The 144,179-nt window shown below is 36.7% G+C and overlaps 3 protein-coding genes and 1 long non-coding RNA gene across 6 annotated transcripts; 2 read left to right on the top strand and 2 right to left on the bottom strand.

The window, feature by feature from the left end:
- The first annotated feature begins 23,404 nt into the window (after positions 1-23,404).
- Positions 23,405-29,414, top strand: adora1b (adenosine A1 receptor b). The gene is made up of 2 exons (XM_065246995.1): positions 23,405-24,488; positions 27,283-29,414. The coding sequence occupies exons 1-2, from the start codon at positions 24,148-24,150 to the stop codon at positions 27,962-27,964; spliced, it is 1,023 nt and encodes a 340-aa protein (XP_065103067.1). The 5' UTR covers positions 23,405-24,147; the 3' UTR covers positions 27,965-29,414.
- Positions 29,415-43,449: 14,035 nt separating this feature from the next.
- Positions 43,450-47,123, top strand: dclre1b (DNA cross-link repair 1B). The gene is made up of 4 exons (XM_065246994.2): positions 43,450-44,140; positions 44,314-44,479; positions 45,216-45,398; positions 45,668-47,123. Exons 1-4 carry the CDS (start codon positions 43,949-43,951, stop codon positions 46,822-46,824), a joined length of 1,698 nt encoding a protein of 565 aa, XP_065103066.1. The 5' UTR covers positions 43,450-43,948; the 3' UTR covers positions 46,825-47,123.
- Positions 47,124-56,655: 9,532 nt separating this feature from the next.
- On the bottom strand, positions 56,656-141,409 carry cpne5a (copine Va). 3 transcript variants are annotated; one of them, XM_065246991.2, is made up of 21 exons: positions 141,014-141,409; positions 124,819-124,859; positions 122,939-122,985; positions 118,716-118,819; positions 117,477-117,516; positions 116,165-116,179; positions 115,961-116,037; positions 96,537-96,600; positions 88,831-88,934; positions 88,557-88,661; positions 82,893-82,934; positions 80,416-80,491; positions 77,778-77,831; positions 75,800-75,861; positions 70,136-70,182; positions 69,806-69,987; positions 65,361-65,488; positions 64,518-64,620; positions 59,567-59,624; positions 59,222-59,295; positions 56,656-58,375 (listed from the first exon to the last, which is right to left on the bottom strand). In XM_065246991.2, the coding sequence occupies exons 1-21, from the start codon at positions 141,121-141,123 to the stop codon at positions 58,187-58,189; spliced, it is 1,722 nt and encodes a 573-aa protein (XP_065103063.1). In that variant the 5' UTR covers positions 141,124-141,409; the 3' UTR covers positions 56,656-58,186. The 3 variants fall into 3 exon arrangements, with proteins under 3 accessions (XP_065103063.1, XP_065103064.1, XP_065103065.1); XM_065246992.2 differs by lacking the exon at positions 116,165-116,179; XM_065246993.2 differs by lacking the exons at positions 70,136-70,182; positions 80,416-80,491; positions 82,893-82,934; ... (8 more) ...; positions 124,819-124,859; positions 141,014-141,409 and having other exon boundaries at positions 56,657-58,375; positions 77,778-77,794.
- On the bottom strand, positions 131,749-132,665 carry LOC135730027 (uncharacterized). The gene is made up of 3 exons (XR_010525842.2): positions 132,429-132,665; positions 132,284-132,341; positions 131,749-132,081 (listed from the first exon to the last, which is right to left on the bottom strand). It is a non-coding gene; the product is annotated as an uncharacterized lncRNA (long non-coding RNA).
- Positions 141,410-144,179: the final 2,770 nt, after the last annotated feature.

Here is a 144,179-nt window from a genome sequence, read left to right as displayed (position 1 = left end):
AATATATTTTTCCACAATATGTTTTTTTCGTGTCACTCAGCAATTATTTCTATAAATAGTTTTTTGTGTCTGTGGCATGACTTTATAACTATATCTTTATATTTTGTTTTCTGATTGTTTTGTTTTTTCATATTTTTTAATCATTGTCATTTAGAGTTGGGGTTAGAATCACTTTCTGTGACATCCTAACCCAAACCCCAACTCTAACCCCAACTCCAAAAAAACATGTAGAAAGCAATACATAAAATTCTCAAAACCCCAAATCTAACCCTAACCCCAAGCGACAATGATTTAAAAATAGGAAAAAACAATAAAATACAAAATGACACGATAAAGAAAGTTGTGCCACAGACAAAAATATTTATAGAAATTCGTTCTGAGTGACACAAAAAAGACATTTGTGCTCCAGTGGCATGAAAAACAGTGGAAAATCGTGTGAAATAACACCAATACATTTAATACAATATTTTGTATAACACAACTTGTCCCAGTATTTTCTATGGTGTAGGATTGGGCTGGGTTTAGGGTTAGAGTCAAAGGTGTAATTTTATGCAGATACTTTAAACGTAATTACAATGTAACAACATGCACACAATTGTTACATTGTATATTTTTTATGTATATATATACATATTATTTAAAGACATTTATAGTTTGGCCTAGACAAGCCAACATATTAAACAAATAAACACAAGTATATATAATTATTATATTAAATAAGATTGAAATTTTGAAAGGCTAAAAGGTTTAAATCTACATCAAAGTGAAAAATCTGTAAGTCATTGAAATCCAGGCTAAGACATCATCATAATTATCATCACAGGGAATCAAAGTTTGTTTTTAATAAATTACTTTTACATTGATTTTAATCTGTACATATATAATCTTACTCAGCCAATTAGATAGATAAAGATATCAAATGACATGTAGGAAGCGTTTATGCAGAAAACATGAAAACACACAAATACATTGGATGGATTTTGACAGACTGCTGGGTTGCATTTTATCAATAATTCATGAAAATATGGATCTGGAGGTGTCTGTAAGATGCAAATATGGTGAGAGGTAGGGTGAGAAGATAAACAGAACATAGCATACATCCAAATGTGCCTGTTAGTGTTGCTAACTTGATTGGTTAGCAGAATTTGAGTTCATCCCTCCCGTGGAGTCGGCCTATTTGCCGCTAAATCCACTGAAAGAACACACTGTGAAATGATCATTTTCTGCATTAAACCCGAATTACCAGCTGTGCCTTCAGATAATAAAGGATTACACTTAATCCCACAATGCATCGGGGCAAATCTAGATAAGCACCAGTATCCATTGTACTTGAGAGAGGGAAAATAAATTAAGGAGATACTGAAAAATAGATTTGTGGAACAAGCAATTCAGACAGGTAACCTTATAACCTTGTTTCATTCTTCATGATTGCTGTGGGCTTAGGTAATGCAGAGAAAATGTGGTGCTAAACTAATTATCACTCAATTCCCAATATTGATTGACTGAAAATGTTGATGTATTTTAAAAATCTAAAATCTCCTTAAAGTTTAGGAATACATGTCAAAAGCAGCTTCCCTTAACATACAGAAAAACGTATATCACATCAAAGATAACAGATATTAGATGCCACAGTTCTACTATTATGAATGCAACATTCAATTTGGCTGCGCTACGGACAAAAGTCACGCCTTTTATTAAAACGCATTTAGATTTCAAAATTCATAAAAGTTGTTTATATGTGAAGATTATCTTGTTGGAAAAACATGTCATAATCTTTTGTTGAACACAGAGCTTAATTTTGCGATAATCCAAAAGTCTGTTGGAAAAATGAAAGGGACACGAAAGTCACACTATTCTCTGGGGGAGGGACTATGTGTTGCGAGGTACTTGCCAGTCTTTGCACAGTAGCTTGAGCGACCTGTTAAAAGAGCTTTCTAGCCTTATTTAAGCATAATAAAACAGAATTTATAATACAATTGATGTCACGCTAAAATGTTGGTAGGAAATATGTTCTTTAATTGACTTGGATGACTAAAATAGCTGTCCACCGAGCGCCACTTCCTTAAAGAGACTTTGTAATTATATGCTAAAGATTGTCCTCTGAACTTCCTGAAATCCCCTGGAAAGCATATTTATATTAATCAAAATTAATCTGACAAGTCTTTTCCATAATTAAGGAGCTTTAAAATAAACTCAGCTGGATGCTTCTGTATTTGCACAGTCTTAACTGGATGTCACACATTACACATCTCTCTGTACTTCCTAAAAAGCTTTCACGGTGTCTTTTGTTGTTTGTTGTCTGTTAAAATTAAATGTTGCAATGCACTGTATCTTCATTCCATTGTACATTTTGTAAAAGATCCCAAAAAGCCAATACGCAGAGACAAGCAATTTAAGTAATGCTTGAGTTGGCCTTGCTTCTCCCTGCAGGCTTGGGTACACTTTTAAAAAATCCAATACCATGCAAAGTACAATTTTAAAAACAAAAGGTTCCACTTACATAGAGCCAAAAAGGTTTTACAGCTTGATGACATAGGGGCACACATTTAAGTTGACATAAGGGATACACATTTAAATCTCTTTTTAATGTGTGGTTGCACAGAAAACAACCACAGGTGATCCAAATCTATAAAAAATGTGACATAAAATATAAAAATATAAAAAATAAATAAACATAGAGTATGGTATACATCAGTATGAACCAGTAAAATGTATACCCCAACTTAATGTGCTTTAAGTCGCTTAACCTTTGTGCTACCACTATTCCAATATATAACAATAACACATACAATAAGGTAGTCTGATAATCTGATGTCCACCATGTACTTACTTTATGTCAATCAAAAGGCAAGCACTTCATGCACAGTCCATTGAAACCAGATAATCTGTGTCCTCCAGATGATGAGCTACCAATTTTCAAATCAAGGGAAAGTATTTAAACTAATGGATAAAGTGACATCGGTGCTGCATAAAGCCTCAATCACTAAAATTGGCCCTGATGTCATCTTTCAAAGAGTATCCAACTGAATAACAAACTCTGATGTTCCTATTCACACCCATCCTTATTAATTACCCGTGTAACTAATTACAAAGGTTCAAAGATGAGTAAAAAGACATAAACACAAAAACACATGCAGCCAACCACAAAGACACAAAAGGTAGAAAAGAGAGAGGCTGAGTAAGATCACGCATAAGATGCATGCACAGAATAAAATGATGAAACATATCTATTCATCAAAAGCTCTTACCGTAGTGGTTCCCAAAATGGGGTATGCAAGGTGTTTATGGGAGTAGGCAAACTTTTTTAAATTAATGACTATAATAACAATGTTATAGTGATCTTTTTGATAGAATGTATGTAATATGTTGATATTTCTAATATCACAAATAATCAATATATCTTTTGCAGTCATGTATGACTGAATATGCACTGTACATGCATTTGCACTTATTTTGTGAAATAATATTTTTTTACAAATTTAAATGCACTTTGATGTTTTTTATATGAATGTACTAACGTACAATATATGCCATATTAATATATTATACACTGTAAAAAATAAACAGTTGACTAAACTTACATTTTCAAGGCAACTTGCTGCACAGCTTTTTTGAGTTTACTCAACTCTTGGATGATGTAGTTCACCTAACTCAATTTACTGAGTAATGTCAACTTACACCAAAAAGTTGAACCAACTTAAACTGATTAGGTAATAAGCAAATTTCTATGTTTACTCAACTAGTGACTAAGTTGGGTAAAGAGTAATTTAGTATATCCAAATTTAACTAATCTACATGTTTTGGACTGTACACAGAAAGGTCTCATAAACAAAGTCTTTGTCTGACTTTTTTGCTGTGAGGCAACAATGATTCTACATGAACTAACAATGAACTAACTCATTGTGCTGCCCTCTACACTGAACACACACTTCTCAATCATGGTAACAATGAACAAACATAATTCTTTAAAAATTACTCTAAATACAACATATAACTAACATTAACAACATAACAACATAAATAAATCCAGCAAACATTAAAACAGTCATCTTTTTTAGTAAATATTAACCAAAGCAGTGAACATGTTGCAATGCATGCTGGGAACCATTCCGACCATTGTTTTTTTTTAAATTGCTTGTTCAGATTACTCAGTTTGGCAAGTTGGGTGAACGAATTGGACAAAAACTTATACATCTAAGTCCAGTCAACAAAATAATATATGTTAGCTGAATGATTATGCTCTTTTCATTCAGTGAACACAAAATTATCAATTGATGCCCTTCAACAAAGAAATCTTTGTTCAAGTAACTTAATGTTCTTTGTTGAATGAACATTTTAAAGTTGGATTTTTTACAGTGTACGTTGTGTGACTGTAAGATTTTTAAGAGGGTTACATCACAAGGATGTGTGTTGCTTGAAGGGAAAATGTAAAAAGTTTGTAAAATACTGCTTTGATGCACAGACAGTAATAAGGATATTTGAAATGTATGCTGCCGCAGTCTTTATTTTCACACAAAAGCAAATGGTCTGTATGAAAATGAGGTAGGAGACAAGACAATAGTGTGTTTGACATATTACAGTCTCAAAGCAGATAATAATTTTCGATTCAGACCTAACAGCTTGCCGATAAAAGCTCAGGTTTGGCCCATTGGTGAGAAGAATATTTCTCTTTAAATTCAATAAAAGTAGCCAGGTGTAACCAAACCAAAAAGACAAACGCATTTACAAATATAGCTTTGAGAAATTGCATTTTGTATACAGCAGCTAAAGCATGACTGCTTTTCCAGATGCTGTTTACGCATCAACGGTCTTTATCAATGCCATGTCTAAAACACTTCTGCTGAAACCACAACTATGATGTCAATACAAGGCACAGGACGACATTATTAAACCTCAATTGTTTAAAATACACAACAATGTAGATTTCTGCTAATATATATATATATATATATATATATATATATATATATATATATATATATATATATATATATATATATATATATATATATATATATATATATATATATATATATATATATATATGAAGAGTTTAGTTGCAAAACGAGATAACTTGTTTTATTTTTAAGTTATGAAGGTTTAAATCAAAACAAACCAATCTTATTATCTCGTTTTGCAACGAAACTCTTCATATATATATAGTAGAATATAGTATTTACAAAATATAACGACATAAGTGTACTATTTATATATAGCTATATTTACTTTTTTTACTCATCATTGTATGTTTCAGTGCCAAGTTAAATTTACACATTTGGCAGGCACTTTATCCAAAGCAACTTCGGTGCATTACACAGTATACATTTTTAATCAGTAGGCCTATTTGTGTTCCTAGGTTTAAACCCTTGGTCTTTTGTGCTGTTAATGCAATGCTCTGCAGGGCTATATGCACAGGAGCTCTCTTATACAGTTCAATTCAGTGCATTAGATAAAAAAGAAAAGTGGCCTTAGCAAACAATTTCTTAGCCTTTTTGTGCAATTCCAACTGGTCTCAGGGTGATTTCTATTTGACGCATGAACTCAATTTCCCTCAAGTGCCCTTACAGAGTAACCACAGGTGTAGAATATCACATGGACATTTTCCAATGAAGTCCGACAGCCGGGAAATGTTATTTACATTTTGGATTCTTTTTAAACCATAATTTAAAACCTAACAAACATCTAGTGAAACACTGCTTGAGAAGGCCTTGTTTAAAATAAATTTGTTTGGATGTTTTATCATGACAATAATACATTGTAATATGTAAAACATGATATTAATTAGTTTGTGTGGTGTTTCCAAATATTATTTAGGACCACCGTATGCCCCCTTTGAGTCAGAAATGTGGCTTATAAGTGCAGCCTATTTTCAAACCATGAAAGGATCTGATCGATTTCAGAGACCTGAAATCCTATTCATGGAGGCAGCTTTTCCCCTGGTGACCTTTATGGTTTCCAGCTTTAGAATAAAGGAAAAAACAATGTTAAAACAATAGCATGTCTTTTAACCTTTGGACTGCTCTGTGACGTGGGAACTAAAGGCTTAATTAAACTGATTCCTATTCTTGTACTCTGTGGCACACATGTTCACACAGATCATTTAGTGATTTCTAATTCTGTCCATGTCAGCAACTTTTCATGTTGGTATATCCTATTCCTGCCTGCTCATATGAGCTATTAATTCCTCCTTTCTCGTTTGCCATGTAATACACCACTGCTTGTACAGTATCTAAAACAGGCCTAAGGGCTTTAATTAAAGAGGACATTACTCTGAAACACTTATGGAAACATTCATTCTGAGATTAGATGGTATGCAATTAAAAGAGTAATTTATAACTCCTAGGCTGGCTGACCCTTAAAGGCACTTCAAAAAATAAAAACATTTCTGGGAACTAAAAACACTGCACAACTATGGCTGTTTGTATGACCAATTGGAGATATGGTTGAGTACATAAAACATTTGTGTTCATTAATTTAGTGGAAACTAAACTTGTTGGCTTTAAGATGCTTTTAAGAAACTATCATTATAACTAAAGACCCACTGAAGTGCATAGCTTTGTTTTGATGCATTGACGTAATTTCAATTAAAACAGGAAGTTAGTGTGGGACACATTGAGAAGAAATACCAAGTAGCATTTAGTTTAGCTCATATCTTCTACAGTAAATGCCCATTTTGTGGATATTTTTGGAGCACATTGGTTCATGGATATTTTAAAGGCTAACATATTTATTATGGCTGCACAATATAGCGAAATAATTGCAAAGGTGTATATGGCAATATGCATATCGAAATAGTTTGCAATAACTGAATCATTTTAAATCTTCCAAAGTATGTCACACGAATGAGTGCTTGTGTGTGCTCTGGTGTGTAAGAAGATCAACGATCAGAAAGAATGTGGAATATCTTTGTTATATGATTTTCAGTATTTATATATATTTTTTAATATATCCAATAGATTTTTCCAAACTTAAAGTATTATTTTATTGCATAATTTAACAAGTTATCACATAGTTTTCCTTCAATAGTGCAGCCCTCATATTCATACTAAAAGTAAAAAACCTTCAATTTTGATTTCATGGGGTAATATAATTTATTTTAGGCTACACGCTAACCTTCATCACTTTGGATGATACCCTAGATTCGCAAGTTGTTATAGATGCATAAGAACAGCTGGACTGACAGCTAAAGGACATCGATAATACCATTTCCAACACTCCAGGCTCAGTGCCAATTTATTCCTCTTTAGGAAAGAGAAGTAATTTATGGGAACCTTGTGAGGTCAACTGTGCACATGGTTTACGCTTGCTTCAGTTGTCATGGAAACGGATGGAAAGCTTGCTGACTTGGTGTATGATGCGTGTATTCATGCATTAGGATGATGATTAACCAATTCACGGGTTAAGGTGTCTTTCTTGTGTGGTTTGATGCATGAAATGTACTAAAGCATTGTATAGACTGGAGGTGATGAGGTCAAGGAAACACATTCTGCACAGGAATATTCCTAGATGTAAAATGTATATATGTTCTCGGACAAACAGCTTGGATTTTGAATGCTTTGACTAATTCAGGTCATTTTTAGGCAGGGATCAAGGCCTTTTTGGTTTGATTCAAACTTTATTCAAATCCTCATCACACTCTCGGTCTATTTTCCCTATAGAGAGAAAATGCTGTAAGCAATCAGAGGGTCAGAAAGCAATCTGTAATATTGTTTGCACTCAATCTTTAAATGTATCTTGCCAACACAAAACCAACAACAACAACAAAATAATACTTCATGTTTTGATTATGCTTTTCTAAACAATGACATGAACACAACTCCCAGTTTGACTGTATTTCCTAAAGCAATGGTAAGGAATATTTTCTTTTTAATTTAGCATCAGCCACAGGCAGAAACTGAGCCGTGCAAAATGCATCAGCACCTCTGCTCTCTCTCTCTCTTGGTCAATCTACTTCTCTCAACAAAAAAACCCAATCAGGTCTGAGAGTACCACTCACCACACAGCCCGATATTTCCCATATCCTGCCATTTTCAAAAGAGGGTCGGGGGTTTGTGTGGATGCGTAAACAGCTGTAATTTAGAATAAATAATGCAACACCATGTCCCTACATCCCTAAATATGTTTGCGCACAAATGTGCATCCACCAAACAAAATAAATACCCACACCCATGCACAAACAAACTAACGGTTTGTGGTAACGGTCATGCCAGATCATGCAGACAGATACAACACATTACTTCTGTTTACCCTCTAAAATATCACAATGCGTGTTGTTAATTATCCAACTAAAGTAGGTAAATAAAAGTGTATAAGTGAAAAGGGCCAGTGGTAATAGACTAAAAGCTGTGTTATATTAGCTGCTTTCAGCAAATACAGATGGCGTAAGGGATTCAGAGCCACTGAGGAAAATTTAATTTCTCTGTGCTGAAAGGACACAAACATTAATTCAATCTGAGATGGGTTCGGTTTAGAGTGCTACAGAACTCGAATACATTTCTACATCCCCTTCCTGGCTAATTTTTTTTTTACAGATCTATTTTACATTTAAAAGGCTTACTTTTTTCACAAAGAATATGAATCAGATGGAGCTTTAGCTCAACTATTGCATCTCACCTGATACATGAGGGACTTAACAGTGTATCCTGAGGTGTGTCTGTGTGTACAGTATGCTGTCAGCATCACTCATCAGGATAGCTGCAAATGCAGAATATCCACTACTAGGACGAAGATTTATTTTCAAGCCAGACTTTTCTTTTTCTCTCCTTCTCTCAGCTGTCAGGGGTCTGTGATCGAAATGATAATGTGTTTTTTTCTCTGAATCAGAATCCCATGCTTACTGTTCATCAGAAAACTTTCAATTCTCATTCGTGTCCTCATCTCACTTAACACATTCTCAGCAGAATACAGAATCTCAGCAGAATTTTCCACAATTTTTTATTTTAACCCTCATAAGACCCGATTTTCCTGTATATGTTTGAGTTCTGCGGGGGTTAAAATGACACCAGAGATTAAAAGAGTGATTACAAAAAATGTATACATTTTTAATAATACAAATAAGGTATATAAGTGTATAAGTATATATATTGTTTTTGTTTACTTTACTTCCCATACATTAAAGCTGTGTTTTGGGAGATATGAAGTACTTTTGTACCTGTTTACTAAATTCCTCATCTACACCATTAGCTTGCCTGTAAAATATAAAATCTTTGTGAAAAATGTACATAAATTATGATCTAAATTTGATTTAAATTGTTTTTAGATATTGATCTAGGTGTTATGTGTTGAATAAGGCCATCAGATGTTTAGAAAAAAACATAAAAGAATTACAGGATACGAAATAAATTATTTCGAACAACAGAGGTCCATAGAGACCCATTCATTTTACCTGATATGGCCAACTGCTCACATCACAAATTTAGGGATACATTTTGTGAATTTATGTTTATATAAACATTATAATGGACATTAAAAATAAATATTATTTCAAATAGTTTTTGATGCATTTTGAAATGCCACAGAAATGTGTGTGTGTATGTGTGCGCGCGCGTGCATGTGAGTGTCTTTATGTGTGTGTCTGTGCCTTTATGTGTGTGTAAGTTTTACTGTGACTTTGTGTGTGTTTGAGCCTGTGTGTGTGTGTGTGTGTGTGTGTGTGTGTGTGTGTGTGTGTGTGTGTGTGTGTGTGTGTGTGTGTGTGTGTGTGTGTGTGTGTGTGTGTGTGTGTGTACCTGGTAATTATCACGTTGTGGGGACCAATTGTCCCCACAAAGATAGGAATACCAGTGTTTTTGTGACCTTGTGGGGACATTTTGATGTCCCCATGAGGAAACAAGCTTATAAATCAAACAAGATGATGTTTATTGAAAATCTAAGGTACAAGAAAGGTTTTTGTGATGGTTGGGGTTAGGGAATGGGGCAGGTAAGGGGAATAGAATATACAGTTTGTACTGTATAAAATGCATTACGTCTATGGAATGTCCCCATAAAACATGGAAACCAGAATGTGTGCATGCGCATGCACCTATGTGTGCCCACCAATTTACATATTAGTTTTGCATCTGTGGCTGTTTTTTGCCAAATTCTGTAAAAAAATGCTCTCTGTGGCAGTCATACCTTTGTGTATTTGTGTGTGTGTGTGTGCGTGTGTGCGTGCGTGCGTGCGTGCGTGCGTGTGTGTGTGTGTGTGTGTGTGTGTGTGTGTGTGTGTGTGTATGTGATTGAGCATGTCTTTTCTATATTGCATTTGTGCTACTTTTCAGTGTTGAAATTTTCAGATTTATTGTGAATGCATTGATTTATTTTTTTTGCATTTCCCATTCATTTTCAATTGGGGTCATTTTACCCCCAAAGGGACTATTTAAGTAACATTTTTATCCCTCTTTAGAACGACCGAATCAAGCCCAGTTTTTTAAATGAATCTTGACAGATAATCTGAAAAAAGTCACAAAATCTTATTCCACTGAGATGAAGGGAACCATGTTTTTAAACTAAAGAAAAGTGGCTTGGGGGTAAAATTGACCCCAAGGGTCTTATTAGGGTTACATGTTTGATAATGACCTCAGCACAAGCATGCACACATTAATGCACTATATAATAACGCCAGAGTTGTGTTTGCAAAGAAGAGAAACCTTTTGCATTTATTTCCTTTTTTGACTTTTCAGCATGATGTCAGATTCAAAATGACAAGCAAATCATAACAGACTGACTCTCAGGCACCTCTTCTACCTTCCACTCATATCCCGCTTTCATTCTTGAACTGTGTCTTTTCATTTGATTTTTTCTTTTCTATTACTTTATATCTCACCATCTTTTTATCTCCCTCTCTCTCTCTTACACAGACACACGCTCTCTCTCTAATAATAGCTTCCTCTCTGCTGAAGGTCCTGCGGATCATCTGTTGGGGCCACTTCTCTCACTCAAGTGTTATACTGGTCTGCATTTGTGGAAAAACCTGAGGATGTGTGTGTACACCAGTGCACCTGGCATTTTTCATCTGCTAACAATGTTCTGAAGCTGCAAGAACACATTTGTTAAGTTGTTCCCATTCTGTTCAGTTCAAATCAGATTGCTAATAAAATAAACCGAATGACAGCGAATAAACCGGCATGCCTTCACAGGGGTAATGAGTGATGAAAGTTTTCGGCGAGTGCAATATGGTGCAAACAGAGCCTAGCATTTTATTTAAAAAGTACTGGAGCATCTATATCAGAGGTACAGCCTCAGAGATTAAACATACACAGCCCCTAATGGTTGATACAGTAACTACACATTTGGTACCACAAAGCATATTTCTTCATTAATGGCCATAAAAACACGGGTGTGACTGAAATTATTTTCCCAACATAGCAAACACAGTAGCTAATGCGGAGCTTTGGACTTTTCTTAGCCAATTAACATCAGAAGGGGGTACCATGGCAGCCAATGAATGAGAATGCTGCCATGAATGGGAATTAAATACACCCAATACAATTTAGCTTATACGGCACCACTTAAAATTCATTGTTGTTGCACAATATTAAGTATGATTTACACAGGTTAAATATGTGTGAATGTGTGTTAGTCAGAGGAAGACAAATGTGAAAGAGCAAGAGAAGAGAGAGGGAGCAACATTATAGAAACAGACCTTACGGCATAATCCTGCATGGTGAGTGGTACAAGATAACATAGCCCTGCATGGTGGCCCGCAGCATCTGTCGGTCGCCCTCTTTTGGCTGCTGAAGAAACATTGCTCTCATAGACCCCCAACTACGAATTCGATGAATATCAGAAATGAAGTCGTCGTTTCCAGAGCAGTAATAGCCCTGGAAAGCATGTCATCCGGATCCCTGTTATGGACAGAATGAAGTGGAAAATTGGCCATTTGCAACACTGAAATGTCCTGATTGTAATTTCAACTGACTTAGTTGGGGAGTAAATTGATAAATGTAACTAACCAACCAACAACCTTCTCCCGAAAATGAATTTACACACCAAATCATCATTCTTTAAATATTTTTAGGCCGTATGGTTCCACAAAGAACATTAACATCTACAAAGTATTGTCCCATTGGACAAAGGGTTCTAAATAGCGATAAAAAAGTAAAAAAGATATGGTTCTTTTAAGAACCTTTGTTGAGGTGCTTCTGGTGTTTTAAGGTATTTTACAGTGTTACACTACAGAACTTGTCAAGGATAGGCCTCCTTGAGAAATACTTTAAAAGCCCTGTGAGGCTAAATTTGACAATGCAAAAACGACTTTAACAACATGTCCAGACACTTCTTCCACTTTTTCAGCTTTTTTTTAATTCAGCTTTTTATCTGGGCTTGCTGAGGGACCATCTGCTGATGTTTCAAGGTTTAAAAATCTAGGAGCGTGATGACAAGCTGCTTTGGTTCTCTGAAAACAGAGAGAGCCAGCAGTTCTGTTATCCAGGCCAGTGGAGACGTGAGCTGGCAGTTTTTCAAGAGGCCATGCCTCTAACAAAAACTCCACATTTAAAAGCTTTATAACAGGAGAATGTCTAACTAAAGAATAATTTATTCTCACTTGCGTATGTAAATTTATAATATACATGCGAGGTTCACTTAATGCATCCCCACCACCACCAGACAGGGGCACTTTGTCTGAAAAGGGGTGAGGGAGAATGGGTAATTTATTGTGGATGAGAAAATAATCCAAAAATCTCAATTAAAATAAATCAATATGGTGACATCGCCAGTGGATGCAGTTTTGAACTATGAGCTCTCCTTAAGCTCACGGTGTTTTTAATGAAGTACTAAAGTGAATGTGAGGGGGCTAACAATAAAATTCATGAGAAGTGACAGTGTTCAGAGAGGAGGCAGTGTTCTCATTGGCTCATTAGCTGTCTCCAGGCTCCCAGTAATAATAGACAAACAACAGTTTGTAACTAGATAGTAAAGTTTGAAGGCAAACTTTATGTTGGCTTGAGAAAGCGTAGCCTGAACGTTTAAAACGGTTTGACATAAGTTTAGTTTAGTAGGCTATCTGGCTGTTAGTATGTTTAAGTATGAAGGTAGCATGATTTACCATGAAGCTAGCATGATGTTAGCATGATTAGCATGAAGCTAGCATGATGCTAGCATGATTAGAATGAAGCTAGCTTGATGCTAGCATGATTAGCATGAAGCTAGCATGATAAGCATGAAGCTAGCATGATGCTAGCATGATTAGCATGAAGCTAGCATGATGCTAGCATGATTAGCATGAAGCTAGCATGATTAGCATGAAGCTAGTATGATGCTAACATGATGTTAGCATGATTAGCATGAAGCTAGCATGATGCTAGCATGATTAGCATGAAGCTAGCATGATGCTAGCATGATTAGCATGAAGCTAGCATGATGCTAGCATGATTAGCATGAAGCTAGCATGATGCTAGCATGATTTGAATGAAGCTAGCATGATGTTAGCATGATTAGCATGAAGCTAGCATGATGCTAGCATGATTAGCATGAAGCTAGCATGATGCTAGCATGACTAGCATGAAGCTAGCATGATGCTAGCATGACTTGCATGAAGCTAGCATGATGCTAGCATGATTAGCATGAAGCTAGCATGATGCTAGCATGATTAGCATGAAGCTAGCATGATGCTAGCATGATTAGCATGAAGCTAGCATGATGCTAGCATGATTTGCATGAAGCTAGCATGATGCTAGCATGATTAGCATGAAGCTAGCATGATGCTAGCATGATTAGCATGAAGCTAGCTTGATGCTAGCATGATTAGCATGAAGTTAGCATGATGTTAGCATGATTAGCATGAAGCTAGCATGATGCTAGCATGATTAGCATGAAGCTAGCATGATGCTAGCATGATTAGCATGAAGCTAGCATGATGCTAGCATGATTAGCATGAAGCTAGCATGATGCTAGCATGATTAGCATGAAGCTAGCATGATGATAGCATGATTAGCATGAAGCTAGCATGATGCTAGTATGATTAGCATGAAGCTAGCATGATGCTAGCATGATTAGCATGAAGCTAGCATGATGTTAGCATGATTAGCATGAAGCTAGCATGAAGTTAGCATGATTAGCATGAAGCTAGCATGAAGTTAGCATGATTAGCATGAAGCTAGCATGATGTTAGCATGATTAGCATGAAGCTAGCATGAAGCTAGCATGATTAGCAAGAAGCTAGCATGAAGCTAACATTTATTGCGTTGCTAGGGTACTAAGTTTGGTTGCTAGGGAGAAAATTGGCATCCCATAATGATCACCCTTCAAGCCACAAGTTAAACGGTCCAACCCCCGTGTCTCTACAATGTTCTGATGCGGAGATATAAGGCTTTGTTTATTCCGTTGCTAGGGTACTAAGTTTGGTTGCTAGGGAGAAAATTGGCATCCCATAATGATCACACTTCAAGCCACAAGTAAAACGGTCCAACCCCCGTGTCTCTATGATGTTCTGAAGCGGAGATATAAGGCTTTGTTTATTCCGTTGCTAGGGTACTAAGTTTGGTTGCTAGGGAAAAAATTGGCATCCCATAATGATTACACTTCAAGCCACAAGAAAAACGGTCCAACCCCTGTGTCTCTACGATGTTCAGATCCAGAGATATAAGGCTTTGTTTATTATGTTGCTAGGGTCTTCATATTTTGTTGCTAGGGGCGTGGCTTAATACCTCAATAAGAATCCTAAGAGACTGATTGGATGCCTGAGTAAAATGAGCCCACCCCTATGTCTCTATGACACTCTGGTGCAAAGATATCCATCTGGGCTTTTTATAATGGTAGTCTATGGGAGATGTTGCTAGGGTACCCAAAATTGTTGCTAGGGGCGTGGCTTAATATCTCTGGGGTGATCCTAAGAGACTGATTGGATGCTTGAGTAAAATGAGCCCACCCCCATGTCTCTAAGACACTCTAAAGTGAAGATATTCCATCTGGGACGCTTTTTTTCCCTTTTATGGGCATATTTCCTGCCCCATTATAAGTCAATGGGAAAATTTGGGGGCCTCTTACACCCCAGGGGTACAGCTTACACCCCATTGTGAGGTATGTTCTTACACAGCCTGTCAGCCTCCTTAAATGTGGTAAGCCACAAGTTTCTACAAGTTTCTCACTCGCAGCTATGACCCGTCAAAGTTTGTCTCAATGTTAAGTCAATGGAAATTTTGGGGTGTTTCAGCGCCCCGTTTAGGAATTCGGAAGGTCCCATCAGTTAGAAAAGATATAGCACACCTCGTCAGATCAGACCGAAAGTCTGTCCAAAGTTTGATGGCTGTAGCTTGAAAGCTCTAGGACGAGTTAGAGTTAGAAATTTTAGTCTCAGAAGAAAAAGAATAATAATAATAACTAGATAGTAAAGTTTGAAGACAAACTTTATGTTGGCTTGAGAAAGCGTAGCCTGAACGTTTAAAACGGTTTGACATAAGTTTAGTTTAGTAGGCTATCTGGCTGTTAGTATGTTTAAGTATGAAGGTAGCATGATTTACCATGAAGCTAGCATGATGTTAGCATGATTAGCATGAAGCTAGCATGATGCTAGCATGATTAGAATGAAGCTAGCTTGATGCTAGCATGATTAGCATGAAGCTAGCATGATTAGCATGAAGCTAGCATGATGCTAGCATGATTAGCATGAAGCTAGCATGATGCTAGCATGATTAGCATGAAGCTAGCATGATTAGCATGAAGCTAGTATGATGCTAACATGATGTTAGCATGATTAGCATGAAGCTAGCATGATGTTAGCATGATTAGCATGAAGCTAGCATGAAGCTAGCATGATTAGCAAGAAGCTAGCATGAAGCTAACATTTATTGCGTTGCTAGGGTACTAAGTTTGGTTGCTAGGGAGAAAATTGGCATCCCATAATGATCACACTTCAAGCCACAAGTAAAACGGTCCAACCCCCGTGTCTCTATGATGTTCTGAAGCGGAGATATAAGGCTTTGTTTATTCCGTTGCTAGGGTACTAAGTTTGGTTGCTAGGGAAAAAATTGGCATCCCATAATGATTACACTTCAAGCCACAAGAAAAACGGTCCAACCCCTGTGTCTCTACGATGTTCAGATCCAGAGATATAAGGCTTTGTTTATTATGTTGCTAGGGTCTTCATATTTTGTTGCTAGGGGCGTGGCTTAATACCTCAATAAGAATCCTAAGAGACTGATTGGATGCCTGAGTAAAATGAGCCCACCCCTATGTCTCTATGACACTCTGGTGCAAAGATATCCATCTGGGCTTTTTATAATGGTAGTCTATGGGAGATGTTGCTAGGGTACCCAAAATTGTTGCTAGGGGCGTGGCTTAATATCTCTGGGGTGATCCTAAGAGACTGATTGGATGCTTGAGTAAAATGAGCCCACCCCCATGTCTCTAAGACACTCTAAAGTGAAGATATTCCATCTGGGACGCTTTTTTTCCCTTTTATGGGCATGTTTCCTGCCCCATTATAAGTCAATGGGAAAATTTGGGGGCCTCTTACACCCCAGGGCTACAGCTTAAACCCCATTGTGAGGTATGTTCTTACACAGCCTGTCAGCCTCCTTAAATGTGGTAAGCCACAAGTTTCTACAAGTTTCTCACTCGCAGCTTTGACCCGTCAAAGTTTGTCTCAATGTTAAGTCAATGGAAATTTTGGGGTGTTTCAGCGCCCCGTTTAGGAATTCGGAAGGTCCCATCAGTTAGAAAAGATATAGCACACCTCGTCAGATCAGACCGAAAGTCTGTCCAAAGTTTGATGGCTGTAGCTTGAAAGCTCTAGGACGAGTTAGAGTTAGAAATTTTAGTCTCAGAAGAAAAAGAATAATAATAATAATAATAAGTTTAAGTGCAACAACAGTATGTTGGCTTTCTCAAGCCAACATAATAATAATAATAATAATAAGTTTAAGTGCAACAACAGTATGTTGGCTTTCTCAAGCCAACATAATAAATTAAATGCTGAATTTTCTTGTTATTAAATTGTTGTAGTTCTTTTTTTAATAAATAGCATAAACACAAAAATATATGCCTTTACTGTACTGGGCTGCTTTTGATGATTTGAGGTATGTATTGTTTTGTATGCGTTTAACCTGTAAATCGTGTAAACATTAGGGCTTATGGTCAAGGCTTACGTAAAGTAAAAATAATAATAAGTGGGTGTACATTTTTTTCTTTTTGTTTGTACCAACGAAACCAACCATTTTTAAAGGCTAGATTATACTGACCTCACTGCCAGAAAAAAGGTATAATAAAAGTGGTCACTGGGATGGTACCCTTTAAAAAGGTCCTATATGCTGTATGTACTATTAAAGTATCAATTTGCCCTTAGGTAACTGTACAGTACCTTTTCTGTCACTGCAATGGTACCCTAAGGTTCCGTTTTGTACCTTTAGGGGTTGTGCACACCAAAACTTTTAAACGCGGCTGAAAACGCCTTAAGGATACCCATTTCGCCAGCTGTTTGTTCAGCCGGTTGGTTGTTGTGATACATGTCCCGCCCCTCCTCCACTGTGATTATTTGTGAGAACTGACATTGACGAGCAGAGCTTTTCATCCAAAGTTGAATCTCTTTCAACTCTCGATGCTCAGCGCAGAGCGTGGAAAAACTGCCGAGCGCCCGTTTTCAGCACGGAAATAAGAGCTTCCATCGGAAACAATTGAAAACATGTGCCGGCCGAGGGCGTAAAAGCTACAGGTAAACGCAATACAATGTTGTTCCTTTTTGGGTACATTACTGTACCTTAAGGATCTATTTTGTACCTTTAAAGGTACAGTTAACGGTTTTATACCCCTAAAATTTAACTGGCACAAAATTTTTCCTTAAAGAAAACCCAGACTTTTTGGGACTTTAGCTTTGGGACTTTATCCCCAGAGTTAGATAAGTCCATACCTTTTTCATCTCCGTGCTTGCCGTAACTCTGTCTGACGTACTCACCAGTATCCTAGCTTATAGCACAAATACTGGAAGTAAATGGCTCCAGCTAGCACACTGCTCCCAATAAGTGACAAAATAACGCCAACATTTTCCTATACTACTACTTGGGCAGAGTGTTTAGTGCGGCTCTGAGCGAACCCTCTGCTCCTTATCACGGGGCTTCTCAGGTGCTGCGAGCAAATCACTCCACCCAAGTAGCAGTGCTTCCCTTCTGAGGATATAGTTCCCCGTATGTATACAGTTAAAAGATGGCAGTGTCTCATATGACCTTGTTATTTGTACACGCTGTGACTATACAAGATACAACATATAAATAGGAAAATGTTGGCATCATTTTGTCACTTCTTGTGAGCAGTATGCTAGCTGGAGCCATTTATTTCCAGTATTTGTGCTAACCTAGGCTAGCGGTGGGTGCGTCAGACTTATCTAACTCTGGGGATATGGTGAATAAGCTAAAGTCCCATAAAGTCGTCGTGTTCCTACACAACAGTACACAACAGGTCCTCAAGGTATTATATTGAACCCCAAAAGGTACAACACTTTATTATGTTCTATATCCATAAAGGTTAAAAAATAAACATTTGAGGGTACCACTCCAGCGACAGAAAAGATACAGTTTTGTGCCGTTTTTGTAACTTTTATTCTGACAGTGTACAAAGGTGCACTTTCTGAAAGGGTACCACCCTGATGACAGCCTTTGTACCTTTTCTCTGAGAGTGTATCATCTTTATAGGTTCCAATCAGGTGCTTTATTCTCTGTACAAGTAAACCAAATGCCATTATCGACAACCAATAGCATTTCAAAAGCAGGTAAGTTCTCCGAAACATTACATACATACAATGTGTCTGTTGCTGTGACTATGGTTTAAATTTAAAAAACCATTGACTTGTGCTTGATTACAGCTGTGTAGATACTTGGCTATAGACTGCTTGTCTCCTTAGCAACATATAAGACTAAAATAAAGATAAAATGTATGAATGCACTCTGTTGCTGATAAAAACATCTGCAAAATTCATAAATGTAAATGATAACTGCCTTAAAAGACTACCAGTGCTAAACTGACAGCTTCATTTAGCTTCACTGGCTGATTGTTTAAAATAGTATTTGACAAATTTCACTGGGTTCGAACCGGTTAGTGTAAATTTAATAATGTCACAATAGACGTGCAAAAGCCCAGATGTTTGCCAAAGGAAACCCGGTAGCACGGACACCGTGAGTGGGCCATTAAGGTGAATGCCGCTGAGAATACAATGCTGTTTTGAAGGAGTGGACACAGCAAATGTTCCTTAGGAAGTAAATGCAAGTGAGAGGAACAGAAAGAACGGCATATCTCTGTGTCCGGCTAATTACTACAAAACATCCTTAAAGCTTTCAAGGGTTTTGATTGTGAACCCCAGAGATTTTCATCACACACACGATAAGGTAGAAAAAACGTCTCTGCCATTAAAGAATCTGCACAAATGAGCCTCAGAGGAATGGCTCTGTGGTCACAAAAGTGCTTACCATATCAAATTGATCTGTATTTCTTTTCAGGGACAAAAGTACAGAATCACTCTAAGGAGGATGAGGAATGCTTGTAATGCTCTGGAAATACAAAGTGAATTTTTTGTGCCAAGACTGTGGTCGTGCTTCATTCGTGGTTTCATTCGGTAGCAGTAAATAACCAGAACGGCGTTGTTAACCCATCTGCTGTATTCTTCAGAAAGCGAGACAGATTCTCTTTAGTCATTAATGTCCTGGTCATTTGTCTTAGGGTTTGTATACTAACTGTCAGCCTGGGAGGTGATTACTCTTTCCTTTGTCTAAGAGAAACAGGTCAACAGTCAGACAAATGTTTGAACAACGTGTTTGGTATTTAGAAGTGCTACAATTGTTTAAGTAGAGTGTATTTGTCTGTTACTTTCACTGATCAGACCACATACATCCTAAATGATGCTGAAATCCATTCGCTGATAAAGGTTAAAAAGTACTCAAAAAATATTACTCAAGTGAAAGTACAAGCACTGAGTGTAAATTTTACTGAATTAAAAGTAAAAGTATCTGGCCAGAATCATACTTGAGTAAAAGTAAAAAAGCACTACATTAAAGTTGTACTTGAGTATTTAAAAAGTAAAAGTAAAAGGAAGAAAGAAAACGAGAGATTCTTGTTTAAGCTTTTAATCTCTAAAGACATAAAAGGTTTTATCATGCTTTACAACTGTTTGTATTTAATTATCAAACTATAAGACTACCTTATTTCACTATGCAACATGCTACTCAAAGTTATAAAACTTCAAATTTTACTTAAGCAGAAGCTGATTTTCAAAACTGTGAGTATCAAGCCTTTCAGATCAGCCGAGGTGTATTAGACCTTGTTCACACTGTCAGTCCAAATCCGATTTGAGTGCACATCCGATCGAAATCCAATCACATTTATAACGTGTGAACGGCCCAAAACCACATGGAATTTTTTTTGGTAATCCGTTTCAGGCTATATTCAGTGGTTTGAAATCCTTTTCAAATCGCATTTCCGGAAATCCATTTCAGTCTGACCGCTCTGATCACATTTTTGTAGCTTTTCGGTTATGTTATGCTGTCCTGTAAAACGTAAACATGTCAGATGTCGAGGCAGATTGTCGTGCCAGCGCGACATCATTGCCGTAGAAACAGTGCAAATAATGCGGAAAATGGCAGGACGCACAGATCAGATCTAAATAGTTGTGATAAACAAGGTGGACAGTGAGTTGGGTTTTGTTATTGTGTTTTCCATAAGAATCGTATGTTTTTACACGTTTAACCTAATCATACAAATTAGCCAACTAGTAAAATATGTACAAATTCGCGTGAGATCAGGCTGAAAAAGACTTTTTGACTGTAAATAGAATTGTAAGGAGTAAAAAGTACTTTTTTTCTTAAAAAATTTAATTAAGTTAAAGTAAAAGTATTGATTTTTAATTGTATTCAAGTAAAGTAAAAATCCTCACAAAGAATACTTAAAGGGATAGTTCACTTTAAAATGAAAAATCTGTCATCATTTACTCATCCTCATGTTTTTGTAAACCTGTATGAATTTTTTTTCTCTGATGAACACAAAAGAAGATATTTTGAGAAATGATGGTAAACGCACACCAGTAAGTAACCATTGACTTCCATAGTAGGAAAAAAATGTTATGGAAGTATTGTGATAAATGACCAAGAAAATGTTTTGATAAATGATGGTAAGCACACAGGTGACGGTACCCATTAAATTCCATCATATTTTTTTATTCCTACTATGGAAGTCTATGGTCACTTACTGCTGTGGGTTTACCATCATTTCTAAAAATATCTTCTTTTGTGTTCGTCAGAAAGAAAATTCATACAGGTTTAGAACAACATGAGGACGAGTAAATTATGTCAGAATTTTCATTTTAAAGTGAACTATCCCTTTAAGTACAAGTAAAATTACTTAAGTACTTTACACCTCTGTCACTAGAGATGCACCGATACAATATTTAAGTGCCAATACTATTACTAAGAAAGCCATCTACTGATACCAAAGTATTACTGGCAGCTGTTTGCCAGTAACTTAATGTAGATTAAAATTTAATTAAATATATTAAATGTATTTAAATTTTATTTTATTTACTGGAAACAGTTAGTGCAAAGTTAAATGAACATTAAAAATGTAAAAGTCTTTCTTTACAGAATAAAACTAAAATAACAGCCTCATGCAAAGCAGTCCTGGAACCAAAATCTGAAGGAAAAAAAAAACAGAAAAAGGTTGATAAGGATTTCTGGTTCCCAGAATGCTTTGCATAAGGGCTGTTATTTTATAGTTTTATTCTGTAAAGGCAAATACATGTTTTATGTTCATTTAACTTTGATCAAACCGTTGCCAGTAAATAACACAAATTTTTATTTTGTGTTTACATTAAAGAATTTTTTTGAAAAATTATTTGATTTTATTTATAAAACAAGACAATGAAATAATTTGTTGCAATTGGGCTACTTTAGAACAACAATTTCTTGTATTCAGTATTGTCTTGTGATAGCAAACAATAACATCCCTATGCTATGCCACTTGTAATTAGTACTGTTCATTCTCTGACCAAGATGAACTTTTGACCTTAGTTCAATCAAAAAAACAACCAAAAAGATTAAAAAAAGAGCCTGATTATCCAGTTCAATCCTACATGGAAAACTAAATACATTTGAGTATCATCCTCACAGTCCTAAGTATCTTGCTTTCTTGCTTGTCTTGTCTCATTTTTTTTTGTCATCCCTTGAGTGAGATGTGGTTGTGCTAAGCTGGGCTTTTGGTATATCAGTGACAACTGTATGCACTGTAAAAAAAAGGGGGGGCTCACCATCTGGCCTTTTCTAACGCACTGTAGTACACTGAACCTGCTTGAAGGGACTCTGCAACCTATTCATTTTGACTCAGCAAATTATTTGATTTAGACTAGGAATAGCTTATAAATAATTAGCTGCTGCACATGCAGCTATACATTGATCTGACTGTTCATACTGTCCCCTAGTGCTCATTCCAGAACTATTAAACCTACAGAAAATAGACAAGAGATTAAATTTATGGCCATGGACGAACAGGACATAAATCTATCATTTTTGAATGTTTTGCTTTTTGCTTTTTTAATTAAAATGCTTTAAAAATGATTTTTTTTCAGGAGCCCTTACTTCATGTATTTTTAGGAATGATTTGTCCTCTCTTTTCCCAGAATCATCTGTTAAAATCTCATGCCGGAACTCTGTGTGACATGCACGGATGAACTCTCAACCCTTGATGGATCATCTAGAATTTTCCCTTATGGAAATGAGTCTGTCACTGTAGTGGATGCGGCTTTTCATGTCATGATTTTCTCTGCTTGCTAAATCACTGTGAGCTACCTGCCTATACTGTGCTGGTGCCTGAGCTCACACTTAAATCCTGGAGGGGATATAAGCACTGAGTGGGCTTTGTCCAGGGCAGAAGATTTCATTATCATTCACCTAAAAAACAGCTATGGATAGACTGGCATAAATTTAATGCCATCCCACATGTAAGCCATGATCACATGGTGGTGTTTTTGATATTCTGTAAAACCTGGTTTGAAAGGACAATGCATGAAAATAATTTTGGTGACCAGAAAATGACCCAGTCTGTGAAAACCCAGCTAAAGTCATTTTTGTGATTTACTGTGAAATCATCCTACGTAATGTAAAGAACATTTGGTGCAATTTTAACCTTAATATCTTTAATATCGACTGAGTAAGGCCATATCAAAGATTAAAATCATGGTTGAAATCAAACTTTGATGCTCCAAATGAAATAATACGATTACGAAATTTAAGCCTGGTTTTCACAGGCATGGTCACATCTGGCATATAATTTGATGTACATTATCAAAGCTGTATCTTTGTGAAATATACTCACAATATGTCACAGTATATTTCATATATGTCATAGGCCGTGTTTAATTATTCACTGCTCATCTGACAGTCATCATCTGCTCCCCTCCACTCTCGTGGGTGCAGTGGTGTCTCATTATATACAGTGCGCACTAATATTACACTAAACGAGGGCACCGTCCGCCTCACTTACCAGACATACCATACTGTTCATAGTACACGTATCAGGCAAACGAGTACGGACTGCCTGACAAAAAAAGTAGAAAAGCGTCCGTTCTCAATTCTCAAGGAGAGCCAAATAGACAGCGCGCGCTCGGGATGCTAAAGTCGCCTTTTTGTCTCTAATCACGGGGACACGCAACGACCTCTGGGTTTGACATTCGGCGCCAGTGATTTTTAAACGAAGTAGCATATACGTATTTTGGAATAAGTGCATTCAGTTGGAAAGTGGATGACAATGGGTGAGACAAAGGGCTCTACCCATCGACGGCTGTTCTGGGGCACCGCATAGCTTTCTGCGCTCTGGACAGCCTCATTTCTATCAACAAATATGACGCGCTCCTTTATTTATTTCCACACTATGTGGACATCCAGAGAACTGCTTGAGAGTTGCAGGTGACGAATATATTTTTTTATTATTGAATTAATAAGTGGCGCGCGCCTGTCTCGCGCAGGTGGATTCAATGAAGAGGTACTGGACAAGGCAAGAGGAACCCGCTTAAAACTGGACGTTAAAAGATTTTTATATAAATTACTTTTAGAATTACTCCGTTTCTATTTGTAAATAGGCATGGATTGGATACAACCACTTTCTCTGGACTACAGTTAATTCATTTTCACATCACTTTCACTTGAAAAGCTATTGTCGCGTGGTTATTCTTCATCGCATCGATTTTCGTCGCGTGGAAGAATGCCCGAGGACTTCTCCGCGGCACAAGCCCTCTACATGGGCATGGAGGTGGTGATCGCCGTATCTTCTGTATTAGGGAACGTGATGGTGGTCTGGGCGGTAAAAATTAACAGATCTCTGAGGGACACGACGTTTTGCTTCATTGTTTCTCTGGCACTCGCCGACATCGCAGTAGGAGCGTTGGTCATACCCTTGGCGATAACTATAAGCATCGGACTTCAAACTCACTTCTACAGTTGTTTGCTGGTGGCTTGCACAGTGCTGGTTCTGACCCAAAGTTCAATCCTTGCCTTGCTTGCTATTGCCATTGATCGATACCTTAGAGTCAAGATCCCAACCAGGTAAAGTCATCATTGCCTTATTCATAAGTGCTGGAATAATTATTAAATCCATACTGCACAGCATATTTTACATTATAGTGTCATAGACAATATAGCCTCTATGTTCCTATATCTCAAATAGTATTGTGTTAGCAACGCAAAGGTCAAGGGTTTGATTCCCAGGGAACACAAATAATGATGAAACAATGTATATATTGAATGGATTATAAGACACTTTGGATAAAAATGAATGCTTTAATCTGGTTTATTCACTAAGGGTGTCTTTACATATTTTATTTACACCCTCAATATAGCAAAATGTGAGCTCTACTGAATCACATTTGAATGTTATTTAAAAATTTTAATATATACAGTATATATATATATATATATATATATATATATATATATATATATATATATATATTTATTTATTTATTTATTTATTTATTTATTTATTTATTTATTTATATTACTAAGAATGCTGGAATAGGGGGACAGCCATATGGAGGTAGCCACATGCACATGACCTTATGACATATATGACTCATTTGTTTCCATACGTCATATTTAGAGCATTACATAAATCAGTTTATCATAATGCAGTTGCTTAGGCTAAAAACAGCCACCTGATTCAAGGGCATGCACAGGTCCACTTTGTTTTTGATGTTTGGGTCACAACTGTGCAACACAATGTTCTGCATCATATTTACAGACACAGTCTTTAAAGGGTTAATCACTGTCCCAAAGAAGTATGTGTAAGGTTGATTAATTTTTAAAGATGCTTTTTAAAACATAGCCTTTCCTGGGATCGTTCTCTATAGTGCATTAAGTGCATGGTGTCCCCTGTTCAAATCCCAGATGTAAAGTATTTCTTAGGGTTGTGCTTTATTTCGTGATCTGACCAGCCTGAATAATGTGACCTGTAGTGTACGCAGCAGTAACATAAAATCCATCCTGACCATCCCAACACTTTTAGTCCACTTATGAAGAGACGTTTTTCATAAGCTGACAGATAACAGCAAAAGTGAAAGGAAAATATAGCACTGAGAAAAAAGTGACTCACTAAGACACACATTATTTTCAATGGGAGGGGAGGAGATTCGGCACAATCCTGTTAAGTTGCTGTAGATAGTGATAGAGAAGTTGAGAGTGAGTCTGTATAGGTGCTGTCACTTGGCACAATGGATGAGACACTGCAATAATACAGCAGGCCATTGAACCGAATAGGTTAAACCTAAGTAAACGTGGTCAGAATTAACTTGCTACTACAGTACTGTATGTTGTAATGCACGGACAAAAATAAATCCCAATTTAAAATGTAAATTCCCAAAGAGTTTATACTAAATTTTTGAGAAGGTGTCCAGCATTAGAATTTTTAAAAAGCCCTTGAAGCCATTTTTGCACATATAAGATTAAGGTCTGAACTTACTATAACCATTATTTTTAGAGGATTTAAAAAATATTTCCTATAGAATTATTTACATTTTTCAGATTATCATTATCAAAATTTATCATTGCCGTAACATGATATTACATTAAATATTTGCATTTACAAACTCATGTTTCAGTAATGAGAACTAAAAAGTTGTCTTGGTGCTATGACAAACAAAATTTCAACTTGTATCTGGAGAGAAAAAATAAGAACTGCTTACTTGGTAGCCATCTTGAGTGTCACAGTCAATTATGTCCCTTCCAACATTTTTTTTTTTAAATGTTAGTTCCTTGAGGGCTTAAACAATGATTGAAAATTGTTGCGGAGGATGAGAAAATTGGTCTTGGACACATTTATATTCCTTATTATTATCTCTACATTTACCAATGATCACCAAATACCACATGTTTCTTTACTGTAAATGTTTATAGTATAACATGCACTGAAGCTTTTTCTTTTTTAGATTTTTTATTATAAACATTTCCATGTCAAATAACCCAAATCCAGTCAAGGACACGTTGCGGTAATGAAAATTTCCCCCTAAAATGTGAAAAAAAACTAAATTGGTTTGTATGATGTCATTTTAAATCATGTGCAAAATAGTACAGGAATAGATGTTTGTAACTGTATGCTTCTTATTTTGATACTCTTACTTTTTTTATCAAAATGTTTCAAAAGTCTAATTTCGTGAGAATCACCAATATGGTCCCTCATGCATAACAGCTTTCCACTCACAGCATCTATTTTTGTGCTATTGTAGTTTAGTTTTCCACACTGTAGCAGAAAACTGCTAACTTATTTGCAACCCCAACATATTTTCCTTAGGGTTGTTTTTAAAAGCAATAATGTGGCACATTTCATAAAAATTTTATTCAAAATATGCTGTAGGCTATGTAATATAATACAGCAATAAAATCGTCAAGCTGTGGTTAATTTGAACAAATACCCAATGTACCTTAGTGTGAAACTTGAAAGTCTGTCATTAAATGACAGGTACCTTTGTTCTGAAATAAGCCACACAAAACACAGGGAATTTTGAGAGTGTGCTAGATTGTAGGATGAAAGGCGTTTCAGAGAAGCACTGTTTAGTGGGAACAGAGATTGACTGAAGCAATCTCGATGGTGATGGTGCTTCATCACAGTTTGACGCTGATGCCGGTTAGACAGCAGATAAAGAAACATGGGGATGTTTAAACATGACCTTACACATCAACAGCGTTGCAAAGGGATCGCATTAATGAATTGTTTGTTTTATAGTGGTAACAGCAGAATCTAAAATGGATATTGTGAAGGTTAACGTTGTTCTTCTTTTAAAATGAAAATGTTATGTTACTGATGCAATGCAATAATTCATAATGCGCATTAAATTTTGTCTTTCAGTTATAAGCGTGTGGTAACTCCAAAACGAGCCAGAATAGCAGTATTTGTGTGCTGGATGGTGGCCTTCATAGTCGGCTTGACTCCCATGCTGGGCTGGAACAATTTAAGTAACCTGCGACATAAAAACGGCTCAATCAGCCCTGACCTCATTGTGACCTGCAAATTTGAGAACATCATCAGTATGGAATACATGGTCTACTTCAACTTTTTTGGCTGGGTGCTGCCCCCTCTGCTCTTTATGGTCATCATTTACTCCGAGATCTTCTACATGATCCACAAGCAGTTGAATAAGAAGGTGAGCAGCCACGCAGAACCGAACAAGTATTACGACAAAGAACTGAAGCTAGCAAAATCTCTGGCGTTAGTGCTTTTTCTATTCGCCATCAGCTGGCTTCCCCTGCACATCCTGAACTGCATCACGCTCTTCTGTCCGAAATGCGAAAACCCCAAGTTCCTCCTTTACATCGCCATTCTGCTCACGCACGGCAACTCCGCCGTCAACCCCATCGTTTACGCTTTCCGTATCAAGAGGTTTCGTACCGCGTTCCATAGGATCTGGAAGCAGTACTTCTGTTGCAAGGATGCCCCGCCCCCTGAGACCTATCACAGCGAGAGACTGGATAACAACCACTACATCGGGGTCGCTGCTCCTCCTGAACTTAATTTGGAACATAACGTCTGACCAACATCACAGCATGCTCTGAGGAGGCCTTATGGGTTCAGTCGTGGTGTGTTTGTATTGAATGTAAATCAGAGATGACACCATAAACCCTGGGGTTAAAATGTAAAGACACAGCATTGTTTTACAAAGACCACAAATGGCCAGACAAGTGAGTTGGATCACTTAAGAGAAAGGAACCTACAGAAAATCGAGCTTTATGAAGCCGCCTTGAAGAACATTTCAGGATGTTCGTAAAAGAACATCTCAGTGATTTTTTTTTATGATTTAGACAGCACTGTTATTCTTTTCACAATTTAGGTATTCAAAATTGTGCAATATGATATTAAAACATGACAATTAATATGGAGAGATCTTATCACCAGTAACTAGTCCAATCTGAATGTATACAGTATCACAGCACACTCTCAGGTTCTCAGCTATTCTGCTTGTATTCTGAACCTTTGTGCACAACTACGGGATGAGGATGTCATAAACAGTGACAGGAATCAGGAGGTACAAAAGTACATATACTGCTGGCAGCTGAAACTGGATTTTACTCACAGTCGAAGTGAGTTTTTTTTTGCCTGTTAGCAAAACTGTGTGTGTGTGTACAGTATGTGTGTGTATACAGTATGTGAGGGATTGAATGTATGTCACAGAACGAATGGACCTGTGAGAGGAAATGAAGCAAATGTTCACTAAATATTCCTGTTAATCTTTTTATGTGGTGACAAGAAATAGCCAAAACGAACTTTCTGTTTATTATTTAAGATATTTAGTGATGTATTAAAACCACTGATCTATTTAAATGACTGGATTGCGCATGACATCACAATTGTGAAGCCACCGCGCCGCCATGTTGGTATGCCCAAACATTCTATTAAATCAATGGACGTAATACTTAAACTTTACTAGTCTCCGTATTTATATCTGAAGTATCCCTGTACATTATTATAACGCAAATGTCTTTACCATGTACATATTATTTACTGACATTGTACATTCTGTTTTTTAATCAGTTATTAAACATTCATCTTTATAACAGTATCAGATCAGCAGACAGACCGCAGCATATTTAGTATTAATAACAACATGCTCATTCTGAAATCTAAATAAATAATCATGCTTTGTACCGGATATGCATGCAATAATTTGCTGGTTTTGTAATTATGTTATCTTTACAAGTTACCTAAACTTATTCAGAGAAATAACGCTGATCATGTAGCGTACTGTCAAAAAACTTTTTATACCCGTGTCATTAACAGAATGCAGCAGACACACTCACCTTAACGGTTTTTTATAAATCCCTTATCCTGTCTGATTAAAACATAAACATTGCAAATAACACCAAAATTAAATGGATAGTTCGGCCAAAAATGATATTAAACCCATGATTTACTCACCCCCAAGCTGTCCGAGTTGCATATGTCCATCGTTTTTCAGACAAACACATTTTCGGATGTTGTCTGTGCGTCCATCCTTCACAAATTAAATCCAAACGGCTCCAGGATGATAAACAAAGGTCTTCTGAGGGTAATCCGCGCAGTGTTGTTGTAGAAATATCCATATTTAAAACTTTATTAACGAAAATAAATACCTTCCGGTAGCGCCGCCATCTTAGTCGCGTCCGCATTCAGGATGAGAGCTTACGCAGCCTACGGAGGCTACTCTGCTGCTGCTCTGTGCCCCCGCCCTCCGAATTTGTCATACGTCACTAAGAAAAGTGCGTAAACTAAGCTAATACTCTCTCCTGAATACAGAGGAGTCTAAGATGGCGGCACTACCGGAAGGTATTTATTTTCGTTAAAAAAGTTTTAAATATGGATATTTCTACAACAACACCGCACGGATTACCCTCAGAAGACCTTTATTTATCATCCTGGAGCCGTTTGGATTTAATTTGTGAAGGATGGACGCACTTTTTTTGGACTTGAAGGTCGTGGACTATGGGTGGACCCCGTAACATTACATTTAATCAACTGAAAGATCTAAAACATTTTCTAAAATATCCGAAAATGTGTTTGTCTGAAAAACGATGGACATATGCAACTTGGACAGCTTGGGGGTGAGTAAATCATGGGTTTAATATCATTTTTGGCCGAACTATCCCTTTAACAATTAATTTACTAACACATATCCTAAAAGATAATCTTTTGTGACTAATACGCTGTAAACCGGGTGAATTTAGATCATGATTTTGAATGTAAGTCAATGACGCCCTCTGCCGGTTGGGCTTACCAAGATGGCCGCTCCAACTCTGCGATGGCTTCACCTCACGCTGTTACGTTAAGCGTTCTATGCTCAATGCAGTCATTTGTGATTAAAACCTGAACTATGTGAAAGTTTTTAGGGTTCAAAATGATCAAACCTGATAGTGCTATATGATTCAGTATTATAGCAGTATTCAGGTATACCTCTCTTTGAATCTTAAAGGGGACATATCATGAAAATCTGACTTTTCCATGTTTAAGTGCTATAATTGGGTCCCCAGTGCTTCTATCAACCTAGATAATTGTGAAAAAGAACAACCCAGCAACTTAATTTTGGTTTAATTTAAACTATTTTCTGCAAGCATGTGAAAAAACCTTGTGATTTCAGAATTGGATAATACCACCCCTTAATCTGCACTATCCAACCATGGCACTGCTATTTAGTGTAGAGATCAGCTCATCTGCATTTTAAAGGACACACCCAAAAACAGCACATTTTTGCTCACACCTACAAAGTGGCAATTTTAACATGCTATAATAAATTATCTATATGCTATTTTAAGATAGAACTTCACCTACACACTCTGCAGACACCAAAGATTTATTTTACATATTACAAAGTCTTGTGAAATGTCCCCTTTAATTGTTGACACACAAAACATAAACATTACTATACACTCTTGTTAAGTGTGTACAGCATTTGTGTTCCTATAGCTCAGTTGGTATAGCATTGCATGAGCAGCGCAGAGGTTGTGGGTTTGATTCCCAATCCCAGGGAACACACATACTGATGGAAAAACGTATATCCTTGAATGCACTGTTGCCCTTGAAGTCCCTTTGGATAGATAATATGAATTTTAAATTCTCTCAGAAGAAAAGTTCACCCAAGGTTTAAATTCTGTCACTATTTACTAAAGGTAATGTTGCTTCAAACCTTTTAATCAGACCAAAAACAGCATTTTAGGCAGAATGTGCTTTTTCATTGAATGTTATGAAACTGTTACCTTTGAAATGACATTAAGGTGAGTAAATAATGACAGATTTTCTGTGGGGTAAGTTTTTTTTTTAAAGGTACCTGGTAAGGTGTGTCATTTTTTTCAAGAGACGACTATAAGTACAGTAAGCCATTTTAGAATGATGTCCTGAAGTGTCAACACTGTGGTTCTGTGGCACTATTAAAACATTCAGGTTCTCTGATCAACTGAAAACAAAGAAAGTGTTTGGGAAACTTGCGTGGTGACACACAGTGGTGATTCATTTTACAATTGCATTTGATGACGCAAGTGAGGCAGAAATTAGAAATCTCAGTATTATCTGTCTGATCTCACTTCTGATAGTCAATGTACTAGCAGGTCTCTACATAATGGCATCCAAACTGAACATGTATTTAATCTGTACATAACAATGTAATGCACTATGTATAAGTACATTATGTTCATAATTGTTAAACAGTTGTGGAATTACAATCATTTGTATATGAAGGACTTCTGAGTAAATGGGATGTATGGGCTAACTAAATCTGCCATATTGTTTTTACTTTACATTATTTCAGCAGACAGACAGATCTTTTGTGCCAAATCTGCATGCAATCCATCCTGTGTAGTATTTGAAATTAGTATTGATACGTCTATGTTGAAATAAGTATCCTTAAAGCATGTGGATGGTCTTCTTTTCATAGTTTAAATCTGTAGTGAATATCCATACTCACACACACACTAACATATGTAATCAGCATATTGCTCACAATTCAATGCGAGAGGGAGTTTAGTGATGCCACACTGAATTATTCAATTATTTTTAAATTACATTATTAATGGTGAATGAAGAAATGTGAAGAGTTATAATGTGTGTGTGACTATTACCAATCACAATGTGAGTCTAAGCAAGTGGTTCTCAAACTTAGAATTTAAATAAAACGTTAAATTATACAGCGCAGAGCTGTTGGTTAATAGCCTTATTTTTCTTATGTTTAATTATACAGAATTTATGCTAAATTAATGTCTTTCAAAAAAAAAAAAAAACTGGCACCATCTTGTGAACCCCCCACCCCTGGGGGCCTTGGCCCAGAGTTTGAGAACCACAGGTCTGTGCAATAAAGGTCATGTCCATGACACGTTAGTTTGTCCTAGTACTTTAGCTACGCACTTAAATACTTTCCTATCATAAAAACATTGTGTATGCAAATTTTGGACAGAGAATTCATAGAATGCACAGCACTGCATATATGTGGAGTGGGTGCTTCCTGTGTTTGACACCCATGGTGTTTATCTCTAATCTTTAAAGGAAACATTTCTGAGAGATGTCAAACAGGAAATAACTTTTTTCGATCAATTGAAACATCAACCCATCATCTTCATCTTGGCTAACCAAAGTGCCAATGAATACCAGCCTAGCTGGGTAAAATGCATGCATAGTATTTTAGTGATCAATTTTTTATGTGATCTGTTCTGTGTTACATTTTTGCCACATCTTTGTCTTTTTTGTTGTATCATTATCATTACTCAATTTTGAGGCTCAAAGTCTGTATTAGGCCACCTTGGTCAAAGTTTAATCTTCTTAGATAATATAAGAGTAATGTGTTTCCTAATTGTAATCTCCCACAGGATCTTTGCCTTACCGTGGCAGTTTGTATCAGATTATCTCACACTCTTAGAACAAATGTGTTAAAAACAACACATTAGTGTTGATTCTGGGACAACATGCTAAATTGGATTAAAACCCATCTATGTGTTATTATTGAAACAACACTTGTTACTTTTAAAACAACTGGTGTTATATTTTAACACAAAATGACACATAATGTGTTAAAAGCTTAACGTACAAAGATGTGTAAAAAATTAACACACTAATGCAAGTTGAAAATACAAATGTAAAATAATCTATTTTGCTAAACAAGTATCTGATTATTCTGAAAATAAAAATACAGTATAATGTTCTGTGTGTGCATGAATCATGCTACCAGGAACAGATTTTGCTCGTGGCCATCACACCGTGTTGTTATGTCGACCTCTAGTGGACTCAACAGGGAACATTGTTGGTTATCGAAGAAAAGTGGTGTTATTTAATTAAAGCTTTTTGTGCATTATCACTATCACATCGGTAATGATGCCAAATATAAAATAAAGGCTCCCAAAATAATCACCACATTTTACCAGATTTTAACGTAGTCTAGTTTACAACAGCCATAACATTTTACATACAGTAGGCCTACTGTGCAAAAGTCTTAGGCCACCATGCTACCATTAGATTTTTTGTTTTTGCAGTTGTATAGTGATCATATATAATTCATTCTCCGTCTCTTTATTAGAATACAACCAGAAAATACAGGAAATGTGTATGTAGTATTAAAACAGTATAAAAGTATACTTTGAAGTGTCAAGTATTTAGGGTAAACTCCCCTTCCACTTGAGCAAAAGCAGGCAGCTGCAGGATCTCTTAAACCTAAATGAAATTAAATCCTAATTTCTAATTCTAATTGAATGACTTCAGGACTTCAGTCTCCTCAAAAAACTTCAAGATGTGTTTCGTGCCAAGAGAGGTCACACTACTGACTGATGCCTGAAGAAGACATTTATTTTTAAATATTGTTCTTTTATTTTGTGTACATATTTCCTGTATTTTTATCTTAAAAAAAGTGAAAATAAATATGGATGGACATACAACTTTGCTAAACAACAAAACTGGTGATGGTGGGCGAAGACTTTTTCACAGCACTGTATGTGTACTCATTTATTAAATATTACAACCAGATAAAAAAGATTGAAAACAAACATAAATCTATATCTTAAAATATAACAGTTGAGTAATAAAGTTATACCATAAATGTATTGCCACTAATGCCTAATGCATAACTAATATGAAAATAGTGACACCCAGTGGTTGAACTTAAATAAATAAATATATATTCAGCAGCAATTGTTTCTTATAATGAAATAAACTCTACGTTTCTGTAAGAGTCATGTGTAAACTACCAGCCAGAGAAAGGTATAATATTTGTAAGAAGTCTTATTTTCATTGTAAAATAAAAAGAAAGAACGTGACTGAGTAAAGATATTGCAAACTGCTCATACAGTATCAGCTACGAAGACAAGACACGTACTTTCACAACCTTTACAAAAAATTGCATGGTAACCATATCCACTATTTTATCTTTGCATTACTATGAAACCGCATCATTATATTTTTACAATAAAGATGTGGTAAATTGGTTAACGACCGCAGTCATAACAAATAAAAATAAATAAAAATATCAAACAAACAACAGATAATTATCTGAAGGATCTCTCATAATTAATCATATAATAAGCATAAATGGGATATTTAGCAATTACTACGCTTTCTAGGATAATTTTGGTAGTAATTACAACAAAAGACGAGAAATCTACAACGCTGACGTCAGAGAGGTCGTGGGCGAGATGGAGGCGTGGCCAACAGATGCGCTTTTTGGCGCACAAAACAGAAACAAATATCAATGGTCACGACTTCTCGTCAAAGACGAGGCTGAATCCAGCTCCCGATTCGCCAGCTCCTTATTCGCCTAACTATCCGTTCCACCTTAAAAAATATCAGAGCGCTTCAAGCTCCTCCCTTGCAATGTCATTGGCTGTGTATTTAAAGGAACAGTTACCACAAAAATTTGAGACTTGTCAGCCTTCGGTTTGAACAGAAAATAGTCAGAAACCTGTAAAATATTTATTACTTTTATTTGTACATGTTTATTTCAAATGAAATGTGTGTCTACAGCATATTGACTTTAATCACTTTAAATGTAAACTGCACATAACCGACGAGATCAACTTCCACTTTAGCCAGTCTACCGTTTCATATCATTTTCATGTAATTTATATTCAATATCATCTGCAGAAAACCACCCGCTATATTAACCATGTAGTGCACATATACAGGGACGTATTATGACTTTGATGGAGAGAGAGAGCGACGTGTGTTCGATAGAAACCGAGTTAGGTTTCCACCGCACATGATGCTGCACTCATATGGTGTAAATAATTTCCCGACTTACAGAATTCACGTGAATGTGAAACTCGGAAAGCTTTGATAATACATAGGATTCAAGTTTAATTTCTTCGCTTAACCTAGGGATGTTTGTCCATGTTTAATATCGTTGTGGTTTAATATTGATAAAAACCCGCAAACCCATTTGTTTTGAAAATCTAAGGATCTTTATATTTATTTATGTTATAAGGCTGGTAAATAGTTTTCTGTCTATTCGTTTTGCTAAACGTTCTGCTTAATTTAAGCGAGTCATTTTAATAATGTCTCTTGTTCTGTTTTAATAAAAAAATAATAATGAACAAATAGTAAGAATTCGTAGAACTAAAAAATTATGTCTTTCATTAATTCATGTTATAACGCAGATACCATCCGTCAAATTCGTTTTAATAAAACAAGCTGTTTAATATAAAGTTTGTCATTGTACTATTTTATTGGTGTTTAGTTTTTCGTTAAGAATAATAATGATCAAACATAAAAAACATTTTAAGAAATGGAAACATTCATTTATTTAACTTTAAAAATAAAAGGTAATCTACTACAGATTCCTGTAATAACTTCAAAAAATTAAGGGTTCTCAAAAAAATCTCAACGTAGGGTGCTAGATAAAGTTCATCTCTAATGAATTCCAGCGTTTCATTCTATTCTGATATTTTCTTTCATATTTCATCCACAGAAGAATGCCCCCATTATTATGCTATTTTAGTCAATAAAACACACTGCACCTGTCATAACTTCAAAAAATCAACAGTTCTCAAAAAAAGCTCAACGTAGGGTGCTAGATAAAGTCCCTCTCTAACGAATTCCAGCGTTTCATCCATTTCTGATATTTTCTCTTTTATATATCATCCACAGAAAATGCCTCCATTATTATGCTATATTAGTCAATATAACAAACTGCACCTGTCATAACTTCAAAAAATAAATGGTTCCCAAAAAAATCTCAGAGTAGGGTGCCAGATAAAGTCTCTCTCTAACGAATTCCAGCGTTTGATCCATTTCTGATATTTTCTCTTTTATATATCATCCACAGAAAATGCCTCCATTATTATGCTATTTTAGTCAATATAACACACTGCACCTGTCATAACTTCAAAAAATCAACAGTTCTTAAAAAAAGCTCAACGTAGGGTGCTAGATAAAGTCAATTTCTAATGAATTCCAGCGTTTCATCTATTTCTGATATTTCCTCTTTCATATTTCATCCACAGAAGAATGCTCCCATTATTATGCTATTTTAGTCAATATAACACACTGCACCTGTCATAACTTCAAAAAATCAACAGTTCTCAAAAAAATCTCAACGTAGGGTGCTAGATAAAGTCCATCTCTAATGAATTCCAGCGTTTCATCCATTTCTGATATTTCCTCTTTCATATATCATCCACAAAAGACTGACACCCTTTCCTGTAATAACTTCAAAAATTTAAGGGTTCTCAAAAAAATCTCAACGTAGGGTGCTAGATAAAGTCCATCTCTAATGAATTCCAGCGTTTCATTCTGTTCTGATATTTTCTCTTTCATATTTCATCCACAGAAGAATGCCCCCATTATTATGCTATTTTAGTCAATAAAACAAACTGCACCTGTCATAACTTCAAAAAATCAACAGTTCTCAAAAAAAGCTCAACGTAGGGTGCTAGATAAAGTCCATCTCTAATGAATTCCAGCGTTTCATCCATTTCTGATATTTCCTATTTTATATATCATCCACAGAAGACTGACAACCTTTCCTGTAATAACTTCAAAAAATTAAGGGTTCTCAAAAAAATCTCAACGTAGGGTGCTAGATAAAGTCCCTCTCTAACGAATTACAGCGTTTCATCCATTTCTGATATTTCCTCTTTCAGATTTCATCCACAGAACAATGCTCCCATTATTATGCTATATTAGTCAATATAGCACATTGCACATGTCATAACTTCAAAAAATTAATGGTTCTCAAAAAAATCTCAACGTAGGGTGCTAGATAATGTTCCTCTCTAATAAATTACAGCGTTTCATCCTGTTCTGATATTTCCTCTTTTATATATCATCCACAGAAGAATGCCTCCATTACTATGCTATATTAGTCAATATAACACACTGCACCTGTCATAACTTCAAAAAAGAAACAGTTCTCAAAAAAAGCTCAACATAAGGTGCTAGATAAAGTCCATCTCTAATGAATTCCAGCGTTTCATCCATTTCTGATATTTCCTATTTCATATATCATCCACAGAAGACTGACAACCTTTCCTGTAATAACTTTAAAAAATTAAGGGTTCTCAAAAAAAGCTCAACGTAGGGTTCTAGATAAAGTCCATCTCTAACGAATTCCAGCGTTTCATCCATTTCTGATATTTCCTATTTTATATATCATCCACAGAAGACTGACAACCTTTCCTGTAATAACTTCAAAAAATTAAGGGTTCTCAAAAAAATCTCAACGTAGGGTGCTAGATAAAGTCCATCTCTAATAAATTACAGCGTTTCATCCATTTCTGAAATTTCCTCTTTCAGATTTCATCCACAGAAGTATGCCCCCATTATTATGCTATATTAGTCAATATAACACACTGCACCTGTCCTAACTTCAAAAAATAAATGGTTCTCAAAAAAATCTCAACGTAGGGTGCTAGATAAAGTCCCTCTCTAACGAATTCCAGCGTTTCAACCATTTCTGATATTTTCTCTTTTATATATCATCCACAGAAGAACGCCTCCATTATTATGCTATATTAGTCAATATAGCACATTGCACATGTCATAACTTCAAAAAATTAATGGTTCTCAAAAAAATCTCAATGTAGGGTGCTAGATAATGTTCCTCTCTAATAAATTACAGCGTTTCATCCTGTTCTGATATTTCCTCTTTTATATATCATCCACAGAAGAATGCCTCCATTACTATGCTATATTAGTCAATATAACACACTGCACCTGTCATAACTTCAAAAAAGAAACAGTTCTCAAAAAAAGCTCAACATAAGGTGCTAGATAAAGTCCATCTCTAATGAATTCCAGCGTTTCATCCATTTCTGATATTTCCTATTTCATATATCATCCACAGAAGACTGACAACCTTTCCTGTAATAACTTTAAAAAATTAAGGGTTCTCAAAAAAATCTCAACGTAGGGTGCTAGATAAAGTCCATCTCTAATAAATTACAGCGTTTCATCCATTTCTGATATTTCCTCTTTCAGATTTCATCCACAGAACAATGCTCCCATTATTATGCTATTTTAGTCAATATAACACACTGCACCTGTCATAACTTCAAAAAATAAACGGTTCTCAAAAAAATCTCAACGTAGGGTGCTAGATAAAGTCCATCTCTAATGAATTCCAGCGTTTCATCCATTTCTGATATTTCCTATTTCATATATCATCCACAGAAGACTGACACCCTTTCCTGTAATAACTTCAAAAAATCAACAGTTCTCAAAAAAATCTCAACGTAGGGTTCTAGATAAAGTCCATCTCTAATGAATTCCAGCGTTTCATTCTGTTCTGATATTTTCTCTTTCATATTTCATCCACAGAAGAATGCCCCCATTATTATGCTATATTAGTCAATATAACACACTGCACCTGTCATAACTTCAAAAAATAAATGGTTCTCAAAAAAATCTCAACATAGGGTGCCAGATAAAGTCTCTCTCTAATGAATTCCAGCGTTTCATCCTGTTCTGATATTTTCTCTTTTATATATCATCCACAGAAAATGCCTCCATTATTATGCTATATTAGTCAATATAACACACTGCACCTGTCATAACTTCAAAAAATAAATGGTTCTCAAAAAAATCTCAACGTAGGGTGCTGGATAAAGTCCCTCTCTAACGAATTCCAGCGTTTCATCCATTTCTGATATTTTCTCTTTTATATATCATCCACAGAAGAACGCCTCCATTACTATGCTATATTAGTCAATATAGCACATTGCACATGTCATAACTTCAAAAAATTAATGGTTCTCAAAAAAATCTCAACGTAGGGTGCTAGATAAAGTCCCTCTCTAACGAATTCCAGCCTTTCATCCTGTTCTGATATTTTCTCTTTTATATATCATCCACAGAAAATGCCTCCATTATTATGCTATATTAGTCAATATAACACACTGCAGTTATGACATGTGCAGTGTGCTATATTGACTAAAACAGCATAATAATTGAGGCGTTCTTCTGTGGATGATATATGAAAGAGGAAATATCAGAGGAAGATAAAACGTTGGAATTCGTTAGAGAGGGACTGTATCTAGAGCCCTACGTTGAGATTTTTTTGAGAACGGTAAATTTTTTTGAAGTTATTACAGGTAAGGTTCTCAGCCTTCTGTGGATGTTATAGGAAAGAGGAAATATCAGAAATGAATAAAACGCTAGAATTCTTTAGAACGGGACTTTATCTAGCACCCTACATTGAGATTTTTTGAGAACTGTTTATTTTTGGAAGTTATGACAGGTGCAGTGTGTTATATTGTCTAAAATAACATAATAATGGGGGCATTCTTCTGTGGATGAAATATGAAAGAGGAAATATCAGAAATGGATCAAACGCTGGAATTCATTAGAGATGGACTTTATCTAGCACCCTACGTTGAGATTATTTTGAGAACTGTTTATTTTTTGAAGTTATGACAGGTGCAGTGTGTTATATTGACTAAAATAGCATAGTAATGGAGGCATTCTTCTGTGGATGATATATAAAAGAGGAAATATCAGAACAGGATGAAACGCTGTAATTTATTAGAGAGGAACATTATCTAGCACCCTACGTTGAGATTTTTTTGAGAACCATTAATTTTTTGAAGTTATGACAGGTGCAGTGTGTTATATTGACTAATATAGCATAGTAATGGAGGCGTTCTTCTGTGGATGATGTATAAAAGAGAAAATATCAGAAGAGGTTGAAACGCTGGAATTCGTTAGAGAGGGACTTTATCTAGCACCCTACGTTGAGATTTTTTTGAGAACCATTTATTTTTTGAAGTTAGGACAGGTGCAGTGTGTTTTATTGACTAAAATAGCATAATAATGGAGGCATTCTTCTGTGGATGATATATAAAAGAGAAAATATCAGAACAGAATGAAACGCTGGAATTCATTAGAGATGGACTTTATCTAGCACCCTACGTTGAGATCTTTTTGAGAACCCTTAATTTTTTGAAGTTATTACAGGAAAGGTTGTCAGTCTTCTGTGGATGATATATAAAATAGGAAATATCAGAAATGGATGAAACGCTGGAATTCGTTAGAGATGGACTTTATCTAGCACCCTACGTTGAGATTTTTTTGAGAACCGTTTATTTTTTGAAGTTATGACAGGTGCAGTGTGTTATATTGACTAAAATAGCATAATAATGGAGGCATTCTTCTGTGGATGATATATAAAAGAGAAAATATCAGAACAGAATGAAACGCTGGAATTCATTAGAGATGGACTTTATCTAGCACCCTACGTTGAGATTTTTTTGAGAACTGTTGATTTTTTGAAGTTATGACAGGTGCAGTGTGTTATATTGACTAAAATAGCATAATAATGGGAGCATTCTTTTGTGGATGAAATATGAAAGAGGAAATATCAGAAATAGATGAAACGCTGGAATTAATTAGAGATTGACTTTATCTAGCACCCTACGTTGAGCTTTTTTTGAGAACTGTAGATTTTTTAAAAGTTATGACAGGTGCAGTGTGTTATATTGACTAAAATAGCATAATAATGGGGGCATTCTTCTGTGGATGAAATATGAAAGAGGAAATATCAGAACAGAATGAAACGCTGGAATTCGTTAGAGAGGGACTTTATCTAGCACCCTACGTTGAGATTTTTTTGAGAACCACCATTAATTTTTTGAAGTTATGACATGTCCAATGTGCTATATTGACTAATATAGCATAGTAATGGAGGCGTTCTTCTGTGGATGATATATAAAAGAGAAAATATCAGAACAGGATGAAACGCTGGAATTCGTTAGAGAGAGACTTTATCTGGCACCCTACATTGAGATTTTTTGAGAACTGTTGATTTTTTGAAGTTATGACAGGTGCAGTGTGTTACATTGACTAAAATAACATAATAATGGAGGCATTCTTCTGTGGATGAAATATGAAAGAGGAAATATCAGAAATGGATCAAACGCTGGAATTCATTAGAGAGAGACTTTATCTAGCACACTACATTGAGATTTTTTGAGAACCATTAATTTTTTGAAGTTATGACAGGTGCAGTGTGTTATATTGACTAAAATAGCATAATAATGGAGGCGTTCTTCTGTGTATGATATATAAAAGAGAAAATATCAGAAATGGATGAAACGCTGGAATTTGTTAGAGAGGAACATTATCTAGCACCCTACGTTGAGATTTTTTTGAGAACCATTAATTTTTTGAAGTTATGACATGTGCAATGTGCTATATTGACTAATATAGCATAGTAATGGAGGCGTTCTTCTGTGGATGATATATAAAAGAGAAAATATCAGAAATGGATGAAACGCTGGAATTCGTTAGAGAGGGACTTTATCTAGCACCCTACGTTGAGATTTTTTTGAGAACCCTTAATTTTTTGAAGTTATTACAGGAAAGGTTGTCAGTCTTCTGTGGATGATATATATAAAATAGGAAATATCAGAAATGGATGAAACGCTGGAATTCATTAGAGATGGACTTTATCTAGCACCCTACGTTGAGCTTTTTTTGAGAACTGTTGATTTTTTGAAGTTATGACAGGTGCAGTGTGTTATATTAACTAATATAACATAATAATGGGAGCATTGTTCTGTGGATGAAATCTGAAAGAGGAAATATCAGAAATGGATGAAACGCTGTAATTTATTAGAGATGGACTTTATCTAGCACCCTACGTTGAGATTTTTTTGAGAACCCTTAATTTTTTGAAGTTATTACAGGAAAGGGTGTCAGTCTTCTGTGGATGATATATGAAATAGGAAATATCAGAAATGGATGAAACGCTGGAATTCATTAGAGATGGACTTTATCTAGCACCCTACGTTGAGCTTTTTTTGAGAACTGTTGATTTTTTGAAGTTATGACAGGTGCAGTGTGTTTTATTGACTAAAATAGCATAATAATGGGGGCATTCTTCTGTGGATGAAATATGAAAGAGAAAATATCAGAATAGAATGAAACGCTGGAATTCATTAGAGATGAACTTTATCTAGCACCCTACGTTGAGATTTTTTTGAGAACCCTTAATTTTTTGAAGTTATTACAGGAATCTGTAGTAGATTACCTTTTATTTTTAAAGTTAAATAAATGAATGTTTCCATTTCTTAAAATGTTTTTTATGTTTGATCATTATTATTCTTAACGAAGAACTAAACACCAATAAAATAGTACAATGACAAACTTTATATTAAACAGCTTGTTTTATTAAAACGAATTTGACGGATGGTATCTGCGTTATAACATAAATTAATGAAAGACATAATTTTTTAGTTCTACGAATTCTTACTATTTGTTCATTATTATTTTTTTATTAAAACAGAACAAGAGACATTATTAAAATGACTCGCTTAAATTAAGCAGAACGTTTAGCAAAACGAATAGACAGAAAACAATTTACCAGCCTTATAATATAAATAAATATAAAGATCCTTAGATTTTCAAAACAAATGGGTTTGCGGGTTTTTATCAATATTAAACCACAACGATATTAAACATGGACAAACATCCCTAGGTTAAGCGAAGAAATTAAACTTGAATCCTATGTATTATCAAAGCTTTCCGAGTTTCACATTCACGTGAATTCTGTAAGTCGGGAAATTATTTACACCATATGAGTGCAGCATCATGTGCGGTGGAAACCTAACTCGGTTTCTATCGAACACACGTCGCTCTCTCTCTCCATCAAAGTCATAATACGTCCCTGTATATGTGCACTACATGGTTAATATAGCGGGTGGTTTTCTGCAGATGATATTGAATATAAATTACATGAAAATGATATGAAACGGTAGACTGGCTAAAGTGGAAGTTGATCTCGTCGGTTATGTGCAGTTTACATTTAAAGTGATTAAAGTCAATATGCTGTAGACACACATTTCATTTGAAATAAACATGTACAAATAAAAGTAATAAATATTTTACAGGTTTCTGACTATTTTCTGTTCAAACCGAAGGCTGACAAGTCTCAAATTTTTGTGGTAACTGTTCCTTTAAATACACAGCCAATGACATTGCAAGGGAGGAGCTTGAAGCGCTCTGATATTTTTTAAGGTGGAACGGATAGTTAGGCGAATAAGGAGCTGGCGAATCGGGAGCTGGATTCAGCCTCGTTCTGCAAAGCGCGCTTAAAGCGTTTGAATTTGCGATCACGTAACGTACATTAACCGAAGTGACGCGTGGGTTTGGCATGGCACTCATCTGCACAAATATACGACAACATAACCTGCATGGCTAACCGGCCTGCTAACACCCTGGGATAAACACTAAATGGCATGCTGCTACATTTCTTTCTGCTTTCGTAAGTTTTGTTATGAGTGATCGCCATGCCGCTACCGCAATGACATGACATCTAGATAGTTTATTGCTAAAGTTAATTGCTAACGGAGGGGTCAGTTAATATGTTAGTTTTTTCGTGGCAATATTACAAACCTTTGAACAGTGCATTTAATTTTTTCTTTACATTACTGCCAGTGTTACATTTCAAACTGAACAATATTAACAAACATTAGACAGTTCAAACATCAACAAATCGCGTGCAACCGAAATGCAGCTATTTTTGAAATCGGTTTCTGCATAAGTGATAGACAGCCGTCTGAGCTCCACACAACAGCAAAATATGAACGGGAAAGTCATACCGGAAACTCCTATAGCTGTGGACTTCTGGCATCTCCGCAAGTGTCTTCATGTCCGACTGTTCTTTCTGTCTCACATGCACGCGGATCACACCTCTGGCCTCACGTCCACCTGGAGTCACAGACCCATATACTGCTCACCCCTCACATCCAAACTTCTCAAACTTAAACTGCAGGTGAGCCCTATATCTCTTCTCTTTTTCTCCCTGTGTTAAAAACAAAAACACAGCATAAATGCAATATGAAATCTACTCATGTTCTAGGAATCCTAGACTTAAAATCCAATATAAAATCATAATGCATACTTTGCATGCACATGTATGTAAATTGTGTCTTCTGTGATCCACAGGTGAAAGAGAAATGGATTCGTCCCTTGGAAGTTGGGGAGCCCCACATGCTGTTGTTGGATGATCTTGGGAAAGAACGAATGACTGTTACTCTAATAGATGCCAACCACTGTCCTGGGGCGGTTATGTTTCTGTTCGAGGGATACTTCGGGACCATACTCTACACTGGTGAGTGTGTACATTGGTGTTCTGGAATAATAAATAATATGGAGATGTAATAACTTCTCAATTAAGATATTAAAAACATTTATGGAACCTAATCTATATACTATCACATTTAAAGTGATAGTTCACCCAAAAATCATTTACATTCCTATCATGTTTAGGGCTGTGACGATGCATTGCGTTCCCCATTAAAAATATCTGTCTGAAGTCGATTCTGAATCGCAAGGCTCCGATTCTGTGTTTCATGCACAGCTTGTGCATGTACTGCAGCTCTGTGATCAGTTGGAAGTCCTTTTAAAAAAGCAACACTCGTCAAACACAATCATTCAAAATATTCTTTATTATGAAAATACCTAAAACAGTATGAAGATCAGCAATATTAATATGCCTCTAGACATTTCCTGGAAAAGCATTTGTAATGGTTCTTCTTCTGTGGCACAAATGGCTTTTCTGCGTGAAAGCGCTTTCTGGCTTTTGGATGTGGCGGCATTTCACCGTAAATCATTCATTGAGAAAACGTGCTTTTGCACGATTATTTTTCACAGTCCTACTCATGTTGTTACAAACCTGTATAAATGTATTCGTTCTGATGAACACAAATGAAGATGTTTTGAGAAATGTTTGTAACCAATCCATTTGTGGACCCCATTTACTTCCATAGTATTCTTTTTTTCTACTATGGAAGAAATTCTGGTCCACAAACTATCCCTTTAATAATACACCATCACATTTACCTCAGGTGACTTCCGTTATACTCCATCTATGCTGCGGGAGGAGTGTCTGAGGAACAACACTAATATTGATGTACTGTATCTGGACAACACAAACTGTGACCCCACTCGAACCGTCCCGTCTCGCCAGCGAGCCACCCAGCAAATTAAAGAGATCATTAGAGCTCATTCTGGGTACAGCATTGTTATTGGTGAGATTTGAAACTCATTTAAAGCTCATTCACAATCAGTTCAGTTTGTACAGTGAGAGCTATTCTGATTTTTTTGGACATTTAAGCCTCACTTAAACTTAATTGAACCAACTGTTTAGTAGTTCCCCTTAAATTCACTTGGGTGTTTCTTAAAAATTTAAAGCCTTCACAAAATGTTCATTCATGTGTTTATTCTGAGAAGTGGCTTTTTTATGTGTTAGGTAATAGCGCAAAATCCATATAATAAATCTTTGATTTGAACCCTGCAGGTCTTTACTCTCTGGGTAAAGAGTCTCTGCTCGTGGAGCTGGCTATGGAGTTTAAAACATGGGTCGAGGTGGATGTAGACCGCCTGCAAACCCTTCGAGTTCTTGAGCTTCCGGATGTTTTTACCACTGAACCTGGGGCGGGTCGCATTCGTGCAGTGAACCAGTCTGAGATCAACGCCTCCAATCTACTGGCATGGAATAAGGAGCAACCTACTATAGCTATACTCCCCACTAGCCGTGCGATTGTCTCATCCCACCCTAACGTCCACGTGGTGCCTTACTCCGACCATTCCTCCTACCAGGAGCTGGAGGACTTTGTGTCTGCCTTGCGTCCCATCTCTCTGGTACCCATCGTGGGCAGATGCTTGCCTTATTTCTCATCCCTTCTGAGCCCATGTAAGAAGCGCAAAACGCTGGTCATTCCAGAGTCGGTCAAACATTTCATGAAAGCCAAAACTGATTTTCCAGCTTCCTTTAACAGCACAGCGAACATGCTTCAGAGAGCCTCTCGCCATGGGTCTCGGGGAGTGGTGTTTGATTCACCCGGAGGGTCTCAAACAAGCCGTATTGAGTGTAATGGAGATTCAGATGACACAGATGCCGACACTATGGATAAAAACTCTGAGAAGGATGAAGACTGCATCCTTTTAGACATGCGCACCGACACCTTTTGTCGAGAGAATCACAGGAAACGCCTAAAACTCATACGAGTGGCATCGGAAGATGTTGTCACGATTGGCAGCAGCCTACCACCGGATGACAACGAATCTGTTAATTCATTTAAAGATATAAGATCACCTGATCACAGCTGCGCCTGTGAGCGTGAGTGCACGCCCGTTTCAAAGAAGAGCCCTCAAATGGGCAGCACGAATTCGAAAGAAACATGCTTTTCAATGGATAGCATGAGGATCCAAGACCAAACCTTTGTTGCTGACATTCCCTCCACTGAAACGCAACCAGCAACCTCTCCTGTGAGCCCTATAATGGATAGACACCAGATCGAGCAGTGGCTCATAAATAACTTTAGTATACCTGATACGGAGCTCGAGCAGGGGGTGATGTTGCGGGGTCTTCAGGAAAATCCCCTCACTCCAGTTGATTTTCCCAAAAAAACAAGCGACCCCCTGGGAGCAGCTATAAAACGATTAATGTGTTAATACATCAGCGTTCAAACAAGAACTTTTATGCACTTACCTATACAGGCAACCTTAAAACACTGCTTTTGTTTTGTATCATACTAATTATGTTAAACAAATTTTTCTCTTTTATGTCTTTCAGTATTAAAATTGTATTGCTAGGCCAAAATCTTGTTCTTTATTAAAATTGTTAAAGTATATTTAACATTTTGTTTTAATCTCATTTTCTAAGATAAATGTGTTGGTTGCAGACTACTTGAAGAAACTGAAGAGAGCTGTACATCATGTGGTAATTGACATGATTTCTGTATTAAAAACAAAAGTTTTCTTTTAATGTTGTTCATCTTTCCATTGCTTTACCTTTACTTCTACATAGACAAAATGTTAAAAGATCTCTCATTTGTAGGTTGCCTTGGATAGAAGCATCTGCTAAATCAATACATGTACAAAAATACCCAAATTATCTACATTTTATTTACAAATTATTTTATAACGTTAACTGAATGTTCTCAATTTAACCAGAAGATGGCAGAGTAGTTCAATACTAAAACCCTAAACCTTGTTTTAGGTTGCAACACTTAGTAAGAAATGATTATGCATTAATCTTGTTTAGTGTACAACTGCCTATGTGGGTTTAAATGCTTTTCTACAAAAATACTGATGTGACAGCATAATCTGAATAATTTTATACATTTTTCATTAACTCCAAATGTCATTTCACTTAAAATGCAATTTCAGACTGTGGCAATTTAGCATCCCAAGGCAAAACATTTAGACCTCTGAGAGTAAGATTAGATTAGTTATTAGATTTGCATTCCCCTTCATCTCAGTATGTTCATGCCTCATAGATGAGCACAAAGTCTAAAATTCATTCAACTGCTTACACACCCAACAACCATGATCTCTTTGGAGAGCGATGTAACGTGATTCTTCTCAAGTCAATTCAAATTTACGAAGAACAAATATGCCATCAGGTTTTCTCTAAATAATTCCACTTTTTAAACACATTGTCAATAAAATTTCGTCTCTGTCACTGATCTTAATGATAAAAGTGGATTAATCACTACATTCCTGTCCTTCCATAGATATGTCAAATGTTTGTAATTTAGCAGCAGCATACATATTTCTTTAGGCTGAGTGATCCACATTTCTATATTTACTATTGTATGCACATACTGAGAGATTGTGGGTAAATGTTTGAGGCTGCTGCAGCAGATCTATGAAATATACAGCAAAGCCACGCTGTCCTATAGCCGTTCCAGTGGAGTGATGTTTAATTCACCTCTCTCTAGTGTTTGCATGGGCTTACTCTCTTCATTAAGAATGAATGGCTGGATGCATCAGGGGGACTCTTTGCATTCAAGATGAGGCCCGATCTGCATTAAAATGCTTTTCAGACGGAGTTAGTCCAGCATAGACCTTCTTAAATCACTCTGAGATCCTTGGGAATAATGGCCAGCCACTGCCTCAAGCACCTCGGGGAAACAACAGACCACAGTCCGTGAGAGAGAATCAGTTTAAATATGCAAGTGTTATCACTGAATAGTCAGACTGGGTAATAATAGCATTGAAAATGTACTTCAATCCTGCCAAAAGTATGTGGACACCCATTTCTAATTAATGGGTTGGCAGTTTCAGTTACATCCATTATTAAAGGTTGCATAAAATCAGACATACAGCCATGCAATCTCGAAGATGCATTCAAATCTCTTTTAGAAAACTAGAAAGCATGGAGCTTTTCCTATGAGATCATTTGGACGCCAACTGTGATCCATCACTCAACACAATGCATGACCTCATTGATGCCTCTGTAGAGCATTGTGACAGCAGTGCAAATGTCATGTGTTCGAATCCCATTTACACACATACTGATTAAATGTATACCTGCTTTGGATAAAAATGTTTGCCAAATGCATAAATGTAAATACCTGCAGTTATGTTCCAAACATCATAACCCTTCCCAGATGGGTTTAAAATGCCTTAGCAGCAAAAATGCATATATTTCCCCATGAATGCACGTGGTTTTGAAATTGAGTATGTTAAACAAGTAAATGGGTATCATGTTTGGGTGTCCACATATACAGGACCTTTGGCAAGAAGTGCGTTTAATGAGTCAAGTTAATTGGTTTGCACAAGATGCTTTTCTCAAGCTCAATGAGTCTCAAGGTGCCACTAAAAAAGGTCTCTACCTGGCACTGGGGCAGGTAAAAAAGCACACTTATGCACCTAAAGAATTCATACAAGTACTTCATAATCTACATTAGTACCTCAAATGTACAATTTGGTACCAAATGTATAGCTGTACCTATGGTACACATTAAAGGGTACTGCCCCAGTGACAGTTTAAGATTACCATTTATCTGACTTAAAGTGTAGCAACAACCAGGTCATGGGTAAAATTACCCCAAAAAGGAATATCAACCATAGACTGTAAAAAAAGATGGACGTAGTATTCGTTACGTCACCCGTAGGTTTTTGAAGATCGTTTTTGAAGCTTTGCCGTCGCCATCTTGGCTGCGTGTCACCGCCCATCACTCGAAAATGGGTAAAAGAGGCGAGACGTGGGTGAAGCTGAGGTGGCTGGTTGCTGAAACCACGCCCACATAGCTCGACTCTAGTGACAGCAGTGGCTGTTCAACCGTCACTCAAGTGGCCACGCCCTTAATTATGCAGAACTTTAAAGCTTAATATAATAACTATACAGACCAAAAAAAAATTTTGTACAAAGATGTAAACATATTTTATTCAGCTCTTAAGATGGGCATTTTAACAAGGAGGTCTATGGGAATCGACTCCATTTTGAAGCCAGCCTCTAGCCGCCAGTCGATGAATTGCAGTTTAAATATCCGTATAGACCCTTTTACAGCTCACGTGATCAAATAGCCTGCGCGCGCATTTGGGCAACGGAAGTGGTGTTGTTCCCCATTGGTTCTAACGTGGTAGCAACTCAGAAAGTTTATTAAAACGGTTTCCCAGCATCAAATTGTCTGGTTGTTGCGTTTGGTTGCACAAATATAATATACGTATATACGTATATATGTATCTGGCAACTTTATTTTTGGCCATCTGCTAACGTCTTCTATCCACTCCCCTATAGTACACGGATCTGGTAGCTGTGTTGAAAATGTTCATAAAGTCTACTTTTTAAAAATAACTTACTGTTTGTGTTGCTTCACTTTTGATTCTTACGATACTTCCGTTGCCTAAATGCGCGCGCATACGCTGCCACGTCATCATTGTGTACAAACAGTAAAAGGGTCTATTGGCTTCATCAGAGAGATCGGAAGGTTGCCCCTCGATATCAACTGAAAACTATAATATTAACATTGTCATGACAATAACATTGTGTAGTGGAGAATCTCCTGATCTAGAAGGCTGGTGTAGAGCAAGCATGAAAAATACAAGAATATAAGTGAGCCTGCTTGCAGCTTGTTTTCATTCATCTTGATTCTTGTTTTTAATAAAGCGACACTCACTCGGCTCCGGGCATTTTACACTGATCTCTTACACCACTTCATGACCTCGTATCTATCAACCTTGAAAGCAGTGCCCCCCAAACACCCAACAAAAATCCTCTTGAAGTGTAAAGATATATAGGAAGAGCAAGAGGCAAATGGAAAGAAATTATGCATTTGTTCATGGTCTACAGCAGGGCAGCAGTACAGATCTAATGGCTTTCTTGCACACACCATTAGCTTATGTTAGATGCTGCTGGTAGAGTCAGATGGGGGCAAAGCTTTATACTCAAGAAAAGAAACCCTTGTTGAAATATCACCGACCCATCCTGCAGGAGCAGTGGATGATTGCTTGATGCTGTCCAAACTATTTTGCTCCTTGTCCATTTAAATTACCAAGGGTTTTATTTGCCTTTTTGTAACACTGGGACACAGGCACCCTAACAAATACCAAAATTGACATTATTTGGAGATTACATGTTCCTTCTGTGGGGATGCTTTTGCCAAATCGGTGATAACGCTTTCATTCTGGAGGCAACATTATAGCTTTTTCAGTACTACTATGTAGCATAAATGTAACCATAAGCTAAAAAAACAATGTGTGGCCCAGTCTGTAAAAATTCAGCTGAAGTCATTTTTCATTATTTATTACATAAAATCATCCTATCATGGAAAGAACATCTATAAAATTATAACCTTGATATCTTTAAGATTGACTGAGGCCATCCATGTCAAATCAATGTGAAACTCTGATTCTCCAAATCTCATTATTACATTTTAAAACTTTAGATTTCATAGACAAGGTCACATTTATAAAAATGTGTGACAGAAGGCATGCAATAATTGCAGTTCTCTTGGTAAATTCTGCAATCTCAAAACACAACATTACTTCTAAACTCTGCTCAACCAGCATACTGCAAATCCTATCTTTCTAAGTCAGAGTATTGTTTGAATCAGAGCCTTGTGATTTGAGCCATCTACCTGAAATAGGGCATCTAAAACAGTGACTAACTGGGAAGTGTGAGCCAAGCTGTGGTGCTGGGGATTTAAATTAGGAATGGAGATGTCTAGCAGTCCCGGTCCCCACTGCAAAGCCTTTGATGTACCCCAGTCACGGGGTCCCTTTATGCAGTATACAGCATGAGCCAAGATAGTTTTAATGAGAATAAAAAATGGGACGAGTCATGTGTATGTGCAAGTGGGATGTGTATGTCTGAGACCACTATAAAAAATGACTCCCCCATTGGACCCATTATGTGTGCAGACATAAATAGAAGAGAAATAAGTTGCTTAAAGCAGTGTTTCCCATCAGGGGGCCGGGGTCCACAGGGGGACCTCAGCAGATTTCAAAGGGGGCCTCAAGATGACTTAAAATTATTAAATATTGAACAAAACAAGCATTAAAATATGCAAAATCAAGATGTTTCTTAATTTTTTTAGCCATTTTAGTATAGTGCATAAACATCATTCCAAGCAGTTAATTTTATTTGAAAAAAAAAAAAACGAGTGAGTATGGGGCTTTTAAATATTGTTGTGGGCAACTAGGCGGCCTTAAATTGAAAAAGTTTGGGAACCACTAGCTTAAAGCATTAAGCCATCATTATAATGTTAGTTAAATATAATTAAATTATTTGATTTAATTTAAATCAATTTATTTCAAACCATGCACAAAACTTTTATGGAAATGAACAGATGAATGTTTGCTGTATAACACCATCTGACACAGGAGAAAAACTTTTAAAAACTTAAGTTGAGGACAGTTATATATAAGCTTATTAAAAAAATTTCAGTTTTGTTTGTGTGCAGATGTATTGTTCTCCTCAGAGTAAAATGTGTTATGGAAAGCATTTTTAGATGTATAAACAAAAAAACCTATTTAACTGCTGACTGCACCTGCAAATGAATTCTGTTGCTTTGCTCAAATGTGCCTGAAATTAAGGCACAAATGAGAAATTTACCAAAACATTCTGCTTGTTCTTCTGCTTGTGAATATGTAGATTTTAGAGACTTTAGAGGATTTAGAATGAATTTAGAAGCCATGAAACACTTGCACATGAGTGGTTACATGAGTAAGTATTGTGGCACAAAATAAAACGTGGAGATTTTTTAAGCAGATAAAAAATAAGAACTATATTGTATGGCGGAAGAGCACTTAGTTTGAAGCACTTGGACCTTGGCACGCAGTAGCATCATCGCTCCTGACTATTCTCCTCTCGCTCAAACTTTCATCAAATTTACTGTGCCCGAGGTGCTGCAAACTAAGTACTCTTCAGCCATACAATAAGGTACTCATTTTTTTTCCGCTTAAAATATCCCCACATTTTATTTTGTGCCACCATACTTACTTGTGAAACGACTCATGTAACAGTCTTTAGGGAAAACGTGGAAGTGTTTGGTGGCTTCTAAATTCATCCCTGTTTGGATCCTAAGGAATGAATGGGGCTAGGCTAGATGCCAACACATTCACAACGCGCTGTACAAAGATTAAGTGCACGCATTGAAAAAATATAGGTATGTATTCATTTGTATAAGTTGAGGTAAGAACATAGTAAAATATTGAAAAACTGTGGTGTTCTCCTTTAAATTAGTATTGGGAGTGGAATATTACTTTATACAACAGTTCAGTTAACAAAACATTAATATCGAGCAACTAATACATTATTTTGTCTAGTAATGCCTTGCCAGTTAAAATGAAGCCTAGACAAAACTGTTGTTCTTCTCAGTTATCTAATGGTTAGTTCTCTAGACTTTAGGTGCCCCAGTTTTCAGGTGACATTTGTATAAATGTTCCCTGGTTTCTCTATTTTGGGCTCATACTTTTCAAAGGAGTGGCTTTATTATTGTGTTTTGAAAGCATGGCTGGCTTATGGCATGTTGACAGAGAGCATTAGTGTTTTCAGCAAGTTGATGACCTCAGACCTGTCTCCCTTCAGCCAAATCTCTCACATGGACCTTGCTCTGCTGCAATAGGGACAGACAGCAGACAAATCCCTGATACGCTGAGAAACAAAGCTGGAGATGCTTTAAAATAGCATCAATCAGTCTGACAATTAAATGAATGACTCTTAGGGTCTACAGAGCGTTTGAAGGGTCATCTGTGTGCATTTGTAGTGTTTTCATGTTTACAAGAGTGATGCCATAATGTCTTTGCATTTAACCCTTTCTTGATAGCAATGGATGATACCCATTTCCATCTTTTCTTTTGTGTTCTAATCCTTTCATCTTCTAAAATGGACTTTTCTTTGTGCACCACAGCTACCCATATTGGAACACAGGACCGCACATAAACACTCAAATACCATCATTTATCATTTTCCACGCAAGTAAACAGTGAATACGGCACAGACTCTCCAGACAATACAACATCTGCAGTATCAGCATGCAAGAAAACTACCTAATGACTTTTATAGTTAGTTCTGCTGTTCGAAAAGCATTAAACTACACCCATGTACCTCAGCTAAACATTGCGAACGAGAGATAATAGAGTGACTAATCACTCAAAATGGATGTGACAAGCCCTAAGGACGTACAGTGAATAGACTTATGTAAATGCCCACCTGTCTCTGGAGGGGCCAACCAAAGCATCTAACACGAATTAATGAGCAAATCTCTCTGCTCTCCCATTAAAGTCTGCATCGGCACGTAATAGACTGTAACAGTTAGTACCCGTTGAATTATTCATGAGGATGAAACTCTTGCATAGAAAAAAATAATCTCTCTCCAATCTTCTCGAAAAATGTTGTCATTGTTTTATTCATTGTCACTTTTAAGGCAATCCATTACAAATTTCACACACCACGGAAATGACAATAGCAATGTTCTCTGTCCGGACTGGAAACAGCTCACCATGCATATATCGACTGAGAAAAAAGGTAAAGAAGAAGAAGAGAAAAGGGAGAGAAGCATAGGAAATCCAGCAAGAATGGGATCCATCATGCTTTGTATTAAAGTTAAAATGAGACGAGCAGCAAAGATTTAACACAGAGAAACAGAGATGAAGGACAGTTTACTGAACCTGTCAGCCATTTTGGCACAATCATGCATATCTCACAGAGGAAACCAGGATTGGCACTGGACAAGGGCCACATCTTTAACAAATGTACATATTTTGGATAACTATTAAGTCCTCATTTAACTACTTTAACTACTTAATTTGTAATCATGTTGTGAACTACTACATCATTCACTGGCTTATTATAGTGTAAAAATTTACACCATGCCATAAAATTAACCCACACTGTAAAAAAATGCAAAAATGTTGAAACAACTTTGTTTTGCAAGTCAATTCAACCTACTATTTTAAGTTTTGACCTGTAGTTGACATAACTTATAAAACAAGTTGATTTTTTAAAGTTAAAATAGCATAAAAATATATGTTGATTTGACAAAAATGCTGCATTTTTTACAGTGAACATTCTCTGGATACAGATAGATGTATACATGAGTTGCGTGTGTAATGTGTTCTCTAGGTTTACAAGTCGCATAGCAGAAATGTTTCATGAATGTTGAATAGGACTTTAGAAAGGTTACATGTATGCAAGTAGAAATTCTGTAACCAAATTATTATAATTAAAAGCCCATTGAAAACAACAACAAAAAAGTAATATCCCAGTGTCTGGACTATCAGTTACAATTTCCACCGAAGAGTAAATAACCCTTTAAAATCAATACACTGTTAACACATGCAAACAAACACTTTACCCAGCACTCCCTCTGTCAAACGTAATCTCACTTCCTAAGTGACTGATGGATCACTTCACTTCATTTCCCGTAACTCAGCCACAGGCATGTGTTAATCACTGGGTTAAAAGAAAGCACACCGTCTAATTTTCGTCATCCTCCACAAAAAAAGCATAGTCATTAAGTTGGGTTAAAATGCTTCAAATTAATGTTTCGTAAAAACTTTGTTATCAAACCTCTAGAAAACTTGGAGTTGCAGTAGTAGTAAACCTTAGAGATTTTTTAATTGCCTTTTCATTTTATCCATTAAGAATTTAGTCCAATAGAATCTAGTTTCTATTAAGCTGTACTAAAACATTGTTAAGACTTGTTATGACAAAAAGCCAAACATTTAATTAGAAGATAAAGAAAACTGGGTAAACACAGTAAGTGTTGGCCCTGCTGTAAAAAATTAAAATGTGTCTGTGGTTAAAACAGCCTGATCTCATGAGAATTCGTAAGTATTGGCTAATTCGTATGAATTCGTACAAAGTGAATCATATGAAAACATACGATTATCATAAAAAAATAATAACAAAACCCTTAAACCACCACTTAACCCCAACATCACTGGGGCAAAAGCAAATCGTACAAAAATATATGCATGTAGTTGTACAAATTAATATGAATAAGCCACCTTGCCATGAGATACAATACCACAAATCTCGACTGCAAACCCTTTTTCCATTATACACTCTAAAACAAATACAGCATTTTTGTCAAATCAACATATATTTTATATAAAAAATTAAATTAAACAATTTCAACTTGTTTTTATAAGTTATGTCAAATTATCACAGGTTAAAACTTAAAATAGTAGGTTAAATTGACTTGCAAAACCAAGTTGTTTTAACATGCTGCATTTTTACAGTGTGTAGGTAAAAAAATTTATGTTTAAAAGTTTTAGTTTTAAAGTATAGCGGAATGCGTGCTTTTTAGGGTAAAACTGAAAAAAATATATATATCACGGCACAGCTTTAAAGGAAAACACCACCGTTTTTCAATATTTTACTATGTTCTTACCTCAACTTAGACAAATGAATACATACCTATCTTTTTTAAATGCGTGCAGTTAATCTTTTTACAGCACGTCATGAATGTGCTAGCATTTAGCCTAGCCCCATTCATTCCTTAGGATCCAAATAGGGATGAATTTAGAAGCCACCAAACACTTCCTTTTTTCCATGTTTAAAGACTGTTACTTGAGTAGTTATACGAGTAAGTATGGTGGCACAAAATAAAATGTGGCGATTATTTAAGCAGATAAAAAATTTGAACTATTTTGTATGGCGAAAGAGCACTTCGTTTGCAGCACTTTGACCTTGGTGAGCAATAAAATCTTCACTCCCAACTACCCCCCCTTTCGCTCAAACTTCCATCAATATTACTACGCCCGAGGTAGGAGTGCTGCAAAGTGCTCTTCCGCCATACAATATAGTTCTCATTTTTTATATGCTTAAAAAATTGCCACGTTTTATTTTGTGCCATCATACTTACTCGTATAACTACTCATGTAACAGTCTTTAAATACGGAAAACATGGATGTGTTTGGTACAGTATCTTCTAAATTCATCCCTGTTTGGATCCTAAGGAATGAATGGGGCTAGGCTAAATGCTAACACATTCACAACGCGCTCTACAAAGATTAAGTGCACACATTGAATAACTATAGGTATCTATTAATTCGTCTAAGTTGAGGTAAAAACATAGTAAAATATTGAAAAATTGTGTTTTTCTTTAAGTTTAAATAAGACGTTATGGAAACGTTTGCTAATTTATCCTTGTTAACCATACAGTAGTAATCACCAAAGGTAAACAATTCTTTAAGTAAACATACATAAAGCCAGTAAACCTAATAGGCTGTATTGATGCTTGTATGATTATCCAAAGCTAGATTTTTTTTAAATTGCATTATTTTTTTGCACACTGTTAGAGTTATATCTTTTGAAACCCTGTCATAGTAAATAATTAAAAATGTGTTTAAAAGTCAGCAAGAATCCAGAGAATGAGTAGCTAAAGGTTCAGCATGGCTGGACATGGGCATCAGGTGAGTCACTTGTAGCACTTCAGTTGGTGCTTTAAGAAAAAACAACAGTCTGTCTCATCTCATCTCATCTATGCCAGTTAGCTGCAAGGCCTTTCCCACCATCTCCCTGATGGGTTTTGAGTGTCTGAAGATCTGCTGTGAAATATTTAGATACTGTATACTGGCTCCAGAGTGTTAAGGAATTGAGGGCTCTATTATTGTATTTACAAATCCCAATGGTTTTTGAGAGCTGAAAGTGTACAGTGTCTGATTCATATGGTTTACAAATTTTACAGCATTAAGAAAATATTTGTGCTTCTCTTTAGACTCATGTCCAAAAAAAAAAATTTTTGTAAACGGCTTTAACTTTTTCTCCTCAAGCGATTTTACCTATAATATGCAAGTACAATTAATACAATGTAGTAATGTAATGTACAATAGGTTTACCCTGGATTTTTTGCTTTACAATAGAAAATCTAAGCACAGATGTAAAAAGCTATAAATGGGAAACTGCAATGGGAATTCTTTTTGTACTAAAAAATAATAAAAAAAATCCCTGTGGAAAAATAAAACACCTTAACACAAACTATCTACAATTTCTAAAACCAAACCAGATCACTACATGATGGATCACCTATACAGATACTATTTTTCAAGCAAGCACTTAAGATGACTTATTTTTATTATACTTATAGTATTTCTAATAATCTTTACCTCACTTTAATGACTATAAAATACTTACATAGAAATTATTACAATCTCTTATATAACACTCTCTTAATAAAGATACTGTATGGTCCTGACATGCGACACACAAAAACTACCTTTAGTTTAGTTGCAGATGCTAAATGATCTTAGAATTGGTGTTTGTTTATAATGATCTTCCCCATTCACACTTGATCTGAATTACAGTAGATTACATAAAATTAACAAGTATAAATCTCTTTATAATGTTGGCAAATTTTGAGAAAAACGCCTATTGACATCATATTTTTCTGTCAAAATGCCAGAACACAGATATATAAAGTTTTTCATTTCTTCAGTGTGCAAATTCCGAACCATCCCCTCTTCAGCCGGTAAACTCGTACCAAATTAGTTGTGTTGTCTTTGTAAAAGATCCAAATTGAAGGTAACATAAGCAGTTTTTCCTTGTATTTTGCAGTCTGGAGCAGACAGGATAAACTCATATGGTGGGTGATGGGCTAAGGACAGGAGGGCTGTAGTCCGGTGGTGTCTGGTTGGGTTTGATGCCCCTTGATTTCATGTATAAGATTAACTGATCCGGGATCTCAGCCAGGACATCCTTGGCGAGTCGTGCCATGCTCAGAACATGGTTACCCGTCCGGTCCATGTAGTCTCTGAATGGTACAAACTGCAGCCAAGATTTAAAAGTTGTCAGTAATTGTTCGTGATTTCTCTAAGTATCTACAGATTGATTTTTGTGTCCTTGTAAACAATGTTACAAATACCTGGTTGCTTAACACAAATACACTACAATATTGTATTTATTTATATTCAGTACAGCAAACCCTTTAAAGGGACATTCCACTTTATTTGAAAAAAAAAAATGCTAATTTTCCAGCTCCCCTATAGTTAAACATTTGATTCTTACTGTTTTGGAATCCTGGCGCTAGCACTTTTAGCATAGCTTAGCATAAACTATTGAATCTGATTAGCAGGGGACTATTTTCAGGCAGTGTGTAATATCACTACGCCTGGTGCAGCCATGTTACATCAGCAAAGTCCTTGATTATTACGCCAGTTAGAGAGTATAGTTCCTAGCCATATCTACCTAGAAAATCACAACTTTAATTTTCTGTCGGTCTTAGTACACAATGTAACCACAGAAGAGATAAGTTTTACATACAGTAGGAAAAATATCAAAACTCTTTGGTTATTTTTAGCGCGATGCTAATGGTCTATTAAGATTCAATGAATTGTGCTAAGCTATGCTAAAAGTGCTAGCGCCAGACCCGGAGATGGACTGAATGGATTCCAAAACAGTAAAAATCAAATGTTTAACTCTAGGGGAGCTGGAAAAAAAGGAATGTCCCTTTAACCATGTGTGATGTGCTCTAAATCCGAGATGCTTGTAAATCTAGGTCACCAAAATTTCTTCAAGAACCTTCTTCATATATTTATTACTTTGACATTTCTTAGGTTATAAAAACACATGTTGACTGATAGTATCCATGTAGTAATTTTGAAAACCATTTACCTGTACTATGTCCCTTTCCGCCAGCTTTCCCCTGGACGATACTCTTACGTCATCACCATCCAGTTCGACCATGGCTATAAAGGAGATCATCATTACGAAAGACCATAAATTAATCCTAATAGCAGATGGTGGGCCGTGCTAATTATATTCAACAGCTGTGTCCTCCGTGAAGATCTTACTACCTGACATCTGTTTATCAACCCAAGACCTTAAACCTTCCCAATTAGTTGACTTTTTATCCAGAAACTCTATGAGTGCAAAACGTTAACTAGCATTGATGTATTCTGGCTTGAAACTAAAGTGGACGTGCTTATGCAAAAATATATTTTTTAAATCAGGTCTTACCATCAAACTCCGCCTGGCCAACTCCAACAATAATGATGGACATGGGTAGCATAGCCGCCTGACAGAAACAGAGAGAGACATTTAGCCAATAAGCACTCATGATCCTGATGCCTTTTTTGCATAAGCATGTTTCTATTAGATCCTTACAGAGTATTAAGTAAATAACATCTATATCCACAATAAAAGTATACATGTAAAGCTAAAGACAGAAAGCTCTTTCTTTTGGAACATGTCAAACCAGCCCCGTTTAAAAAAATGCTATGCATTATTCAGACTCTTCTGGATCATTGTTCTCTCTCTATGCTGGTTGTCAATATTCCTGATATGATGCCTGACTGACAGGTCAATCCCCTTTATCGGGATAGTATTCAGTTGGCTTTGAGGAGACTTACTATTGACACTGGATAACAAGAAACCACAGGATATTCAGAGAAACATAAACTCACTTCCTCCCCAAATTGACTTCCCAATGGGGTTGCAAATAAAATGTCGCATATAAAATCCATATACACAAAATCCCAGCAGAGCAGGCATAAAACAATAGGTTACATAAGAACATACAGTATGGAAGCAGGGATTATGATTCCTCTAGAAAATCTATTCTTTGAAACTTATAATGAAATACATTTTTAATGTATCAAATATATACTGCAAGTTCCATTAAATGCTCCTGGGAGTGCTTTTCTTCTTGGAGGGACCAGGAAAGCCAGTTGAAAGGAATGAATAATTTGTCAAATAAAGCTGGCCAGGCACACACCGTCAGTCACATTGATGCTGTTAGTTTGTAATGGAGTTAGAACTGAAATTTTCACAAAGGGACCACAGGCATGCACGCATACACACACAAACACATCACATGAGATGAAAAAGAGCCAAACACACACAACAAACAAAGTCTTCAAGTAACACTGAGAAGACCAAATGTGTAGGAGACCAAAGGACAGACTTTGAGGATGGGCCCTGAATGCCACTCATGCAGAATCCTTCAGAAAAAAACACATTCTTCACACAGCATTCTCAGTGCCAATGGGCAGAGATTACAAAAACATGTTTATGGGGGTTGGAAGTAGGTCAGCATTCCCCATAATGCTCAAGTGGGACCGAGGCGGTCATGTGTTGAAAGAAATAAAGCTGGGAAGACGAGACTAAACAAACACATTTCACACAAGCAGACTGCATGCATTTATTGCTCCATTTCCTTAAGCCCTTTCCTTCAAACGAGAGTCAATCTCTCGCTTTTCCCTCTTTTCCTTCCAACAATAAGTGCAGATTGGTGTGAATTATGTGATGCGACACATTTAGCCTATAATAAAATGTGAATGTTCACTTGTCCACTAAGGCAAATACCCTCTTGTCTGGCTTAAGTGTATTCTTAGATTATCAGTCACAGCTTACATTAGCATACATTATGGTATCAGCAAGGATAAAAATTTTATTCAGTCATTAGAACCACATTAAAGATCCGGTTCACCCAAATATGAGAAATTCTGTCATCATTCACATTTTTCATCATCAGCAACAAGAATTAATTTTATATTTGCTCCATACACAAAACTATTGGGAGGTTATGGAAGACTGTCATGTGGTCCCATGAGTCGGAAGTAGCAATTTTCTTATTTTCCTTGTGGTGATACTGTATAGAGTAAAATGGCTTTTGAAATAATAAAAGGTAGGGCTGGACTTAAATTTGTCCATTGAGATCTGATAGTATAATTTGAAATTGGGTCATGTTGCTATTTGCTAATCGTGCCAATCTTTTCTGGGAACCAACCCATAAAGAGAGATCGTTTTGAGGAGGGGAAAGATTTGTTCTTTGGATTTCAGATTATGAGGACACCTTCATTTTTACAAAATAATGAAGCTCACAGATAAGTCATTTGTAAAAAAAATACCACAATATTTCTAAACAAATGACAGTTTTTTTATTTCATTGCGACTTTAAGTAGCTACTATGTGTGTTAGTTATATTAAATCATTATGCATTAATTAATGTTCAGGGTTGCTGCAGGTTTCACCAAGTAAAATGTAAGACTTTTTAAGACCTTTTTAAGACCATTATGAGTGAAATTTAAGACCAACGCGACACAATGATCTCAGAAATTCTCAAAACATTATATTTTTTATTTTTATTATATCAATTTTTTTTTTGACAAATAAAATCCACTAATATGGAAAGATCAGTATGGTCAGCTGCTGATATGTGCCTTGTTAACATGTTTAACATTTTTCCACCCATACGTTATATGCATAAATATGCACTATACCGCCATCGCATTTATTCACCTCTCTAATTTCACAATAATTAAATGAAAATGAAATTAACCATTAAAAGGCTGTCCGTGGTTTGTTGTGTGTTGCTAACAAGGCTGTTTCGAAATAGATCATGTCTATTGCCAAATAACGTAGGCTAAGGTATACCAACATTGTGTTAAAAAAAGAAAACATCATGGAACATACTTTTAAAACATACTTTTTTCCAATAAACTGATGAATTTTGCATCAAATAGATGTTTGTTCCTCTTGGCAAATGCTCAGATAAGCATCGGGCTAGTTGGTTGAATCAACACTGAAAAGATTTTTGCTTTTACAAAACTGCATTTAAGGTTTGTTTCTCGCCAAACCTAACAGTATATATACAGTCAAATCACAACACCTGAAATATAGCTTATGGCATGAATTGCATGGATTATAATAGCCTACATTTGTATCCTCTTTAAAAAAATAATGATTAAAAACTGGTTTGAAATGCGATTCAGTGACGCGCAAAGTGCAGAACTTTTCTTTTTAGAGGCCCGCCCATCAAACACTTTCTTCCTCCGTCACTGATTAGTTCTACAGCATTTTAAAATACGATTTTATTTTTTTGCGGATAATGCTTTTCGGGAATAAACAGAGGAAAGAAATTTAAGACTTGGGTTAATTAAATTTAAGACCTAGGATGAAAATATGTCCGTTTTTAAGACTTTTTATGGCCTTAAATTTAACTTTCTGAATTTTAGACTTTTTAAGACTTTTTAAGACCCCCTTTTTTAAGACCCTGAATGTTATACCACGAGTCTGTTGAATGTTGTATTCTGATTCGCTGAGAAATGTTCCATAAGTATGCATTAATTTCTGATAACCGCACACCTAACTTGTCAAATGTCTTAAAAATAGGCACCAGAGCAATGTTTGTGGTAACCGTGGTATAAGAGGAATAATTGATTCCGGTCAAACCCGCGGTGTAACGGCACTCCGCGAACCTTGGGTGTGCATTATTTTCTTATAATTCAATGGCCCGTCGTCAATTATTCCTTACTTAACAGTTACGATGCATGATTTTATAAATGTAAATGGCGAAATCAACATGAACAAAGATGTATAAATGCTGTAAAAGTATTGTTCATTGATAGTTCATGTTAGCTAATGCATTAACTAATTGTTAACAAATACAACCTCATTATAAAGTGTTACCGTTTTTTGTTTGTTTTTTTAATCATATTTTTATTTATTTATCTGCGCTGTCAGGAAAATGGTACAAAAGCGGCCATTGGGATGGTACCCTTTAAAAATGTCCTAATATGTATGCTTTAGGTACAAAGGGAAAGTACTTTTTGAAAGGGTACTGCGCCTGTGACAGCTTTTGAACCTCTATTTTGAGTGGGTAAATAATGACAGAAGCTTAATAGTATGATGAACTATTGCATTAAATGCAGCATTTTAAAACAAATAAAAGGCAGGTGTGCAGGGTCCGGGAAAAGATCACAGCGCTTAGCAAATAGCAACATGACCCAACTTCAAGCGATCCAAATCAATTCTTGATGGACGAATTGAAGTCCAGCCCTACCTTTTTTCATATCAGAAGCTGTTTCACTCGGATATACCTTACCACGGGGAAAATAAGACAATCGCTACCTCTGAACATTGAAGAAGTGAATTTGCTGAGAGTGCAAAGAACTGGACAATGAAAGTCTTACTCTTCAAATCAGTTTGAAAAGATCAACAGCAAAAAGATGAATGTTCACAGCAGTCCAAGTAATAACTGTGAAACTGTGGTGCTGTGGAAATTCGCAAAATGTTTGCTGTCAAAGTACATGAACCCACATCAGAAGGAGAAGAAATTTAACCAGTGCAAGTTTATAGTGCATGTTACTTCAAACGCAGGATCTTCAGAATCACAGGTAGGAGGTGAAGAAGCAGGCGAGAAGATACAGAGCAGCAGGCAAGATCTTAAAAGGAAGGTGTGGCTGTTCTAATAATGTGACTAAACAGTCGCAAATTCCCTTTAAATCCAGTCTGCTGGGTAACCACGGCAACGTTGATAGATGGATCCCGTTAGTTGAAGAGTATTGCTTGCTTGGCATGTCATTTGCGATGTCATGAAGCACTAGATTTTAAAATTTTAAACATACGCTGGATCTGAAATCGCCTACTTCTATACTATATAGTAGGCAAAAAGCTGTAGGCGAAGGGAGTAGTATGTCCGAATTCATAGTTTTCGAAAAACCGCAGGTGAAAAGTACCCGGATGACCTACTACTTCCATCAAGATTTTAAAGTGTGCATTCGGCAGACATTTTACTATTCTTTGAGCTCTCGGCTGGTGAGTCACAAAACAAAGAAGAAGGAGAGGCGTCATCATATTCAAAATGTAAATAAGAAAAACACTCTTTCTTGTGGTTAAATTGCGCTTGAAATCATCCACGGCTCACTTGTTGTTATGACGACGTATGTCACATGATGCATAAACATGGTGGATATAGTATATCAGATATCAGTATTTCATTCACACTAACCATATTTCATTGTATGCGATTTCGGACACAGAGATAAATTGCATTAAGGAGACAAAGATAGAGAGAGAGAGAGAGAAAGAAAGAAAGAAAGAAAGAAAGAAAGAAAGAAAGAAAGAAAGAAAGAAAGAAAGAAAGAAAGAGAGACAGTCCACAAAGGATGGTCTTAGGATATCTCACATTGACAATGGCTTCTTTGGTATGAGCCATGTCTGATATCACACCGTCTGTGATGATGAGGAGCACAAAGTATTGAGAGCCATCCTGTACAGCAGCAGCATACCTGTAAACACACAAACAGAGTTGTGTGTAGAGCTGTTTTATATTTGCATTTGTCACAAACATCAGCAGACACTAATATGTTTAATATTACAATCACCTAAACTCAAAAACCACTTTGATTGTTTGCATTTAAACATTGTGGATGAATAATGATACAGTATAAATGATTGAACACTCAGAATTCAGGAGCTGAGTCTTATACATATATTTGCTTTGGGATATCCCTAAGCTATTGACACAGCTCTTCTGTCTTCATCAAAATCTCATAATGTTCTTTGTGATGCAAAAGAGTTTCCAGAAGTTATTAACAGAAGATCTGGGCCATCAGAGGTCCACAATACTGGCAGGAAATATTCATTCAATACAATTACACGCATTTAGCCTAAAAAAACAGCACACGACTTGCATCACTTTTTAACTGTTAAACTTAAAGATTTTGAATTAATGACATTTCTTAAATCTTACAGAGTTGTATTTTTTAACATGTGAAGGTTTAACCTATCAGAAACAAGTGGGAAAACACAAATGTTACTCAAGATACATTTTGTTTTACTAAAGCTGCAACCCCACCGCCAGAAGAAAGTCTGTCAGGTTAATTGTTTTCTCTCTTTTGAGCAGGCCTTTACATGACAGTTTTCTTTTATCCGATTGCTGCATGCTGTTTTAACCAATGATATTTTTTGCTGTCCCAGTGCTGATGTGAGTAGCATGCGTTTGTGAGTGCTTTCGCGTGTTTCTCACCTTGCTACATGGTTTATAACAGGAGCAAAATTGGTGGGTCCGTATAGCTGGACGGTCTTCAGACTCTGGTGATAAGCCTCAAGGATGCCCTCCATCCCATTGCAGTACGGATTATCTACATTGCCATTCTTCAAAGGGAACATTACAGATCAATCAATACTCAATCAAGTGTTCAATTAAGTGTGCTCATTTGGTCTTATCAAAACACTTTACATGTTTCAGGGTATTTATCCTATACAATGTCAGAATAAATGGTACTAAACTGCACATTTTCTGTCGCTGGGGTGGTACTCTCAAATATTCATTTTTGTATCTTTAAGGTTATACAACACATTGAAGTGTTATTCCTTTTGGGGTAAAATATTATACATAAAAATCTTTTTTAGGGGTACAAAACAGTTAACTTTACATTAAAAGGCACAAAATAGATCCTCACAGTGCAGTATTGTTAGCCTGGCTCCGCCCCCCTACGTGCTTCCGCTTAATTTTCATTTCGCTTCAGTACTACGTCTGGGACTGCTCTGTAGAGTTTTGTTTTCTCCTGCAAAAATCTGCAGGACCAATGAGCGAACAGAGGGGGGTGGCTAACAACGATGACGTTGAGGTCGTGCGTCAGTTTGAGTTGTAGTTCAGTAATGGCAGCGGAGAAAGACGTGAGAAAAGCTATTTGGTCCGTTGTTGCAAAACTGCCGAATATACAGAAGTTAAAGCCGGAGCAAGAACCAGGTTTGCTACGTTTTGTTTGTCTGATTATTCTGACCCAGTAGTGTGACCATACGGTTTCGGTGCATGATATACGTCACGACCACACGTTAGCGATCGCCTATGGCAGATCCTGAGTGACTCTGGGCAGATCCAGTAGTTTTACACTTCAACAGAGGACTCTCCTTAACAGAAGTAAAGCTTTGCAATGGAGCGTGGCCAGACTCTCTGTACAAATGAAATGAATGTACGAGAGTCTGGTTGGACCAGGCTATAGTATTGTACCCCAAAAGGTACAACATTGTATTATGTTTAGTATACCTGTAAAGGTACAAAACGGAACCTTAGGTACCACCCCATTGGCAGAAAATGTAGTTTTGTGCCTTTTTTTCTCACATTGTATATAACAGCTATATTACTGAAGAAGGCGTGTGATATGGCTCTATGCTTTATCATGTGACACAGGGATAAGAAAATGTTAACTTATGATGTAACACATTAGTATATGCATGAGTAATTCAAAGAGGCGTGTCTTATCGATTCAAAAATCTAAATTCTGAATACTTTATCTAGCAATTCCTTTACGGCCTCAGAAGTAATGAATCAAAACTTGGAGTAAATTTTCCCGCATAAAATAGCCTGGGTTTCCCCATGCTGCCTTGCGCGCAAATTTATTCACACTGCAAGTCTAGCATGGAAACTATGGACCTTTTTTGCCCCTGAAATAGGGAACCAATCACAGAACGGGGAGGGGGCAGCAAGACGATGACGACGTCTATGCGACACACCGAAGCAGTTTTGTTTATCCAACGTGGGAGCAGACGCGAAGTTACTTTTCAATGCAGCCTTAGATAGTGTTCTAAGTAGTTTTGAATGCAAGTTTATTTTAAAAAAAAGAGCAACTTTTGGTCTTAAACAATTTCATATCCAAGAAGGATGTTTGACATGGCAAGACATGACAGACACAGAGTTTTATAGGACCAACCTGCTAGGCATCGTGTCGACGAAGTACAATTAACTTATAAATGGTAAGTGGTATTTTTTTTATCATATTGTCATTATGTACTGCGGTTGTCTCAGTGCCACTAAGTTGTGTTGCTTTTCAATATCAATACACAGCTACTGGTTTAGTTGCATGGCTTTCGTCTGTGTGCACACGTACCGATAAAAGTTGTTTGCGTTTGAATTCATGTCGCTCGACATACGTCATCTGGTATAATTGAAACGATTGGCTATGAGCTACGTACAGACGCATTTGATAGACATTCGTAGCGCCCAATAAACGGCTCTGGGCATTCGTAAACCAGCATATGGGTCCCAGACCACGCGATGAGACTGGTCTGGTGTTAGCTAGGCCAAGCATAAAATAACTTCAGTGTAAAAACAGAGAAGTTAAGAGGTGGAAAGGAGGAAAAGAGAGAGAAATTTTGTGAGGAAAAACTAATTAACAGTGAAAACATGCTGCTAAGATGAAGCTTTGGCACAAGCACATCAGGATTGCTTGGGCAATGATAATGAGTGCAATGAGAGCTTTATTTACACATTACATCAAAATGTACCCATGCATTACTGATTAAAATAGCATAAACATATACACAAACAACCAAATGAATATTAGCAAACACAACACTGGCACTTGAGTACCTGTATAAGATGCGTATATAAATTAAACCAGTGGTTCTCAAACTTTTTCCGCATGCAGCCCCCCTTGTGTACGGTGCATTCCTTCGCGGCCCCCCAAAGAAAATTTATGACAAAAAACTGTTCTAAAATTTAACATTTTAATTAAACAAAACATATTAAGTTATACAAAGATGTGCTGTTGGTTAGTAGCCTTATTGTTTTTAGGTTTAATTACACAGAATTCATGATAAATGAATGTATTTTATAAAATGTCATAAAACTGGGGCCCCCATGGCACCATCTCACGGCCCCCCTGGGGGCCCCGGACCCCAGTTTGAGAACCACTGAATTAAACTATAAAATAATTTTACAAAGTAGGGATCTTTTTCATTAAATCTCTTCTTTCTGTCAGAATGTAGACATATTTTTCCATAGACTGTAAAAATAGATGGATGTAGTGTCTGTGACGTCACCCATAGGTTTCTGAAGATCATTTTTGAAGCTTAAAGTAGGCGGTGTCTGAGAGCGTCAAAGTGCCGGAAGTCATTCATTTTCAATGGCCCTGTCCCGAATGGCACACTCCGGACTTGTGGTCCTCCTCAGAGTCCACACTTGGATGACATCATGTAGTCCAGACTTTAGGGACCCTTGATGCGAGTCCACGTGGGTGCACCGGAGTCGTATTTTGGGACAGACAGAGCGTCACACCGGAAATAGGAAATAAGTGAGCACGCGCAATTTAAGGCCACGAGATCGAAAGTCCACATGAAGTGCGCCATTTGAGACAGGGCCAATGAGAGCTGGCGGCGAGCAGCGGTGCGGCACGTCATGTACGGTGTGAGCGTCGAGGAGAGTTTAAATCAGCTTAACTTTACGGTAATGTGCTATGATGCAGTTCAGCGGCAACCAATCAGAAGGCGGAACCGTTTGGTGGCAACCAATCGGAACACTGTAAAACCTAACAGTTAACTTAACTCAAACCATTTAAGTAAACTGGTTGCATTACACCATTTAAGATTTAAAACACATACATTTAAGTACTGTGAACTTGAGTCATGTGCAACTATGCACTTATATTTAAGTAGTGTGAACTTAAATATAAGTGCATAACTGCATATGACTCAATTTGTTTAAGTTCACAGTACTCAAATGTATGTGTTTTAAAACTAATGCAACTGGTTTACTTAAATGGTTTGAGTTGAGTTCACTTTTAGGTTTTACAGTGAAGGTGGAAACCTCTGCTTGAGAGGAGTTCAGAGAACGCATTCGAGCGTCAGAGCGTCCACTACACCTTTTCTATAGCGTCGTTTGCAGGGCAGCCAGCCCAGAGCTTTTATTGACGCTCTCGCCGCTGGGGGTGTGAAAGCACAGTTACTCGCGGATATCCGAAAATGGGTAAAGGCTGGGGGAAGCTAAGGTGACTGGTTGCTGAAACCACGCCCACCTAGCTTGACTCTAGTGACAGCAGTGGCCACGCCCTTAATTATGCAGAACAAAAAAAATGCACCCCCTCACAGTTGTCATGAAGGGCAAAATTAGCTATATAGACCAGGCTGTAAACACATTATTTTCTACTGTAAAGTTGGCCATTTTACCATGGAGGTCTATGGGAATTGACTCCCTTTTGGAGCCAGCCTCAAGCGGCCAGTCGATGAATTGCATTTTATATCACTTCCGTATTGGCTTCATCAGAGAGATCGGAAGGCTGTCCCACATATTTTTCTTTAAAAAATTGATGTAATTACAGTACTGTTTGTTTTTCGCTTTATTTTAATTATAATAAGTTTTAAATTGGTCCCAGTTATTGATTAAAAAAATAAATGTACAATTTCTGTTCATATAAACATATCATCACTATCATAGTAATCATCACTAGTGAATTATTTCATAGCGAAAATGTTATGCTATGTTAAAAACCAATCGCTTGTTTTGTACCATGGCTCAAGATGGCTTGCAAATTGACAAACACAACACTATTCACTTTTCAACACTATTCATTCTTGCCCAAGCATCTGAATAACATTGCATGGTGAAAACACAGGAGCTAAGCAGAATCAACTCTGAATATTTGCCAGCTGACTATGAAATCCACATAATCTATCATATCTAGGAACACGTACCAGGGGAAATTCATGGGAAACCCTGCCATCAGGAGGAAGTTTGGCTCCGAAGCCCAATGCGGGAAACATCTTATCGCTATCATAGTCCTGAATGATCTCTCCAACGGCCTTCAACGCCATGGCGTACGCGTTCATCTGATAGGGGTTCATGTAGTGCAGAGAGGTGGACTGTGAAGGGTTCCCTAAAGTGTACATAGAGAGAGAAAAAACAGGTAAGAATTAACTAAATTTGACTTTTATAAGTGCCGTGCTGATTCTGAACAACACGAAGAAGAACGAATCTGGGAATCAGCAAAAAAATCAACATGAATACAAATACTAAATCCTTACCATTGGAAGCAGTGAAATCAATGGCCACTGTGAAATGGATCTGTGTGCTATGGAGAGCAGAAGAGAGAGACAGCGGTGACTACTATCGTTTCATTAAAACCAACATGTGAGTACTTGACAGTTAGGCTTAACAAAGCCGACGGATTCAGATTCACCCCAAACTATGGTGCGGCTCACAGCTGCTGCTTTAAAACACTTCAGTACAAAACGCATAGCTCTCGCCCACTGTGTGAGAGGTTGCTGTAATTACCATCTCCAGCTCGGCATTGTGCTTTCTTTCTCACCTGACAGGCAGACAGCCAACCTCCTGTTCAACAGCCAGACATTCAGCTCTGCCCACTGGACACATCTGCCTAAACATACTTTCTCTAGATCCGCCACAATAATCAGGGACACTGCGGCAGCGGATGCTTTGTGCTTTGAACTCTGTTCTATAATCAGTGGGAAGTCCAGCACAGTCATGGATTGCAGGTGCTTGTCCTGCAGAGTAACTGACTGGAGAACAGTGCATTCACTAGACACAGTATGAAGCCAGTGATTACCCACTGATTTTGATGGTTGGACTATAAAGAGTTCAATGGCCATCAAAGCTTAGCGCAGAGACACATCTTTGAAATAATAACCCTCTGAATCACAAATGGTTTGACTCACACTACCCAAAGAAAAATATATGATATAGTGCTCTACAAACCAGTTGTTGTTTTTGCAATGGTACTGTATAATTACCATAAATATAATTATTTAAGTACCAAGCATCAGTCAGAATTCCCAACATTTTCATTTTTGGACTCCACTGTATACAGGCAGATTCAAACACTGGCATTTTGAAATGGTCAATAAAACTGTTTTATAGTTTGTTTTAGTCATCTCTTGCATTACAAAACAGAAAGCCCTACAAACTAATCAAAGGTTTACAATCAGTGATATTAGCATACTGAAAACCCCTCAACAGATCGAAAAACATATATGGAAGAACTATTTTAACAGCACAAGGAAGTACAACACTTGTACAGATCACCACCATAAAACGCTGTGAAATATCATTATGACACATCTAATATCCAATATCTGAATCTCAATGGCGTTCCCCTTTCAGCGTGAACTCTGAATACGCTCTCTGAATGAGGTTTGGGTCCAAATGAGAAACAAGATCTGGATGTGATATCGAAAAACGAGGTCTGTGAATATTTATGAAATATTTCCACACAGAGAAATAAACCATCCTCAGGTGCAAGTGGTAATACACCAAAGCAGCTCGTATGGGATCGGATCAACCAGTCGGAAGGCTGTCATTCATATGTAAACCCTGCGGTGACTGATGCTTCCCTAAGCACTGATCAGTGGACAGTAATTATTCACATCCGTATACATTCGCAAACATGATCGCATATCGCGTAAACAGTGTTTTTGGCTAAACTCAATGTTTCAGAAAACCCAAGGGTATTGCATTTATTCAAAGACCTTGAGGAGGAGGAATTAAAACAATATCCTTTTTTACCTGGCCTTTTTCCAACTCAGCACAAATATTAACAGGAAGTGGAGACACAGCACAATGCTAATTATCAAGCTTTGTTTATCCTGCTTTATCTTCGTTCGTCCTATCCAGTCCACCTCAAAGTTTTTCCGATTAGTGCTGATGTCTCCAGGCACAAAGTCAGGGCTGGTGCATTAATCTGCATTATACTGGGAATCTCAACAGCTCTTCTGGTGGAGACGAGAAACCTCAAGAGTGTTGGACCAAAGCACTTATATGAAAGACATTTGTCTTAATGATCGAATTTCGAATGTCAGCTATAGAAGCCAAAAGACATTGTAACCTTGGATTATACAGAATGCTAGGATTATTACGGTCAGATCAGCTAAAAAATTGTCAAAAAATGTCTGTCACTGGGGGAGTACCCTTTAAAGGGCTTATATGATGCGATTTCATGTTTTCCTTTGTCTTTGGAGTGTTAAAAGTTGTTTGTGCACATAGAATATCCGTTAAGTTCCAAATATTAATGTCTCAAACCCAGAAAGAAACGTCATTCAAACACGCCCCACATATCTATGTCAGAGTGTGGGAAGATTTGCACAATACCTCCTATATGTATACAGTATGCAAAGAAAAAAGGCAGAACTTTTATTCTCGCTGTAGTATTGGTAAGGGACATAACATTTCCGTCACACGCTTAAGGTATTCGGCCAATCACAACGCACTGGATAGCCAGCCAATAAGAGCACACCACATTTCAGAACGATTTTTTGAACCATAAGCCACGTAAACACATTGCATTACACCACATACACAAAATACATAATGCTCTTTTTAGCAAAATCATATGACCACTTTAAAAGGTCCTATTATGTACTATTTAGGTACAAATATGTACTGTATACATATAGTACCAATATGTACCTTTGAGATACTAATAATCTATATTTAATGCACTAATAAGCTCTCTTTGGGACCAATATGTACCTCTGTGGTACTAATATGATTTATTTAGCTGCAAAGCTGTATACGGGACAGTGACAAAAATGGTTTGGCAAGATGAGAAATTCAAAAATCTTTAAAAACACATCAGGTTTATTTCAATGCACATATTTATTTATGTTAATTTTAAGCAATGAAAAAACAGTTGCATTTTTATGAAAGTTAAGACTGAATGGACCTGAAAATGTCAAGTGTAACCGCCAATTGCGCCAAAGAATGAGAAATATCAAATATTTTATCGACCTTAATGGCATGTAAGCGTAATCATTTTAAAATATAATTTTATTAGTCATTTCTGAATGTAAATTTTAATGCATTTTTGTAATATTTGTCCTGACATATGCTGAAAACCGCTCTGTTTTCTAAATAATCTTTGACAAATGTCAAAATGTATGTCAAAAAAATCATATTACACTAAACTACACGATTATATTTTATTCCACTTTTTTCATAAATATATTTTTATAGTTACACCAATTGACACAGACCGGTTACACCACATTGACATTCTTGCAATTATTCCCCAAATATTTTCTCAAAATGAAATAAAACCTATATTTTAGACTTGGTCCTCAAAAAAGAGAATGTATGCAATTTATTTAAAAAATGTAACCCTTTTACATTTAATTGAACCATACGGACACAAAATAATTAATTAATGTCACGTCATTGACCCATACCTTTTGAAAGGGTAGTGCCCCATTTATAGCTAGGGTACATATTGTGGCCATTTTTTCAAAAGTTTGAATTTAAATAACAATAAGTGGTCTATGCAGCAATTCCTTCCGGCAGACCATTTCTTTTCAAAACATAATTAAACATTTAATATGATCCTTGGAAACCACTTTAACATTTTACATTAACTCCACAATGCAGCTCAACCTTTATGATCTGTGGTATAATTAACACTTTAGGACAAGAGTCTTTCACACGGTCACAGCTGAATCCCTGTCACTATCTGAACCAGGATATGATTTAAGAGTGAAGCTGGTTATTTATGGTCCTCCTTATATAGATCAACAGAAGGAAACCTGTAGCAATAGGAAATCCATACAAAGGTGTGTTTTCAGCATCAATACTAAAGGTCAGAATCTGATGGAGAAAAATAACAAAGGTGAAAATCTGACAGAAAGCAGAAAGTGTTGTGAGGTGGTGTGAAGCGCTGATGTCAGAGTGATATGGATTATTTGAGTGTAAAAGGTCAGTGCGTGTCCTTCAGATAGTCACAAATAGACAGTTTACACTCCAGCTGTCTTTCTTACTTTCACTCTCTCGTGTTTATTTACAGGCTTTTGTCACTTTTTATTGATGGACACAGCGAGGGATTATTGGGGAAAAAAGAGGTGAGATCAGGGTAAGACACAGGTCGGATCGAAACTGCTCTACATGTTAATAAGGAAAGCATTTACATCAGAAAATGTTTCTGTGGAATTCTTTGTCAATGAGCCACTTCAATTTGCAATTCATGAATCTGAATTTTATAGCGTTTCTCAAAAAAATCTATTTGTGAATTTCCACCTATTTCTTATCAAATATAAAAAATCAAGAAAGTGTACATATTAGACACGAAAAAATAAAAGAAAAAAGTGCATAAGAAGTGCTAGAGGATTACACAACTCTAATAAAGTACAAGCCACACAGAGCATATCACCAAAGTCAGATCACTGCTGAGAAAGTCTTTGAAAAGCCTCTCTGCCTGTCTCGCTCTCTTAAACAGGATTGCCAGACCATCACAGTAAGATATACTGCACGATATTCACCAGTAAAATGGGAACAGTTTAGTATCTCTGGGAATGGGACTGGAACCAGAACAGATGCTGATCAATATCACTATAGGGCAGAGACAGCCGCACATTTAAGACCCTAAGTGCTGTTAAATTTATTCATTCATCACATTCATTACCTACTGCTGTGGTGACGTTTTTAATTAAAAAGTATATTGACATAACCAACCAATTAACCACAATGCTTAATTCTTAACAAAACCAATAAATTGGATGCCAATTCTTTCAACCACCCAACCAAACCAAACATACAGTACAGCAGTGGCGGCCGGTGAATTCTTTTTTCGAGGGCACTCGATGCAAAGTTCGTCACAACACGTATGTAGCCCGTCATGTGTGTGGTTCGTCATTTCAAAATATGGTTCTGCATGTCGAGTGAACCTATATCACGTGTCAGGTCAAAATAAGTGCCTGTTGCAGGATTTATAATAAAAGAGATGATTGCGTTTTCCAGATACTCGCATAATCTCCTTCGTAATCAGAGTTTACTGTTAAGGGAGTGTCTTGCGTGTATTTTGTGAACGTGAGCGTCTCTTTTATCATAAACGGTTTTGACGCGTGTGTAGCAGGCACTTATTTTGACAAAACACGTGATGCACATGGTTCACATGATGCAACAAACACATATTTTGAATTTGCGCCCCTCAGAAAAGCAGTCATGAGCCGCCACTGCAGTACAGTATGTGGGAATGTCATGAGAAACTATTGATAATATATATATTTTTACATCAGATTATCATGTTAGGATGTTATACAGATATTGAACCTGAATGTCCCCTATTGCTCGTCTACTGTACCACTTTGTACCTTAATATGTGACCCTGCCTGTGAAAATCCAGCTACAGACATTTTTTGTGATTAATTGTTAATTATTGATTTAATATTGACTGAGTGAGGTCAAATTAGACTTTAGCCTGGATTTCACAGACAGGGTCACATATTTGTACATTTTCATAACAACAAAGGAAAGTTATACTTTTTGAACATTTTGATGGTTAAAAAATGTTTTCCACCATCCTCGCTTCCTCATAGAAAAATAAGCCTTTCATCAAAGTAAACCTGGCAACCCCAGACTGATGATTACTATAACTACTAAAATAGCCGTGTTTGTTGTGCTAGTTTAGCATTTAAAGGGTCTTTTGGGTCTTGTTTACCGGAGCCGTTTTCAAAGCTGTCTGATGCCATTACTGTGATAACATTCTGATAGCTTTGCAAAAATGCTGACCTCTATATCAATCCAGTTCTCTACAAAAAAAAAACATGTGGAAATGCATGAAATGTCAACCATAATTTAAGAAAAATCTCAATGCCTCACAATTATTAGAGATGCACGTTCTTATTTATGTGTGCATATCTGTGCTTAGGTGTACACATGCAAACACTTGTGTGTATTTTTGTCCATACCCTGCTTTAATGTAGTCCAGGAATGTGTGTTCAGCCTCCACACTGAACGAAAGCAATGTCACCTGGGGAATTGAGTAACAAAGAAACAGACCATTTACACATGCTGAACAGCGTAAGCGCACACACTGCATCAGTCACAATCTGTCAGTATATTATTCAAACACACTCTCAGTCATCAGTCACACGTGCACTTTTCTATCTGTGTCGGCATTAAATGACCAGGATATTTCTGTGTTGAGAGAAAAACAGGTGATATACTATTCATTTCAGTGTTGATTACCATCTCTGAAACCAATTCAAGCCTTTCTGGATCATCAATCACTGTAATGTCCTCATTGCTCTCCTTATCAATGCCTGATGCTGCAAAGGACTAGTTTCAATGGTAGGTAATGTATGTGACTGAAATCCAGATGTTCTGAGTCCTTATTGAATGTAGCTGTCCAGTAAATTCACAATTATATATTGGGATATTTTTAAAGGAAGAGTTCACCAAAATATGAAAATTCATATCATACAAGATGTACAGTATATAGCTTCCTTTTTAGATGAAAACAAACAAATGATTTTATATTAAATGCCTTATGTTGCAAATAAGGCCAGTGGGTTAACAATGTATTTTGAATATATATAAAATCATCTTGTACTGAATGTTTAGTAAGGCCAAACAGGATTTTGGTTTGAAGCGATGAGGTTTTCTTGTGCATTACCTTTACATTTATTACTAACAATTTTATACAAAACATCATACAGTACAAATAAGGGAGTATTTAACACAATGGGCCCTATTTTAACGATCTGAAACGCAAGTGCGAAGCGCAACGCGCAAGTGAGTTTGTGGGCGGATCTTGGGCGCTGTTGCTATTTTCCCGGCGTGAGAAATAACTCTTGCGCCGGGCGCAAATCAATAAGGGGTTGGTCTGAAGTAGGTTCATTATTCATAGGTGTGGTTTGGGCGTAACGTCAAATAAACCAATCAGAATGCTATCCAACATTCCCTTTAAACGCAAGGGTGCAAGTTCCATGGCGGGTTACTATTATTATGACGGATTTACCAGGCGCACGCCAGGAGCGGTTCACAGCCGAGGAGACCGACGTTCTTGTAAATTCCAAGCTTGCCAGCATAAATCGGGCACGCCGTGTAACGGGAGGTGGATCTGCCTACACATGACCTGACGCCAGCAGAGGACATCGCTGCGTCCACCCTCACTGCTGAAAGGGTTTGGCTGCTTTGAAATCGGACCCAAGAAACGCAACCAAGGTCCAACCCCAAAGTACTCTTACAAATCAAGTTCATATACATTAAGGTTTCTTATGAAAACATTTTAATTATTATTTACATAAAATAAACGTAATACAGCCACACAACAAACTTATGAAAATATTTTAATTTTGCATGAGAATTTTTTAACGCAGCCACACAATAAATAAAAACTATCACCACAATGCTCACCACTATGATTCCCCTTATCTCGTGTATTAATATTTTTTAGTGTAACAATTTATGATTTGCAAAAATAACTGTTGCATCTGTGTAGATTAGATAAGCAAAGTGTATGCGCGTTGTGCACGCTATACATTATGGTCAAGCATGCGCCCTTAAAATAGCATAATGAACCACGCGCAACGCGCCACTGACTTTAAACTTTTTTTTTCTGGTCAGTGGCGCAATTGTTTTTTGAAACTGCAAAATAGCACCAGGGATGGTTTGCCCCGGAACACGCCTCCTTTTTTGCGCTGAACCGCCCAGGGAGCGCAAGTTCATTCCCTAGTTTGCCGACGTGCATCTGTGAAGGGAAAAACCCGCTGTGCGCCGGTGCAAAATACGAATGATACATGCGTCACTGACAAAGTCAATTGCGCTGGCTGCAAGATAGGGCCCAATCTGACATTTTACCAAAGTACTTTAACATCAGTAAAACCTCTGTTCTTTAAACAATATACTATATGTATATATTTAAACAGTATGTTGACTACTCACAGTCCCCGAGTTGATGTATCTCCTCTTTTTTAGTTTCTTTTTGGAGTTCACCACCTGAAATAGCAAAATCTTTAAAAAATATATAGACATGCAAATATATCAAATGAAAGAACAGACACTCTGCTTTCAAACAAGCAATAAAACAAACAAACAAACAAAACAGGAAAAACGTTTCATCCTATATTTTTTTCTCTGCTTATAAATCTTAAATATGTTTATCTTCAAAAATATTTTTTTTGCAAAAATCTGAAATGATTGCATTTTTGGTGAAGGAATTTGTTAGAGATCAGATTCAGAACGATTATCAAAACATACAGGGAATATAAAATTAATAAATTATTTTTTGCTTCAGTTTTTTTATTGGGTAAGTGCCATCTAGTGGATAATGGCAGTAATACAGATGACCATAAAAACTCATCAGGAACACGTTTTTTCATGCAAATGTTTTCTCTTAATTGAAGATATAACTCGTCAATGGCATGGAAAGAGTTAAAAAAAGAGTGCGTGTGTGAGCAATAAAGAAAAAGCATGGTTCTCTGAGATCAGGGGCCCTATTCTAACGATCTGAAACGCAAGTGCGAAGCGCAACGCGCAAGTGAGTTTGTGGGCGGATCTTGGGCGCTGTTGCTATTTTCCCGGCGTAAGAAATAACTCTTGCGCCGGGCGCAAATCAATAAGGGGTTGTCTGAAGTAGGTTCATTATTCATATGTGTGGTTTGGGCGTAACGTCAAATAAACCAATCAGAACGCTATCCAACATTCCCTTTAAACGCAAGGGCGCAAGTTCCATGGCGGATTGCTATTATTATGACGGATTAACCAGGTGTACGCCAGGAGCGGTTCACAGCCGAGGAGACCGACATTCTTGAAAGAGCAGTCAAAGACAGAGAAGTTATTTTGTATGGGGATAGGAGAAACCCGCCCAAATCAGCGCAGGTTAAACAGGCGTGAGAGGAAATAGCCACAGTCTCATCAGCTGGCATATCGTTGTGCCAAGCGCTACAATGATGTCAGGAGACCGGGGAATCCCAAGCTTGCCAGCATAAATCGGGCACGCCGTGTAACGGGAGGTGGATCTGCCTCAGGACCTGACGCCAGCAGAGGACATCGCTGCGTCCACCCTCACCGCTGAAAGGGTTTGGGGGCTTTGAAATCGGACCCAAGAAACGCAAGCAAGGTCCAACCCCAAAGTACTCTTACAAATCAAGTTCACATACATTAAGGTTTCTTGTGAAAACATTTAAATTATTATTTACATAAAATAAACGTAATACAGCCACACAACAAACTTATTATTATTAACTTAAAATATTTTAATCGTTATTTGCATGAGAATTTTTTAACGCAGCCACACAATAAATAAAAACTTTCACCACAATGCTCACCACTATGATTCCCCTTATCTCGTGTATTAATATTTTTTAGTGTAACAATTTATGATTTGGAAAAATAACTTTTGCATCTGTGTAGATTAGATGCAAAGTGTATGCGCGTTGTGCACGCTATACATTATGGTCAAGCATGCGCCCTTAAAATAGCATAATGAACCACGCGCAACGCACCACTGACTTTAAACTTTTTTTTCTGGTCAGTGGCGCAATTGTTTTTTGAAACTGCAAAATAGCATCAGGGATGGTTTGCGCCGGAACACGCCTCTTTTTTTGCGCTGAACCGCCCAGGGAGCTCAAGTTCATTCCCTAGTTTGCCAACGTGCGTTTGTGGAGGGAAAAACCCGCTGTGCGCCGGTGCAAAATACGAATGATACATGCGTCACTGACAAAGTCAATTGCGCTGGGTGCAAGATAGGGCCCCAGATCTGTTACTTCTGTAGGAGGGAGAATTTGAAAGAATTGTTTGTGAGTTAACATCCCAGCTTGCATTTATTATCATTCCACTAACATAACTGATCTAAATGCTTTTGAGAAATCCAATTCAGGTCGGTTAGACACACAACCACGGCTAACAGTTTAAAAACCAGGACACTGCTGAAGTGATTTGTATGGATTGAGGTTTGGCTGACCCGGTTCTGTAGCGTCTCGTGTTGTTTGCAAAAACCAAACCCTGAGAGACCCCAGATCCTTTCAGCCAACTGCTGACTGTCACACTCCTTTAAGACATCTCACCACGCCCCTAACTCCCCACTGGGGTAAAGCTAAGGTGAAACACACACACTTTCACACTCACACACTGCTTACCCTTACAGATGAAGAGTTTCATTGCAAAACGAGTTGGTCATTCCAATTACTATCAATTCAACTGCAGTTGGTTTGTTTTGATTTAAACCTTCATAACTTAAAAAATACAGCTAGCACCATAAAAAATAATAACATGATAACATAATAATAAACATGTTTTGACAAAAATGTTAAAAACTGAGTTATCTCGTTTTGCAACGAAACTCTTCAAATATTAAAACACTGGCTGATGGTGTCCACAACCCAAGTTTACCAAACTTTTAAAGATATTTCCCATACCAGCTGCTTTTATTTCAGATTCCAAAGCACCACAATGTTGTGTAGCTTCAGAGATGCCTATGCAAATATTTAATGACTACAATGATTTTTACTATTAGAAATGGTTGAAATATTCATAAATGAATCATTTATTTTGATATAAACTGATAAGTATCTGAACTCACCTCATATACATTGAACTGACTCTGACCGCGTGAAAGCTCTCTGTAGCTGGTAGTGAACTCGCCAATGAAATCATGACTGAAACACAAAGAGACACGATTACCACCAGGAATGATCAATGTTTATTACAGATTAAAGCAACAGTCTACCTGCAGATTTGTGACCCAGTATCACAAAACAGATATCTACATATCATCCTATATGATGTAAAGATCATTCTGTCACAATTTAATCTTGATACCTTTAATATTGACTGAGTAAGACCAGAGTTTAAAAATCAATGTGAAGTTAATGATAGAAATTAAACTTTGATGCTCCTAATCTCATAATTAAATTGAGATCTTTATCCTGGATATCACAGACAGGGTCACATTTCACAAAAGGGAAAATCTTTCCCTGTAACTATAGCACTTTTTGAGGCTGTTTACACCTGGTATTAAGATGCACTTTGGTCGACCGGATCACAAGTAATCGAGAGAGACACATTCACGTTTATGCCTAAATCCGTCTCTTTAGTACACTTCTGTCCTGATTTTCTGAGGGGTCTGTCCCTCTGCTTTTGTTTAAACGCGAGCGGGAGAAATGATGGGTTTAAATGGACACACACTTATATTAGGTCAGAGTCCATTGCATTTTTCACATGTAGGGGTTTGCGGGGCAAAAATTAACGCGGGGTTAGTTGTAACACGGACTGTTTACATTGTTGCACAAGGAAGAGTGTTTTGTTTTTACAGTATTTTTTCACGCTGCCGGAAGACGATCTCCCGCAAATTATTGGAAATGTATAATGTTTTTCCAAAGAGTTATTGATGAACGAGTGTTTTGGTGGCATGCAAGTAAATTTTTTCATCATATGTTTTTTTTGGTTTCTAAGTTGGGTGTGTAAGATACCAAATCCAATGCTAGCATTGTTTTGAAATATGTCTGCAGCGCTTAGCAACTTTTTTGGTGGGCTTGAAAATATTTTGACCCAGCGGGGTTAATTGTAACGCTGTGTTACAACTAACCCCTCAGTACGATATGAAAACCGCTAACGTTAGCGTAATTCTTGCCGTTGTTTTAAATAGGCTACACACTAATGATTGCTGGCTGCCAACAAAACAAATGTGCCTGTCTTATCAAAAATCATGTGTCACATTTATTTTTGTTCATATCTTTAATATTGATTGATAATTCACGTTGATGCTCATTATCTCAGAATTTGATTTTGAAACTGTAGTATGGTTATTACAGACTGGGTCACATATAAAAAAAAGTTTTGTCATAATTGTGCTGCTTTTTCTCACATATTCAGTCATTTGTATCCATTTATAATTGAACTATTGTTAGGATGAATGAATACAGTGTGGATACCTGTCTATTATAGGCAGATATATACTGTAAACAATATCCACTTCAAGTATAAGGACAAAATAGTATTGAAATATTTGCCCGCAAACTTAATTTTTAGCAAGTGTTACAACTAACCCCCCTGCCTGTTACAATTAACCCCACCTATTGCACTTCTGTCAAATTTGATGTAAATGTCCAAGAATGGTAAGTACTACAAACAAACTTCAAATGTTCATTTGTAGCAGAGATGTGTGTGTTGCTTGGGTAAAAATATAATTAATCAAACTCAAATATTTTTTGAATGATTGAGCCAAAACCAAAAAAAGTTAGGTTGTGCCCCACTCTCCACTATATGTAAGAGCTTTCTCTGATATTTCAAGCAATTGATGAAAAAAGTAACACATTTACAAAAACTAACAAATAAAAGTGGTGGAGAGCAGCCACTTCAGTTTTATCAATGAAAGCCTAAATATTGCGCTGAACACCGTGGGTGTGCCCTGGAAGTCATGTCCAATAGAAAAACATTGTGCTCAGTACATTACATTAGATCAATAGACGGAGAGTAGGCGTTTTGTGGCTTTCGGCCACATGTGCATCCGCACCACAAAAGCAATCCAATCGAATACGTTTTATACGTTTTGTCCGTAAAGTGGACAAGCTAAAAAAAAGTACACCACATTTACACCTGTATTTAGCATCGTCCACTCGTCCAATCGAGCAAAATGCATCTTAATGCCAGGTGTAAACAGCCTCTGCAAAGAGCAATCTTTCTTCCAACCGAATCTGAAGACTTTTCAGCTCCTGTGGTTTTATTGTGATCCAGTTGAGGCACACATCATATTCTCAGCAGAGAGTCTCATCTAGCTATTGTTTGCGTACTGTATTATTTGACATACTGATTTTTGCATATTGTTTAGTGCACATATTCAGATGCACAGTAGATCTTCAGAAGAAACTCCCAATGTTAATAAAAACAGACTGACTGTGTGTCAAAAATTGACTAATTATGTGGTCTTGTGTGTAGGGTTAGGTGACAGAACAATATTCATTCATAAAAATATGATAATACTATAAGAAGTCTTCACTAAAATTTAGTTTTTATAAGAAAGATCTGTGCATGTGTACATGTGTGTGTGCATTTCTCTACCTGCCATCTCTGTCCCAGTCATATACCTCGACTTTAATCGACCTGAAAAATTCACAACAAAGCATTTCGAATCACAGTGTGGTATAAGTTGTGCATGCATGCCATAATTTATGTATACAAGTACAGTATGTACTTCTCCGTGCACCATTATAAAGACAGGCTAAATTAGAAAAGCAGCATCTGAATTGTTGAAAGCGTTTTGATTAAAAACAGGTTGAAAAGACTCCCTCACTGTGCTTTTCATCTCCATGCTAAAACCAAGCAATTAGGGGCCATTATCCAGACAGTGCGCTCAAAATGAAACAGCGGTCGGCAGGGATTGTAGTCTTTGGCTGAGCCGTGAAGCGTCACTTCACCTGACGCGATACAGGCGAGTTTAATTTTAACATTAATTACATCTGAAGTTTTAAATAATTGGAAACTCATTTTGTTCAAATCAATTTAATGCGATCAATTACACAGAGTCAGGTGAGATTTGTAGCCTTGTAAATAAAAAATGGCTTTTGAGGGTAATAGCTTTAAACGCTGTAAGGCGCCAAACAGTCCAACACACTTGCAATTACAAAAACTATGGATGTGTTATGCATTTAACGCTGTACTTTATTGAAAAACAGATATCTGTAAAGATTACAGAGAGTCTAGTCAAGGATTGCTTTTTGAACACAGTTACGTGCTAACCAAAGGTGCGTTTGTGCTTTGTAAATCAGTCAAGTCGGGTTTACATCGCATTCACGAGCAGCACAGAAGCAACAGTGTAAATTTCAGTATGGCATTTATTACCAATGGACCTTTATTGTGTTATATTTTGTAAGTAGTGGGTAAACAATTAATCATAAACAAAAAGTGCATAATATATTTTGTGTAATTATTATGTATAATTAAGTACACATATACGTGTATACATTTAAGAATAAAAAACATATATATATATATATATATATATATATATATATATATATATATATATATATATAAATAAATATATGAAGAATTTGGTTCCAAAACGCAATAAATGCCATTTTTGAAAAAAAAAATATTTTCTGCCAGAATCAATATTATATCAGGTCAGTATTTAAAAGTAAATTCTTAATTTTACGCAAAATCCAATATCCGCTGTGTTATTCTGTCATCTTTTCTCCCTTTTTCCCAAAACGCGATAAACGGCACTCCTCCTTTCTACAGAATGCAATAAATCCGCTCCACAAATTACAGCGCACCATTCCACGCAATGTAAACAAACAATGGCGGCGCGTTGAGTACACAGAATCTTAGTTTTCCTCATCTACTTTCTACTTCGTGATCAACAAACAAACAAAAACAAAATAATACTTTAATGGCATTGATAAACCTGTGATGGTTTTCTGTAACGGGAAAGAAATGTAAGTCATCAACATCTAATAATTTACGCGAGAGGCACTCGGGAGACGGGTGCTTGTTCTCCCGGCAGCATCAAGCTCTGTCATGCTAACACATTGACCCCAGGGGATCTTATGAAAAACTTTCCATAATTTTACTCAAAGTCAACGAAAATCGAGCAGGACCAAAACATTTTACAGCTGATCGCTGTGAAAAATGTTAAGCGACGACGTCAAGTATAACCGCAGCAATGACAGTTATGGATTTGAATTTTTTTATGTTTTTATAACCTAAAGATGCTGTGTGAAAGTTTGTAACAGAAAATAGTGGTTTCATCTTGTCACTTTCTTGGTAAAGAAAACATGTTTTTACCGAAATTTGTCAAAAATGGATTTATTGCGTTTTGCAACCAAACTCTTCATATACATGTAAATGTTTCTTAAATGCATACATTTGTGTATGTATTATATATACATAATAAAAACACATACAGTAAACACACATATATTATGAAAACACTCACTTTTATTTTGTATTCGATCAATCACAATTATTTGCTTGCCTTATGTATATTATCATTGTATCATTTTACTATTTGTGTATGATTTGTACTTATTTCTTCCCATCTCTGTTTTGTGCTTACATGTACAAGTATTCAGTGAAGCTGATTTGCAACAATGAATATTGTAAAAAGCACCACAGAAATCTGATGCTATAGGGGACACAAATACTGCAAAAATGTATCCCTTGGATAAAAGCATCTGCCAAATGCATAAATGTACATGTAAATCTAAATTGAATTTTATACTGACACTGCCTTTCTGTAGCATAAAAAACTGCAGCTCAAAAATAAGTTATCTTTAGGTCAATAAATTAAGTATCATATTTTTTTTTTAAGTATACAAGGTACCAAACTATCAATATCGAAGAAATTTTACAAACGTACAAAATTTTTTTTACAAAAAATTATATTAAAGGTAAGGGACCACATTTACATCTTTATCTATCTGTACCAAACCCAAATACCCAATTTGTGGAAAAACATGTAAACTATTTAGATTCATTCAGACATACAGTACCAAATATAAAATGCTGTTCGCTTATCAAGCACAATAGATGTTTCTTTGTCAAGCATGGGTTTGCTACATTATTTTATGTTGCTTCATAAAAAAAGAATGTGCTGATAAATGTGTTTATAGTGCATCCTCTTCTAATTTTCCTGCTGAGTGCAGCGTACAACTTCCAGAAAAATCTCATCCCTAAAATTCTACTGTGCATACAGGCAGCAATAATACTGTTACCCTTTAATATATGCTCTGAATCTGTCTATGCTTATGTGTGCGCTGTGAAACATCCCTTATAAGACATTTTGGAGTACATAAAGGATTTTTTTACTCTCAAAGGCATTAATCAAATGCTAAAGGCATAAAAACATCTTATGACTTGATGAGATGCAAAACTCAGAACACTGAGCCTCCATTAAGAAACTCCATAGAGAAGATTGAGAAGCCCTCCATCTGTCGCCTTCAGCAGAAGCAAAGCAGAATGGTGCAAGACAGCAGATGTAGCAGATGCACCAAGGTTCACATGGCCCAAATCCAAGAATATGTTGAACGTGAACCTTCTTCCTAAATCTTGACTATCAATTCTTAGATTCCCCGTAGACGGGTCATGCAACCCCTCCAGCAAAATCCATACATTTATTAACAAGTCTCTGTTTCAATGCTAAACATATCTCCTCCGTGGAACATTCTACCCTGTAAACAACCTCAAAACTTTCAACCAACCTCTCAGGGAAACATCAGAAAACCTGTAAGTATTTACCCTTGTAAACTCTGAGCTGTTTACCTCAGGAGTTTGGATGATTGGCAGCGTTAAGCGTCATGTCTGTCTCTTCCCAAAATCACAGAAAGACAAAGATCAGTTTTGACACTACAAGCAAAGAATGGCTTCCCTACACATCAGTCAAACCAAATTTGCTCTCATTTGTTTGAGATCCCTCGAGGAGCTCCGCCCACATAACAGATGCCAAAACAACAGGACACACAGCCATGAGATCAATCACAACAAATGAAGCAGAAAAACAACTGAAATTATATTAAATTATTACAATTTAAACCATTATATGTGATGCTGACTTGGACCTTAAGTAATATGATTTGCATCTGAATCTGTTATTACGGACATGAATCTTTAAAAAAAAAATCCGACTGGAATATAAATGTCCCTATCCACTGGCATCTGTAGCTGGAAATAATTATCAGAGCACCAGAACAGCTGGAGTTTATCTTTCTTATTTTTTATATCACTTTTGCTTTCTCTCACAAATACACAAACACACACAGGATCAGAGTCCAGATGGGCCCTGAATGACAGGAGGTTCTGTTTTGTGTGTTCTGATTTGCTGTGACAGCTCTGAGACAACACACGGCTGCCACTGCTTTACCTGGGTCATGAAAACTATATAGATGCTCGCACATACACCAAATTTAACATTACCACTGACTTACAAACTGGAAAACGTTTTTGCCTATGGAGGACAATAAAGAAAAAGTGTAACGCATCATTCTGTCTGAATTCTGTCCGAATCAGTCTGAGGGATTACTAAACTAACATCCCATTAAAGGGACACTCCACTTTTTTTGAAAATATGCTCATTTTCCAGCTCCCCTAGAGTTAAATATTTGATTTTTACCATTTTGATATCCATTCAGCTGATCTCTGGGTCTGGCGCTACTACGTTTAGCATAGTTAAGCATAATCCATTTAATCTGATTAGACCATTAGCATTGGGCTAAAAAAAACAAAGAGTTTCAATATTTTTCCTATTTAAAACTTGACTCTACTGTAATTATATTGTGTACTAAGACCAACAGAAAATTTAAAAGTTACTTTCAATGGCTGGGGACTATTTGCGGGCAGTGCGTAATATCACTACGCCTCCTGCAGCCATGTTACATCAAAAGTCCTTGATTATTACGCCAAAATGAAAGTATAGACCTAACCATATCTGCCTAGAATATTGCAACTTTTAATTTCCGTCTGTTTTTGTACACGATGTAACTACAGAAGAGTCAAGTTTTAAATAGGAAAAATAACGAAACACTTTGGTTATTTTTTAGTGCGATGCTAATGGTCTAATCAGATTCAATGGATTGTGCTAAGCTATGCTAAAAGTGTTAGCGCCAGACCCGGAGATCAGCTGAATGGATTTCAAAACGGTAAGAATCAAATGTCAAATCTACGGGAGCTGGAAAATAAGTATATTTTCAAAAAAACTGGAGTGTCCCTTTAATGTGTAGAAGTCTTAGGCCAACTTGCCACAATTAAATTTGTTACATTTGCAATGGACAATGATCAAGGTCTAATTATTTCTCTGTCTCTTTATTAGAATACAACCAGAAAATACAGGAAATGTGTATGCAAAAACAGATCAAATCAGCTTTTTATGTTTTATTTTTTATTGTGACCTCCCCTTTAAATTGAGCAACAGCAGGAACCTGTACTCTCTTTTAAACCTAAATGAAACCCAATTTCTAATCTAATGACTTTTCAGTCTCCTCAAAAGAGTTCAAGATGTGCTTAGTGCCCTTTATTCAATTTTGCATACACATTTTCTGTTTGTATGTCAATAATGAGACCTGGAAAATATACATGGATTATCATTAAACTCATTTTGAAACAATAAAGCAGGTCGTGCACTAAAACGTTTGCACAGTGTACACTCTAAAAAAACAAACGGTGCTATATAGCACCAAAACTGTTGATTTGAATCGTAACCATAGAAGAACCGTTTTTAGTGCCATATAGCACCAGTGAAGCACCGGTGAAGCACCTGTGTAGAACCATATAGGGGCCATATAGCACCACTATAGCACCACATTTGGTTCTACATAGCACTATATGGTTCTACACAGGTGCTTCACCGGTGCTATATGGCACTAAAAACGGTTCTTCTATGATTACGAGCAAAGAACCACTTTTGGTGCTATATAGCACCGTTTGTTTTTAGAGTGTATATCTGCAGAACGAAAGTAATGTCTACTTCAGAGCAGCGCTAAGCGGTGTAGTTCAGGGCTGTCAGTGATCAAATACTGCTGATGCAGTAAATATCAGCAGGCTGATCTCAATGTGTGACAGAATGAAAGAGTACTAAAACATGATGCATCTCTACACACATACACTAACACCTCACCACTGTGTGTTATCATCAGAAATACTCAATTCACAGTGTGTTTGTAATGCTTGTGATGCATTTGCATGCAAATGTATGCTACTGTATGAAATGTACTTTATATGTGCGTGTACCTTTCATAGTCTCCATTGCAGAGTGCTCTGACAGGAATGGTGATTGGTTGCCACACAGGGTTCAGCGTATTTTTTACTACCTCTGTTTTATGGCAGATAGTAAACCTTAGCACAACACAAATATGTGAAAGTCAAAGAAAGAATTGCAAATTACATCATTCTGTTTTGCTTAATCACACATCGTACCATTGCTTCTAAATGAAAAAGTTTGCATATTATAATGCTTTTCTGTTCAAAAAGTTCTGCATACTGGTGAGAGCGACAGGTAACTCACGTTCCATCTTCATTACTTCTGTAGAAAACCATGAACGGATCAGAGCGGCCAAAGAAGTCTTTCTTATCCAGTTTATGTGCACAGAATTGCATTGTTGCACAGTCCTGTGGTGGACAGAGAAAGAAAGAAAGAAAGAAAGAAAGAAAGAAAGAAAGAAAGAAAGAAAGAAAGAAAGAAAGAAAGAAAGAAAGAAAGAAAGAAAGAAAGAAAGAAAGAAAGAAAGAAAGAAAGAAAGAAAGAGAAGGGGAAATGGAAAGTAAGCTGTAGAACAGCTTTTTACACTGCTTTTTTTCACGCTGCTTTTGCCTGGACAGCCTGGATGGACGAAGAGACTCTAAAGCCCCAGGCAGTTTATAGCCTAGTACGCACAGCATACACACAGTTTACAAAGCAATGCGGTTCAGACAGCTCCATTTATGCATCATGATCCCTCATGAAGCAAGTTTAAAGGGAAATCAACTCTATTTGCCTAAGATAAAATATTCCACCATCTCACAAATACCAGTGGTTCTGACTGTGGCTTATTTTTTATCACCTAAGAAATCTTCATTAAATCAGAATATTTCACATAATTACCATTGTAATTTTTACATTGTGATGGCCGTATTTTGCCTCCCCTTTTCAATCACTCAATGGTAGATCGTCAACCTGAGCTGTGTGTTTTTTCAATAGTGCCTGGAGCAGCAGGGCAGGTAAAACATTAACCTCTTGCTGCTTCAAGTTAATGCTTTAATTTTCCTGGGCCTTGTTAAAAAGCAGGGCATAGTTTCTTTTGCTGATAGTGTGAATTATATTTAAATAATTATTTTATTATTAATGTTATCTAATTTAATTTCTCTAAAACATTATAATTTACATTTATGCATTTGGTAAATGCTTTTGTCCAAAACGACTAATGCCGACTTCAGACTGCATGATTTTCAAAGTAGTCGGGTCACAGATCTTTTCACACTGCGTGACTATTTGGGGTAGCATTCAGTTGCGGCTGTATTCAGACTGCATGATGGATTGGCGACAGGGGGTTTTACACCGCATGACTTTACCATAGGAAGAATCGCCGACAACTTTGTCCTGGTCTGCAAACTACGTCTCACCAGTGTTGGGGAAAGTTACTTCTAAAAGTAATGCATTACAATTAGGGATGCACCGAAATGAAAATTCTTGGCCGAAACCGAAAACCGAAAAAGAAGAAAACCAAGGCCGAAAAACCGAAAACGAGACACCGAAAGAAATTATTATGCCAATTATTAGTACAATTGCATTCATGGCTATCACTGTGTACTAACTTTACTAGGGGTGTCTGACGGATAAAAACTCACAGTTCGGATCACATTACAGCTTTTGAGGCACAGAGCAGATTCTTTTTCAGATCAGCAAAAAGCAGGTGGGAAAAATCTAATAAACAATAAAGAAATTGCAAACATTTATAAAAAAGAACAAAGTTGTACATTAATAAGGTCTGAAATTAGCATTAGGTACAGAAATCAAATTAAATGAATCATAACACAATAAAATAAATATATTATTATTTTTAGAGATATTTCTCTCTTTGTCATGGGTTGTTTGATTAACATTAATGACACAGACTTAAGTAGGTTAATCTGACTGTAATCTATACATACACTTAAGACATTAACAAATGTTTTTATTGGAAAAAGAATACTGTGGAGATAATTTTTTTATATGTGCCTTGTCAATAACAGAGAGATTTTATGTTTGCTTGTAAACGCGTTTCTCTCGTATGTGCACTATTAAGGGCACTTAAACGCGCGCACACACAGAGACAGAGGGTGAATCCCAAACAGCGCAACAGTCGCTCCACATAAAACTTTACGTTGTGTTTCGTTGCTTAATTAGTGCGACTCTCTCTAAAGTTTACACATCAAGACATGCTTAATCTTTGCAGACGCGTGCAAATAGCTCGACCGTGAGTGAAACCTGCTTGAGCACGAAGGGGAGGGGTGTGTGACGACTGATCACCAGGAGTGAAACCCAAGCGCTAGCGCACAGATGGGAGGGGCCCGGTTGACATTCATTTTCGGTTGACATTTTCTGCTGGATTTTTATTTCAGTCCGAAACCGATAATGCCATTTTCGACCGAAATTTTTGGCGACCGAAATTTCGGTGCACCCCTATTTACAATATTAAGTTACTCCCTTAAAAAGTAACTAATTGCGTTACATAGTTACTTTTCATAGCAAGTAATGCTTACGTTACTTTTAAGTTACTTTTTCATTACTTTTTCTTACTTGGCTGAGGCTTGATCTCTTTCAGGCCTTGCAGGTGTTTTTATGATCGCAAAAATGTCAAGCTCTGGCCTGCCATCTCAAACTGTTCCCGCTCAGGCTGACGTTAATATGTTCAGTTTAATTCAGTAGATTATTTTATTTTTAAATCAAATTAATTTAACAGAAAATTAATTTGCATTACTTTTTTTAAAAAGTAACTCAAATATTAATGTTTAGATTTATTAATTAATGCGTTACTTTACTCGTTACTTCAGAAAAGTAATATTATTACGTAATGCGCGTTACATGTAATGCGTTACCCCCAACACTGCATCTCACAACCAAACGCACACGAGAGAAGTAACAGGAGTTCTCACGTGAGAAACGGATTATTATTAAAAATGGTAGCCTGCAAGAAGCTTACCGTACAAATTGCATGTGCGCTCATTTGCAGCAGAAAAACTAAATAAAGATTATGCAGGAGAAAATGGTTGGGGAGACTCCTCCCCGAACTTCCAGCTGCCCTGTACGTTGCTCTCTCATTGGCTGTAGGTCATCGCCAATGTTATTTCCAGTCAAAACACATTTCACACGGCACGATTTTGAATCTCACGGGTGTTGGCGACTCGTTGACGATTCTCTCAGATCGCGTTTTTGATAATTCACACTGTGTGACTGTCACTCGGGTGCACGAGCATCGATTTGCTTGTGATTTCAGGCATTTGTCTGCGATTTCTCAAAACCTGTCGGCGAGTCAAAATCAGGGCTAAAATCGTGCAGTCTAAACTCGGCATTACAGAGCATTAAAGGGAAACATTTATGTGCGTTCCCTGGGGATCAAATAATTTGCACTGCTACTTTTAAGGACCAGAAATAGAAAAAAACTGTTTATAACCAAATGGTTGCCATTTGCAAACAACACTTCCATAGCTGGCACACTACGAACCAATTAGCTGCTAAACACCATCTTGCATCAAGAGTGCCAGTCGCAATGATGAAATTTAGACTGAAGTAAAGAATGAAGAGTGAGTTGGAGAGAATAAAAAATAGACAATTTATCACCAAGTCTGTAAAAAGATCTAACATAGTGAAAAGAACATTCTGTTAAAATGAAATGATCTATTTCATATTGACAGAGTAAGGTCATGTCAAAGATTGAAATCAAACTTTTATAAGACTGGATTTCACCGACATGGTCACATTTCTAAAGTATCCTGCTGTCCAATGTGTTGTTACACTGCACACTGCAGTAATGACTGACATCAGTCTAATCCTGCTTGCTGTGGGCTTTTTCGGCTAAGGGGCGTGATTAACACAATGGAGACCACAGTCATTAGAGTTAATGGTATGATGTGGGGTCTCAGTGGTATGAGGAGGTGATTAGTTTTAATGATATGGCCACTGATGAATATGAAGGGAGAATAGCCAGTGGGTTTCTCTTGCTCTGGAGACCATTCACCACATATTTAATGGTGAAATGGCCCGCTTTCATTAGAATACATTTGCTTGACTTTTTTCCTGACAGAAGCTGAAACTGTATGTTTGAAGGACTTGGAGTATGAACAATCTGGACTCATAATGATTATAATCCCATCAATAGGAACTTAGTGGCAAGATTAATTTACAGTACTTTCAAATAATTTAAGAAGAGAAAAGCCATACGAGACCCATGCTAGTTTTGAAGCCTGCCTTTGCAAATTTAGAAATTTAGGAGTGACATGGCATGAGTGGCATGTCCCTTAAATGTTTCCTTCAGCAATAGTAAACCATTTAAATGACAGTCAGTCATAATGATTCACATCAAAGCTGAAGCTGTCTGCCTTTGGCAAAGTAAGTCTTTAGACTTTTATTATTTTGACTTTTACTTTTGTGGATTCGTCTGGTCATTGTAAGCAATTCCTAAAACGAAACAGACTTTTGATGATATTGACAATCTGCTGGCTTTTCTCCTTTTCTTATAGCTGTTCTACGCATGTACCTGATCAAAACCAAGGCTTTCATAACATCTCGTAAAATCTTTTGATGTACCTTATTCACCCATGCAATACATTTATCAAGCAGATGTACTTATATACAGTATTATCCTCACAGAGGGAAAAGACTTTTGAGCATTTGAAATGAGCATGAGTGAGCCAGCGTGTATGTGCAATTTACTGCTCAAATGAGCAATCCTTTGAGAGTTTGTGTTTGTTTGAACCTCTAGCCAATGTAACATAGCCATTTACAATCCAGAAAGGCAGTAATTTACTCTGTGCTGCTATTTCAGCCCTTTAATAAGTACTATCACTGGTGACAGTGTAAATTTTACTAGACAGATAGAAAAATGGTAAATTGCCATCCTGATATATTCTGGAGAGAATTAAAGAGAAACCCAGTCGGGAACGAAAGACAACATCTGTATACTGCGATGTCTTCATAAATATGTGCCCCTGGACCTCAAAACCTTAAAGGTTTAGTCAATTTTCTTAAAAAAAAATCCAGATAATTTACTCACCACCAAGTCATCTAAAATGTTGATATCTTTCTTTGTTCAGTCAAGAAGAAATTATGTTTTTTGAGGAAAAAATTCCAGGATTTTTCTCATTTTAATGGACTTTAATGGACCCCAATACCTAACAGTTTTAATGTAGTTTAAAATTGCAGTTTCAAAAAGAACTCTAAACAATCTGAAACGAGGCATAAGGGTCTTATCTAGCAAAATGATTGTCATTATTTTGTCAAATAAAAAATATGCACTTTTAAACCACAACTTCTCGTCTTCCTGTGACGCGCCAGCGTGACCTCACGTAATACGTCATCACATCAAGAGTTCACAGAAGATGTATCGAAACTATGCCCCAGTGTTTACAAGTGTGGAGAAAAATGGCCGTTCCGACGTTGTTGTATGTCGAATGATACTAATTAATGTCTTTGTGTCAGTTTATGGTTTGAAATGATCCACAAATGTGCATTTCATAAATGTAACACGTGACCTTTAGACGTCATTAGGCAAATACGTGAGGTCGCGCTGGCTCATCACACAACTGGAGGAAGAAGACAAGTTGTGGATTAAAAGTGCATATTTTTTATTTTTCTTGCTAAAAATGAAAATCGCTAGATAAGACCCTTATGCCTCTTTTGGGATCGTTTAGAGTCCTTCGAAGCTGCGTTAAAACTGCAATATTAAACTGCAATCAAACTGTTAAGTTTTGGGGTCCATTAAAGTCCAATAAAATGAGAAAAATCCTGTAATGTTTTCCTCAAAAAACATAATTTCTTCTCGACAGAACAAAGAAAGACATCAACATTTTGGATGACATGGTGGTAAGTGAATTATCTGGATTTTTTTACGTAAATTGACTAATCCTTTAAGTAGCACATGTATATTTGTAGCAGTAGCCAAAAATACATTGTATGGGTCAAAATTATCGATAATTTATATTTATTTATTTTTATGCCAAAAATCATTAGGATATTAAGTAAAGATCATGTTCCATGAAGATATTTCATAAATTTCCTACCGTAAAAATATCAAAACATTTATTTTTGTGAAAGCATGAAGTGCTAAGGACTTCATTTGGACAACTTTAAAGGCAATTGTCTGAATATTAAAAAAAAATTTGCACCCTTAGACTCCAGATTTTCAATCCTAACAACCATACATCAATGAAAAGCTTATTTATTCCTCTTTCAGATGATGTAAAATCTCAATTTCAAAAAAATCTGTTTTTGTGGTCCAAGGTCACATACACACATGTACAAATTATACTTATGAGCAAGTTCAATTAACCGGCCACAGAATCAAAGTTATTGAGTCACGATTGTAATATTTATACATAATTAAATTAGTATAATGAGTCATTCACTGATTAATCACAGTGAATCAGTCTGAGGGATTACTAAACTAACATCCCTTTAAAGGGACATTCCACTTTTTTAAAATATGCCCATTTTCCAGCTCCCCTAGAGTTAAACATTTGATTCTTATCATTTGGAATCCATTCAGCTGATCTCCGGGTCTGGCGTTAGCACTTTTAGCATAGCTTAGCACAATCCATATACTCTCAAACTGGCGTAATAATCAAGAACATTGCTGCTGTAACATGGCTGCAGCAGGCGTAGTGATATTACGCAGGGCCCGAAAATAGTCCCCTGCTATTGAAAGTAACCAAGGGGACTATTTTCGGGCAGTGCGTAATATCACGACTCCTGCTGCAGCCATGTTTACTCTAGGGGGGCTGGAAAATTAGCATTTTTTCAAAAAAGTGGAATGTCCCTTTAACTTACTAAAATTGCTTAAAAGGTCTGTCAGGTCTGTCTAAAAACAAAAATTGTGCATGTGAACCAAATTTTAAATGTCACTAAAAACAAAACCATTAAACTATGAAATAAATCTTGCATGGTCTATCATGAACAAGTGCAGAAGACTTCCACATAAGGTTTATTCCAGTGCTCTTAATTTGCATTTTAATGCTTGTCATTTTCGCAAGCCATCTCTTGCATTTATAAGAAGCCTCTTATCACATCCATCCAGTGCTATTCACTGTGACTTACATGGATTCTTATATCCACCAGCAATCGAGACAGACACGCCAGAACTAATTTAAAATGCATAATCTGAATATGAAATGCTGGATAACATGACTCTGTCAAGTTAGTTTGACCAGTGTGGTGTTCTTAACACAAGTGATCAATGCAGGACTTCTAACAAGAAACGTGTCCAAACACCTGTTGCTTTTGAAGACATCCCAGGATTTAAACTAATCCTTGAGCAAGCAAATCTTTGAAGTGGACTTCAGAGACGCTGGCATGTTTGCGTCCAAAAAAATCTTTATCTCACTCTAAGAACTCAGCTTTTCTTTACTTTTTGTAACTGTGACATTAGTTGCTACAACAACTGTGTACCGGATGCTTATGAAAAACCTTGTTGATGAATCCATAACCCTTTGATTCAGAGTTAGGTTTCAAAATACAGATAGTATGTACTCTTGGTGAGAACAAATGAAGACACACACACGCTTTGTACATGTTCAAAAATATCTCACAGCACCCAGTAGGCAATAACGCTGTAATGTTTGTCTTTAAAGCCCGACTGCTGCTCAATCAGCATGGAGTCTGGTTTTCATTTAGTTTATGGCACAAAGAAATGCCTATAAAAGGCTGTTAATAATTCCTATTACCATTATTAACTGCACACTACAAATACATCTCATAATGTATCCCTGTCTACTATCTTATTATACTATTAATTCCTCTGGTGGAGGGTTGGGCAAATGGGGAAAGAATATCAATATCTGTCAGCAAAATGTAAATGAAGGTTTTAAAATATATCTTTGGTTTTCAAATGGTTATTGAAGTTTTTTCCCATCTGTGAAGATAACTTTTCATATTTACAAATCATTTCTGGTATAATGTATTCTGCAGTTCGACAGTGAGTGGTTTGATCTTAAAAAAAATTTACTTTCTAATCAAGAATTAAATAAAAACTGCTTACTTACCCTACAGTTTCCTAGTTCCTCCGCAGTGAGAATAATTTTACCACAGTTCTTCCCAGGTATACCACTACAAGAATAACACAAACACACGTATAGTGCATTAATACTCCATGTTAGGGCAGGGGAGGAATAAATAAAAAAACATAACAACAACAAGCATATAATTAAAGATGATAGAACAAAGGAAGTCAAAAGAATCCAACATGGGAGTTACTAAGGAGCTTAAAATTATGCATTTGTGTTGATGAAAACTGGATACCACAGTTCAGATCAATGTTTTGCCTAATAACATACAAAACAGAGTGCAGACTATGAAGGATATTAGCTTTCAATCTTCTGCAAAGGCTTTCCACTAGATGTTGATACATGGCTGTGGGGATTTGTTTTCAACACTAGAACATCAAACTGTTTATGGACTTTGCTCCATGCACAAAGACTATGTGAAGCTGGAAAATAACTTGTACATCCCTTATTCCCAAAGATTTTAGACAGCCTGATCTCACAAACTTTCATGTTATAGTCAAAGAATATTTTGCTCATTTATCTGTTTCATTGTCACGAATCTCCGCATTGTTCTGTGTCCGTATCACAGACTTTCTTTTCTGTGTCAGTTTCACGTACTGGTTACTCAAATGTTTTTCCTATTTTCTTAACATTGTTGCTTAGGTTTGGGTTTGAATTACTTTCTGTTACATAAAATGACATCCTAACCCCAACTCTAACCCTAACACCAGACAACAATTGTTTAAAAATCAGGAAAAAATAGTATAAACCAATAGTTAAAGTGACATCCTAATCCAAACCCCAAATCTAACCCCAAGCGACAATGATTTAAAAATAGGAAAAACAACTGAGTAACCAATAGGTAAAAGACACGGAAAAGAAAGTCTGTGATACGGACACGAAAAAAGCCGGAGATCTGTGATAATGACACGGATAAATGACCAAAATATTCTGTGACTATAAGACAGAAGTTTGTGAGATCAGGTTGCATTTGATTACCTGAATTTATACCTTTTTATTCATCTGAAATAGCTTCACCAGTTAATAAAAGTGTTAATTCATTCAGAAGTATTTCATTTCAGTTATCCCTTTTGAGCATAAACCATGTCCATTTTACCAAAGAAGCAGAATCGGATACATTGGTTATATATTCATCTGTGTTACTGCTTATCTTTACCCCTAAGCTATTAGACAACACTTAAATTAAACCTACTGTGTTCTGTCTGACTGTATTTCATAAATAAAGAACCAAAAATATAAATATTTTGTCATAGTGTAGTCAGTGGGCAATGCTTCAATATTTAGTACAAACATGCATTCAGCAACCTGAGTTCAATGTTCGATTCCAGACTTTAGGTCCTGTGCTGACTCCGTTCACCCCTGTACTTTTCTGTCCTTTTTCCAACATACTGTTGGCAAAAAATGCCCCAAAATACCTGAACAAAATCTTCTTGTGTGGCAAGATTTACAGCCAAACAGATTCTTGGATTACATTTTTGGACATACAGTAAATCCATAACAAGTAAACAGTGTTAAGCGACAGAAGCCAACTCATTTTCTGTGGGTCAGACCCAGAAGGCTAGCAAATTAGTGTTTTTGGAGACGTTTAGTTTATACATGCCAAAAAGATGAAAAATATAAAAACAACACTGTAAAAAAATTCTGTAGAAATTTGCAGCTGGGTTGCCGGTAGCTTACCGTAGATTTAAATTTATGTTATTACTGGCAACATTTTGTTCAAAGTTAAATGAACATTAAACATTTACAAGTCTTTGTCTTTACAGAATAAAACTAGAAAAACAGCATCAATCAAAACATTCTGGGAAACAAAATCTGAACCAAAAACAGAAAAAGTTTGATTATGATTTCTGGTTCCCAGAATGCTTCGCATGAGGCTGTTATTGTATAGTTTTATTCTGTAAAGATAAAGACTTGTAAATAATTAAAATTTATTCAACTTTGAACAAACTCTTGCCAGTAAATAACATAAATTTAAATCTACGGTAAGTTACCAGCAACCCAGCTGCAATAACATTGTAATTTCTACTGATTTTTTTTACAGTGAAAGATTAAGTTAAAAAATGATAAAAGCTTTAGAACCAGACAGTTTGTAAAAATTGTAGACAGTAGCTTTATTACTTCATTTGAAGAAATTTCAAACGTACAACTGTGGAAACACAGCCTGCTGTGAACAGGTCCCAGATCTAGAGCTTTATCAGGGGTGGTCTCTGTCAGATATATGAATGCATTAATAACTGAGAACAAGCTAAATTTCACTAAAGTTGAGAACAAAATTATGCATGTCATGACAGCATTATTAAAAAATAATCGGTTGCAGACACACCAATGGGCCGACAATTGTAAGGCAGTTGTATTTGTCTCAGTAGCAAAAACGCCATTCAAACCCGCCGCATTCATTCAGAGGCTGCTCTACGCACAATGCAATAGAAAGTCTGGAATGATGAAATTGTTTGAAATGGCATTTGAGTTTCTTATTACAACCCCCAGTGGTGTGCCAGTTTGTTTATTTGGAAAGTGGCTTTTAACACTCTGTGTTGGCCATGCTCTACAGAAGAGCAAAATCAATGGTGCTCACATCCCTCCATTCTGCATTCCCAATTGATTAGAGTCTGGTCAACACCAGAACCCCTTGGTGCCTTTACCAGGCTGTTTCAATCTTATTATCCAAACTTACCATTTACCTTTCATCTAAACTAAGAAAGCCATATTTGAAATGCATAGGGTCCACCCTGGAAAATGAGTCTTTCACAGATGTTTAAGTAAAGGTTTCTCAGTTGAGGAAAATGATAAACTTCCTCTTCACGTAGAAAATTTCAAGTGCAAATGAAAATGTAGAAGTTCGCCAAAAAGTGACATCTAAATATATAGGTCACACATGTACACTAAAGAATTGTTAACTAATACCATAAAGCAAGAGACCACAGATGCCATGATGTGACTTTGATGACAAAATACACGCTGGTTGTTTGATTTCTAAAGTTAAAGGGAAATTAAAAAAATATATATGCTCATTTTCCAGCTCCCCTAGAGTTAAACACTTGATTTTTACCGTTTTGGAATCCATTCAGCTGATCTTCGGGACTGGCGGTACTATTTTTAGCATAGCTTAGCATACTCCATTGAATTTGATTTGACCATTAGAATCGCGCAATGATATTACGCAGAAGCCGAAAATAGTCCCCTTAGTATCTTTCAATAGCAGGGGACTATTTTCGGGCAGTGCGTAATATCATTGCGCCTCCTGCAGCCATGTTACAGCAGCAAAGTCCATGATTATTACGCCAGAATGAGAGTATAGTTCCTAGCCATATCTGCCTATAAAATGGCAACTTTTAATTTTCCATCGGTCTTTGTAAACAATGTAACTACAAAAGAGTCAAGTTTTAAATAGGAAAAATATTGAAACTCTTTGGTTATTTTTTAGGGCAATGCTATTTTTTAGGGCTGACTAGCAGATTCAATGGATTATGCTAAGCTATGCTAAAAGTGGTACCGCCAGACCCAGAGATTGGCTGAATGGATTCCAAAACAGTAAAAAACAAATGTTTAACTCTAGGGAAGCTGGAAATTGAACATATTTACAAAAAAAGTGGAGTGTCCCTTTAAGAAAACATCATTTGGAGCTTAAAAAAATATAAAGCAAGGTTGGCACACAGAAGCTCCAAAAGTATTTTAAAAAAATGAATCAGTATCTCAAATAACGTGCACTGTAAAAAAAGTCCGTAAAAATTTCAATGTTATTGCAGCTGAGTTGCCGGTAATTTACCGTAGATTTACATTTATGTTATTTACTGGCAAGAGTTTGTTCAAAGTTAAATAAATTTTAAATATTAACAAGTCTTTATCTTTACAGAATAAAACTATACAAAAACAGCCTCATGCAAAGCATTCTGGGAACCAGAAATCATCATCAACCTTTTTCTGTTTTTTGCTTCAGATTTTGTTTCCCAGAATGTTTTGCTTGATGCTGTTTTTTAGTTTTACTCTGTAAAGACAAAGACTTGTAAATGTTAAATGTTCATTTAACTTTGAACAAAATGTTGCCAGTAAATAACATAAATTTAAATCTACGGTAAATTACCGGCAACTCAGCTGCAATTTTTACGGATTTTTTTTACAGTGTGACTTTTCGAACATGCAGGCTACTCAGACTTTATCAACTAAAAATTTCAGATGAAAAATAACAGCATAGGTATTAAATGACGAATTCTATCTTACAAGAATTCATAAAAATGTACGTTTTACGTTTTTACGTTTTAACATTGGCTAATTCGTATTAATTCATACGACTACATTGGTAAGTTTTGGTACGATTTGCCTTGACCCCTGTGACTTTGGGGTTAGGTGTGGGGATAGGGGTTCGGTTTTGTTGTTGTTTTCAGGAGAATCGTACGATTTTGCGAACTTCGTATGACTTGATACAAATTAGCCAACTCGTAAAATATGTACGTTTTCTTGTGAGATCAGACTGGAAATGATATGAGGTATGAAATGATAGGAGTAAATAGTAGGGCTGGGCAAAAAAATCGATTTTTCGATTAATCGTTTTTTTTTTACGTGGTCGATTCAGAATCGATTCTCAAAGAGCAGAATCGATTTTTTTCATCATATTTTTTCTGCAAACATTGAACGTAAGATTAACGTTAATCAAATTACTAGTCTTCTTCACTAGATGTCACCCTCTTTTTTGCCTTGCGCGATGTTTCCAAGGAGCCTGTCATTCTTTCATTCAGTGCTTAAAATGGCGGTTTAAGGGGGTTCATCAACGTTGATGCTACCTTCATATAAAAAGTAAGAGGAATGGAAGCATTTTAGATTTTGCAAGAGAGACAACAAGGTTAGTGTTGTGGCTTTTAATTTCTTTTTATTAATTACCCACTTGTAAACTTCTGTTTGTGAATCGAAATTGAATCGATCTGGAACAACTGAATCGATACCCAGCCCTAGTAAATAGTATAGAAAAACTATACTAGTAAAAAAGTATTGTGCATTGTTGCCTTGTACAATATTTGTGTGACTGCTTGTTTAATTTGTTTAATTCATAACTGCATCATATCTTATTATCACATTAATGTTTAAATAATGATGAAATTTTTGTGATAATTCAGTATCAGTTTTAGCCTAGAAATCTAGACGCACCCTAGCGGCCGCAAAATATATTTGCTGCCAGGGTTTAGTCTAGGCACTCACAATACACTTAACAGCTCCAAAAACCAAAATTTGGTCAGGCCAATCACATCGTGTGTAGCGTCTGTGGGGCGGGCTTAACATGATGACGACAGAGCTGCAACGGTTCCTACTTGAAAACAGAGAATGGCTGCTGCTGCTGGCGAACAGCTATCTTTTGAAGCGGCTTTGGCCGCGACTCTGGAGGACTTAGACTTATGTTTTTCTTTGAGAGAAGAGCAAATAAACCCTACTGAAGTCCTTTTTAAGCAAGAAAGATGTGTTTGGAGTTTTGCCGACTGGTTACGGTAACTACGTCACCTTCTTCGTTGCTCTGATCCGTCATAGCGCTATCCTATTGCGTGCAGAGGCATTTTGAGGGACAACCTTATATCCCGCCCCTTGCATTGAGCCGTTTGTGTGAAGAGTTGCCAGACCTTACATCTTGATGTAGGTCTGGCTAACCAGGCTATATCAGTTTGACATAAACCACTAACCAGGATTTGCCTAAGATTTCATCTGCATTTACAACATTGTACCTGCCAAAGAAAAACTCAATAATGTTGACGCAAGCAATAATAAGGATCTACAGTACACATAAGCATGGCAAAGGAGATCAAGGCATCCATTGCACTTAACTTTAAGACTGATATCAGCTCTCCAACCTTGCAACTGGAACTAATAGAGATTCTTAAGATCAATGGCACATCTCAAATCTACCTTTCAAGCCAAATGGCTTACGAATCAACATCACGCGTACGCAGCCCAACCAGTTCACTATGATCAAACAGTGCTTTAACAAAGTATGCACACAAACCCCGTCCTTAAGGAACAGGTGGAATATATTTACATACTGATCACAGATGAAAGAAAGTTGTGCAGAGAAAAAGAGTTAGGCAGTATTATGTTGAATATCTTGTGTCTTCGCTGCTCTCAATACAGCCTCTTCTTCATCCTCATGGCATCCATGGCTACATGCCGTCTCATTTCACATGGGCAGGCCTGATTTGATCAATTCATCCGAGAAAAAGAGGTGATTTATGGAGGTACTCGTCAACCTAACAAATTGCTCCGCACTTGCAGCTTGTGAGGCAATTTTACACGGTATATCAGAAACTATTCATCACTGTGTTGACAAAAGTCTGGGATTTACAATAAGAAGATTTCTCTTCACTTCAGCCCTAATGAGTCGCAGAATGTTGATACTGAAAAAAAGTGAGTCCTTTAAAAATGTCATTAATGTTTTTAAATGCAGCCTCTCATGATGCCTTGTATTGTTCAAATAAAATGATCTTGCATAACAAGGTTTAACGGTTACCAGAATTGTCATTAAAAACAGCAGGAAGTGTGGAACGCTGGGAGGTTTTTGCACGTTTCGTCATTAGGATGAAAAATTATGCTGGTATTTAAATAGACAGCAGGTTGACAGGTGGCAGCGGAAAAACAGAACAGAGGAGATTCCGGTGTGCCATGATTAGAAGAGTAAATGTGAGGAACAACACCAGAATGAGAAACAGAGAAAGATAGATTAAATATTCATGTCTTTCTTGGTATGCAAGCACGTATGTGTGTGTTAAGTAAGTAAATCAGCTGATCCTGGAACAGCCTGAACAGACATAAACAACTCTGTTTGGAAGTGATAAGGCGAACATTCACAGACCACTGGGCCGTTAGGAAAACTTACATTCATCTTTCAAACAAAGAGATTAAGGCAACGAGTTTATCCAGAATTATTTCAGGTGAAACTAAAACAAACAGATTGCAGAGGGCGAAAGCGACGGCTCGCTGCTTCTTTGCACCGACTGCATCACAGTCAGGCTGAATAACATAAAGCTCCAGAACTCCACAAGGGGTTGAAATAAGATTATAACTTAAATCCAATTGCTTTTCATACTTAGACAAGCATTCATAATCCTTAAATACGCCAGCGTTTGAATTAAGATCGGTGCGCCTTTTGCCACCACTTGTGGGATGAGGTTTTGGGTTTCAATGGTCTCAAAACTCAATAGGATCTGGTATGGCACAATAGCAAGAGATGATAAAGCCAAACAGACCAAAACTTTATCAGCAGATTATTGAAAAGAAAAATCAAAGCAACACACTCAGCTTTGTCGTACTAGCATAGTTCATAATTAATATGATACATCTAGGGTAAGCAACCGTATCTTCATCATAATGAGGAATCATTTTCTGCATCTAGAGCTACTTAAGAGGTATTACAGTTAGATCAGCTTCAAATGAACTATTGTTAATTTTTTTTTATGAATGCATGCTTGCAATTAAATCTTATTCGTGAAAACACATGGTGTATGGCAACAGCTTTAACATAATGATGAGAAAGCACGGAGTCTATTTTAAAATGTTAATCTAGCTGAGATCTGAAGAAACTAAGAAGAAAAGATGGCTATTAAATTAAACTGTTAAGTATGAAAAATACACTTTAAATAACAAAATTACATCAATGTTTTTAAAGAGGTGGTTCAATGGTATTTCATGCATTCTGACTTATTAACAGAGTTATAGAGTTCTTTCCTCATGCTAAACGTAGGCAAAGTGTCAAAAAAGCAGTTGTTACAGAGTATTTTTGTGCCGAATGCACTTCACCAGGGTTCGTACAAGTTTCGGAAAGTTGCAAACATCATATCACGCCACATAGCTTTGTGTAATTTCAAAACTCAACAATGGCACAAAAAAAGAAGTGTGTTTTTAGATGTAAAAAGAAGAAAGCCAGCCTTATGAAAACAATGGATATAGTTTATTATTCGGGGTAGCAGCGGAGTTTTGCGTGTGTGTTTGATGCACTGGATTTTCCCAACCGGGTCATGAGTTGCATAAGTAAGACTTCTGTCTTATGTTGGAAATAGGCGCGTGCATATTATATAATGACACGAACATAAGTTAAACAGTGTTGTATAGGATTGCATGACTCGTACTCACTCCTCCCGCGGTCTAACTCCTCCTTCTTCATTTTTTCGTACGTTATCGGAAAGATTCGGTAAAGCTAATATTTCTATTATAAATCTGATTAACCTAAAGACTCTTCGGAGATAGGATGTAATACTACTCTATACTGTAGGTACTGCAGATTAACATCAGAAATTCAGAAACAGCATGTGTTACGTGAGCTTTAACCACTTTAACTTTCAATCAGTTTTTCTCTCTCAAGTGATATATGAATAATTTTCTATACACGGTTTCAGCAACAACATAAACAGGCGGCTTTCGTGGTAAACACATAACTTTCGGTAAACTCTGCTAAGAATAAATAACAATAAAGTACTTTAAACGTAGTTTATTTATATAACAAGCAAAATAAACAACCCGTAGATTAACTAAAACATTTGATATTTTATAACCTTCACAAATACCTAGCGTTACCACACGTGCGTCCGATGAAACCCTCTATATTAGTTGATCCAAACTAAACTTGCCCAATTTTAAACACTTAACTTTGAATTTTCTATTGGAGTCAAGTTCAGGCCAGCTAAGATTCATTATTTCAGGTAACTTGGGAGAGAGAAAATAAGTGAATGTTTAAAAGTGGAACACAGTGGTGTGAAACTGTAAAATTTTGGGTTATTTTCAACATTTCACAGAAATGTTTATATTTTACCCAACAATGGGTTAAAACAACCCAGGGTAGGTTACATTACTACTCAACGGGTTTATATATTTTTTAAAATTTGTCTCATTTTTAGCAGTGCATGATTACGTGCTTTAAGTATACTAAACGCTCCTAAATCTAAAAAAGATAAAAAAAAATTATTTTGTAAATCATTGCTTTAACACTTCATAACTACCCCTCACCCAAATAATCAAAACAATAACGGTATTTTTTTTAAGCTCTCAACACTTTCAGTGTTTTCTTGACAATGGGATTCTGAAGTGTTTTCCCAGCGCTCATTATAATGTTTTATGTGACATAATGCATTTTCTTTCTGAAGCTATTTGACATTGCATTGTGACTGATGACATTCATATCTATAGCCTAATTCTGTTACCTCCTCTGTCTATAATCATATGCTGTTGTCTATTGTGGACTGTGCTTCAACAATGTGCCTATGTAGCGATGTCAGAGGTCTCTAAGTAGTGGTAAAATTGTTTTTTTCTGCTGAGTGTCAACCTAAGAAAGGTCACTGTAATGGCAACTTGCCTTTGATGGCAACCGCTATAGGTGAATAAGTCAACTAAAGTCAAAATAATAATGGGGGAATATCCATAAACTAAAAATTTGCTGCCAGTGCTGGAGGATTTTTTATGGTCTGTCTGCAATCTAAGAACTCAGCCGAGAGCAATCAATGTATACATTATGATAACAATTTCCTTTCATGAGCGACCCAAGCCAGGAGTGCTTCCGTAGATAAAACGGTAAATGCATTTCCTGTCCTTAGCTCTCCAAATGTGACCAAATGGCTTAAAATTTCATTCTTTGAAGGGCACCTATAAAAAAACACCTTTGGTATGAGTGTGTGTATTTGCATAATATGCAGTGGCTTAGATGATTGTAGACTCCTGTGCTATATGTGAATTCCAATTAAACTCATCCAAGATGATGGATTACCACTGACTTTAATTTAATCTGATTTATTAGATGTGACGTGCTTTGGGTCACTGTTTTCATTTACCATAGCTCTGAAATACAGGACTGCACTGTTTTTGTATGATTTTACAAGCAACATACATAACTCTTTCTGTGAAATCCAGGCTAAAATATCATACTCTGCAATAGTTATGAGATTAGGAGCATCTAAGTTTGATTTCAATCTTTGATTTCAATCTTTGATTTCACATTGATTTCTATCTGTGACAAGACCTCACTCAGTCAATATTAAAGATATTAATGTTATATTTTCATACAATGTTCTTTACATTACATAGGATTTTTATGTAGAAAACAGTAAATCCCTAAAACACAAGGGTTCTTAGTTTTAATCCGGCGAAGTAATCATTTTCACATTCAGCCACGTTGTTTGAATAGTAAATGCATTTGCACCCAATTTTGGGCCCATGGTCGTTGTGGTCTGAAAACGATGCATTTAGGCACATTGTTGGTGCGTTGCTATTTTGAGGCAACTAAAATAGACTATGAAAATTGGACATAAATGAGGACCGATTACGAGGCATTATAATGTGTAAAGAGCTGATTCACCAGTTACCTTGTAAGTATCCCAGATAGCAAAAAATATCCGCAGGACTTCTTTTTGCCGCCAGCCCTAAGCTGTCGGCTATAGGTGCGTCCCGCTGGCGGGGATGAAACGTTTGCCGCCGAATACGTCACTCCCCTTTCTTGCGATTTGCCGCTGGCATGCAGCCGGCGGACCGACTGCTTAATTTATGCAAAAGCACTACCGCCAGTGGTCCGCCGTCAGACCTGTTTGCGATTACGCCCTTATGACGCTTACTGCCTCCAGAGCACCGCCGGTGGTCCGCCGACTCATTGCTATCTGGGTAATTGAATGTTTTGCTATAAACAAATGCAAATATTGAAGAAATATTGAAAAGCCTGCTAAATTTACTTGCATGACTAAAAGAAAATGACCTTTAATGAGAACCAAAAGTTTTAATACAAAAAAGAACAATTTCAATACAAATAAAAACAGCGCAATAAATTGGTGGTATTCTTCCTCCGCTTAGTTTTTTAGTTTAAAAATGTTGACATCTAAATAGGGAATCGGCATGGCGTAAGTGCAACTGGCTTTTAAAGGGGATGAGAGATAAAACTTTCATTGGTTTATTGCACGTTATGCCCAAAACACACCCATTACTCATTACAAGAATAGGAACAACCCTTTTAGACTGTACCATTTTTCTTGTCGTTAAATTATGTGTCATTTTGTGTTGATTTTCTGTTCAAATAAGTAAAAGGGACAACACAAGATGTGTTAAAACAATGTGTTGTTCCAATAATAACGCATAGATAAGTCTAGTTAAGGACAACACATTAAATGTGTTATACTTAACTAGACACAAAATGTGTTGTGTTAACTCAACCATTTTGAGAGTGTACCAGGTAAAATAAACCAACTGCTCATTTTTACAGTGTATGCAAAACAAAGCCTTATGGCACTCCCACTTACCACAGAAATGTTTGAGCATCATCACGGCACATTTTTACAGTTTGATTTGTTCATTTTTTTCTGTGGCTTGCAGTACATTCCTGCACCCTTTTTGCTGCTGCACTTTAAAGTTCATAGTTTGTTCTGTCTCGTTACTATTTAAATTCAAAAGCCCCTTTTCTTCAGTAAAAAGCGCAAACAGCCTGCAGTCAGAAACACATGTGATGGTCCCACAAGAGTAGCACAACTAAGGCATAGAAAAGACTCCCTAGCCCATTTCTCTCTCTCTCTCTCTCTCTCTCTCTCTCTCTCTCTCTCTCTCTCTCTCTCTCTCTCTCTCTCTCTCTCTCTCTCTCTCTCTCTCTCTCTCTCTGCAGCCCAGCATCAGGCATTTTCAGAGTCAAAGCATACTTGTTCTGTTAAACCAGATATAAAGCGCAGGACCAATCCATCAGCATGGCATAATGGCCTAATGCCTCAGGCGAAAAGCATCAGGTCATTCACACTGAAAGTCAGGTGCCTGATGATTTTCGAGCATAAATGGATCTAGGATCTGACTGCTAACAGAAAATATTAAGTTGAACAATTTTTGGAGGCAAAAACTTTTTACTTTTCACCCACTCATTGGCCAGAAATGCCAATGGAGTACATTCAAAAGAATGTAGAAGAAGTGCATAACACCCCTGTCAAAAATTTGTAAGAATGTTTCATTATACATTCATACTTAAGAGCATCCAACAATCCATCTAAAATTATATATTTGATCAACTCTACTGTTGTTTTTCCACAATTTTTAAAGGTCTCTGAGAAAAACAGTAACACTACAATAAGGTTGTATTTGTTAACATAAGCACATGCATTAGCTAACATGAATTAACAATGAACACTGGTGTCAAAAGTATTCACATTCATTACTCAGGTAGAAGTATAGATACTAGGGTTTAAAAAAATCATTATTTGAAAGTTGAAATAGTTGATTTTTGTCATGTACAGGCGCGATGGATCGCGTATAAAACCAATAGGGTGTCGGAATGGTATATATTTATACTTCTCATCCAACCCCAATCAAATTCACTCTATCCGGATGGCGCGATTAATCTGGAGTAGGTTTTTATGTTGAACGATGAGGCGCCGGAATGAAAACAAGCCGAAATGAAATAGGAGTAACAAGACGATATTTATAATGTAAGGAGTAGAAAGTACAGATAATAATTGTGTGAAAATGTAAGGAGTGAAACCAAATGTCGGCTGAAAAGTATAGATGCCCAAATTTTCTACTTAAAGTGACATAATATATTTTCAAGACCCTTGTGATGGTACATCGACTTAAAATAGGTTGAATGACATGTCTACCAGCCTGACGGGGTCTTTATCGCTAGCTGATAGTACTTTAAAACTTGGGGTTTCGGGTAGTAACCAGAGCACAAAAAGAACTAAAAAAATCTGCTTTACGGCATACTTCACTTCCTCAACTCCCTCAAATTTGGACGTGAGAGCGCAACTATTTATTTTCCTGATGTTTTTGTCATGGCTGAAGCAGCAACTAAGAAAAAGAAACCCAAGGTTTTGTGGGAGGAGACCAGAAAGAGAAAAGGGGAGAGTGACAGAATAAAAAGAAGGACGAGGATCAATATTGGGCAAGCGTTCGCCCGCTGGCGTGACCTAAAGGAGGGGGGGTTCCTGACCGATGCTGACTTGGCCGCCATGCTTTTGGACTACTAAGTAATGTTATGTTGCTTGCATATAAGTCCTGTCTGGCGCCCGAACACTATATATATTTTTTTTAACATGAATTTTACTGGAGGCTACTTGGAGAGTTTAGAGAGAGATTTATATCACTTGACATTGTGGTGCCATGGTGGCGTCATGGACCTACGACACTGGCAATCCGGGTTTGATTCCCCCTTAAGGCAATATTTTTTATAAAAACTTTAAATAAGCGACCACCGTTACAACTGGCTTGTAAACGTGAGCTATGCAATCTTTTGGCGTTGAAAAAACCCCCATGAAATTACATTCATATGACATGCTGTGACCTAAAGAGTTGTCTTCTTTTCCTTTGCGACAGTGTCGCAGTGCTTGTGGCCTCTAGGGCCGCAAGACGTGAAAAATACATGTCTAGCACCCCCTAGTGGCCAAAAAGTTCTGCGGAGTGCATTTAAGAAAGGTAACAAAGTATTTGAACTTCATTATTTGACACCTCTGACAATAAACAATACTTTTACAGCATGTATTAATCTAGTTCCTGTTTATTTTCACCATTTACTAATATATTATTAAAATAAAATGTTGAAACTGTTAATAAGTTGTTACTGTTATAATGCACCAAGAACTTACATGAAAAACTACATAAACTAACATTAGCAAAGATTAGTTAATGCTGAAAAACTATATTGGTCATTCTTAGTTCATGTTAGGTAAGGCGTTTACTAACGTCAACAAATACAACCTTATTGCAAAGTTTTACCAAAAAGTCTCAGGGCCCTATCTTGCACCCAGCGCAATTGACTTTGTCAGTGACGCATGTATCATTCGTATTTTGCCCCGGCGCACAGCAGGTTTTTCCCTCCACAGACGCACGTCGGCAAACTAGGGAATGAACTTGCGCTCCCTGGGCGGTTCAGCGCAAAAAAAGAGGCGTGTTCTGGCGCAAACCATCCCTGATGCTATTTTGCAGTTTCAAAAAACAATTGCGCCACTGACCAGAAAAAAAAAGTTTAAAGTCAGTGGCGCGTTGCGCGTGGTTCATTATGCTATTTTAAGGGCGCATGCTTGACCATAATGTATAGCGTGCACAACGCGCAAACACTTTGCATCTAATCTACACAGATGCAACAGTTATTTTTGCAAATCATAAATTGTTACACTTAAAAATATTAATACACGAGATAAGGGGAATCATAGTGCTGAGCATTGTGGTGATAGTTTTTATTTATTGTGTGGCTGCGTTAAAAAATTCTCATCTAAATAACGATTAAAATATTTTCATAAGTTTGTTGTGTGGCTGTATTACGTTTATTTTATGTAAATAATAATTAAAACGTTTTCATAAGAAACCTTAATGTATATGAACTTGATTTATAAGAGTACTTTGGGGATGGACCTTGCTTGCGTTTCTTGGGTCCGATTTCAAAGCCCCCAAACCCTTTCAGTGGTGAGGGTGGACGCAGCGATGTCCTCTGCTGGCGTCAGGTCCTGAGGCAGATTCACCTCCCGTTACACGGCGTGCCCGATTTATGCTGGCAAGCTTGGGATTCCCCCGTCTCCTGACATCATTGTAGCGTTTGGCGCAACGTCCTGGGGATGCCTATTTCCTCTCACGCCTGTTTAACCGACGCTGATTTGGGCGGGTTTCTCCTATCCCCATACAAAACAACTTCTCTGTCTTTGACTGCTCTTACAAGAACGTAGGTCTCCGCGGCTGTAAACCGCTCCTGGCGTGCGCCTGGTAAATCCGTCATAATAATAGTAACCCGCCATGGAACTTGCGCCCTTGCGTTTAAAGGGAATGTTGGATAGCGTTCTGATTGGTTTATTTGACGTTACGCCCAAACCACACCTATGAATAATGAACCTACTTCAGACCAACCCCTTATTGATTTGCGCCCGGCGCAAGAGTTATTTCTCACGCCGGGAAAATAGCAACAGCGCCCAAGATCCGCCCACAAACTCACTTGCGCGTTGCGCTTCGCACTTGCGTTTCAGATCGTTAAAATAGGGCCCTCAATCTGAATACGCCACCACCACTAAAGTGAGAAGATCATAGACATCCACAGGGGTAAATGTGCTGTATTCAATAAGAGTTAGGTTACCTCTCTTTCCAGTATCTCCTATATAAACACAATCTGAGAGATGTAATTCAATCTAAAGAAAAGTGATGTATTGGTGTTTTTTCAGCACAGCACCATTGGAGGCGTTTATTAATGTCAGAGATGATGAATTAATTCTTTACAGTAGCCATCGGCTTTTTTCTTCTTATACACATGACACTATTCTTCATTACCAGGCATACAACCCATCTATATTGAGCATTCAAATGTGTCATGTCAGATTACCTTAATTCCAACTTTATTCCCAAAAAATGGACGAAAGCTTTAAAGAGACCAGCGGTTCTAAATTAAATTAGTATCATGTGAGTTGTATTGAATTGTATGATTTTTGGAAAAAGCACAAATGAAACGCACCTTTAACTACCGTCACTGGGACACACGCAAATTATACAAATACATACAAATGAGATAAATTCCTACGAATTGTAGGTACGTACAGCCATAAAATCGAGCTGGTCAATAATAACTGCACTCAATGGATAGAGACAACACTGTAGTCTGTTTGCTGCAATGGATGCACAATAACAGCCCCATGGCTGTAGTGAGTTATTGAGGTGTTAGAAGATGATGATATTAGAAGAGCGTGTGTGTGCGTGCGTGCGCATGTGTGTGTGATGAAGACAGCATGCTGTTCAAAAGCAGGTCATCACATACCCTGTAACAGTGTGAATTTACTGCAAGATTTCCACCTTTTTTATACTTTGATTTCTTTCATTAGAATTTTACAGATTCACTTCATTAGTCTTCATTTCAAATCAAACAACAACAATTATTTGACAGCATCACAGTTTTTGCTTTCACAAGCTTCTGTTCTTTCTCGCTCTCAATCGCTCACTCTCTCACTGCCTGCCTTTATCTACTCTAACACAGTCTGGAGAAACTGTACAGACATCAGGGGCTCCAATTCCCCCCTTAAGCTCCTAAACTCCCACAGATTCTTCATTCACCAGCTGAACAGCCCAGCTCATCATCATCCAAAATCTTTCCAATCACGCCGTGCCTGCTCCACAGACATAAGGTCTATAAATGAAAGCAATTCAAACAAATCATCTCAGCCCGAGCCTTTTGATTCGATCAGTGGGCTCTGGTTTACCCACGAGCCTCTGTCTATATGTGCTAACCACACCCTGCAATGATTGGTGTACATCTACTTTGTACACTTCAGCTCTTTTGTGTTTTCACTGCATTGAATATAACCAAGCAGCATCATTATAAAACACTAACAGGCTGTGGAGCATCAGCGATGCGCATGTTTGATGCAGACCGCAGCGGTGTTTAACTTCAAAGCGGGATGTGCTTGACAAACAACAATTACAGGTATAGTGCACGGCGGTGATGCCTTTTCAGTGGTTTTGGTGTTTCCTAATCATTTTCTCTATAGGGAATTTTGAAATCCCTTAATAAGGAGTGCTGAAAAATCAAGCAGTTCAACATGCTTCTATATAGCTCAGTTATGGAGCATTGCATTAGCACCGCACAAGGTCATGGGTTTGAACCCAACATACATATTGATAAAAAATGTATGCCTTGTAATGCGCTATAAGTCACTCTGGATAAAAGCATCTGTCACAATGCGTAAATGTAAGTACAAAGACGAATCACATGATTTTGGGGAAATTAATTTGGGAAAGCAGTGAAATATGCATATAAAGTTAATGATGATTAAATCGATGGTACAGTACTGTATATAGAACATAAACACAACAAATATAAAATAAAAATATTTGAGGTTTAGTGCAAAAAAACACTACTGAATATAGTAGGGGACAAAATTGATGTCCAGGGAGGAAAATTTGGTTTCCCTCAGGTTAGATTAAACCAGATGTGAGGCATATGGTACAAAATGGACCAAACACATTTCAGGAATTTATTCAGGGTTCCCACACCTTAGTTAACTTCAAATTCAAGGACCTTTTAAGGACTTTCCAGGTCCAATACCCTTAAATTCAAGGACTAAAAAATATGTATAATACTTTCCTATACTACACAGGGAATGGATTTATTTTTCAGAAAACTTCTTGCATTAAATAGATTCAAGCACTTTCAATGACCTGTATCCATGTATGTATATTTTCAAAACTTCCCAGGGCCTTGAATTTTTCCCCCAGATTCACAAACTTTCAAGGATTTCAAGGACCCGTGGGAACCTTGTTTATTGGAAAAAATATTTTGGCAAAAAGGCAAACTACAAATCTGGGTTTTTCGAAGCATAGAGAAACTAAGCTCACGTGTAATTAAGCATACGTTGACCAATCCAGTCTCACGAAATTTCGTTATATGGTCACGTAAATTTTTTATTCTTTTTTCGTTATATTATCACGAATTTCCGCAGTTTTTTTTTCGTAATCGTATAACGAATTTCTGTTTTCGTGTGATTATCACGTATTGGTTACTCAACTGTTTTGTCCTATTTTCTTACCATTGTCGCTTCGTTTTAGGGTTAGATTTACATAAAATTACATCCTTACCCAAACCCAACTCTAACCCTAACGCCAGGCGACATAATAGTATTACTATGAAAAGTTGCCTGTTTCCATTTTTGTGTCTTTAAACGCTAGTTTTTGGGGTTGACAGCTTATAAAAACTTATTTACAGACTAAAATTAAAAACAGAATAATACATAAAAGCTGCTGTGTGACAAGGTGTACAGCTAAAAAGCCAAAAAACCCAGAAATAAGTTTTTTTTAAGATGTCGACCTCATAAAACGAGCGTTTAAAGAAACAAAAGTGGAAACAGGCAACTTTTCATAGTACTTCTATTAGTAGAACTGCGTCCACTAGGGGGAAACGTAGTCGGCGATCCACTTTATTCTCCTTAAAAGCTGGGTTTTATGGCTCGACAGCTTATAAAAACTTATTTCTGGGTTCTTTGGCTTGTTAGCTGTACATACTGTCACACAGCAGCTTTTAGGCATTATTCTGTTTTTTGTTATAAGCCAGAAATGACAAGGAGGCAGCCTCTCGCAATACAAAGTCAATGGAGACGGTTGGATTGTTTTCCCCCCCGGTGGGCGTGGTTTTCAAATTTGCATATCGGCGCTCTGTCTCTATGGAGCACGAGTGTAGACAAACCAATCATAAAGCGAAGTAAGTTAGAGAGGCGGGACTAAGGAAAGGTAAAGCCAATCACATTAGCGATGTGAATTTTGGAGGCGGGACTCATCTGTTAACCGTTTGTGTGCCACAAATAGCGCTATTTTCTTTATATAAGAGTTTAAATCTCATTTAAATGATTCCTGAATAAATTCATGTTAAATTAAATAAACAACAAGTAAAAAACACAAGACACAGACAGACATCAGTTGTTATATGAGTAAAGATCTTTTTTTTTTTTAAAGCACCCCAGAAAAAAAGGGCACTTTCTCTCCAGGAATAAAAAGGGCAGGTGCTCAAGCCCCCTTTGATGTCTATGTGTGCACGTGCCTGGTCCTGGGTAATGTCTTGTATAAACTTTGCACAATTTTTTGCCAAGCCTCCTTAAATTCTTCTCAACGCTGAGCTTTAGTTTATACTCCAAACACACCGATGCAAAAAATTATATTGCATAATTTAGATTTTTTTTACTGACAAGCATATACTATTGCTTGATGTGACAGCTCTGTCTTGAAAGGTTTACACGTTATTGCAAAAAGTCATTTTCTCTTTAATGAGAAAATGATAAGTGGAGAAATGATTACTTCCTAAACCCTTCTGTTGCTTACTACTGCAGAGTGAAAGCCTTTGGTTGGGTTCAATTAGTTTATGCAATAAATGACCAGCCTAATCTGATATACTAACATACATCTGTAGGACACAGATGGTAAAGGCATAGATGGCAGCATCCATCATCGTTCCACAGCCATTACACTATAAACGGGACTGGACAAACCATGCAATGGCCCATTTTGGCGTGGTATGAGCCAAAAGACAGACTAAATTGATCACGTGCAATGCGTGATGGTCCATTGAGCAAGGTCAAAAAAGCATTTCATACAGTAGAACTTGAAAGTGAATTAAAACTTCAGTTTATGTCTTACGGTTGAATAAGCAAAAGATGAGTAATCAGTAAATAAACAGGCTTTGGTGCAGACATGGGGCAGGCTAAATAATTCATGACAAGTTGATTGCTGAATTAGAACGAAGAATAAATTCTGTAAATAAGATTAGATAGATAACTCGCCAATAGGCATGAATGCAATCCACTTAAGAAGAGTTGCAAGGAACTCATTTCTCTGTTTCTTGTAGCCAGTAATCCATCTGAGACGGATTCAGGCACTACCGCTGAGCCCATACAGCTACTCTCACTTAAAATACACCCCAATCTGATTGAGCAGGTAAGCGTGTCCCACAGAACAGTGCATTAGCTTCTTACCCCAAAGGCTTTTCCAGACGACTGCCTGGCGAACCCACTATTTCACCCAGAGTGCAGAAGGTCTGACCCAGGAAGTCCTACACAACGAAAGATGCCCCGCGGGAAAGTAAGAGGAGAGAAAGAAGAATAAATCAGAGTGATACTGGGTAGAAATAGGTTGTACAGGTAAAGAGAAAAGTCTAGGAGTGCAAGGCAGAGACGTACGTTGGATTCGGAGGGCTTCCAGGAGGGAGGTGAGGCCGCAAATATAACAATCACAACAGAGCACATCATGTAACAGAAAAGACGGAAAAAGCATGACCAAATCGAAGACGTCAGTGAAGTCAGGCCGTATAGGACCAAGAGAGAAAAAAGAGAGTTAGAGAAGGATGAAAAGATTTCGGAGAAGAGAGAAATGGGGAAAATACACAAAATGATCGCTGAGTTGAAAATAAATAAATAAATAAACATTTGTGGGAAAATCAAATTATAAATCAAAAATTCACCACAAAAACACAATGGGATTGTTTTATGCAAATAATTATTTCACAAAACATCCTTATGCGATTATTAGGTATTATATTATATCTCATTATATAATTTCAGCTTGCCTCAATAGGAAACATTTTATTGCAGTACCACCCAAGTTATGTTTTTCTCAAACTGTAAAAATATTTTTTTATAAATTCAACTTTCTTGTCTAGAGTTTCTATAAATTATAAAAAATATAATTGAAATAACTTAAGCTAACTCAACTTTTTTCTAATTCAACTTGTAATACATCACTGAGTGATCAACCAATAGATCAACCTATAGTCACGTAAATTTGTGAGTCTTTTCCGTGACACTGACACGTTTTTCTGCCTTTTTGCTTGAACATGTCCCACATTTCTGTTTACGTGTCACTGTCACGTATTTTTTACTCAACTATTTTGTCCTATTTTCTTACCATTGTTGCTTCGGTTTAGGGTTAAATTTACATAAAAAGACATCCTGATCCAAACCCAACTCTAACCCTAATGTTAGACGACAATGGTTTAAAAATCATAAAATATAAAAAATAAATCATGAAAAGGTATAAACTAATGCTTAAAGTGACTTCCTAATGCAAACACCAAATCTAACCCTAAACCGAAGCGACAATGCTTTGAAAATAGGACAAAACAGTTGAGTAAAAAATATGTGACACTGACACGTAAACAGAAATACGTGACATGTTCACGCAAAAAGCCAGCAAAAAGACTCACAAATTTACATGACAACAGGTACATAATTTCGTGATACAGAGTTGGAGTGATACCTGGTGACTTTAAAAAGTTTTCCTGTGTTATTGTGAGTTTGATATCACTAAGTTTAACCCTTTGATAACAATTTTAAATTTAGCATAGTCTTCAATAAGTTGAACTTGCAGAAAACCAACCCGAAAAACACAACAAAGCATGCATGTAAATATCATTATGCAATCTCACTTCATATACAATCAGGCAAACAAACACATGCACACACAAAACTTGACCGAGGGGCATTATATACTCACATGTTTGGTCAGATCTGGACTTTTGGAGTCGATATCAAATCTGAAATCCCAGAAAAAAACCTTCAGTCAGCATTGATAATGTGAAAGCTCTCTCAGGTGTCGTGTAGAGCAATGCCCAACCATGACATCTGGGTTTTTTTCAACTCGTAATGAAAGCATCCATAATGATAAACAGCTGACTAACACAAACCCAACTCCTGGTGGTACTGTGGTATTACGTCAATATTAAATCTCTAACATTAATAAAAGATTTTAGATAAGCTGATCTGTCCTGGGACAAAGCAATTCAGGTGCACATCTTTCTGCCTGAGTCTGGTGTAATTCAAGCTTTAGCAAAGCTGAAGGCTGTACTACAGTAGATGTACTTTACATTTATTCATTCACCTAGCAGATTTTTTACCAAAGCTTCCAGCAAATGCGGATAATTTGCAACATTTTATCTGCGTGCATTGCAAAAAATACTCAACTGTATACGCTCATATCGTCAAGACTAAAATTGGACAGTACAGGTCACATTCAAAAAAGACACAGAACAACACTGAATGTAGATTATTTTTTATTTTGGTTTTTAAGTTTCAATGTTGTAGATATTTTGGTCTCCACCAGTGCTGTGAGAGCAGAAGGGAAACGATCAATAATTTTGCAATTCCATCTGGTTTCATTAGTAGCAAAAATTACCCATTTCACCTTTACGTTAGTATTTAAATAGAAACCCTTTAGTGTGCATATAAATTTGTGGCAATATAAAAAGTTCTGGAGCACAGCTGGTTGGCTCTGCGAGTAATTGTATTGATAGAAGTGGAAGTAGTATGGGAGTCGGCATGAAGGTGGAAGGTTTAACACTACCAGCGCTCAGAATTTCCCAATTAAGTCAACCCAGCGCTCAGGGGAGCCCATTTAGGGACCGAATGAATGTGCGACGGGTGAAGGTAAGTGCGCCGTGTAAATCATCTGGGATCCAGCGTCACGCATTTTTGCTTCCGAGCGGCTGCGTGAAGATTGAGGATAAAACTCATCTGAAATATTTATCATCCATTCACTGATCCAGCCCCTTAAACATGACAGTCAAGAGAGATTCGGCATCAATAATTACAGAGGAGGACGCGCTGGGGTGAGGGTTTAGAGAGAGAGAAAGAAACAGGGGATGGAGTGAATAAGTGGATGGAAAGACTGGAGTGGGACAGGTCTTCAGAGAGTAAAGCAGATTCCTGTGTGTCAGCATCAAAGGGAATAACTCACATGTCAAAGCGAAGAGTCTGCTTCTCCTCAAAGAAATAGTCCAGGATGTACTTTCTTACAAAATCTGGGTTCAGAGTGTTGTCGATGACTTCTGTTCTTCCAAACTAAACAAAGAAAGAGAACAAAAAACGACAATGAAGTTTTCATAGTCCGGCCACAGACCTCTTTCTCGTACGTCAACGGCCAACAGGGCACCCTGACATCACCTCACATATAAAGTCACTTATATACTATTTACAGCAGAAATCAAAACTGAATTATACAGGTATACAGGAAGGGAGCTTCAACAAATTGGCAATTATTATCTTTTTTTTATCAAAGTTGAACCCTGATTTACCCAATAATAATCTGCGTAGCTTTATGTCACCCAAGTGTATTTGGGATAGGGCACTGTGTTTACACTGACTTTGTTTTCACAACAGCATCCACAGCAAAAACTAGAAGAGGTGCATTTTTATATAGATGTGTAAAGTTTTTGTTGTGTGCAGTGGCGGCTCGTGACTGCTCATCCGAGGGGTGCTAATTCAAAATATGTGTTTGTTGCGTCATGTGATCCAAGTGCATCACGTGCTTTGTCAAAATAAGTGCCTGCTGCACACGCGTCAAAACCGTTTATGATAAAAGAGACGCTCACATTCACAAAATACACGCAAGACACTCCAATAACAGTAAACTTTGATTACACATGAGATTATGGGAGTATCTGGCAAACCTGAGGGTCTCTTTTATCATAAACCCTTTAGACGCGTCTGCAGCAGGCACTTATTTTGACAAGACACGTTAGGCACACAGGATCTCTCGATGCGCAGAACACATATTTTGACATGAGTTCATGTCTGTGCTGTCATATTAATGGCACATGATCACTATTCATCCACCTGCACATAGAAATGGCTGCAATTTCTATGTAAATACACAAATAAGATAGCACAGGCTCAATTTTATGTATTATTGTGGAAGGGTCTCAATTCTAAAAGCTTCTATTGTCTAATGCTGTCGCTTTAAGGGTCTATCGCTTGTTGGATTTGCTTAACAAACCTACTGGTTCTGAATCAGAAAGGATAGACAGCCCATTTTTTATAGAAGTTTGTGGTCTTTGTGGTGAATTTTAGAAGGATGCTTTGCAGTTGGCTTCCTCCGTTAATTGTGTTTTCCATGAATAATTAAATATGAAGAGGCAGATGAGAAATGCATGAATAAATAAATCACCAGAAGGGTGTAAACTGCACTGGTCACACAAAAATTAGGGAGGAGAACGCTTATAAGGGATCAAATGATAATTAGATGATTTAAATAGAAAACCATGCCATCATTCTATCAATATGGGCAAAGAAGGACAATGCATAATAATACACAAATTATCTCAAGGGCATGCAGTGTATTGTACTGTTCACTTGAGGCATCTCAAGGTTCTGCTGTAGTTTAGACTCATGAATTCTCTACTGTTAGCAAAGCATTTCTAAATCTACATATAAAGAGTTCAGATGCAAAAGCTGCAAAAGCCACCCTCCTGAGATAATGATATTGACTGAATACTCTCGACATGTATTATATGTTTATCAAATACCTTCACTTCAAATCTGGTTAATCCTGGCCTCAGAACATTGATAAATACGGTTTGTTACCAGAAATCGCTAAACAGCTGAATTGGATAAACGACAGCACGCGAAACAACTGTGGGTCACATTCAAACCTGGGTCCCTTGTGAATACTTAAACCTGAATACAACCCGAATGTGGTAGTGACATGCATCACAGCACCCCATAATGTGTTTTTCAGTTTCTTAATTTTACATTAAGACTTCATTATTTGCAGTGTTGCATCTTTAGTGATATTTTTGTCTAGAGTCGTCAAGGTATTTGCCAAAAAAGCTTGCATGCACTAAGAGGGTTTTGCCACGAAAGACAAAAAATATATATTTTTTAAATTCCATTGAAAAGACTAAAGGATCACATCTTTCACGTGCCCTTTCATGCTCTCAGTTTTGAACATTGTTGTTGTTTTGGGGTCACTCCTGAGGTTTGCTGTTTGTAAGGTTTGTTTGTAAAAACTACATAAATGTCCTAATATAACTAAGGCCTAGTACTGGACTAATCCTCTCCTGATCCTGTGTGAGAAATCCATAAAAAATCCCTCCATAATGTCAATCCAAAATACAAAATGGGCCAAAAGACAGCTAACATAAATGTATATTTCAAGCCCATTAACACTGAGGAAGACACTGGGTCTGAAATGGCAAATGGCTCTTTAAGAGGGAAACACAAACAAAGTCCTTACCATTTACAATATAATGTGTCATAAACACTGAATAGCACAACCCCAAAGTCCCACTTTACATCACTATAATGGCTGCTATTAATCATTTGATTTGTTTGCTGCAGTGTGCTGTAGACTGTAAACCATAGACTTTACTTTATGCTGTGCAGTGTTCTGTATATGTAACACTAATATTAAAACTGGTTTTAGAAAGGAATCCCATCAAAGAGAACAGATCAGAAAACCTGAAAAATATCAAATTTAACAAAATGAGTTTAGAGGCGAAGACGAGAAATGTGTTATTGAGCCCACTGTTTTGTGCAAAAGACAAACAGGGAATCACATTACTGAAGGAGGAGGAACACAATAACGTGATTTGGGACAGCTGACATTTGCAGAGTTTGAAACTCACAATAATTTGCACTTGCAAGGAAAAATAACAAGATTGGAATAAACAAAGCGGCATTAGCTGCAAAGAAATCTTGTGTAAAGTAAGAGAATCAAATCAATGACGTTCCAATTATAGCAAGGAAAACTGAAAATGCTTAACTGTCACAGTCAATCATTCGGAGGCTATTAAAAGTGAATACTTCTCTACAGCTTAAAAATAAAGATGCTAAACGATGCCATACAAGAAGCATTTTGGGCTGTATTGTTCCATAAAGAGCCGTTAACATTCACAAAGCCTTTCTGGTTCTTCAGGCTATAAAAAATAAGTGTTTTTAAAAATCTTTGACTAAATGATTCTTTCGGGAACCAAAAATGATTTTTCTGTAACATCACTAAGAACCCTTTGCAACACTTTTGAGAGCAAAGCCAGCATTCATCACAAGAAACAAGCCACACAAAGCTGTGCCTAGTGATTTCACCAAAGTTAAAAGGGTTTTGTGTCTAAAATCCACTGCCAAAATCAATGTAATGTACAGCCTCTAGTGGGTCGTTTTATTCTAGTGGTTATGACAAGAATTATAGTTAGAAAAAGTATAATACAAAAGTAAGTGTGGACAGGGAGCATGGAGTTACCAGCCAGTGAACACAATGGTTTGTAAGTCTTTTGATTGAAGAGACAAACAGAGACACGCATCCGCCAAAATCTGCTGCTTTACATAGAAAACTGCCTTTATCAATCTTTTACAGCTTGGCTGTCTCTTTTTCATATTCGTATGTATTACACTCAAACAGGCATTTTACACCGCAGAGATACGATGAAAGTGTTGAAGCTAATCGGAGTTAGTATTATGTAAGCTTCTGTCTTTCATCGAGAAAAAGGAATCCCAGAAATACTGTCTGTGAAAACGAAGAAGACTGACACTTATCCAGTTATCCAGCAGTAGTGATTATTCGATGGGTCAACAGTTGTTTCAGCTCATTGTGCACACTTCCTGACATTTAGAAAGCTCTTACGCATTCAAGTCGACTTTGATAACACCTGTCTGAACAACAAACAGGGGGTTCAATTAAATGGAGTCGCGCTGACGCTACTCAAATCCACACCAACAAAGGGGCCTCAATGTGTTCGTTCCGATTTAGATCCATTCTCTTTTTGTGCTATAGCTCATTGATGGACATGGAGTAAGATTTGCTGCTGATTGCAACGACCTGCCAAATCTGAGGCAGGGTCCCATAGCTCAACACAATTTAAGTATGAAAAATGGAGACCTGCGATCTGGGAAGCATTACAAATGCACTGGCCGGTGACTTTAGGGCCAGATTGACTTTAATGCTAATCGGTAACGGAAAGTGTACAATCATCTTAACAGCCAATCACTCAGGGCCATGGGGACAGATGCATGAATATTCAACAGGAAAATCAATGGGCAGTGATGGGCACCAGAGGGCTGTGGAGAGATTGAAGAGGGCGGATGAGAGAGAGGTGAGATGGAGAGGATATGCAGAAGTGATTAGTGGAAATAAGAGGGTTTGTGTCCGAACTGATTGAAGGTTGGTTCTTGAGTGTGGACACTTACCTCACGCCATTGCTTCGACTCCACTCCCTGAGTGTAAAGGATGCACACTGAAAACAAAGGACAGATGAAAAGAGAAACAATTGGCATCTATACTGTAATAAGATATTGTTATAGCTAAATCAGTTGGGTAAAAATAATTTACATTTATGCATTTCCCAAGCACATTCTCTAAAGTGACTTTATAGTGCATTCATTTTTTATCAGTATGTGAAACAATAAATCAATTCAGCGTAGCTAAAAACCTTTGTTCGGGATTAAATATTTATATTCTTTTTTTAGTTAGCAGTTAACTAGACAGTAATGACAATACATGGAGACCAAATGGAAAATTTGTCTAAAGCTCCTGCTTCCACATATTTCTAATGGTGCATTCCCACCAGCCGCGACAGAGGCGGCAAAAAACATTATTCGCGCGTAGTTGGACGCTTGAACATTTGAGTTCACTCGCGTCACGTCACTACTACAGCAAGGTCCTGATTGGTTAACGCGGCACGGAAAATCTGCCCAAGTTTTTTCAACTCGCGCATTTCCAGCGGCAACGCTCAATTCGTGCGGAACACGCCATCCACTCCTCGCGTTGTGCACCAGTCGCGCCGTGATTAACGTGTGTTCCGCGTCTTTGCATTGACTTAACATGTAAATCACTCATGCTTGCCACCTCTTCCGTGTCTGGTGTGAACCCTGCATAAGATAAAAATCCAGAAATTTCATATATGGCTCAACTAGTGTAAGAAGAGATCTCAATAATTAACAAACTAAGCACTGATTTGCCAGGTCTGCAATTACATATAAATGTTATTGAGGCTTTCAATATGAACATTTCTCATCAAATGTGTCAAAAAAAAAATTTGATTCATTCAACATACATTTGTGATTCATATTTAAATTAAAGTGGACACGAGTCCATTTCACAAGACTTTTTTAAGATGTAAAATAAATCTATGGTGTCCCTAGAGTACATATGTGAAGTTTTAGCTCAAAATACCATATAGATCATTTATTATAGCATGTTACAATTGCCACTTTTAAGTGTAAGCAAACATTTGCTTTTTTGGGTGTGTCCTTTAAAATGCAAATGAGCTGATCTCTGCATTAAATGGCAGTGTCGTGGTTGGATGATGGTGCAGATTAAGGGGCGGTATTATCCCTTATGACATCACAAGAAGAGCCATATTTCAATGACCTAATTTTTCACATGCTTGCAGAGAATGGTTTACCAACACTAAGTTACTGGGTTGATCTTTTTCAGATTTTCTAGGTTGATACCCAATGATAGCACTTAAACATGGAAAAAGTCAGATTTTCATAATATGTCGCCTTTAATACTTGAATGAAACACAACTAACACTCATGAAATCTTCTTAGCTATAAAACAGCAATCACTGACCAATACATATTACTCTGTATCTCTCTTTATTTCATAATATAATGATTTACTGAACAGATCTGAGAAGACCCATACATGCGGCATATTTAAAATAAATAATAAAGCATTCGTATTCAAGGGCCAAGTTCACGCTCTGCATATATTATATAATAGTGAAATCTGTCACATTGGGATGCAAATGATATGTATGCGTTTAAGGGAATGTGGAAAAAACTGCAGAGTAGACAAAATGCAGGCAGAGAGCAGTGTGATGGAAGAGACAGAACCTGAGAATAATGTGTCAGTTACTGGAGGTACAGTACAGGGCCTTAGGTTTTTGGGGAGCCTGGAAAGTTTGTAGCTAAATGCATGAACAGTAAATTTAACCAATAACTTTCCACTTATTGTTCAAATATTAAGTGCCTCATATTATACAACAAATTGTATTGTACTGCCAAAAAACGTTCTGTGTTTTACAAACAAGTGCTATTTTCATAATAAAATGAGTACTTACAAGGATCAGATTTGGAGAATGTGTCTCGGTCTAACAGGTTTCTGGGGAAACAAAGCAAAAAAGTGTCAGGTTCTGACCAACTGGGTCATTAAGGTCGAACAGTTCAGGCATGAAATGAATACAGTAGCCTCTCACAAATAAACCAGATGGGGCTCTTTTGAATGTTATCGATTTAGATTGTACCCTGTTAGATGTGTGTTTTGAAATAAGTTAGACTTTCATTTTGGCCACATATGAAAGAAAAGTGGCTTGTAGAGACACTTACATGTTGTCCCCAGTTATTCCAAATATTCTATTTGAAAACATAAGGGGAGGCATATGGCCATCGCAACATCAGCCAAGAACTAACACAGAGGAATTTCTCATATCAAAAACTGACGCTACTCATGTTAAATATTAACATTTTGTGCACAATTAAGGCACAAAATCATGTCGAATCTGTCAGATTAAAGTTTTTAATTTCATTTTGATGAAGTAAAATTTCTGGCAGAGACAACAGAGCTGACTCAATCTGAGATGCTGGTTTAATAAACTGAGAGAGTAAATCACGACAGATCATTGGTATGATTATTCACATTGATTGTCTATAAAAACAGTGACATTTCATTTGGTCTGATTTGTCAGCCTTAAAGGGACATTCCACTTTTTTTGAAAATATGCTCATTTTCCAGCTCCCATAGAGAGAAACATTTGAATCTTACCGTTTTGAAATTCATTCAGCTGATCTTCAGGTTTGGCGCTACTACGTTTTGCATAGCTTAGCATAAACTATTGAATCTGATTAGACCATTAGCATTGCACTAAAAAATAACCAAAGAGTTTCGATATTTTAAAACTTGGCTCATCTGTAGTTACATCATGTACTAAGGCTGACAGAAAATTAAAAGCTGCAATTTTCTAGGCAGATATGGCTAGGAACTATACTCTCAAACTGGCGTAATAATCAAGGACTTTGCTGATGTAACATGGCTGCAGCAAGCGTAGTGATATTACGCACTGCCTGAAAATAGTCCTCTTGGTTACCTTCAATGGCAGGAGACTATTTTCGGGCACTACATAATATCATTGCGCCTCCTGCTGCCATGTTACATCAGCAAAGTCCTGGATTATTAAGGCAGAATGAGAGTATAGTCCTTACCATATCTGCTTAGAAAATCACAACTTTTAATTTTCTGTCTGTCTTAGTATACGATGTAACTATAGTAGAGTCCTTTTTTAAATAGGAAAAATATTGAAATTCTATGGTTATTTTTAAGTGCGATGCTAATGGTCTAATCAGATTTAATGGATTATGCTAAACTATGCTAAAAGTGTAAGCGCCAGACCCAGAGATCGGCTGAATGGATTCCAAAACGGTAAGAATCAAATGTTTAACTCTAGGGGAGCTGAAAAATTAGCATATTTTAAAAAAGTGGAATGTCCCTTTAAAAATATTAGATATCTTTTCACACTCGCCGTGTCAGAAGAACTGGCCTTATTTCAGCTTTATGTGTGGCTCTGGATTTTATAATGGCTGTTTAAAAATTAACAAACTGCCATATCTCATAAGTGTCTGTCATACCGTGTTAATGCATGTTGTTTTCTCAGAGAGATGAGAAACACTGTCACCTTACCTATAAACATTCCTGCAATTGAAATTGTTTTAAATTAGTCTTTGAATCCTTTAACCGATGAGGCCCAAAGGTTCAAAAAGACCGAAAACCCATTTTAAATAGAAAACTAATAATTTAACTGCACCCAAGCAATCATTTGGAAAACTGAATAAACTCAATTCATAATGAAATTAGAGCCTCCACTGACAGAGCAGGCATGTGTTTTTATTTATTATTGATTTTTCTTTTCTTTTGTTCGCATAGACTTATTGTTATACCAGGCAGGTCTCAAAAAGACTGCAGAAAATCTGAAGTAATAGCACTATCAACTATTTTATACAATGTATGATTTAGCCGCACAGAGGTTCGCACAGATATTCCACTTTTCTGTTGCCTAAAGGTTAAGCTTTTGCTTTGTTGAATTTGGTGAATATCATGAATTCAATTTTGGGTAAAATATTAATAGGAAATGCCTCGAAGGAGAGATTTTAAGATGTCAATGCTGCAGAAAAGAAATTTTAAAGGAAACGTTTTCCGACCGATTTATCCACATCATAAATAAATGCATTGAGGAACACCAGATACCTGAAGCTCTGTAACTTTTCTTTGATGCAGGTTTGTACAACTGTGTGCCATACTGTTAAAATGCTGAAGAAATAAACCTTTGTAGGCTTCTTTAGAGACATTGTGCTATAGACTCCTGTAAAGGTCTTTCTGAACATGTTGAAGTTTTGACAGACTTTTGACAGATTTCTGACATTCACACACAGAACAAAATGATAAATTGACTTCTTTGGGTTTTGACGCATGGCTGGATTCTAAGAAAACATATAAAAACCCGACAGTACAACAGTTGTACTGCTTATTTTTATCCTTTAAAATCATTATTATTTAGTTATTGTCCTGAGGTCTACTCTTAATGGTAATAACATTTTGTGGCTAAATCAGTTGTAGTTTAGTTTAGTGACCCTTTTCACCCTCCCACTGAATTAAATGAGCCATTTTTTGCTGCTGGGCATTTTAAGACATCTATGCAAAATCCTTTTTTCTCGCATGTGAAATGAGATACAGTGCTGTGCATCACACGCTTGCTATCTGCAGGTTTGCTGTCAGCTGCAATATGGCTTTTAATTGCCCCATCCTTCAATTGCAGACTCTTGGCAAAGACTGCATTACAGTGTGACAGATTCACATAACAATTCATCCTGAAACATGCCGGCCAAATCTTTACATCTAGAAGTGATAAAAGATGATCTTTGTCCACTCTTTCATACCACTGACATTCCTCATATGGATATAAGAAGTGTCAGATAAAACATACAGCCAGATTTGACAATCTTGCTTGTTTGTTTTTTTACATATGGGGTGGTTTCCTGGACAACCCCATATGTAATGTCTTCAAATTTCGTCTCTCGTAAAATAATTCTGAATTCCTAAAGTTAATTTTTTTCACTGGGAAGTTTTGTGGCACAGATGTTATGTTTTTATATTCTCTCATCTGAAAACATCAAGGAAAATGACTCATTATGATATGACTTCTTTAACTCATTCCCCCCTGATTTTCACAAAAGTTTCACAAAATGCCTTCCAGGAAATGTTTCTTCTAAACATATATAAACATACTATAAACATACAAATATATCAAATGAAAGAACAGCCCCTATGCTTTCAAACAAACAATAAACAAAATGGGAAAAAAAGTTTCATCTTATATATTTTCTTTGCTTATAAACTCTTAAATATGGGTTTAAAAAAAAATGTAAATATTATAGCAAAAAGCTGAAATAATTGCATTTTTGTGAAAGAATTTTGTTAGAAATCAGATTCAGAACAATTATCAAAACATACACAGGGCTCTATCATACACCCGGCGCAATGCAGCACAATGTTTTTTTTTTTAAATGCTACCCCACAGATTTATTGTATATGATGACTCTGTACCTGTGGATATGGTGAGATGAGAAACATTTTTATGTAATGCTTTAAAAAAAACTCATGGCGCTGTCCGGGTGCTGAAACGGCTCTCCGCGTGTTTGTAAATTCTTTATCTCCTGTTTGTTACAATTAAAATATTTTTAGAGTACAAACCTTTTCTTACATACTTGTAAATTATTTTTTGATGATATTGGATAGCCATACAATTACAGCAATTAAAGCCTGCTATTTTTACTTCCATGACTAAAAGAAAACGGGTTTTAAAGGTTTTAATTAAAAAAACAATTTCAATACAAATGAAAAACAACACAATTATTTAACATTAATCTTAAACTGGGGATCTTCTTTCTCCGCTTAGTTTTTCAGTTTATAAAGTCCGTCTTCTAAATAGGGATTAGACAAAGCGCCAGCGCAACTGGCTTTTAAAGGGGATGAGAGCTGAGACTCTCATTGGTTTATTGCACGTTACGCCCAAAACACTCCCATTACTCATTAAAAGAATAGGAACAACCCCTTACGACCGTGCTCTCGGCGCACAAACCATTTTCCCGTCGTTAAATTAGCAAAAGTGAATTCGGAGACCATGCTTTAGACCATGCGGTTAGATCATTAAAATAGGGCCCACAGAGCTTAAAATTAGTAAATAACGTTTTTGGCTTCAGTTTTTTTCATAAATTCCATCTAGTGGATAATCGCAGTATTGCAGATTATCATAAAAATTCATCAGGAACACATTTTTTATGCAAACTATTTCTCTTAATTGACTAGATAATCGTCAATGGAGGGAAAATAATTTATGTATATTTTGTAGTTATCAGAGACAAAATAGAAACAATGTAAACAGTACTTTGAATAAACTACCATTACCTGGATCCTAGAGCTCCATTTTGCTATTATGACTCTTCTTTTTCACTCACACACACATCTTACTTGAAAAGGTGATACTGGCACCTCATTTAAGCTTTTTTCTTTTTGCTGTGATCTGATGTTATAGGACTTGTGATCCTATGCCTGTCTCACCCACGCTCTACCAGAAGCTGGTGGCACTGTAATTGGCACCCTCATGCGGGAGAAGCTATTTCAGCCAGAAGGATCAAAATAGATTCTAAACTCCTCAGCCAGCCAATGAACTCTCATTGGTTCAAAGAAGCAGAAAAAGTAATTCAAGAGTCCAAGTCGCTATCAGGTTAAGAGGGGCAAAGAGAAATTTCAGCGTGTGTCTGAGCTGAAAGCCACAGAGCTAGAGCTAAAGGGAAAAAGACGGGATGTGCTCAACAGGAATCTGGAATGAAAACTCTTAGTCAGGCCATCCCGGTAGGGATACTACTGTAGCACTATGGCAATTTGATTAACTGTGAACAAAGCCTTTGGCTAGGATTAAATAATGATAGTGACATCTTGTCCTAATATGTACCATTAGTTACAGATATGTATACATTTGGCACCATTGTGTACCTTGGAGGTACTTATATGCACTATTTGGTACAAGTATGTCCCACTGAGGTGCAAAAGTGTACTATTTGAAAGGGTACAGCCCTAATGACAAAACCATTTTATTCCCATAAAAAAATCAATATTGCTTTTTTGGCATAAATTTGTCTATCCAAACAGACAAAACGCTGTGTGTAATGTCTGCTTTACAATTGAATAGCTAAAAAAAAGACAAGATCACATTGGCATTTCCCATAAGTCTAAACAAAGGATGGGCATGAGGGTATAATTTTACATCCTGGCCTTTAACCACCCAACAATACACTGGGCACTGGCATCAAATCGCAGTGTTATTAAAATGTTTCTCACGTCTCTGTGGTCAGTTTAAAGACCTCAGATTTCCAGATACAGTATTTCATTAAAAGCTATATGATCTACAATCCTCTGACTTTAAGGGGTAATTACAGAAGCATCAGTGTTTTCAGCTTGTCAAAAACAAGACAGGAACATGTAATTAAATTCTAAGCAGACTTCATTTAGAAACCGGCAGTAAAACACTTTGAAAACCAACAAGATGGGGTCAAATTCTACCTCATTCTGTAAGACTCTGGCATAATTGCTTGGGCAAATGTTTGGTTAACAGATATGACACTTAATCACTGTTATTGTGATTTAACTGCAACATTAAATGTGATTTAATTTATTACATTTAATTACAGAGGACAGTATAAATAAAGCAAAGGGTCAGTAACTTATAAATTAATGCACGGTTCTAATGGATGATTAAAAGTAAAGATTTTACAAAATCCTTTTAGAAGTAGGCTGTTGGTCTGAGATGATCACAGGAAAGATTTGTCTTTCATTTTTGACTAAAGCCATTGTAATGGTATTTAAAAAACTAAACTTCTTTTTATATAGGTCACTTATATTTATAGATTTGTTGGTATGTAGAGTAAAAAGCCACACAGCAAAAATATGATGGAAGATTTAACACCATGGGTGTTAAAATTAACACTGCCCGGGTGAACACACAGGTCCATCTTTGATAGTGTTCAGTCAACACTTACCAAAGTTTTGCTTAAACAAACACTGTTAAAGTGTCAATTTTTAACACTCTCTGTGTTGATTAACAAACACTCAGTAGTGTAAACGTTCAACACTCTATGGTGTAAATCATTTTCATGTTAAAATCCCAATGCAGATAAAAACTAAAAGTTTTATACTACACTAGTCAACATTTGAAGTGGATCAAAACCTTTCCTAAAAGTTGTCTTAAAACCAATACCCAGTACCCGTTCTTGTCTTAGGACAAGTTTGATGAATGTTTTTGATCCACTTCAAATGTTGACTACTATATATATTTTTCAAAATAAATACAAAAAATAAACAGTGACTACAAACATCAAATTGAATTTATTAAATCTGCAACAATTCAGCAATAAACATGTGGGAAAAATACAATTCAATAAAATATTCCTTTTAAATCTTCAGTTTACACTTCAATAATACACTTTACTCGAAAAATACATAAAATCAACATACAATTTAATAAAATATTTCTTAATATTCAGTATCCACTGGAATAAAATTTTACATAAATAATACAACAATTCAACATGTAATCCATGAAATCATCTCAATGTCACTATGGTTTGTAAATATACACTCAGTCTAATTAAATATAACATTAAATATTCAATTCAATTTTATTTATGTAGCGCTTTTGACAATTGCCAATTGTTTCAAAGCAGCTTTACATTAATAAATGTAAAAAAGCATAGAAAAGCGAGCATAGTAATAATGTAACATATACAGTAAAGTAGTAGGTTAAGCCAAAGGTGGTGGACTCTCAGGGGATGAAAAAACCCCTAGGAGAAAAACCCTCCTGGCTAGTCCAGGGGGAAAACTCCTAGAAGGGAAAAAACCCTTGAGAGAGATACATATATATTTATATATATAAATACTATCGGGGTATGTGAACGGATAACTGAATTAAACTGGTTCCGCCGGTGGTTGCTGGTCAGACATCGGCTGGGCATCTCGTAGAAGGACGGTCAGTAGATCAGTGGTGTGATGACCTTCACAGCAGCAGGAACTGGGTCTGTTTGTCTCATTGTCCTCAGGGTCGAGGACGAGACAGGGAGAGAGAAACAGAATCCTATTAGCGTAAGGGCTGTTCACATGTAATGCAAGTGTCATAAATTATAGTGGTTTAAGTCAGCTTGGTTTTAAAAATAAATGTTTTTTTTTAGTTTTACATACTTTCTTGTGTCTTTGTTCTGCGTTCTTGCCCTTACTGTGCAACCTGTGAAAGGTAAACAAACTTCGCTTTTACCAGAAATAAAAATGACACATAAAAACACAAATACATCAGAGTATAAAGATTCAAATCAGGCCCACTCCCTAATGTCTGTCTTGCACTTTTAATCTTGACAAAAGATAAAACTTGCTCATTGTTTTACCAAATTATTACATTTAGCACAATGAAAACGAACACGTTAACTTACATCTCTGCTGTCCTCCATTAAAGAATTGAGCCGCTTTGCTTTTAGCGATGGTGGTGTCCTATGAATTTGCTAAATAAACATTACCATGGCAGTCTTGTAATTCACTAAAAGTTAAAGCATATTTTAAAATGTAACTCAATTTTACCTGTAAAATTGTTCAGACCTCAAGACTTATCGCCAGCATCTGAAGTAACTTAGAAAGCTTGCTGAGTTTACCTGAGGTAAAAACACAGACAGTTAACTTAATATCAACTTACACGTATGCTACAATTTATCTATACTTCGTGTTTTTATGTTAAAAGATATTTACTTAACGTTGATATTTTTTGTTAAATAAGAAATATTCATACTCCTCTTTAATAGTAAAATGTGCAGTGCAAATGCTCCAGCAAATTAACCCGTTTAATCCCAAATTTTTTCTTGGAATTTGAATACATGCAATTTACTCCTTAGACCTCCCTAACACACAAACTTTATGCCTTCTTTGATTTTATGTTGGTTAAGTTAGTGAAATATTAGGTTTTATACTCGGTCACAAAAGTGACCGGTGGGAAACATCATAGCCGGACTTCATTGAAATTCAATTAGACATATTTACATTAGAAAAAGTGTGTTATACTACCGGTCACAATTGTGACCGTTAAAAAAATTCTCAAAATATATCTGTAAGTGACCCCACCTACAAAATTGATAGTTCTATTTGTTAATTAAGATGTTTTACTTCTTTTTGTAGTAGTCTGAGGTAGATATCTTCTTCTAGATGTGCAAGCAGGAAGTAAACTGATCTGGTCATGTGACCTTTCACCCTAGTCACATGACATTGATACATTTTAATCAAGACAATCTATTTTTTCATTTAAAAGTTTAATTTCTTGCCTAGAGCCAACATCAACACTTTTAGAGCTTTCAGAAAGAAGAAAAAAAACACGGTCACAAATGTGACCGGTGGGATTAAACGGGTTAATGTTCACACAAACGGTTTAATATAAAGTAAATATAAGTTGTTTATGATAATATACAAGTTAACAAGTAAATCACAAGTTGATAAAGTAATACTTTACCTTGGAACATATTCCGTTGTGTGCAGACAAATCCATAAAGATGACTATATGGGCGGGAAAGTCGAAAAGCATTGCACATGCGTAGATATGGATGCGTGTCAGTCAGCTCTCTTGTACGGAGGTCGCATTTGTAGGATGCATACGTCATAAAGACTTAATTCAGAATATTAACAATTCTAAAGTTGACTATTATTTTAAGTTAATCGTAAATTTTTGTAATATGCTTATGACTTACGAATGTAATGCTCAGTTAACTTAAACAAACCAGGCTTGATGACGTATGCAGCCTGCATATGCGACCTTCGGAGGCTGCTTTGACAAACGGTCTTTGTACTGTTCCATCACGGAACATCACGTGACCCTACGCTCGCGCGAGCTTACAAGCCGATTCAATAGACGTATAGCCTGATAACTGCTTCTCAATATTAGTATCTGTAAAACTAAATTTAGTTTTAAGTCTAGTTTAGTCGAGAATATGGTTGTGTTAACTTCATATCTAAGGTCAGTTAGTAAAGATAGCGCTTATTTAAAAGTCTGCTCAGACGATGTCGATGTGAGTTCCAAGTTCGACCAGCAGGGGGCAGCGCTCCTGTATCCCACGGAGGGCGCCCATTTCTCGGCCACTCCTCTGATATTTCCGCTGGCTCTGGTGTGTCTGCATAGGTGTCATTTACACTGGGGACACTGGGGACATGTCCCCACCACTTTTTGAAATGGCTGATTTTGTCCCCACCACTTTTTGAAAGCATTTGGTTAAAATGTTCTGAAAAATCAAACAATTTCCCACGAAAATAATTTTTTGCAGTGTACGGCTGGTTTTGTGGTCCAGGGTCACATATGTTGCGTTATGTGCTTATGGTGTGTTTTCTTTTACATATGTCATGAATTTCATTGTAATCATTGACTAAACGTGCTGCTGTTTTCTATGGTATGGTGCTTTGCACTGATCTGTTGAGCTGGTGTTGTAGGTACTGTTACATGTGTAGTCGACATTGTTGAGGGGTTTATGCTGAGTATTTTGGTGTTGTTGACCAGCCTACACTATGCCCATTTTTGATGCGCCGTTATTCAATATTTTCCCGTCCTGCTGTAATGTTTTTTCATCTGATCTTTTGTCCCCACCACTTTTCAACACAAACTGACGCCCCTGTGTGTCTGAGTGTCAAAAATGAGATATAATTCGCTTTTGGTTCATCTAACCAGCAGTCTAGGGTCTCATGAATTTATTATTTGTTTTGTTTACTCATATTAAGTTCCTTTATTTAATCTTAATGCTGAATATACTTAATATACTTTTGTTTAATCCTAATGCTGTTCTAGCACTGTGTCTTGTCTTTAGTACATAAAAGAGAAAAATTCAAGTGTTTTCCAAAGCGTGTTTAATCATAAATATGATAATTTACACATTTTATTTTATTTTTCTATTATTATTTATTATCCTATTATTATTATTATCCTGTTAATGTAAAGGAAAATACTGAGGTGCAAACAGTATCTGCCAATATGTGTTTATAGCATCCATTACCATTTACACGTATTGCAAAGAATTGGTACTTTTGCACAGTTTAATTATAATAAAGTGTAAATAGCATCTAAAGCTATATGATTTACTGAATCACGACCTATGGCTATACTGTTTGAGACACAGGGCAGGGATTGACCCATGTTAACACCCACAAAGAACACTGTGTATTAACACTAAACAAGTGTTAAAGCATGAAATATTTGTAACTAAACACCAGATTTTAACACTGGCTGCCCAACACTAAGTTTTTATCACTCAATAATTTGCTGTGCACCGTTTATGTACCGTATTAAATCTATAAGAACAAAAACATTTTATTAGAGCAACATGAAATATGAGAGTAAATGTGATAAAATATGAAGATTGTTGACATTTATGAAAGATTTTAAATGCATCAAAACTTTGGCACCGATCATTGTTCTTTTCAATAAGGGCAGCCCTCAATCAAATAAAGGTTGTCTTTTGACCCTATATATTGTATTTTACAACAGCTAAAATTCTAAACCACACAGTGGCAAACACATGCAGTCAAATCAGTTAACTTCGGGTTACAGGCATGCCTCTCTAACCCCTAGGTGATGAATGCCCACTTAACTTTTTTAATATCTTGGATTCGACATCATTCTCTGCGGAAACACAGGCTTTCCTGCTAACAGATTTTTACACGTACTAAATCTGCCAGCTCATTTAACAACTGGCATATCTCTCACCCAAACCATCCATCCGTTCACCAGATGTTTTGTACCAGCCATCTGCTGCATACTCATTGTATTAAGAGTTTCCCTCAGTGACATGGAGAGGTCAGGCACTCAGTACCTCCTCTTTAAACCCATTATGTACTAGTCTATGATATCCTTTTTCTCACAGATCGGTAAAAATGCAGTTTATTCACACACTTGTTTATTAGGTTTAAGCTGTAAACTCCAGTGTGATATCGGTCAATTTCACAACATGTCAATCATTCCGATCAATACTGAGACCAATATTACAACTAAAAAAAGTGGAGAGAGAAGAGAAATAAACAGAGAGCTAAAAGAAAACAATGGATATAGCAAAACTTCAGTCAGTAAATACCCAGCTTAAGTCATTTTTGTGACCATCCTATATGATGTAAAGAGCATTCTGTGAAAATAACCTTAAAGTGGCCATGGTATGTAAATCTGACTTTTTTCATGTTTAAGTGCTATGATTGGGTCCCCAGTGCTTCTATCAACCTAGAAAATGTGAAAAAGAACAACCCAGTAACTTAGTTTTTGTAAACATTCTCTGCAAGCACTTTGAAAAATAGTTTGTTAAATTTTAACTCTCCTTATGATGTCATAAAGAGCTTTTATTATAATAATAATACCACCCCTTAATCTGCACTATCAAATCACAGCACTGCCATTTAGTGCAGAGAAAAAGAGAGAAAAAATAATTCACAACACAATTGAGTTTCAATTGCAACAAACCACCATCATTGTGATCAGTGTTTGCACTTCATCCGCTCATTTGCATTTTAAAGGACACACCCAAAACGGCAATTTTAACATGCTATAATAAATTATTTATATGGTAATTTGAGCTAAAACTTCACATATGTGCACTGGTGACACCAAAGATTTATTTGACTTCTTAAAAAAGTCTTGTGCCATGGCCCCTTTAATATCCTTAAAGGAACATTATGTAGGATTGTGGCCAAAACTGGTGTTGCAATCACAAAACATGTGGCTAAAACTGGTACTGCAATCACACAACCGGTGGTCAATACACAAAATGACAACATAAACATCAGTTGAGGGCTTCAACTCCACTTTTTAAATTACAATATCCTGGCCAGACCACTGTTGTCAGTGATATAAATATTTGAAATGAAAATGATTTCTTAATGTCTAGTGACATATCAGAGCCATTTTATGATTAATTGATATAAATTTCAATCGTGGTTCATTATGCTATTTTAAGGGTGCATGCTTGCCCATAATGTATAGCGTGGTTTCTAGAGGATAAGGTTTCTCCTATCCTCATACAAAACAACTTCTCTGTCTTTGACTGCTCTTACAAGAACGTGGGTCTCCTCGGCTGTGAACCGCTCCTGGCGTGCGCCTGGTAAATCCGCCATAATAATAGCAACCTGCGTTCTGATTGGTTTATTTGACGTTACGCCCAAACCACACCTATGAATAATGAACCTACTTCAGACCAACCCCTTATTGATTTGCGCCAGGCGCAAGAGTTATTTCTCACGCCAGGAAAATAGCAACAGCGCCCAAGATCCGCCCACAAACTCACTTGCGCGTTGTGCTTCGTACTTGCGTTTCAGATCGTTAAAATAGGGCCCTTAAAGTTTACAGACAGGGTGACAATTATTGTAAATCTCTAAACCTCATCAGGCCTCACATGCTTTGACATTGAATCTGTTTGTCTCTCACTTTTGACTATCTGTTTGTATCTCACTGTTTGTCTTTTCACTATTCAAGCATCCATACATCTATCCAGCAGAATCCATCGCAAATCACCAAATACAAACTGTCTCAATACGCTTTTACTCTAAATATAAAACATTTAAGAATGATGTACAACAACTTTTGGTAAATATTGAAGACATATTTCAAGTATCACATCCAGTAAGATAAATCCCTGCATCCATCTGTCTACATTTTTGCACATTCTACTTTCTCTCTTATCTGCCTTTGGAGAAATATTTGTTTCACACCTTATTTGCTTTTCACCTGTCAACCATCAGCTCAACATCACTAACGTCTACCCTTATATTTGGAGCCACATGGGTCCATGGGTCTAAGATGCTCTGCTATATAATCAGATGAGAAAATCCAGCAGTTAAAGGCACTGGAGCTGAACTGATGGCTAAAGAAAATATATCAGGGCTTACGATACCCCACATGGCTCAATTTGGAAACAAATCACATGCTGAGAATGAGGCTGAACCTCAAGTAATTCATCTCCAGGTCTGCGAAAACCCACCAATCTCAAGAAACCCTGACAGAGCTATTCTCAGCAGGATAGGAGACAATGCACCCCGGAGAGAAGGCAGAGGGGTGGAATGTGAATGTAGATGCAGTCCGTGATCTGGTTCCTCACCTGCAAGGTCAGCTAACAAGAGGACGAAGATCTGCAGTGAAACTAAAGCTTGCCAACAAGTGCAACTACACACCACCACTGACACAATACCCTAAGCTTCCCAGGGAGAATAGTAACAATGGGGACACAGGGATTGGGCATCTTTGCCAAAACTATGTTTCTTAACAACAAAAGAGAACAAAATGAGTCTATCTGGGTTGAAGAAATGTAATGTGACATTGGATGTTAAACTTTAATACCACTAAACAGACTGTTAGTCAATAGCCTGTTTTCATTCTCTTTAAGATTTAGAGATAATGTCAAACCGAATTAAAGTCCATGATTATACTAAATTAATGGTGAATGACCATCATGAGCTGAAGAAATACATTTATGCTTTTCTAATGAGCCACTTCTCTCCAAATGAGCCATTGCTAGCATATTTAATGGCATAGTGCGGATTATCCGAAAAGTCATAGTTAATTAATTTGCTTAATTATAATACAAGACATCATGCATTGCACAAAGTATGTCTGACCATGTGATCACGCAGCAGTTACAGAAATCTGTGAATAACCAGGACTGCATGTGTGCCTCCAGAGAGACAACAGAAGAAAGAAGGAATAAAGATAAAACATTTATTGGCATTTCAAGTGGCGGACAAACTAATGTGGTTTTCTCGAAGGTATTAATCAGGTTTTTCTCCAGTTTAAGGGTTCCTTAAGTTTACAAAAGATTCAAAAGGTGTAAACACACCAGAACTGTATCTCTTGCATTTTTCGCATAATCTCTGGATCATGGCTTGTTGAACTTGACAATTCTCCTAAACCTACAGTATGACCTGTTGAGCAAAATTGTGTTCTACCACAACACTCGAGACCCAACAAGTGCATCCAGATGCGTCATCCTGCCACTTAAAAAGAGAAAAACAAAAACAGATTGGATCCCAAACACAATTAGGCCTTGACAATTGGATCAATCCCATATCTCATAGCCACCGGACTGCTTTTGTTTTTGATAAGGCTTTTCTTACAGCTTCTGGGTTTGTCGGCCCAAACTTTGTGCTCTCCAATAACATCTGCAGTTTATGAAAGAATCTGATGGTGGAAGTGAAGCAATTCAATTCCACATCTGCCTCGGTCCCCTGATAATCAGCCCAAACTAAATCAATTACAGAGAACAAACGCACGTTATGATTTCCACCACCGCCATGCCGAGTCTCATCACAGCTCCGGTGAGAATGTTCCCCGCAGATGGGGTAATAACTGTCCAGAGACAACACATTTATTTATTCATTGATATAATCTTAGGAGCACAGAGGTGGCAAAAAAAATCAAATTCAATAAAACATGATAATGCAAAAAATTTAATCAATTGATCGCATATGTGATAACACTAATGAGTTTTATGTCTGTTTTTTTAATTATTGGAGTGATGTAAATTAGCACAGTGGAAGATTAAAAAAAGTGTTAATGGAATTTTATAATTATAATTCGGAATCCAACATTATCCTAATAAATGCAAATAAGATTCTCCTCAATAACTTACACTTCTTATTTTTCGGGATACTTTGTCAGAATTTTACTTTATTTAGTAGATTGTTTGATTCTTCAAAAATAAGTTTTAGAAGTCTCTGGTTGTTCTTATACTGGAACCCATCATATGAAACTGCATTAGCAATCCACTAGCATTCCCTTAGGATTTCTGGCAAGGGATATAGGTACAAAGAGCGAAGCGACTGATAGGAAAATGTAACAAAAAGCTTAGTACTGAAAAGCCAAGCTTTTGAGTAAGTATTGTATGACAGGCACTATTGCTTGTATTCTCAGATAACCATTAAACAGTTAAAACTGTATTCCAATCTAAAAAGCAATTTAGATCTAGTTTAATAAAACAGTGGGATCACCATTTAGCTAATGTCTCACTTTGTAACTGAGAACTTTATTCATCTTACAATCACTGACAAAATTACACCCATAATTAGTATACTTTCTTTCAGTATGCATGCAGGCGATATTAACTTGGAGATTACAAATTGGCAAGCGTATGGTTATTAGCTACTTAAAAAGGAAATTGTCCATATTAAACGATGGTTTCACAGTCAAGTTGGGAAATTTACTAAAACCATTTCGTCTCAATTGGACTGAAGCGTGTATAATTGCCTATAAAGGTCTATTGAAGACATGACAGATACGCCAGCCCTACCTATTACTTCTCCAGATGATTGAAAACCCAAACCAATTGGCCACCTATTACTCTGGGCAATGAACCGGCTGCGATCTTGGCAGTGAAACCCCATAAATGAAATTTATTTTCACCTCAATCTAAGTAGATTTTTTCCAGAAGAAAAGTTTCAATGATATATCAACATCACTTACTCAACACCAAACACATGTAATATCATTCAGTCTGCACTTGCAATATTGTATTGGGCACAAACAAGAACCCAGAGAAAAAAAACTGAACAGAAATGAGTTTTAGTGCAACATACAATCATTTCTCTGTTTTGCACTGTAAATCCAGTGGGAATAAATCAATGGGGAGCGCAATTTTTATTCTCATTAATAAATATTTATAATTGATCACTTTAGGGCTACAGCTTCAAATTCTGGTAACTTGTAATATATATAATTTTTTCAAAAGATAAATAAAATAATTCGATAATTCAAGATTTATTAACACCACGGGGAAATCTTATGCCTAAATTGACAAACACGTGACATTCATTACTGAAGAAAATTCAACGCAATGTTTATGAGGGCGTGCGCCTGTGGGTCTCTATGGGGACGTATAGCATACACACTAATCACTAAATGTATCTTTATGAGTTTTTGAACGGCTTATATCAATTTTTAATAGACATAACCCTGTTATAATAATTGTTCCACGTGAATTCCTTCAAAAACTTTCCTTTAAAATGTTTTATATTTAACCAAAACAATTACGCAAACCAACAAGGGTACATAATCATGAATAATCAAATATTATAAAATAACAATGCAAATTTCTTACTTATTCGTGAAACTTATTCATACCAGACAAATAAACTTAAGTGAGTCAATAAAAAGTGATTTAATGCTGTACCTGCATGAAACTGTGATCTCCACTTTGGTGGCTGGGATACTCCCCGTGATGGGGTCGAACTCGCACACTGAGGCCATGTCCTCCAGTTTATCCATAACGTCCCCTTCCATGTTTGCACGGGACGAGAAGAAGCTGTCCACCTGTCCAAACAGTTTGGCAGTCCTGGTAGTGCTTTTGAAAAATTCACGGCTTTAGCTATAGGCGCGAGTGCGCGCGAGGACCGCAGCGGGGTGACAGACTCGAGGATCGCTGGATACCGCAGATCTGCGCTCAAAAATACAAATCAGTAATATTACGAGAAAGAAAGATAACTGGAGGAAGGATTTGATTTGACAATTCGTTGTATATCACAAACTCAAAGAAGGGTAGAAGTATGTGGCTCTCCATACAACGGTCTCTCCTGTACTGGACAGATTTGGAAAGTAAAAGAGCAGAACTCCACCCCTTTCGCATTCTTTCACATAATCGCTTCTCACAATGCTTCACGGTTATTCATCGACAGCTATGGTTCATTACAGCCTCAGCTGTGTCTCACGGCTGATAACTTCTGAAATATAACCATGCATGAACTTGTTAGTGTGTTGCACTGAACATAGAGAAGTAAAACTATATATTTAACTAAAAAAAAATCAGATTAACTGTGATTGCAAAGAGGGAGAGACGCCAAAAAACAAAAATTATGTGTGATATCATGTGATCCTAATCTTTTAACAAAGCTCTTTATTTCTGCGTAAATGACATTATAACTGCATGATTGGTATATTTTAAAACTGTAATATTATGGATAAACCTTTGCAATATGGACGTTATTTTGACACATTCACCACTGCACAATAGAATAGCATGAGTTTATCACAAATTTATGCATTTTTGCTGCTTTGATAATTTGCTATACTAAATGTAAATTGAAACTGTAAGCTATAGAGCTTTGATGCAAATTGATGCATCTGACTCTGATACTGAAAATAAATGTTTTGCAAATAAGTGGTAAGCAATTATCTTGAAAGATCGAGGTATTTCTACACGTGTCGTATACTTACATTGCATTTCCTTCTAATAAAGGATGATAATCTATGTAAGAGCTGATAAATGTGCGGCGTAAGACAGCCACCCAGAGTCATGTGTGTTGTAACTGCGTTTCAGCACCACAGCGTTGGACAGCTCCGCCCAGCACTGCATTATTGTGTTGTAACTGCAACAGACAAAATTTGTGTACTCACACTTTGCACTCTTAAAAATAAAGGATCTATACAAGTTTCTTTGTAAGCAATTACAGAATAATAATTTTTTGTTTTCTAGATGTTCATAAAATAACCATTTTTTTACTTACCTTTTTATAGTCTAAAGAACAACTACATTTTTTGGCAACATAAAGGTTCTGTGAATGTCCTAGTCAGCTTGAGAAAAGCTATTTTTTTGGAACTTGTATAAGTTTATGAGAGATCAAGGCGCATCTACATGACTCAACTCAACCACTAAAGATCTTAGGAGTCAATCGCCTGTCAGAAATAATTACAGCTCCTGTTGTCACCCCTGGCCTAATGTTCCTTCAGGTCCTCCTACTGCACCCTCTCTGATCCACACTCTGATTCCTCAGAGCTGCCCAGCGGGTAATTATAGGGGTTACTATGGGAAGCCTTAAGGTGACAGCATGCTGCCTGCATCTAAACTGGAACAGCAAATAGTCTCGCTGTCACTGGGTTTCGGCTCATGGGGAGAACTCTGACTGACACAGTAGCAGTGCACTGGTTTTGTTCAATTAAGCTTTGGTGCTTGAATTAAACGGGTGATTGTGTGAAAGACAATGCAGCACTATAAAGAGAGCGTGTATAGATGAGAAAGAGTGAGAAGTAATTAAAGGAATGTGTGGGTGGCCATAATAAAGAAAGAGTACCATCTCAAACTCTTGAATTACACTCCTGCTCAGAGTGTGTTTTCAACATAATCTGTTCTTGTTCCTTTTGAGCCAAGAGTGAAAACGGAGAGACATTTTATTCAGTGTCTTTCCCCTTGGTTTGGATCCAATTCCACGGAGGACTTCACAGATTGACACTCAGTCCCGCCTTTCAGTCACACATACCAGTAGATCAGACACAGATGGCTCTTTGCTCCCTGACACATCACCTCTGTTAAAATTACATCTTCAGAAATCATTCACCAAAATAAATCAGAAATTCAACTGAACACAATGCACTGTTGCTGAATCAGCCACCGTGAAGTAATTTCATGGATTCATGCATGGAGGAAAATTAGTCAAAAGGTTTTACTGAAAGTGACAACATTTATTCATAGGGCAGCTTACCTGGATAAAAAAATAGTGAGTGTTTTGCAGATTCTGTGTTTTCTCAAGCTTTAAACTTCTGTGAAATCTGTGTAGATATCCATAGCAAAAATGCCTGCCATATCTGCTTACTGGCCCTAACCTGATGCATATCTTTATCCATCAGTGACTAAAAATGCCATTTATCAGCAAATTCAAGGCTCGTCGGTGGCTCTTCAATGTTGAATTTAAATAAACAAAACATAAACTGACAATATCATGTGAACAGTGAATCCAGTATACAGCTGATATTATCACATCAGAGCACACTCTGAAACCATTTAAAAAGTTTATCCATCTTTTATTTTGCCACAAGCTCAAGAAAGCAGCTACGCAAACGTGGCCAGCAGTTGGAACAGCCGATCTTCCTCTGTACGGATGACTCACTCTCTGAAAACCTTTTGGGTTAAGCCATATGTTGCTTTGGTTCATTGAGGTGGATTTTGTCACTGTCGGCTCAATGGATAGAAAACGGTTTATTTGAAGATATAGTCAAATGAAACTCAATCTCTAGGCAGGAGCCTATTCAAAAGCTATATTCCATCTTCCCTTAAGCTTTCCCACAAATAGTGCCATTTAGTGCAGAGTATGTGTGCAGTCAAGAGAAATAGACCTATTGGTTTGACTGAGCAGGAAATTCAATGTTTTACACAATGTCAGATGGCTAAATGTATTTCTTCCTGCTTGTTTTCTCTGTGACAACACGTAAACAATTTAACAATAGCGAAAAGACTGGCAAGTACTTATTTTCTTGACCCATGCTTGTTTTTATAGAAATAAGGGAATTAGAAATTACCTTCGGGAAATGAAAAATTTACCACTTGTTTTGAAGTGTTAAGGAAAAAT

The sequence above is a fragment of the Paramisgurnus dabryanus genome, chromosome 11 (assembly GCF_030506205.2).
Source record: "Paramisgurnus dabryanus chromosome 11, PD_genome_1.1, whole genome shotgun sequence".
Classification (NCBI taxonomy): Eukaryota; Metazoa; Chordata; class Actinopteri; order Cypriniformes; family Cobitidae; genus Paramisgurnus; species Paramisgurnus dabryanus.
The sequence above is the reverse complement of the archived record's forward strand: the minus strand, read 5'-3'. Positions and strand labels throughout refer to the sequence as shown.

Bases quoted from the DNA above. Each gene is read 5' to 3' on its own strand.
- cpne5a (XM_065246991.2), bottom strand. From the start codon at position 141,123: ATGGAAGGGGACGTTATGGATAAACTGGAGGACATGGCCTCAGTGTGC. The intron at 77,832-80,415 runs GTGAGTTCAGAT...TTGCTATTTCAG, and splicing joins GTCAGTTCAATGTATATGAG to GTGGTGAACTCCAAAAAGAA. The intron at 59,625-64,517 runs GTGAGATATCCT...TGTTTCTGTCAG, and splicing joins CCAAAGAAGCCATTGTCAAT to GCGGCTATGCTACCCATGTC.
- dclre1b (XM_065246994.2), top strand. From the start codon at position 43,949: ATGAACGGGAAAGTCATACCGGAAACTCCTATAGCTGTGGACTTCTGG. The intron at 44,480-45,215 runs GTGAGTGTGTAC...CATTTACCTCAG, and splicing joins CGGGACCATACTCTACACTG to GTGACTTCCGTTATACTCCA. The intron at 45,399-45,667 runs GTGAGATTTGAA...TGAACCCTGCAG, and splicing joins TGGGTACAGCATTGTTATTG to GTCTTTACTCTCTGGGTAAA.
- adora1b (XM_065246995.1), top strand. From the start codon at position 24,148: ATGCCCGAGGACTTCTCCGCGGCACAAGCCCTCTACATGGGCATGGAG. The intron at 24,489-27,282 runs GTAAAGTCATCA...TTTGTCTTTCAG, and splicing joins AGAGTCAAGATCCCAACCAG to TTATAAGCGTGTGGTAACTC.